We start from the raw sequence: 127,119 nt of genomic DNA on the forward strand, positions 1-127,119 counted from the left end.
AGTGAGCCCCGATTCAAGCCCGGGCGTCCCCAACGCTCGCGCCCAGGTCAGGTGTCAGCGCGCTTGCACCTGGTGGGCAGCCAGGGCGATCTCCGCGCGCCTCTCCTCTCCCTGCCAGGGCCCGGGTTTTCTAATCGGAGAGAACGTAATGCTGTGGCACCTTCCCTAGCGCTCCCGGCCCTTCAGGGGTAAAGCCCTACCCCCCAGGCCCACCTTCAAAGCCACCCGCCTCCAGGTTGCGGCTTCACTCAGTGGCGCGATGTCTCCCCGCCCCCGGCCTGGCTCGCGCGCTCTCGCGTCCCTAAGTCCAGGCGGAGTTAGGCACCTGTGCGGCCCCCCACGGCCCCGCGGGGTTGCAGTAGGGCGGGTCCTGAGCCTTAGGCATCACCTGTCACCTGATGAAGACGGCTAGGCACCGAGGTCTCTCCCTGGACGCGCGGGGCGGCCCAGGTCTGCGCGTCCCTAGCGCCACCGCGCGCCCGCCGCACAGATCGGCGCTCACCGCGCCGGGAGCGAGCCGCCGGGGCGGGTACCGACCCGCAGAGCACCAGCAGCGGGAACCAGTGACTCCGTCTAGGGACAGAGGGGAGGGGCGTAGGGACGGGGGACAGAGCCGTAAAGAACCCCTCCCGGCGGACCGTTTCAGGGCCAGGATGAGTTTTTATCATTAAACTCAGCCCTCCTCCCGCGCTCCCGAGCCAACACTTCCAAATGGACAGCGGCTGGTTGGACAGCGGGCACATGCCTTCCCCGGGCTGCGCCGCTCGCCCCATTCGGCTCCCGAATGTCCAGCCGTCGGCTGCAGCCCCCTCCCCTCCCGGCCCCGCGCGGGGCCCCCGGATCGCGGGACGGTGGCGGCCGCGGGGAGGTCGGTTGGGGACGGTCCTCCTCGAAGTCGCCCGCTGTGTCCTTCCCGGACCACAGACCCCTCCGGGCGCCAGACGGACCTGGGGCTCACAGCTGCCCCTTCCGGATGCGGAGGACGCGGGTCCGAGGGTCCGCGCGGCCCAGGGCCCCCTCGCAGCCCCGAGTCGCGCCCACCCACACGCGGGCGCCAGGTGAGCGGGCGCCGCCCCGCAGCCGGATTCGCGCGCGGAGCTGGGTCTCGCGACGCTGCCCGCGGCGCGGAACCTCCGGTCCTCCAGAGGGCGCTGCCCGGCCCGCTGCCCGGCCTTCCGAGCCGGCAGCCCCGGGCGGACTCGCGGGAGCCCGGGAGCCGGGAGTCCGAGCCGGCCCGCGCGCGACCCGCCCTGCCCCCGGGGAGGCGCGGCGGCGGCGGTGCGGGTGGAGGCCGTGCGGTTCCCGCGGCCAAAACCGCGCGGGGAAGCGAGGTGCGCGGGCCGAGGACGGCAGCGGGACGGGCGGAAGTCTTGGGGGGACACTGGAAAGGAGGTGCGGGCTGCGGGCAGTGGGGGGCAGCGGGGTCCCGGGCGGTGCAGGGTAACGCTGCCTGCGCTTCTGCAGAGGAAGGGCTAGCGGAACGGTGGGGCGGGGGGAGGGGGGGCGGGGGCGCCCTTCTACTTTGTTCCTGGGCGCGAGGGAAAGGCTGGGGCTCGGTGGGGGAGGTGCTGCTGTGATTGACACAAAGAGGCACAGCGAGAGGGTGGGAGTGTCAGAGGGGCTGACTGTGTGTGGGGTGGGGCGGGGGGAGGGGGGCGCTGGCCTCCGCAGAGAAAGGCCGCAGCGGGTGGTGTATTGGGGTCGGGTGCTCCCCCTGGACCCTGAGAGTTGGAGAGATGGAGGACGGGTTGGGCCTTTGAATTGGGGGCTGTTGGCAGGATTTGGGGGAAATTGGCGGGAGGGTGGTTGGCTCCTGCTGTTGGGAGAATTGGGGGTGTGATGATGGGGCGGGGAGCAAATGTGGGCGGCCTGGGCAGGACTGGGAGAGCACAGCTCAGCTGGCATATTTGAGGGCCCGGGTGGGGGCGGGTGACCATGGACGGAGGAGAGCTGGCCGGGCCTGGGGTGGGGAGCCCAGACTTCCTCCCCTTCCTCCCCAGCCACCATGTTCAACCAGCTCCAGCAGCAGCAGCTCCAGCAGCAGCTCCAGCAGCAGCAGCAGCAGTTGCTGCAGCTCCAGCAGCTGCTCCAGCAGCCCCCACCTCAGGCCCCCCTGCCCATGGCCATGAGCAGGTGAGTTCCCGGGGAGGGGTGGCAGCTCTGGCCCGGCTACTCAGACCCAGGCCTTAGAGACCCCTTCCCAGCCCTTCCGCCCAGAGACCTGACTGTGTGAGTCCTGCAAGTCATCATTTCCCACCCCCAGGAGGGGAGGGTCTCGCTCGAGAAAGAGGCTCTCCCGGTGACACTGACACCCGCTCTCCACACACAGGGGGCTCCCCCAGCAGCAGCCACAGCAGCAGCTTCTGAACCTCCAGGGCACAAACGCGGCCTCCCTCCTCAGTGGCTCTGTGCTGCTACAGCGAGCTTTGCTTCTGCAGCAGCTGCAAGGTATGGCCACAGGCCCTCTCACTGCATCTTAGTGCCAGCTTCCCAGCAGCCCCCCAGTCCCACCAGATCCACAGCGTCACCCTGAGAGGGAGCTGCTGGCGGCGTCCTAGTTTACAGGCAGGACACCGAGGCTCCGGGAGGCGCAAGTTGCTCAGCTGCAGGCGGGTCTGTCTGACCTCACCCATTGTGTGCCCTTGGCCATGTTGCTGGCTCTGTGGACAGCACCCAGCACATTTCACTGACCTTCAGGTTACGTGAGATGCTGGATGGAAAGACCTGTTTTGACCACCCTCGTCTGCATCCCACTTGACAGATGAGGAAGCTGAAAGTCCAGAGAAGGGAAATCATTTGCCCTGGGTCACACCGCACCAACAGTGGCCAAGCTAGACCAAGGCCTGAGCCTCCTGACCCCCTGGATCTCTGAGTGGGTGCTTTAGGTCTGTGCCCTGGCCTCAGTTTCCCCATGGGGAGAGCAGTTTTTCAGCCTCCAGAATGAGGCCCAGAAATCAGGATTTTAAAAAGATTCCCACGTGATTCTAATGTGCAGCCAAGGTTGAGAACCACTGTGCTAGACTCTCCTGCCCCCTGCAGGGTTTGCAGCCAGGGCAGATGTGATGGTCGTCACTCCTCAGCCCTGCCAGGGCCACCTGGGTGTGAATGGTTCTGGGAGCTTACATATAAATGACAGACAGCCCTGGCTGGCATGGCTAGGTTGCTTGGATATCATGCCATGCACTGAAAGGTTGCTGGTTGGGTTCCCCGTCAGGGCACAGGCCTGGGTTGCGGGCTCGATCCTCAGTGGGGGGTTTTTGGGAGGCAGCTGATCAATGTTCTCACATCAATGTTTCTCTCTCTCTCCTCCCTCTCCCTTTCCCTTTCTCTCTCAAAAAATCAATTAAAAATCTTAAGAAATGATAGATAGAATTGTACACCCGAAATCTATATAACTTTATTAACCAATGCCACCCAAATAAATTCCATTAAAAAAATCAACAACAAAAAGAAAGAAAGAAAAAATGACAGATAGATGAGTGGAGAGATAAAACCACACGCAGGGACCCACAATATATGCATATATTTCCCCCCATTTAAAAAGTTACACTCTTCAAAGACAAGTGAAAAGAGCATTTTTAAAAAAGGATAAGAAAACCCAAATTACAGTCTGTAGCCTCACTCACCTCCTGAAGAAAAGAACCACCTGTCAAGGTTTTGGTGTGTTTCCTGCCATTTTTTTCTAGGTACAGCTGTGGGGATTGGAGTGTGATGGTGGTTATTGACACAAGTGAAAGGCTGGATCTTGTTTCTTTCTCACTGAATAGAATGGCATGATCATTTATCGTATGATTGGACAGCCTCTGATTATGTGTTAGTAGCTGTTTAATATTCCATTGGAGGGATGTGCCCTTGCTTACCTAAACCTTCCCAGCCATTTCTTTCTTTCTTTTTTTTCTATTTTAAGTAGCAGTGGGATGAATATCCTGTTTGAGACTATTTCCTTAGAGTGGATTCCCAAGAGTAGAATAACCGGGAGGGCGGGGGATGGGTATTTTATGGCTCTTGGTAAGTATTGCCAAATTGCTTTCCCAAAGGACTGGACCAGTTTGCAATGTCACCAGCCACGTATGACAGTACCGGTCTCACCATGCCCACAGCAACACTGGGTATTATATGCTTTTTTATATATATATACATGTATATACATATAACTTACTAACTTGGTTGGCAAAAAGCTATATTATTGATGTTTTCGTTTACATTTCTTGGAATGCTGGTGCAGTTTAACATTTCATAATGGTCTCTTAAGCGTTTGTATTTCTTTTTGTGACTTGTCCATGCCCTTTGCCATTTTTCTTTTTATTTATTTATTTATTTTTTTGCATAATCCCTTCACTTTTTTCCATCCGCTCCCAAATCCCACCCCCCGGACAGCTTTCATTCTGTTCTCTGTATCTATAAATCTGTTTCTGTTTTGTTTGTTAGTTTATTTTGTTCATTCGATTCCACGTATATGAGTGAAATCAGGTGCCTTTGCCTTTCTCTGACTGGCCTGTTTCACTTAGCACAATGCCCTCCACGTCTGTCTGTGCTGTTGCAAAGAGTAGCATTTCCTTCTTTTTTACGGCGAGTAGTGTTCCGTGTGTAATTGTACCACAGCTTTTTTTTCCATGATGAGATATAATTTTAATTCAACATCAGCTTTGTTACACACAAAAATTATAGTTTAGTTACTCTGTGTTTACATTAAAAAGTTGTAAATCGTAACAGCTACAGCTTCTCTTCAATTGATAGAATGTAACAGAGTTTATGAATATAAAATAAATCAAATGCATCACAACTAATTCCAAAAATATTGCAGCTCCATAGTTTTTTTAATTTACAAAGAACCTAGTTTGTACCACAGTGATGAGTTCCAACGAACATTGTATTCAGCTCTGTACCACTGCTTTTTTATCCATTCATCCATCTCCTAATGGCCACTTGGGCTGCTTCCAAATCTTGGCTAGTCTTATATAATAAAAGGGTAATATGCAAATTGACCAAACTGTGAAATGGCTGGTTGCTATGATGTGCACTGACCACCAGGGGACAGATGCTCAATACAAGAGCTGCCTCCTGGTGGTCAGTGTGCTCCCACAGAGGGAGTGCCGCTCAGCCAGAAGCTGGGCTCATGGCTGGCGAGTGCAGCAGCAATGGCGGGAGCCTTTCCCACGTCTGCAGCAGCATTAAGGATGTCCCACTGATGGCTTAGGCCCGCTCCTGGTGGGGAGCAGGCCTAAGCCGGCAGTGGGACATCCCCTGAGGGCTCGCAGACTGCAAGAGGGTGCAGGCCGGGCTGAGGGACACCCTCCCCAGTGCACGAATTTTGGTGCACCAGGCCTCTAACTGTAAATAATGCTGCAATGAACACAGGGGTGCACATATCCTTTTGAATTAGTGTTTTGGGTTTCTTCAGCTACATACCCAGAAGTGGAACCACAGGGTCATAAGGCAGTTCCGTTTTTAATTTTTTGAGGAAACTCCATACTGTTTTCCACAGTAGCTGCACCAGTCTGCATTCCCACCAGCAGTGCACAAGGGTTCCCTGTTCTCCACATCCTCGCCAGCGCTTGTTGTTTGTTGATTTGTTGACGGTAGCCATTCTGGCGGGCATGAGGGCTTTGTCATTTTTCTTTGGGAGTGTGCCATCTTTCATCTCACTGTAACAGCTGGTTGGCGTTCTGTTCTCTCCCTGCACATCTGTGTACATGTATTTGTTTTAAATCCATGTTAATTGAACACTTACTATGTACAAGGCACACTTGTATATCTCATTGGATCCTCCTAATAACTGAGTTAAGCACTATTATTATCCCCATTTTACAGATGAAGGAACTGAGGCTGAGAAGGGGGAACTGATTTGCTCAGGGTCACAGAGCTTGTGCTGTCGAGTCTGGATTCGAATAAGCTGTCACAGCACATCTGACGCCTGCCCTGAACCCCTGTGCTTTTCCTCCCAGCCTTGGGGCAAGAACTTGCACTGTCCATTGTGGCTCAAATACTCCCCAAGCACTGGGATGCTGAGCCTGATGAGGTGCCCCCCGGGTGGTTGGGTGATGGGCAGTGGGAAGTAGACAAGGCAGTTGTGCAGCTGGTCCTGGAACAGGCAAGCTCGAGGCCCTGGGGACTGAGAGAGGCTCCGGGGAAGCCTCCAGAGGAAACACCTACACGGAGACCTGAAGTAACTGGGAGGTCGTGGGGGCAGAAGGTCCCAGGCGGAAGGAACAGAGGCAGGAAGAAACCAGGCTTCTTTGAGGGAGACACGGGAGCCTATAGCTGGAGTCTAGTGGGGGCAAGTGTGGGGCGAATAGAAAGAAAGGTTGTCAGGGAGGAGGGCAAGGCGGAACCTGGCACCATGAGCAGCAGGGAGCTATGGAAGGGTTTAGACGGGGGAAGGGCGAAGTCAGAACGCAGTTTTGGAAAGATCACCCTTCGCTGTTCTCCCGTGCAAACCTGGCTGACATGCAGGGATGAAGTGGCATTGGAAGGGGGCTGGGAGTGGAGCTAGGAAGGGGAGTCAGGCTGGACTGGGAGAGGGGGAGGGGAGAGGGTTGGTAGGGTTTGGTGCTGGCTTGGTGGGGGGATAAAGAGAGGGAGGAGTCAGGACGACCTCCCGGAGACCCTGGATAAATCCTTCGCTTCGTGTCTTTTGTGTCATCAGTAGAAACAGTATCTACCCTGCTGATGGCTGGGCCTAGTGACTGGGGCCACGCCTAGAAAGCTTAGCCTCTACCATCCAACCAAATGTGAAAGTGCCGTTAACTCTTCTGCAAAGCACTGTGTAACATGAAAGCGCGAGAATGTCCGCCCGCAATGTGTTATAATCCCTCTTCTCCATCTTCTTGCCTACAGGTAACCTTCGCAGCTACAACCTGGCCACCCCGAACCTGACAGCCCCCAGCCTCACACCCCCCCAGATGGCCACCCCAAATCTACAGCAGTATTTTCCCCAGGCCACTCAGCAGTCCCTGCTGGGCCCCCCTCCTGTCAGGGTCCCCATCAACCCCTCCAAGCTCATCCTTGCAGGGCGGAACCCCCAGAAACAGGCCCGGACCACCCCTGATCGCAAGGTGAGTGGTGGCTGGGGGCAGAGCAGGCGGGGATGGGAGAGGGCTGGCCTGGTTGTCAGCCAGCTCCCCACTCTGGCCCACACTGGGCAGGCCACACCCTCTTTTTGCCTTAGTTTCTTCCCCTGTAAAGTGAGCAGGAGGTAAGTTGGACTTGTGTAGTGTTTCTCAAACTTCAAATATTCCTGAACCCCTGATGGGATTTTTGCCATGTCCAAATATCATCAGTATTATTATTTACCTAAAATTTCTCTCTTTTTTAAAAAAAGTGTATTTTTATTGATTTTTTACAGAGAGGAAGAGAGAGGGATAGAGAGTCAGAAACATCGATGAGAGAGACACATTGATCAGCTGCCTCCTGCACACCCCCCACTGGGGATGTGCCTGCAACCAAGGTACATGCCCTTGACTGGAATTGAACCTGGGACCCTTCAGTCCGCAAGCTGACACTTTATCCACTGAGCCAAACCAGTCAGGGCTAAAATTTCTCTTTTTAAAAAAATTAAGCTATAATTGACACATAACACTATATTAGTTTTAGGAGTTCTTAAAATCAGCACTGCCTGATGGAAATAAAATGCAAGCCATATATGGAATTTAATTTTTTTCTAGTAATTATATTAACAAAGCAAAACAAAACAGGTGAATTTGATTTTAATTAAATATATTTTATTTAATCCAATATATTTAAAAATTATCATTCCAAAATGTAATCGATATAAAAAATGAGCGAGGCGTTTTACATTTCTCTCTCTCTTTTTTTTTTGTACTAAATCTTTAAAATCTGATGTGGATTTTATACCAAAATCTCAGTTTGGTTTTCCACATTTCAAGTACTCAAAAGCCACCCATCTGTGACTAATGGCTTCTGCCTGGGATAGGACAGCTTGAAGTGAACTGGATTCTGCTCAGTGATTGACTGCTTGATTGATTTAAGAGAGAGAGAAACATGGACTTGTTGTTCCACATATTTATGCATTTATTGGTTGATTCTTGGATGTGTCCTGACTGGAGATCGAACCCGCAACCTTGGCACATCAGGATGATACTCTAACTAACTGAGCTATCCGGCCAGGGCTTCTGCTTGGTTATTTAAACAGGAAACATATTATATCACTACCTAAAATAAAATAAAATAAAGTAAAATAAAATAAAACAGTAGAAAGGAAAGGTAATGGGGGTGAAACCATATTATAAAGCCCTGAACCCCACACTGGCCATCCGAAGGTTCTGAGCCGGCACCCCGGCTCCTCCCCGTCTGAGAGGGGGTGAACGCTTCAGAGGGAGGGTCCCCTGATAAGCAGAAAGACTCAGAGAGACTGGCAAAGGGAATAACGAACTCCCCGAGACTGTCCTGGCCCTGAACGTCCCAGCAGCTCCTCACATACACCGTGCTCCTCAGAGAGGATTCTGGGGTGGGGGCAGTACCCACTTTCTGCCTGCTCCCAGGCAGCCCCCCCTGGGGGTGAGGCATTTCCCTCCAGAGAGGGGTCCTGGCCTCTGACCTCCCAGTGGGCCTCTCCTCACAGGCTTGTCTCTGATCACCCCACCCCCATTTTACAAATGGGAAAACAGGCTCAGAGCGGGGTGGATGGAGGTTTCCCTGGGGGAGAAAGACCCAGAGCTGGGCTTCCTGACTTGAAGGCCTGTGCCCATGTCCTGCGGGTCGTTGCTGCAGGGCACGGAGGCCTGATGTGGTGGGCGGTCTGCTTAGTACTGGTTCCCAGGGGAGGTGCAGACCTGGGTTTGCCCTTCCCCAAGCCAGAGGCCAATGCCTTTCCTTTCCTTGCTCAGCTCCCCTGAAGGGTTCCTGTAAGAAGTGCGTTTGGGGCTCTGGAAAGGCCTGGGGCTTTGGGGAAAGGGCCTTGGCCTCCAGCTTGGAGGGGTGGGTGTGGGGGCAGAGGTTGTTTTGTATAGGAAGGAGGGGAGGTGGTGTCAGGCTCGGGTGAAAAGAGAGCACTCCGGGCTACGAGAAGTCATGGGGGTTTTGGCCTGAAAGAGATGAGACGCGTGATCAGGTGTGCATTTGAGGAGGGTCCCTCTGAGCTGCTTGCAGGAAAGGGGGGGACGTCAGGACGCAGCACCGTGGCCAGGAGAGGGCTCATGGCCCCCAAACCTGGGTTTACTTGACGTCAGCAACCAGATGGAACGCCTTGGACACGATTCCTGGGGAGTTTAAGATCATCTCTTGGCAGCTCTGGGGCCAGGCCCCCAGGCTCCTCATCTCTGGGATGGTTGCAGCTGCTCTTGGGCAAGGATGTATTTGCAAGGTGGGCGGTGGGTGTCAGAAACGGTTTCTGAACGGAAGCAGGACTCTTCTTCTCAGACGATGCCTGTGGGAGACGAGGCAGACCCCCCAGAGGGGTCTGAGGGAGCTGCGGAGCCCCGAACGGACACGCCAGGTGAGGGAGCTGCTGGTCCTTCAGAGGGGATGGCCGTTGGGGCGAGTGGGTCATGGAGGCAGGGATCTTGGTGGGGGGTGAGCCCAGGCCTTACCTCCTAGACACGGTTGGTGCTTGACCTGTCCCTGGCAGCCGCTCATCTGCCCTTCCTTCTAGACCAAGATTCCCCTCCCTGCCCAGATGACGTTACTAAGGAGACTTGCACTTCGGCACCTGAGCCAGAGTCCTGTGAAGCGTCTGGGCCACCAGCTAAAAGGTCAAAGAGGTAACTGGTGCTGAAACCCTGCCGGGGCCCAGGAGGCCTGTACTCTCATTCCTGCAAAGGCCAGGGGGCCGTGGCGGGCGGGCAGGGGGCAGCGGGTGTAGGTGGGGAAAGGACTCTTCAGGGGAGTTGGAACAAGGACAGGGCATTGGCTTTTGGCTTGGAGGAAGGTCAAACCTAATTCTGCATCTCACTTGGGAAGCTCCCAGGCCAGACAGACTCTGATGTCTTCACTGACCGAGCCCCCTGGAGACAGACGAAGTGGCCAGGTTGAGGGGTGGAGATGTGCATCTGGGACCTAGGGTGGGCAGCTCTACAGGCCTTGGTCGCATATTAGCAAGTTGTGGGAGGTGGGAGCAAGTGATCCTCCCAGTTTATTTAGGCTGAGAGCCAAAGGGGCTTGCCCAAGTGCCCAGCTCGAATGTGGTAGAGTGCTGACTGGAACCTGGGTCTTAGCCTTTCTAGGGAGCCGGTTGGAAGACATGAATCTGATCTCCTTTGATCCTTCCCAGCTCAGAGAAGCCCACAGAAAAGGGACCCCCAGGGCAGCTGCAGGCGAAGGTCCAGCCACAGGCCCGGACGACAGCGCCGAAGCAGACGCAGACGCCCGAGCTGCTGCCCGAGCCACTGGAAGCCCGAGTGCGGCCACGATCCCAGCCACGGGTCCTGCAGATCCAGGCCCAGGTGCAGCCGCCGCGGCAGAAGCAGGCACAGACGCAGACCTCCCCAGAGCACTTAATGCCGCAGCAGGCACAGCCGGAGGCACAGCCGCTGACGCAGGCGCAGCTACAGGCACATGTGCAGCCCCCAAGGCAGGGGCAGCCACAGCTGCAGGAGCAGGCACAGACCCCGACGTGTCCACAGGTCCAGGCAGGAACACAGCCGCGGGCCCAGCCAGGGGAGCGGCCACCAGAGCAACCTCCGGTGCAGTTGCCAGTGCAGCCACCCGACCAGACCCAGGGGCAGCCTGCGACGCAGCCACAAGTGCCGGCGTCAGAGCAAGCACCAGTTCCGGCTGATTCCCCTCTGCAGGAGGCACCGCCCAGGGCAGTAGAAGCTGACGCAGGTCGGTGAGCACTGGCTCCCAGCCGGCCCGGTGCTGGGACAGCTCTGTCCAGACCCCTCTGTCCTCCCCTGACACTGTCCAGCTCTGACCGGGCGCTGCCTGGGACCAAGGGTTGGACCCAGAACCAGGGTTTGGGGCCATTCACACCAGAGGCTGAAAGGCCTTGACTGTGAGCACAGAAGGTGACCCTTGGGCCCAGGTCCCTCTGGGTCCGGTGGGAGATGGGCCCTGGGAAACGGAGCCCATGTGTCATTCCAGGCCTGGAGGAGGCCTCACCGGAGCCGATGGCGGCCCAGGTCAGCATGGAGGAGAGCCAGGAGGAGCTGACCGGTGGCCTGGATGTGGGAGAATGTGAAAAAAGAGCAAGAGAGATGCTCAGGGTGGGTAGAGCTGCTAATGGGGCAGCGTGAGGACCACAGTGCCCAGCGGTGGGAGGGCCTCTTTCTATCCCAGGCCCCCTCGGGGCCCCCTCGCGTTTCCCCACCTGGGACATGTGCCCGCAGCCTGGGCTTGTGGGCAGAGCGGAGTGGGTTTGACTATGGTTCGTCAAACTCTTCATGCTGTCGAGCTGCCTTCTCACGCGCCTTTGCTCTCAAGATCTGATGCTACTTTGGGGACAGGAGTCCCTTCCAGCCGGCTCATCCCAAACTGGAGCGTCCAGTCCCCTCCCATGAGTAACGTTGCTCTTTAGAGAGAGTGCAGTGTCAGCCCGTGCCAGAGGTTCGGGGCCCAGCTCTGCTGCACGGTGGATTGTGGCCAAGCCCATTCCCTCGTTTGTGTCTCGCTTTCTCCCTGTAGTGTATGAGGAGGGGGTGGACCTGGCTTTAGATTTAGGGGGGCCTGGCTTTGAATCCTGACTGCAGTGCTTCCCAGCTGTGTGAGCTTGGACAATCCTCGAACAGCTTGGAGCCTCAGTCCCCATCTGTAAGGGACTGTCAGCGGCCCGATAAGACCACGCTTAGAGGTCGTTAGCACTGGGGCTGGCCCGCCATGCGCGTCCAGCTGGTCGTAGCTCTGCCCCTGCTCCTGGCGCAGGTGTGGGGTGCCGGGGGCTCCCTGAAGGTCACCATCCTGCGGAGTAGTGACAGCCGGGCCTTTAGCACTGTACCCCTCGCACCCGGGCCGCCTCCCAGCGACTCCGCCCCCGCCACCCCTGCCGCCGCCAGCGTGCCCTCCAAGCAGGCGCTGCAGTTCTTCTGCTACATCTGCAGGGCCGGCTGCTGCAGCCAGCAGGTACTGCCACCCTGCCCTGGGCAGTGGGTCGGTCGGGGGGAGGGCCTGTGTGGGGTGCCCAGCCTGCCCGGTCCACGGCTGCCTGCGTGGCCACATGGGGCCCCCTGAGCCCCGGTTCCTGGCAGCTGAGCCTCGCTCAGAGCACATGTTTTGAGCAGCCACGAAGGCAGGCTTTTACAGTCAGGCAGAGCTGGTCTGAATCGGCCCTGCCCAGCCCTGCGGACCTCGGGAGGGAATTCACCCTTTGTGCCTCAGTTTCCCCATGCGTCAGATGAAGAATCATGTAGAACCCACCACATCAGGTAGTTCTGAGGATTCAGCGACTCGACATTGAAGTCATGAGCCCCAGACCCAGCCTGGAGCGAGCATAGCATTCATAACAGCATTAGACTCGTATTACCACACCGGGGGCTGTAGTCACCCCCCACTCTGTGCCTGGCGGAGCGGAGCCAGCGGACCTGAGAGCTCCTCAGACTGCTCCTGGTCTTGGAGGCTCACACAGGCTCCAGGAGGAGCGGAGGCTCTGGCTGCTGTGTGCTCGCTCTGTGCCTCAGTTTACCATCCTTCTGTGGCCCACACAGGGTTGCTGTAAGAGAAATGGCCTCTCAGTGGTGTTGGGGGGCCATGAAAGCCAAGGTTGGAGGCCTCCTCCCTCGGCCCAGCCCTGACCGCCTTCCGGGGCTCAGTCCTCATGCCCATCCCTCCCTCCCTCCTGTCGTAGGAATTCCAGGACCATATGTTGGGGGCCCAGCACCAGCAGCGGCTCAGGGAGATGGAGCACATGAGCCAAGCCTGCCTCCTGTCCCTGCTGCCCGTGCCCCGGGACGTCCTGGAGAGACAGGACGAGTGAGTGCGGGATCTCAGAGGCCCTGTGTGGGGGCTGGGCAGTCTCCCAGGCCAGGCCAGGCTGAGACGGGCCCTGATTCTACCATCTGCAAGGTCTGCCTTTGTGTTAAGCATTTCCCTCCTCCAGAGGCCTCTTCACACCATTCACTGTGTGACCTTGGACCTCAGTTTTCCTTGTCTGTACAATGGCCTCGTAAGGGGTGTAATGCGGGAACTCATGAACTAAGCCCTTTCTCAGGGCTCCATCCGGCAGGAACACGTGACCGTCCACCTGGGAAGGACGTGGGTTGTGGGGCTGCTCCCCTGGCGCATGTGCCGACCCTGCCTGCCACAGGGGCATGGTGGTGAGGGGCAAGAGCAGCTCTGCGAACCACGGGGCATTAAACTGAAGGATAAAGAAAGGTTTCCAAGGCCAGATATCCTCGGTGCTGTCACTGTCCTGGTGACCCTCTGGCATCCCAGATGCTTCTAAATCTCATTTCTCCCCCAACTCTCCTTGTTCATATTCTCATTTAAGTATTCTTCCAGGTGAAGTTCCAAACCCTTCTGTTAAGTTTCCCAAAGAGCTCCTGTTGGAATGGCCCTGCGTTTACAGAGCGCCTGGGAGAGCGCCCGTCTTTCCGGGAACGTGGGGTCACACTGCCCTTGTTTTGCTTGTCATCACTCAGAGAGCCGCCTCTGAGGCGCTGGTGCCACACCTGCCGGGTCTACTACACGGGGGACCTGATCCAGCACCGCAGGACGCAGGACCACAAGGTGCGAGGCCTCACGCTGCCATTGCCCTGGATGTGCTGTCTCCAGGCCGAGGGCTGGGAGGGAAGGAGTCCAGTCTGGAACGGAAGTCCGTGTCAGTCTGTCTCTGCGTGGCCGTCACACCGAAGTGTGGCTTCTCAACGCCTCAGTCGCGTTTCTTCTTTGGGCTTCAGTTTCCCCATTTGTCCGGCGGGAACCAGGCACCATCTCGACCTGCCATTGAGCCGTGGGGCTCGGGGGGCTCCTCCCAGCGCGTGTGCTCTCCTGTCTCCTCTCTGTGGCCATCGGCCATCCCATCTCGGAGCCAGTGGCACAGGGAAGGGACGTGCTTGCCCGTGTGCTGGCACATGAGATTGCAGATGTGGTGGCCGGCAGGAGGGAGGCGAGGCCTCGCTGGAGACACTGCCCGCCACCCACTTGGTCTGCCCTCCTTCCCCCCAGATGGCCAAACAGTCCCTGCGACCTTTCTGCACCGTTTGCAACCGCTACTTCAGGACCCCCCGCAAGTTTGTGGAGCACGTGAAGTCCCAGGGGCACAAGGACAAAGCCAAGGAGGTAACTCCGGCTCCCTCGGGGGACAGGCTCAGAGAGGTGCAGAGTATTGGCCAAGGCCGCCCAGCAAGTTGAGATTTATCCCAGCCTGAACTCATAGCAGGTCCAGGGCGATTGGGAGACCGGGTGTGTGTTTGGGGGGAGGGGGTGTGGCGCCTTGGCCACCCAGAGCTGACCTGAGCCCTACCCACTTCCTGGGCAGATGAAGATGTGCGAGAAGGAGATAGCTGGCCAGGATGAGGACCACTTCATCACGGTGGATGCCGTGGGCTGCTTTGAGGACGATGAAGACGAGGAGGAGGAGGAGGAGAATGAGGAAGAGATGGAGGTTGAGGAGGAACTCTGCAAGCAGGTGCTTGGGGGGAGGAAGGAATGTGGGAGGCAGGCTGGAGGCTGGACTCCCAGCCCAGGAGGGACCGCGCCCCACCTCCCGGGGCCAGGAGGCACTGTGCTGGCCTTTACAGGCACTAATGCTTGCTACAACTTAGTGCTAGCACTAACTATATCCTGTAGGACTATGTAAATACACCCAGGTGACTGCAGGGGGGCAGTGAAATCTGTGAGGGCCTCGAAGCCTGGCTGCAATGCTGACGTGTTGAGGAAGGGAAAGGGGACCCTGGGCCGAGGGAGCAGCGTCAGTAAAGGCATGGGCGGGGGATGGTGCAGCACACACAGGAAAAGCCAGCGTAAGATGCTGCTAATGCTGATAGCTAGCGCAGTCGGCGCTTTTAGAGCACCTACCTGTATACCAGGCATGTGCCAAGCACTTTCCTGGCAGAATCTCACCAACTTGGATGCCAGGCTGTGCTCGGAATGCCCCACTACTCTGCCCCCCGTGAGCGAGGAGCTAGAGAAGCGTGGACTCTCTTCAGTTTAACAGATGTTTCCGGAGCAGCTGTTCCGGGCCAGACCCTGGTGCTGGGATATGTGGGGACAAAGGCCTGGCCCCTGGCAGACCTCGCCCGTTACAGCCCAGGGTGGTGATGGGGCAGCAGAAAGGACGCAGAGGGACTGTGGATGGAGGGTTGCAAGGGTGGCCTCCGGCCCCAGGCAGGTTAGGGGTGAGGCCGGCCTTGCTATTCAGAGTCAGAAGTGGTGTCCTGGGCAAGCCCCTTGGCATCTCTGAGCCTGTTTCCTCTGTTCAAATAGTCCCCACTCAGGCTGTGAGGGTGACAGCCCCGGCTGGCAAACGGGAGTGGGTGTCACTCCGAGAAGCCGTGTTTGCTTGCCTGGTGTGTGGAAGGCACTGTTGGGCATGGTGAGGCTGGCATGGCGTCAGGTGGCCTCATCTGGAAGGGGCTTATGGCCAGGCGAGACGAGGGGTCCTAGGTCACCTGAAACCCACCCCCCAGGACTGAGGTCACTGCAGCATCAGGTGGGAACTCATGGAGCCGGCAGGGGGCTCACGGTCAAACGTGAAAGCAGGACTTGGGGCCTACCAGGGTTTACTAACCTGGCTCCTCCCTAAACCAGCTGACACCAGGCAAGTGAGTTAATGTTTTCTCTCTTATGTAAAATGCGTGAACCATAGGTGGTGGTGGTGAGGGTTCAATGAGATGACATGTGTGATGTGTCAGGCACACCTGGCATGGTTATGGCCACTGTGGGAGCAGGAGGGCTTCCTGGAGGAAGCGACTGATTGAGCTGAGCCTAGGAAGTATAGATTGGGAAGGGTACTGTGGGAGGCAGGATTGGCTGTGCAAAGGCTCAGAGAATGCCACCCACAGCCTCCTCAAAACCAAGGGGACTGTGTTTAAGAGCATGGGTGGGTTCCAGGGCCCCCCACCTGCATTCAGGTTTGGGGGGCCCTGGGGGAAGTCAGACCTGAGGCCCGCACTTGCATGTTTCCAGGTGAGGTCCAGAGGGATAGCCATAGAGGAGTGGAAAGACCCAGAGACCCACAGCCCCAACACTGCACATGGTAAGACCTCAGCTCTGACCTCAGCCTCCAGGTGACCCCCCAGGTCCTGGCCACAGCATCCTGGCCAGGCGGCCAATCCTCTCGTCCTTTTCCCCGACCTGGAAGGTGGGGGGATAAATGGGCCCCTAAAGAGGGAGGCACACCTGGCTGGTGTGGAGGAATGTGAGTGCCCAGACCCCGCTGCCCCACAGGTGTGGATTTCATGGTGCCGGTGATGGGCTACGTCTGCCGCATCTGCCAGAAGTTCTACCACGGCAGCTCGGGGGCAAAGCTCTCCCACTGCAAGTCCTCGGGCCACTTGGAGAACCTGCAGGTGAGCTGGGCCTCCAGCCCCACCCCACCCTGCCCAGGACCCACTCCATCCAAACTGGGAGCAATGGCCACTGGCCACCTCCCTCCTGTGTTTGACCTCAGCTCCCAGACACGCCCCCCAACAGGGAGGACCTGCCCACAAAGGGCGGGGCGGGGCTCCTTCCGCTTTTGTTCTGGGGAAGAGAGGTGCTGAGGGCCAGGCTGGGGGCGCCAGAGCTCCGGCCCAGGGAGGCTGAGCGCAGCACACAGAGGCGCACAGCACGTCCAGTGCCGTCTCAGCCGGGCGGGGAAGCAGCTGCCGGCCGGCAGTGCACCAGGCAGGGAGGGCCCTGCCTCATCTGCACCCTCTGTGTCCAGAAATACAAGAAGGCCCAGGACCCCAGCCCTGCCGCCAGGCCCGTGAGCCGCCGGTGTGCCATCACTGCCCGGAACGCCCTGACTGCTCTGTTCACCTCCAGCGGCCGCTCACACATCCAGCCCAGCCTCCAGGACACAGCCAAACCCCCCAGCAAGGTGACGACCCAAGCTCCCCAGCCCCCACCATTCCGGCGCTCAGCCCGCCTCAAATCCTGATAAGAGCTCCCCCAGCCACCTGGGGCGGGTCCGGATCTGTGCTTCCTGGGGGTCTGCATGGAAGCTTGACATGGTTGGTGTTTTTACCCAGAAATCCAATAAAAGAAGGTAGCTTGGTTGTCTAGTCCCCACCAGCACTCTGTCTGGGTGGACAGGGGAAGGGAGGCACCCAGCCAGCTCTCCGTCTCTCTAGGCTCAGTGTGGGGGCAAACCAGCCAGCCACCCACAGGTCCCCAAACCAGGGATTCTGGGATCACAAGGCGCTTCACCTCTCTGAGCCTCAGTTTCCCTCTTCATGTACGAGGGCCAGGAAAATCTTCAAGTGAGATCTCATTTAATCTTCACAGTGACTCTAGGAGGGCGGTCTCATTACCCCCAAATTACAGATGAAGAAACTAAGGCCTAGCAAGGTCAAGTGGCTTGCTGAAGGTCATACACCTGGTGAGTGGCCAGGATTTGACTCCAGGCCTGAGCGCTGGGCCCCAGCTCTCTCCAGCCGGATTCTGTGGGAGGGGAAGTACAGGCAGGGGGAACCTTGCTGCTCTTCCCGTTCCGAGCTCGTGGTGCACTAACGGTGACCCTGCCTTCTCGTCAAGTGACCTGCGATGAATCGTCAGTGACTGGAGCCCAGGCTAAGTTGGATCTTTAGTTCTGCTATTTCCCCATTTGGAAAGACCCTTACAGATCAGACAACCAGACCAACCGTACTGTTGGCCAGCTGGGGAAACTGGGGCCAAGAGCGGGAGGGTGGTGCCCGAGGGGGCACGGCATGCCTTGGTGTCGGTTGTCAGTGAAAGCCCTAGTACCCAGAGGAGCTAAGTGCATCCCACGGGGTCACACAGCATGTCCAGTGCTGTCTCAACCTGGCAGGGAAGCACTGCCGGCCAGGAGCATTCCAGCGGGGGAGGAAGTCCCGACCTCACCTGTACCCCGTGTCCAGAAATAAAGAAAACAGGAACCGCCCCCCTCCAGGCCCATGAGCAACACCCGGAACGCCCTGACTGCTCTGTTCACCTGTCGGCCCCCGGGGTTCTCATCCAGGATCCAGTCAGAGGCGCAGTGCTACTGCAGACACGTTTAATGTGGACATTCAAGGCCTGGGCAGAGCGGAGCGTGCCCAGGAGCGGGACAGGCAGGCAAGGTGGGGGGGTTGCAGGCCCACACCTGACGCCAGGAGGGAAGGCTGGGTGGTGGGAGGTGGCCCATACACGCCGAGGGGAGAATCTGGAGAGCGGCTCAGGCAGGCAGAGCCGCCGGGGGACCTGTAGGCCAGCCCTTGAGAAGGCATCTAATCGGGTGGTGAGTGCCCCGGCTGGAGCCTGGCCCTGGAGGCAGGGTGAGGGCTGCCTGGAGGCTCCTGGAGCCTAGGTGCTGGCGTCGTAGTCGTAGTCGCAGTCGTAGTCGTCGTCGGGGTCCTCCCCCAGCTGCTGCTGGAACTCCAGGCGCGTCTGCCGGTTGGACTCCAGCAGCTCCTGGAGGCGGGCGTGGAGGTGGTCGTTCTGCTCTTCCAGGTGGTCCAGGCAGGAGTTGATCTGGTCCAACATGGAGTTGATGGCAGCGTATTCTGGAGGAAGGGAAAGAGAGCCAAGATCCCAAGTCTCCTCAGCGCTCAGACACCCCTCACCCGCAACCACCACCCCCAGCCTGACTCCAAAAGGGCTTTGGCAAGTCCGTACTCCTTCCTGAGCCTCCGTGTCACTGTGGGGAAAGTGGGTGGGTATAAAAAGAGGGAAGGCTTTGGAGAGAGAATACCTTAGCACACCAGGCTCAGCCAGGGTCCTGCCTGGGAAGTCCCGCCTGATACCAATCTCCTTTCCACTCCTTCACCTGCCGAGAGGCCAGAGCCCACATTCCTGAGTGGGGCAATCCAGGCCTGTCCCCAGGCAAGTCCATCCTGCCAGCTCTTCCATGGCCTTTGCCCCCACGATAAGGCACCCAGATTCCAAGACCCCACTCTCCTCTCACATCTGCCTTTGCCCACCTCAGGCCCCTTGAACACGCTGTTGCCTCTACCTGGAGTGCACCGTACCCCCCTCCTGTCTCCCTCCCTCCTCCTGGATGAGTCCTACTCATGCTTCAAGTCTCAGCACGGCTGTCACCACAGGGAGCCCTCCCAGCACCCCAGACGAGATCAGGCCTCTATGCCCGATCCCCGTCCGCACACCTCGGGGGCCCTCCCTCTGGATGTGATCATCTGTGCTGGTCTGCCTCCCCGACCAGACCATAGAGCTCCGTGAGAAGTGTTCACCGCCGTTTCCCCGAGGCCCTCGCCGACACACAAGGAACATTTGTTGAATGAGTGAATGAATAGAGGAATGAATGAAGCCTCTAACTTTCCAGTCCTTTTTCTGCCTTTGCTCGACTGCCCCTGCCACCCAGAATACAACAACAGCCATTTAACAACTAGCTCAAAACACCTCTTCTGAGAAGCCTTCCCTGATCTCCACCAGAAATCATCACTCCCTCCTCCCCAACCACTCCTGACCTGCACCCAGCAGCACAATGTCCCTTAGGGCCCAAGGTCTGGGCCTGTGCCCACTGCGGGAGCCAGTTCTGAGCCAGCCCATGACTCAGATACACTCCGCTGCCAGCTTGGGACCAAGGGGAAGTGGCTGGCAGTGTTTGGAAAAGGCCAGCGCTGGAGGGTGTCTGGGATATGGATGCAAATGTGTCTGCATTCTGGAGGAAGAGCGCCCATCACCCAGAGTTGGCACACCTCAGAGGCCAGAGGCCTGGGAAGTCTCTGCTGGGCTTTACAGTCCAACCACCTTGTGGTACAGGTGGGGAAACTGAGGCCAGGAAGGAAAGGACTTGCGCAGGGTCCTCCAGCTAGTCGGAGGCCGGAGCCAAGACGCAGACCTGGGAAGTGGGGCACCTGGGCTTCAGCCCCAGCTCTGCTCCATCCCAGGAAGTTGCTGCAACCTTTCTGGAAAAGGGAGAGACAGTCCTGGTGGCTGTGAGGACTCAAGTATATCAAGAACTCAGACAGGGTCTGGCCGCAGCAAGTACTTAATACTTGGTCATTATTATCAACGTTGCACATTCTGTGTCAAGAGACACAGCCAGGGAAGGATGGGGGCGGCGGTGTCTCCACAACACTGGGGCCGGGCTCTATCTGTGTCAAGGGTGCTTCCCATTCCCAGCCTGTGCCTCCCTCCTCCCCACTGTGCTAAGTGCTGTGAACTGGCCGGCGACCACTCAATGTGACTCCTGGGAGGCCCGTCCTGATGCAGCTTAACACACATCTGGCCACCGTTCAGGGCAAAGCGGCCAGCTCACCACTCTTCCCATGGGAGGTCTACCTCTATTAAACGCAGGCCCTGGGTTATGGGAGTGTTGTAAAACTATTGAGGTGATGCCCTCGCTGGTTTGGCTCAGTGGATAGAACATCAGCCTGCAGGCTGAAGGGTCCTGGGTTCGATTCCAGTTAAGGGCACATGCCCAGGTTGCAGGCTTGATCCCCAGTAGGGGGCGTGCAGGAGGCAGCCAATCAATGATTCTCATCATTGAGACTTCTACCTCTCGCCCTCTCCCTTCCTCTCTGAAATCAATAAAAAAATAAAACTATTGAGGGGATAGATGCACACTCTGGATACTGTGAAACCCACTGAATTGTACAATTTAAATGGATGAGTTGTATAGTATGTGAATTATAGCTCAATAAAGCTGTTACCAAAACAAAACGCAGACTCCACACCCTACATTTACTAAGTCCTGCACTCTAATAACCCAATCTTTATTACACTAAAGAGAATAATAATAACCATTTACTGAACACTTGCATTTTGGAACCTTCTGAGTATTTCTCATTCATTTTCCCATTCAATCCTGACACATCTCAATGCCTGAGGCACTAATCATTGTTATTTTACAGATGAGGAAACAGGCTTCCGAGGGTGAGAAGGGAGTTGACGGTTCTCTCTCCACACCTCACCCACCTTCCATCCTCCGCAGTGCCGTGCACACAACAGGCTGCTTTGTAAACAGGTCACATTCGCCAGGGCTCCAGGCCGCACCAGAAAAGATGGCTGGGGCTGCTGACTTAGCCAGGCGCGCGCCCACCCCGACGGCCCTTGGGCTGGGCCCGAGCGGCCCGCCATCCCCACAGGGGCCGAGCTCAGCACTGGAGCAAACCCCCAAAGCGCGAGTGTCTCTGCAGCGGCCTCAGTTTCTGCAAAATGGGGCCCGCTGCCCACAGTTCTCGAATGCTGGGGTTTCCAGACACCCACTGGCAGGTGCCAGGAACCTGCAACCCACCCAGGAGCGGGGGATGGGAGGGCTCCTTCCTTCCACACCCCTGTCCGGGCCGCCCCCTCCCCAGGAAGGTACCCGGAGAAAGCAACGGTCGCTCAGCAGTCCCCCCGCGTCACCTGCTTCCCCAAAGCTGTCATCCTCGTCTTCCGTGCTCGGTACCACCGGCATTCCCATATTGGGGCCCGACATCGCGGGCTCGGGCGCCGCAGAGGCCACGAACGCTGAAACGCCGCGACCGTCACGCCGGAGCCCGCGCCGGGCGGAAGGTGGAGGGGGCGGGCGTCGCGCGGGGGCCGGAAGAGTGGAGCCGCGCAGAGGAACGCAACCTGCGGACTGGGCAGCCGGGACTCCGCCCACAAGGCAAGGAGCCCCGCCCCAACCATAACCCCGCCCCGCTCGCCATCAGACCCCGCCCCTCCCACAACCATAACCCCGCCCCGCCTGTCGCCAGGCCCCGCCCCCATCCGAGCCCCGCCCCGCCCGCCGCCAGGCCCCGCCCCCATCCGAACCCCGCCCCGCCCGCCGCCAGGCCCCGCCCCCATCCGAGCCCCGCCCTCTCCGTCGAGCTCCTCGCTCTCTCCCGGCCCTGCCACCCTCAGGCTGCTGGTCGGGAAGCCCAAGGTGGTGGAGGCTCGGGCAAGCGAGTAGGGTGGAGTGGCAGCAGCAGCCTGGGACCCCGCCTCCCCCGTTCTATCCCCATTACGCTCCTCCTGCCGCTGGCGACCTGTGGGTGGGCCAGCAGCGCCTCCGCGTGGGCGAAATCTGAGACTCGTGGTTTCTAAGGACCTTCCTAATCAATGGCTTCGGAACATTTTCGTTCACAGCCTCCTGGAGAGTCACGGTTGGCGGAGTGCTGCGTGTGGCTGTCGCTCAAGAAAGGCCGTGGGATACGCCTGGCCCAGCTGCCATCACCCCCACCCCTTTGCCAGCTGGGAAAGGGAGCCCTGCTCAGTCACCAGCCAGCAGGTGTCGCTCCTGAGCGGGACCCAGACGTGTGATCTCCAGCTGGGAGTGACTTGCATACAGTCAGTGCCACCGCCTTCTCTCTGAACCACGGTGAGTGGAGGTGAGGCCTCAGCTGAACCAGTCCCTCACCCAGGTCAGCTGACACCACCCCCACCCCCACCCCGGACTATTAAGTGTGGGCATCCTTTCTCCTGTCCCCCAATCGGCCACCCTCCTGCCAAGCCTCCACTCCTCCCTACTGGGGGCCGGCACACCCTCACAGCCGCCTTGAGAAGCACCTGTGCCCCTGATGGAGCAGGTGGACCATTCCGGGAGAGGGAGGAATCTTTGGGTCCGAGAGGGTGCTAGGAGCGTGCCTGGGGGCAGCTGGGTGCCTTGGGCATGGCCACATCCCTCTCTCAGTCCAGGCTCCACTAAACTCATCTTTCCCTGGAGTCTGGCCCCGAGCTACAGCGGCATCTGTTTGGGCCTGGCTCCAGGTCTGTCCTGCTCCCTGCTGGCTGAGGCTGGGACTGCTCACAGCTCCAGTACCTCCCCATGCCCCTGCCAAGGGCGAATGGGACAGGTGTGCAAGTCTGTGAGGGGGAGGAGCCGGGGTTCCTTCGGAAGCCGGCCTCCTCGGGCCTCTGGCCTTGCCAGGGGGGAAGAGGCGGGGGAGGGAGTTCCCGTGTGTGGCACAGGTGAAGAGGGGCTACAGCTGCAGCCCGGGTGGGCAGGAGCTTGTCAGGCCCCAGACACAGGCCCCGCCAGTGGTGGTGCAGGCCTGGGCCCTCAGGCCTCTGGAATCTGGATCCCTGGCAGCATCTCCCCCTTTTCGCCTCCCCCAGCCCTGCCCCAGGGGGTCCAGACGTCATCATAGAGAAGAGGGGTGGTTGAGGGACAGTGCTCTGAATGGGGTTAGCATGGGTACTGCCACTCACCAGTGGGGGCAGGAGGGCGAGCACTGGACCCACAGGAGGCTGGCAGAGGAGCAAGGGACTACCCTGGTGACCCTCTGTGCCTGGCACAGCCTCAAGCTGGGCATTCCTCTGTCCCACCTACTCTTGGCTGCCATCTTCTAACATCACAGGGATCCTGGTGAGTTGGAACCCCGGTGAGGGATCCAGCTTCCCCTGTTCCCTCCAGCTCCCCGGCCCTGGCAAGGCCTTTGTTGTAGGACCTGTTGCAAGTGGCTGAGTATAGACATGAGGTGTGACCTCAGTGTTTCCATTGGCCTGGGCACCCCTCAAAGGCAAGGACATGTGAGGGCTAGCATTGGCTTGGGGGTGGACCCAGGATTGGGACTTAGGAGGTGTTCAAAGATGGACTCAAGTTCCATGACCTCCATCCCTCACTGAGGGCCTCAAGGCGGCCTGGGAGTAATGCTGAGAGCCACCCTTTGCCCTTTGCCCACCCCGATGGCCCAGTGGGCAAGGAACAGAGACGGGGGGCTGGGGCATGTGTTTATTTAGCAGACAAGGAGCAACTCCATCAGCAGGGTGGCCTGGGAGCAGCGCTGGGCTGCACTGTGAGAGGGTCCTGGCTCTCAGTGGCGTCCGGCTCATGGGGGCAGCTGGGTGGCACCTTGGGCGGAGGCGGAGATGAAGGCAACGGGAAGGAGGAAGAGGAGGCACCTGAGAGGCACGCAGGGGAGTCACGATGGCGACAATGCCGGGTAGGGGAGCAGCAGGCCGCTGCCCTCAGGCTCCCATCAGCCCCCTCCCCATCCATACTCACCACCTGCTCACTGGTCATCGATGCACTTGTCTGTGGGGAAGACAGTTCGTCACAATAGGCAGGGATGTGTGTGTGACCCCTGACCACCAGGACCCCTGCCCTGCCCCCCGGCTGTCCCAGGCCCCAGCCTGGCCCAGAGCAGCAGATCTAGGTGTTCCCTTCAGGGCTGGGGCAGCAGAGGGGCAGATGATGGGGGAGGGGATCTAGAGAAAGGCCTGAGAACACCTGGGCGTCACTTGTTCTCAAGGACTCAAACGAGGCCCAGCCACCTGCTGGGCACCGCGGTCTCCTGCCTGTTGACCTGATGAGCCCTGGCAGCCCCTCAGCCTTGGGGAGGACGGTGGCTCTGTGAGTGGCCTGGGTACAGCCCCTGACTGGCCAGGCTGACCTCCCAACTCAGTGGTGAGCAAGCCCCAGGGGGAGGGGTGGGGGGAGGTGGCCCCGCAGACCCTGGGCTGGGGCATGGTCTTTCTGAACCCAAAGTGGCTCCCAGGGGCTCCAGGGACTAGAGGGGAGCGGGCCTCCTCTCCCCGTTTCCCTGGTGGGACGTCATCAGGCCTGGTCAGTCCCAGACGCCCCTCTCCTCTCCCCAGCTCGCCATTACCGATTGGGACAGGGAAGACGATGTTGTCATCGGTGAGGCCCAGGGATTTGACAAAGCGGATGAAGTTCTCCTTCAGCTCAGGGGGCAGCTCCTTGGTCCTTCCTGTGGCCAAGATGGCCGGCGAGTGGCCGGGAGACACTCCATGAATATTGTTGAATGGATGAATGAGCCTCAGACCCCTTCCTCGTGGGGGGCCTGCGGAAAGCCCTCGTTCCCTGGCCTCCCGGGGACTTGGGGCAGGGATAACGCTGGAGGGGGCCTTGGGTTGTGGTGGGGATGGGCCCTTCCCTCCCTCGGATGGGACAGGAGCGGGGTCCCCCAGGGTGGCTGAAGACCCACCGTAGAGGGTGATCTTGAAGTACTCCTGGTTTTGGGAAACCTTCTTGAAGAACACCGTGGCGAACTGGTTGTAGTCGGTGGCCGCCACTCGCACGGTGTAGCTCTGCAGTGGAGGGTAAGCTGCGGGGTGGACAGCGCGGGGTCAGCCCTGGCTGGTTAGACAGAGCAGCTCCCTCCTCCCCGACCCTGCACAGGACGGCCTCTGTGTGGAGGTTCAGGGAGGCCGGTTCCCCCTCTGGGAGGACCCCACGCCTGGGACCCCAACCCCAGGGCCCGCATCACTCAGGACTCACCCTTAATGTTGCCCAGGCTGAACTGGCCGGGCTGGGAAGTTTGGACAAAAGTTCTGACAAAGTAGTCGCAGCGCTGGTTCCTGTGGGAGTGGGAGAGAGGTGTGGGTGAGGGGAGATGCGGGCTTGGCCCCTCTAGGCTGGACAAGGTGGGAGCCAGGGTTGCCGCTGGAGGGGCTGGGATTCCGCAGCCCTGGGTCCAGCCCAGCCCATCCCCGCCGCAGCAGGAGGCCTGGTCTGTCCCTCTGTGCTCTCCCGCTGCCCTGCCCGGGGCCCTGCCTCCAGCACCCACTGTCCTCCGTCTGCAGGGCTGTCTCCCCTCGGCGGCCTTCCTGTACACAGTCCTCCCCACCCTGGGCCTTTGTCCCCTCCTTTTGTCTTGCTGTTTCCCTCTGTAACCCCTCCTGGGCGATTCATCTCGCCATGTCCTTGGCTCCCGAGAGCCGATCTCCCCAAACCCGTCCTTCTTATGCCCCTTGTGCCCAAATGCTCCAGCGCCCGCCCGGCATCCCCCCCCCCCCCCCGCCTCCAGGTACCAGGGCCAGAAACCCACAGGAGCTGGTGAGCCTGGCACCCCACCATTCCTCTTCCCCCTGCAACCAGAGGGGCCCTGTCTTCTCGCCAGATCCCTTGGGTGCCGGTGCCTGAGGCCCCAGCAATGTGGTGCCCACCCCGGCCAGGCTGCTCATGGCTCGCGGATGCCCGAAGGAGCGGCTGTCTCTTACTCAGAGTCCGCCAGCCCCTGCCGTGAACCCCGTGCCCCTCCTTCCAAGGCAGATCGGTTCCCCCAAGGCCCAGCCAAGAGGTCATCTCGCAGGTACCCCCCAGTGAGGTCCTGGCGGGGTTCCAGGCTGGGGCCAGGGACCCTCCTCCCACTCCGAACTCCCCTGCTCTCTGCCTTGTTTCCTGAGGACTGTCCGTGCGCATCCCTCCTGCTGTCTGTGTGCGCACAGAAGGGACCAGTAAACGCTGACATAATGAAGGAAGGAAGGAAGGAGGACACAGGTCTCTGAGTCCAGTGCTGACGAGAGGAGGAGTGACTGCCTGTCTGCTTGGCTGTGACATCAGTCTGTCTCTCAGAGCCCCTCCTCCACGCAGCCCCCAGGTTCCCATGCTCCCGGGAGATGCGGCTCTCACCTGAGCAGGGTGGAGGTGACATTGTAGCTGCGGTCTTCTTTCAGCTCGTAGTTGGTGGTGTACATCTTAAAATCTTTGTCTTCCTTTGAAATGGCATTCCCTGCCAGGCCCACGACATACCACTTCCCCTGGAACTGCAGGGGGCGGGTGACAGGCCGAGCTCTGTCCCTGCACCCATCTCTGGGCAGCTGGCTCAGAACCAGGAGCGCCTCTACCAGGGCCGCAGGACTCCTGATGGGGACTCGGGCCTGCACTGGGCCTGCACTGGGCTTGCACTGGGCCTGCAGTGGGCTTGCACTGGGCCTGCACTGGGCTTGCACTGGGCCTGCACTGGGCCTGCACTGGACCTGCACTGGGCCTGCACTGACAAAGCCAGCAGGAGCTGGAGGCTGTGGGCCAGAGGGAGCCCGGAGTCTGGCAGAAATGGAGTGACCATGGGCAGTGGGACTGAAGATGTCCCCACCTGGCAGGGACTGTGGAGATTATGGGAGAGAAGGTGGACCTAGGCAGGTCAGCTAGGCTGGGTGGGGGTGGAGGTGGGGGTGGGAGCATGGTTTCCATCAGGAGGCATAAGGGTAGGCTGAGCTGAAACCTGGGCCCATCCAGTCCTAAATGTTCTCTAAGACTCGGCCTCAACTCTTTTCTGCTCCCACTGTTCCGGGGGTCCTCCCCACAGCTGCCCACAGGTTCCTTACCTGGTCATCTTGGAAGTTTGGCTGCAGCGGGACCCTGGACAGAGGTGGGGCTGGGATCAGGTTTGGGGTGGAGTCCTGGGCCTGGGTCTGCAGGGCCCCCAGTAGGGTGAGGCCCAGCCATAGGAGACTGCGGGGCATGGTTGCAGGGCTGAGGCAACTGGGCAGCTGCTGAGCCGGGCAGGTGGTGCAGGAGAAAGAGGCAAGTGAGGAGGCTGGCCTGGGGGCCCTATTTAAGGTCCCCGCTCTCCCGCTCCCCCTGGGGCGGAGTGGTATGTCCTTTGCCAAATTCAGGAAGGGTTACATAACTGCCAGCAACTCCTCTACCTTACGGAACATTCGGTGAGATTTCTGGCCCTTTCCCCCTGGTCAGGATTGTGCAAGGTGGAGGTGCAGGAAGGCCAGGGGGGACCCGGGGGACTTTCCCCAGAGCGCCACACCTCTCCTGCCCTTCCTTCCACTCTGTGTTCAGTGGCCCGATCTGTCACCTCTGACCTCCAGGAGTCCCTGTTCTGGCCAAGGCGAGGGTGGGGGGGGGGGGGGGGGGGGGTGTGTGTGTGTGGGCAGCTGGAAAGTGGGATGAGATCCTCAGCACAGTGAATGCAGAGGAGGCCCTGTTTCCTGGTTCTCAGAAGGTGCAGGGAAGGGTGGGGCAGCTGGAAATGAACATTCCTGACAGGGAAGGACATAGACTTCTGAGCTCTCAGAGGCCTCCCCCCGCCAGCCCTGGCACAGGGGAGACCCCTTCCTCAGACGCCCATCTGGAAGGGCCCCCACCTGGAGTTGCCCCTCCCCCTCCGTGCCCCATGTGCAGGAGTGGCCCCCCTGTGGGCCCCGAGACCCCAAGCCGGGCGCTCCAGCCGCACATGGAGCGGCTCAGCTGCATCCTGGAGCCGGGACAGTGAGGGGTGCGCACTGCTGGCCGGGGCTGGGCCTCAAGCCGCTCTCCACCTACTGCTCTGACCCCCGGGGCTTCTGCTCCCAGGGAGTGCAGGACTTGGCCTCGCCCTTGAGGGTCGCTGAGACCACCCACCATCCCTGGCCACAGCCTTGGTCTGTGCAGTCCCGTGGCCCAGGCCTGGATTCCCAGAAGTGTTCCTGCCATGGCTGATTCCCGCAGGAGAAACCTCCATCCTGGCGAGCAGGCTCCTCCCTGGGGCTCTGGCTGTCCCTGGGAGAGGTGACGGGCTCAGCCCCTGGGCTATGGCTCCCGATGCCACTGTGAGGACAGAGGCTGCCTGCAGTCTGACCTGAGGGGGATCTGGGGGTGTCCGGGCCTCAGGACACTGACAGGGACCCTGGGCTCTACCCACCACCTGCCGCTCTGGACCCAGCACCCCCAGCCGGGCTTGGGGCAGCAGTCCCAAGAGAAGGGGCTTTGTGGGGAGTTCTGAGCTGATGGGTGGGCTGCAGCCTTGGCCATCCTGACCGAGAAGCCCCCTCAGGCCCTGGCCAGGCTGCCCGTCTGGGTGAAGAAAGGCAGGAAGTGGAGATGAGCAAAGCTTCCATGATGTGGCCACCAAACCCGCGTGCCCTCCAGGCACAGTGGCCACCCCCGCCCCCCCACCCCCACCCCTGCCTCTCCTCCCGCCAGCGGGCCAGGCTCCACCCAGCCACTCTCTTTGACCTTAAAAGGGATCTTTGAGCCTTTGGTGACTGTTGGATGTGGGGGAGACTGACGGTGGAGCCCCAAAGAATTTTAACTAGGGAGGGGCAGTGCCCTGGATCAACAAGGAGTCACTGGGTAGACTTTTTTTTTTTAAATATATCTTATTGATTTTTTACAGAGAGAAAGAGAGAGGGATAGAGAGTTAGAAACATCGATGAGAGAGAAACATCGATCAGCTGCTTCCTGCACACCCGCTACTGGGGATGTGCCCGCAACCAAGGTACATGCCCTTCACTGGAATCGAACCTGGGACCCTTGAGACCGCAGGCCGACGCTCTATCCACTGAGCCAAACCGGTTAGGGCCGGGTAGACTCTTAAAGCCAGGGAGTAGATGGCCCATGCTCCCTCGTATGAATTATGAAGGGGTAGGACAGGGTCTGCAGCATGAGCAGACCAGGGCCAGGTGCCTGCGAATCTCTGCCCACCCCTCACCCCCTGTGCTCTCTGCCCACCCCTCACCCCCTGTGATCCCTGCCCACCCCTCACCCCCTGTGCTCTCTGCCCCCCCCTCACCCCCTGTGATCCCTGCCCACCCCTCACCCCCTGTGATCCCTGCCCACCCCTCACCCCCTGTGCTCTCTGCCCACCCCTCACCCCCTGTGCTCTCTGCCCACCCCTCACCCCGTGATCCCTGCCCACCCCTCACCCCCTGTGCTCTCTGCCCACCCCTCACCCCCTGTTCTCTCTGCCCACCCCTCACCCCGTGATCCCTGCCCACCCCTCACCCCCTGTGCTCTTTGTCCACCCCTCACCCCCTGTGATCCCTGCCCACCCCTTACCCCCTGTGCTCTCTGCCCACCCCTCACCCGCTGTGATCCCTGCCCACTCCTCTCCCCGTCAGTGCAGCCTTGAGCGCCCTGTGTTACTGACCCTCTGATGGCATATGTGCCTGAGCCCCGTGAAGGTCTCTCTATAAATAAGATTCCGGCGGTGACTGTGGAGCTCTACTTGTCTTCCCGCGCCCAAGACCCGCCTGGTGAGTTCCCTTGCTGACTAACTGCACCTGCCCAGCTGGAGTGGCCTCTTTCCTTGCCCTCTCCTTGCCCTCCATGTATGGGGACCCCTTTGGGAAACAACAGGGGTCCCAGGACAGTCATGGCTGCCACCGGGGCAGACTCAGTGCTGGGCTGGTTGGACTGGAGGGCAGGGGACCAGCTGAGGTTGCTTCTTGCTCCTGCCTTAGGAAGGCAGGGGCCCTGCAGGCGGGTGGGGTGAGAGGGGAAAGCTGTGCCACCTCCTCGGAGTCAGCAAGGCTTTCGGGGCGGGGTCCGCTCAGCAGGCACCCGCCTCGCACAGCTGTCAGCACTGGGGCTGGGTGAGGGGCGGGGGGTAGACTCCTGTGTGCACAGGCTGACTCCGAGGGCTCCAGGGCGGACGGGACCCTGGAGGCCCCACTCCCCGGCCACCCGCTTCCCACTGGGCCTCGGCACCTGGTCAAGGAGGGAACTCTCAGGTGCACCCTGCCCAGAGCTGGGCAATCCCTAGGCACAGGGCCTTCCAGAATGGCCTGCACCGCTTCCCCTTGGCCCATCACAAGCCGCAGGGAAGCTTTTGGGCCACGGCCAAGTCCCACCCCAGGTCCATTTAGCAATGGCAGGAGCTACACACCATCTTCACGTGGGTTTCTCTGTGGCGAGAAGCCAGGAGAAATCTGGCGGCTTCAGACACCCTCCCGCCCCCCCTGGCTGGCAGGTGGCCCTCCCCTCTCCACAGGCCCGAGATGCGAGGCTCCCACGGACACAGTGGCCTGTTCTCCCAACCGCAGGGCCCAGGCCCCGGGCCGAGTGTAATCCCTTCCGGGTGCAGCGAGTGTTCCCTGTGCTGACTGCATGTCAGGAATCCAGTCTAACGCCCTGGACTGGTCCCCGGAAACGTGTGAGCAGCGTTCAGCCACGGGTGGTTGGGGAACAACAATACCCTCTGAGGTGCCTGAGGGCTGGGCAAGGGGTGCCTGGGCAGCGGGTCACTAGGCTTCTAGGCGCCCGGGACCACGTGGAGGAGACGCCGACGGCCCCGGGGGCCAGTCACAGCAGCGGGGACTCTTGGTGTCCACAGATGGGCCCCCCTTGGCCACTGCAGGTCCAAACACCCAGGAGGGGCAAGGCCTGCTCCTCTCGGGCCTTGGCTGGACTCTCAAGTTTCTAGAAGCAGTTTTCCAGCCCCCATGCCCATCTCTCAACTCGGGGCTCAGCTGGGCTCACGTGAGCATTTCCTGGCTCCTGCCCCTTCCAGGTGTTGGGGACCCTGTTTATGGAAAAGCTCTAAAAGGCAGCCCCTCCCACACCCCCGGCCACAGGCCCACCGGATTCCTCCCCATAGAGGGGTCCACGGGGCAGGGGGCAGGGGGCAGGGGGCAGTAGGCTCTGCCCACGGTCCGGGTCCAGGGTGGTCTCCTGCTCTTGGTGTTCGGTGCCTGGCCCAAGCATGTCCCTTACCCGGCCGCTCCTGCTGTCTCTCTGGGGCCTGGACTCACGCAGGTGAGCGGACCCATGAGGACCAGGATGGGGACCGGAGGCCACGGCTCTGAGCAGGGTCCGCAGTGGGCTGCACCATCCAGCTGGGGCGGGTGGGTGCTGGGCTCCGTGGAGCTGGACAGAGTGCCGGTCATGGCCTCTGCTCCTCGCAGCTCTGCACCGCTCCTGCCTGGGCTGTCGCCCCAGCACCAAGGGAAGGGCACCTCCACCTCGGCTACTGCCAGGTCGCTCCCTGCTCCCTGCTCCCTGGGCCTACGCTGGGCGTCTGTTGGACACCAGCAAAGGTGGCTTGTGTGGGGTTGGATCTGGCTCTCACGAAAGGCTGTTTCTATCTGCATCCTCCATGCCCAGGACGCACCAGGAGAATGCCCAGCCTAGGGGGCAGGTTAAATGAGAACTGACATCTGCCCGAGTGCTCCTCCCCCCTCCCCATTCATCTCAGTGGTTGAGGAAGTGGGGAGGGGGTCCCAGCTGGGCTCCTCCTCCTGTTGGGAACCAAGTGTTTATTTCAGATGTGGTTGGTTCTGTGGCCGAGGCTCTCCCTCTGGGGGAGAGGATCCTGAGCAAGGCTGTGACAGGCAGTGAGGACAAGGTCAGGCTCCCGAAGGAGAAGGGGCCTACCTGGGCCAGTGGAGTGGGGCGAGGGCCGGGCTGGAGAGCAGAGAGGGGGAGGCTGCCTGGAAGGGGTGCTGCTCCGTAAGGGCAGGCAGGGAAGGGTGACTGGTCTTTCCGTGGCCTGAGGGGTCTTGGGGAGGATCCATCTGAAAAGCAATCCTGGCTGAACAGTAGTCTGGACACTCTGCAGCCCCCACCCCCACCCCCACCCCCACCCCCGCCCAGAACACCAAATCTAGCGTGAAACAGGCTCTTAATGCCTTGTCGGGCTCACAATAAATGAGGCACATCCACAGCCTTAAGTGTGTGTTTTATAATAAGAAAAGGTCATGAGTAAAGTGTCCAAAGTAAAAAATTTAGAAAAGAAACTACAGAATAAACCCAAAGAAAATAGAAGGCAGAAGTAAATGAAGAGTGGAAATTAATAAAATACAAAGATACATTAGGAATATCAAAGCCAAAAGTTGACTCCTGAAAAAGACTAATAACATAAGTAGAAATTTGGGGGGAAAATTATTCTCAACACAGAAAGGTAGAAGACACAAATAAACAGAAGTAGAAATTTTAAAATCTATAACTAGGTTTTACAGACATTAAAGGGTAAGACAATGTTATAGGTAATGAAATGGGAAATACTCAAACTTGTGGATTCATGAAGTAAAAGAAAGAGAGGCCCTAAAACATCCACAGAGTTGGCAAGTTAGTAACAAATCTTCCCACAAAGAGAACAGCAGCCATGCAATATATTCGGAGAGCACAATTAGACAAGTTTAAAAAATAAACTCTTAATTTTGTTTCAGATTTATAGAAAAATTGTGAAAATAGTTTGCAGAGCTCCCATATATCCTGCATGGTTTCCCTTATTTTTAACATCTTCTATTAGTGTGACATGTTACAATTAATGAGCCACTTTTGATACATTATTAACTAAAGTCCATGCTTCACTCAGATTTCCTTGGGGAATTTGTACATAATGTCCTGTTCCTGTTTCAGGATCCCATCCAGGATACCGTGTTGTTGTTTTTTTTAATGACCAGACAATTACATATAACAATACACACTTAAAAAATATATATATTTTTTAATTGATTTCAGAGAAGAGAGAAGAAACATCAGTGATGAGAATCATTGATTGGCTGCCTCCTGCACGCCCCCTACTGGGGATCGAGCCTGCAAGCCTGGAAAGTGCCCTGGACCAGTGCCTGGGACCCTTCAGTCTGCAGGCTGAGGCTCTATCCGCGGAGCCAAACCAGCCAGGGCGATCCCAGGTTACATTTAGTTGTCATGCCTCATTAGGCTCTTCTTGGCTGTGACGCTTGCTCAGACTTTCCTTATTTTATTGATTTCAGAGAGGAAGAGAGAGGGATAGAAACACCAGTGATGAAAGAGATCATTGATTCGCTTCCTCCTGCACACACCCTTCTGGGAACCGAGCCCTCAACCCCCGCATGGGCCCTGGCCGAGAGCTGAACCCTGACCTCCTGGTTCATAGGTGGATGCTCAAACACTGAGCCACACCAGCGGCAGCCTTCCTTGGTCTTGATGACCTTGACAGCTTTGAGGGCACTGCTCATGGATTTTGCAGAATCTCTCCCCATCGGGACTTGTCGGGCGTTCTTCTCAGGATTAGACCGGGGTTACGAGTTTTCGGAGGAAAACTACAGAGGTCGAGTGCCATTTGTTCCACATCGCATCAGGGGAAGACGCTAGCCACGGGACTGGTCACTGCTGGTGATGACCTGGACCGCCGGGCTGCGGGGTGTGGTCCCACGGCGCTGAGCCAGGTGGCGGGTGCGCACGCGGCGCCCGTTCCCCCCGCTTCTGTAAACAGTTCTCGGTGTGAGGCTTCCAGAGACCCACTCGCAAGAGCTCACCGAGACGGGAGTCTGCAGCGACAACCCACCCAGGAGCGAGGGGTGGGAGGGCTCCGCGGCCCCTCACAAACCCCTATCCCGCCCCGACTCCTCTTCCCAGGAAGGTGCCCCGAGAAAGCGACAGGTCGTTCCTGCAGTCCCCCTGTCACCGGCTTCCTGAGTCCGCCTCACCGGCAAGCCCAGGTCCCCGAGGGGGCCCGATGCTGCGGGCTCAGGCTCTTCCAGGACCGCGCGATGATGGAACGCGGCGACCTCGTGCGGACCGGGGGCCCTGGTGGAAGCTGAAACGGTGGGACCTCGCGAAGTAAAGCGGCGGAAGCCGCCCGGCCCGCTCCAGGGCCCGGAACCTTCAGGCCCGAGCCCCGCCCCGCCCCGCCGCCAAAACTCCACCCCCGCGCGCCCCGCCCCGCTCCCCAAACTCCACCCCTGCTCCCAGACCACGCCCCCTGACAGCGCCCCGCCCCCGTCCAGCCGTGTACCAGCTAGGCTCTCGCGCCTGCACCTCGAGCAGAGGTCCTTGCTGTCCCCGCCACTAGACTCCGCCCTTCTCACCCATAACCAGTCCAGCCCTCAGACCTTGGCCGCAAGGCGGGGCCAACTCGGGTCTGCCCGGTGAGAAGCCTGGATGGTGGAGGCTGGGGCCCCCAGCAAGGGCGAGCCAGCCCGGCAGAGGGTCGGTGCAGACTGGGACCCTCATTCCTCCCCCATCTGCCCCATCCAACCTCTGGGCACTTGCGGGTGGGAGAGTCGGCGCCTCCGCGTGGGCGAAATCTTAGACACCTGGTTTCCTAAAGGTCCCCAATATGTAGGGAAGATTTTATGGTTCAAGCCATAGGAGACGTGGTGCAGCGGCGCGGGAGGGCAGAAAGAGCTGAGTCTCTGGCGCCCTCCTGCTGTTAGTCGATGTGGCGGTTTCGCGGCCCTCAAGGATCGAAGCCGTGACTCCCTGACACTCCGAAGGGTTCAGTCTCTTTCGATTGGGTGCATGAGGCAGAAATGACTAACCACATGTTACGGCCAATGTTGGGACTCAGAGGCCACACCGGGAGCTGTGTGGCCGATCAGAGGCTGGCGCCCGGGTCACCACCGAGAACCATTTCATCTACGTATTGAGGAGCCGGGGCACTTAGCGACTCCCAGACACCCCCGGAGGTGTTTCCGCCGCTCTGCGAAGACTATGAAAGCTGGGCCCAACCTGCAACGGCTGTGCCTCTCTGCCTGCTCGCTCGGCGTCACTGTTGCCCCGGCAACCTGCCGGTCACCAGACACCCGGCCCTTTAAGGGAAGCCTAAGCCCGGCGGTCTTGGTTTCGCGCGCCCGCCCGCGGCGCCGGTAGAGAGAACATGGCCCAGGCTGCACGAGTGCTGTGGCCCCGCGGGCGCGCTCTGGCCTGGAGGCTGGGCGGTAGCCCGGCGCCCCGACTCCCAGTGCAGAGCCGGGCTGGCTTCGCAGGGGCGGCGGGAGGTCCGGGTCCCGCCGCCATCGCCCGCAAGGGGAGCCGGCGGCTCCTGGGGAGGGCGGCTCTGGCCCTGGGGGGCGCTGTGGGGCTGTACTACACCGCGCGGTGGCACCTGCGCGCCCAGGACCTCCGCGCCCAGCCCTCCGCCGCGCAGGTAAGCCGGGCTGCGCCGAGCTCCGCCGGTAGGGGCGCGGGGGTCAGCGCGGAACTGCGGGACTTCGGAAGCGGCCGGGTCAGGAGCGCCTCCGCTGTCCGCTCGTGACCTTGGGCCAGTGACTTGGTTTTGTCTCCAAGTCCTCAGCATCCTCATCTGTGAAATGGGCCGCGGCTGCTGCCTGCTAACTGGAATTGTCTTTGTCTTAAAGTTGTGTTTCTAATTTGTTTAAAGACTTTATAATGGGGAGATTTTGAGATCACAGAAAAGAGAAAGAGCCTCTTTCAGTTTATCCCATTCCCAACATTTTGTCGGCCCCCCATCGTCTTCAAATCCTAAGGTGCTGTTATTTATTTACTGACTAGAGGCCCAGAGCACAAAATTTGTGCATGGGTAGGGTCCTTAGGCCTGGCGGGTGATCAGGGCCAATCTGTGGGGTGACCTGCAGGGTGACTGGCAGGGCAATCAGGGTGCCCCTGCTGGCACCCGCCTTGGCTGGCTGGGGGTCTGTGGGCTGGGGGTAGCTCCTGCATTGAGCGGCTACCCCCTGGTGGTCAGGGTGCGTCATAGCAACCGGTCATTCCACCAGTTGTTCCTTAGTTGGGTCGATTTGCATGTTAGGCTTTTATTATATAGGATATTATTTTATTTATTTATTTTTTAAAATATATTTTATTGATTTTTTTTTTTACAGAGAGGAAGGGAGAGGGATAGAGAGTTAGAAACATCGATGAGAGAGAAACATCGATCAGCTGCCTCCTGCACACTCCCCACTGGGGATGTGCCCACAACTAAGGTACATGCCCTTGACTGGAATCGAACCTGGAACCCTTGAGTCCGCAGGCTGATGCTCCATCCAGTGAGCCACACCGGTCAGGGCATATTGGATATTATTATTAGCATTTTTTATGGGACCGATGACCCTTAGATTCCAGGTCCCAAGACAGGAAGGGACATGGTCGTGTTTCCCCCAGCCAGGTGGTGGTCCAGCTGCCCTTGCACTTCTTTGTACATTGCACCAGCACAGCCTTTCTCTGCTGTGCCCCCCTCCCCCCGTCCCCATCCACCCGCATATTCCTGCACCCAGGGTGTCGGGGGGCCTGGGAGGGGAGTAGAGTTCTCTGTATCTCCCTGCTCACTTCCACGGGTCCAGCCTCAGTTTCCCACCTGAGCATTGAGGGCCGTGGACTGCAGCTGTGACTTTCAAACAAGAATGTGCAGCAAGCTCACATGGTGCTTTCCTGCAGAACGTGCAGGATCCAGATCCTGGCCCAAGGCCCCAATACAACCCTTCCCCTTAGAGACTGGAGGTAGACCCCACTCTGGCCACGCTGGGGAAGGGATGGGGGGCACTGGATTGAGGCTGAGCCTCCAATGTTCATTCCTCCCTGCCGCCCCCCTATTCCTCCCCATTTTCTCAGGGTCATCTTAGAAGGCTCCTCTGGGAAACAAGTTTGCTTGGGGCAGGGCCTGGGTTTGGGGGCAGGGCCTGGGAAACAGGCCTCAGAAGCCCCTGTCACTCTGCCCCCTCCCCATCCAGCTCTCCCTGTCCGACCGCCTGCAGCTGACTCTGTACCAGTACAAAACGTGTCCCTTCTGCAGCAAGGTCCGCGCCTTCCTCGACTTCCACGCCCTGCCCTACCAGGTGGTGGAGGTGAACCCTGTGCGGAGGGCGGAGATCAAGTTCTCCACCTACAGGAAGGTGCCCATCCTGCTGGCCCAGGAAGGAGAGAGCCTGGTGAGCTTCGGGACGCCCACCATGTCCTGGGGGGTCCTGGGGTCCTCCCCGAGTCAGCCCTGGAAGGAACGCGGGCTCTTGGCCTCAGCTGAGGACAATGAGGGGAAAGTAGCTGGTATACAGTAGGTGCTCAGTAAATGTAGGCTGCCACCCTTCCCCACCAACACCAGACACCAGCCTGGTCTACGGGATCCAGAGCACCACAGAGCTTAGCAATGTGGGTTCTGAAATCAGCGAGGTCTGGGTTCACGATGTGGCTCTGCCCCTCCCCGGCTGTGTGACTTGGGGCCAGTCACTTAGCCTCTCTGGGCTTGCTTCTTCATCAGTCAACAGAGGACCATACTCTCCAGGTTGTAGGGAATGCCTGGCTCCTAGTCTGTAGCTTCTGGCATCCACCCTGCCCCTCATGCCCTGGAGGCCAGGTAGGTGGAGCAGGCAGGGCCTAGACCAGGGGTGGGCAAACTACGGCCCGCGGGCCGAATCCGGCCCGTTTGAAATTAATAAAACTAAAAAAAAAAAAGACCGTACCCTTTTATGTAATGATGTTTACTTTGAATTTATATTAGTTCACACAAACACTCCATCCATGCTTTTGTTCCGGCCCTCCGGTCCAGTTTAAGAACCCATTGTGGCCCTCGAGTCAAAAAGTTTGCCCACCCCTGGCCTAGACCCTGGGTCCTCCCCACACCCTCCTCCCCATTAACCACACTTGGGTCTCCCCTCTGATCGGCTGCCCTGAGAGGGGGGCTGTATCCCGGGGGTGGGGAGAGCTCAGTGGACATGGGTTATAGGGGTAACCCCCCAGGAGTGGACCAACAGTAGCCTGGTTCCTCCCGGCCAGTTTCTGAGGAATGCCTGGGCACGGTGTTGCTAGAGCCCTCCACCCCCATCCCCCCTCCACCCCCATCCCCATCTAAATCACCCTCTTCTCCTCCAGCAACAACTGAACGACTCCTCTGTCATCATCAGCGCCCTCAAGTCCTACCTGGTGTCGGGGTAAGGAGCTCCTTGGACGCTGTCTCCGGGGTGGCCTCACCTGAGTCCTGCGTGGGGAGGGGGGGCTGCTGCTGGCATTTCCAGAACGGGTCATGGGCGTCCCACTCAAAGCCTCCCCCGTCCTCTCCTTCGCACATCTCCCCCCGTCAGGGAAGTGCTCCGATGTCTGCCCAGATCCCTCGTGCTGCACTTTTATGGGTTGGTTCCGGCTTCACCCCGGGGCTGGGTCAGGCCGGGTGGATATTCACCCCAAGAAGGCGAGGGCTGGGTCTCCTGGAGGAGGAAGGAGTTGGGTGAGACTCTGGATGTCTCCTGAAGGCAGCCCCTGGATGTCATCATCACCTACTATCCACCCATGAAGGCCACCAATGACCAGGGCAAGGAGGTGACCGAGTTCTGCAACAAGTACTGGCTCATGCTGGACGAGAAGGAGGCCCAGCGCATGTATGGCGGGAAGGAGGCCAGGACGTGAGTGGGGCTGGGGCTGCCCGGGAAGGTGGCATGGCGGGGGGGGGGGGGGGGTCTTCCCCAGAAGGGACCGGGCTGAATGAGGTGCTGTGCGGGGTGAGCAGCGAGGGAGGCCACCAGAGCTGGGCCGGGTCTCTATAGGGACCTGCTGCCTAGGCCTCGGCTCCCATCATGCACTGGGAGGGCTAGACAGTGGGCCTGCTCCCCACCTCCCAGGCCCCGGCTGAGGAAGCCCCCTGGCCAGCCCCGTCCCCTGCTTCCCCACAGGGAGGAGATGAAGTGGCGGCAGTGGGCGGACGACTGGCTGGTGCACCTGATCTCCCCCAACGTGTACCGCACGCCCACCGAGGCCCTGGCCTCCTTCGACTACATTGTCCGGGAGGGCAAGTTCGGGGCTGTGGAGGGCGCCATGGCCAAGTACGTGGGCGCAGCTGCCATGTACTTCATCAGCAAGCGGCTCAAGAGCAGGTGATGGTGCATGTGCGTGCGCGTGCGCGACGGCCTTTTCACTGGCCTCACCTGGGCCTGGGTCGGCGTTTCCTGATGGACCACCCCTGTCCCTGCCCAGGCACCACCTCCAGGATGATGTGCGTGAGGACCTGTACGAGGCTGCCAACAAGTGGGTGGCAGCTGTGGGCAAAGACCGGCCCTTCATGGGGGGCCAGAAGCCCAACCTGGCCGATCTGGTGAGCGTGGGGGTGGGGAGGGGGTGCGCAGACTGAGGGTCCCGTCGGTGGGCCGGGGAAGCCCAGGCAGGGAGAGTCCAGGTGCAGGCAGTGCTGCCTCTCCAGCTCCCGCACATCGGAGGCACCGGCTCCATGTTACCAGGGGCGTAAGGAAAACCAGCTACGGGGAACCGTCTTGGTCCCCGTAACTGACGAGTGTAATGGAGGGGTTGGCTTCAGGCCCAGCTGGATCCCGGGGCCCAAGTGGTGTTACCGGGGCTCAGTGCCCTGTTGCATTCCAACTCCTTGGAGGTGACCTCAGCCCAAGGCCAGCCTTTGTCCAGTGCCCCAGGCTCTCCCAGCAGAAGTCCTGGCTTCCACGTCCACGGTGAAGCATCCCTGTAGCCAGCGTGAAACATTGATTGGCAGGCCCAGCAGGCCCAGCGCTGTGGGGAGGTCCCAGGATCTGAGAGTGGGGGGAGGCGTTCTCTCAAAGGAAACTCTGGTGGGGGGTGTTGTCCAAAAGCGGGGTGTGTGTATGGGGCAGGCCAAACCTGCAGTTACCCCCCTGCTTCGTTCAAAGCCCCGCGGCCAATGAGCCCTGCAGTGGGTTTTGGAGCTCGCAGCGCGGGGAGCGGGCCCCAGGGCACGCAGCTGGCAGGTGGCGGGCAGGTCTGGATGCCCTCTGTGCCCACCCCAGGCGGTGTATGGTGTGCTGCGCGTGATGGAGGGCCTGGAGGCCTTCGACGACCTGATGCGGCACACCCGCATCCAGCCCTGGTACCTGCGGGTGGAGAAGGCCATCGCCGCCGAGGCCCTCCACTGAGGCCCCCCCACCCCCGGAGGAACCGGAGACCCAGGAGACGCAGCTGCCGGCACCAGGGCCACTGAGCCAACACTCGGCGATGCTGTGCAGGGTGACGGCCATTCTACCTCTTGTCCACGCCCACCCCACAGCATTCTGTCTAACACTGGACACCTGCGGGGGCCCTGGGGTGCTGGGGGACACAGCCCCTGAGGGGCACAGGGAGGCTACCTCCCTCCCCCCGGCCCCGGGCTCTCAGCGGCTGCCCTGCCTAACCCTGGGGGTGGGAACTGGGTTGGGCCCCGCCTGGACAGGGAAGTAGGGACATCCCGGGTGAGGGAGAGCCCCCTCCTTGGCTCCTCATGTTCCCGCTCTTCCTAAGCATCCCCCGCTCCCCTCCTCCACCCACCCACCCGGTCTCTGTCTGTTTGAAATAAAGAAAAAGATTCAGCCCTGTTTGCCCAGTGTTCCTAAGTGTCAGGCCGGGGTGAAAGGCTTAGTGGCTTCATGTCACATGATCCCTGGGACACCAGAGGGAGGCCCAGAGGTGGCCCAGCGTGTGGTCGCTGAGGGACTGACTGGGACTCTGGGTGGTGCCCTCTCTGAGCCTCAGTTTCCTCGTCTGTTAAATGGGCATAATGGTCGTCCCACCTCGGGGAAGTGGGGAGGGTTCGATGACAAGATGCGGGTCAAGTGCACAGAAGGTACCGGGCTCAGGAGGGGCCGGAGGGCCTCCAGTCCTGCTCTACAGACCAGACTCCCAGGGCCCCTGGCAGCAGTGGCCTCCCCAGGCTTTGCTCCCAGGCCTGGGACTTCACAGAGATGGACGCTGGGACGGAGTCTATAGGGAGAAGCCAGGTTGGAGTGAGGGGGGCTGTGGGTGGAACCCCCTTCTGAGCAGGGTGCCCTGGGCCAGGGTGTCGTTCCCCTGCTTTTGACAGATGAGTGGCCTGGTGGCGGCCATGGCAGCCCTCCCGAGGCCAGAAGGGTGGCTGGTATACCCAGTTTCACCCCCTGGGCCCTTTGTTGGCGTGGGGGGTGATTGGGCAACCCTCCCACTCTGGAGAGTCTTGAAATTTTATTCTTTAAAAAAAACAATGCATGCTCCCCATAACAGCTTGACATTTGAACGCGGTGGCCTCAGTTTCTCCCACGGGGCATGGCTGCCGCCTGCCTGTCCTGGCTCCCGTGGTGGGCATCTGTCTTTGCCATGCTGGCTCCTTCCTGGCTGCTGAGGGCTGCACTGCACGTCTGACCCCAGCCCACCAGCCAGGCCCACGTGGCGTATTGGGGTGGCCCCCCTCCCGGTCCCCCTGGGAGCGTTGAGTGCAGGGCTGTGGGAGGAAGGAGAGAAGCCCAGCTGAGGCCACAGCAGCCTATGGCATGAGGAGCCACAGAAGCTGCCTCTGAGGGCCAATAGGTGTCGCGGGCCCCGAGCCACCACTGTGTCCAGAATGCTGTCCCCGCGTCATTGCCCAGACCTTAAATCCCAGGGGCCTTGGCTCCAGGGGCCCAGGGTGGCCTGCGGACCCCAGCCCACTCTCCCTTCCCTCCCAGCCAGCCTTTTCCTGCCTCTGCAGACCTCGCCCGGGGCGGCTTGGTACCTTCCGGCTGCTCAAGGAGGCACTCACCTCTCCGTTGTCTCAGCCCCGAAGGGAGCATCGGATGTGCCTGGCGTGGGACAAGGTGTCCGCCTCCCGTCCATGACGTCGTGGCCAGGGCAGGGTCTCACCGCCACAGCCCACCCTGTGCTCCCAGCCCTTTCTGCCCCTGCTCAGCCCAGCGATGTCTCCCAGCCTCAGCTTCCCCTTGAGGCCCAGACCCACTAAGGAGGCTCGGGGGCGGGCGGGGTCCCTGCCACCAGTCTCCCCTCTCCCATTTCCATATATCACAGGTGCTCCTCCGTCTCCCCGTTTCACAGAGGAGGCTATGGCTGGTGGCTAAGCCATGCTGGGGGCAGGGGCCCGACTCCTGACTAGAGCTCTCCCCCGGGCTGCTGCAGGCACAGGGGAACACGCCTGGTCATCCTGACACTCACTGGTCACCTTGATGAGAAGTCTCAGGACTGTGCCAGCTAGACCCCGTCTCTGGGCCTGGGGCTGGAGGCTGGCTAGTCAACCCAGGGCCACCCTGGGGCACCAACTGAGCCGAGCTGCTTTCACCAAGTATCCTGCCCTCCACCCGCCACAACTCTGCCTCAATTTCCCTGGGTTCCTAGGCCTGGCCCCTGGGCATGTTTTCCCATAACCACCAGAGGGCGGTGGAGGCTGCGAAGCCCCGCAGGAGATGGAAACCAGGTCCGGTGCTGCCACCTTGAGGCCAACTCTTGCATTGCACCTTCTCTGGGCAATCTTCATTATCCAGGGACTCCATTTGCCCTTCTGTAAAATGGGTTTAGCACTCAAGGGTCTGAAGGTGGGCAAGTAGAAAAAGCCACGCCTCCCAGGGATAAGGGGCTCAAGCCAGCAAACCCTGCCCCATCTTGGTCATGTTCAAGTTCCCTATGGCCTTGATGGTAGCAGAGGGCCTGAGGTGGGAACCCTGCCACTGCTCCCTGTGACCTTGGGCAAGCCCCATCCTTGCTCATCCTCCAACAAGCCCTTGGAGGCCAGCTAACCTCCATGGGGTTGGCACCATCAGAGTCAATGCACCAGGAGTCCACATGTGAGAGGCGTTTTTATGCAGCCAGGGGGTCTGCTGTCTGTTCTCAGAACACACTCCCTGCTCTGTTCCCAGCCAGGTTCCCAGAGCTCATGGTCAAGAGCTTCAGGGAGCAAAAATGGGAGCGAGTCCTGAGAGCAGTGAGAGTTCTTCTCCCTGGGTGTCAGAGGGCTCCCTGGGGAGGGCCAGCCACAGCCCAGGCTTTAGAGATCGGGAGGTTCTAGCTTGCTTATTTGTTTGTTAGATTGTTATATTTTTAAATTTCATCTGGATTTATGCAAATAATTAATGTTTTCTGTACATAAATAGAACTGGCAGATAAGTAAAAAGATGTACCAACTGTTACCATCCCACCACCCAGAGATATAACCACTTAACATTTTTTTTGGAGTACGGCCTTCTAGCTTAATTTTTATGCAGGCTACATAGAGCACACATATATATTTATATTTTATGTTATTTATTGCTTTTTTTTATTGTTGTTAATCCTCACCCCAAGGATATTTTTTCCATTGATTTTTAGAGTGGAAGGAAGGGGCAGAGACAGAGAGAGAGAAACATCAATGTGAGAGAGACATATCGATTGGTTGCCTCCCTCATGCACCCTGACCAGGGCACCCTGACCAGGACCGGGGATGGAGCCCACAACCAAGGTACACACGCTTGACCGGAATCGAACCCGAGACCCTTCAGTCCTTGTGCCGATGCTCTAACCACCGAGCCAAATGGCTAGGGCTATATTTACTATTTTATATGTAATATATATCTAACAGTTAAATTTGGTGGCAAGCACTGTTTTAAGTTCTTCATACATATTACCTCATTTAATTCCTACAACATCCCTCTGCAGTAGGTTAGGTACAAATATTTACAGATGAGGAGACTGGGGCATCAGAAAGGTTAAGTGAATTCCCTGGAATCACACAGCAAGTGGCAGAGGGAGGGTGTGAACCGGACCTCCTGGCTCCGGAGTGTGACCTTCAGCACAGTGTCACACTGCACCTCTCTCTCTAGATAAGTTTTTCTTTTATTTTTTAAAAATATATTTTTATTGATTTCAGAGAGGAAGGGAGAGGGAGAGAGAGAGAAACATCAATAATGAGAGAGAAGCATCGATGGGCTGCCTTCTGCTCATCTCCAGCCCACAGTCTGGGCATGTGCCCTGCCTGGGAATTGAACCATGACCTCCTGGTTCTTGGGTTGATGCTCAACCACTGAGTCACACCAGCCAGGCAGTTTTTCTTTATTTTACTAGTGAATAAAAATTCAGATCACACAGGAACTCCTCAAGCGTTAACCTGTTTCAGATTAGACACTGTTCTCCCTCATCATTGTTGATGATGGGGTAGAATTCCATCCCACAGTGTTCCATTGGATGACTGTTCCCTGGTTAATGTGACCGGCCGAGTGGGAAGGATTTTGTTGGGCGGCAGTGTCTAGTAGGGAGCAGGCGTTGTAGTGGCCTGAATAATGCCCCCAAATATACCCAGGTCCTAACCCTGGAACCTTGAAAGTTATCTCATGTGGCAAAAGGGAATTTGTAGATGGAATTAAATTCATGACTTTGAGATGGAGCGAGCTTCCTGAATTGCCTGTTCCTCAAAGGTAACCACAGGTGTCCTTAGAAGAGGGAGACTCGACTGCAGAAGCAAGAGGCTGGGGTCATGGAGGAGGCTGTCACAAGCCCAGCATGCAGGCCCCAGAAATCAGGATTTTAAAAAGATTCCCAGGTGATTCTAACGTGCAGCCCTGGTTGAGAACCACTGCGCTACAGCAGCCTGACCCCGACCGACCCTGGATGGGCCAGGCCCCGCCCGGTCAGTGTCCTCTGTAAAGGGAGGGGGTGGGGCTCCTTGGCAGGTACTGGCGCGGCCAACGCCCTCTCTCCTCAGCCTCCAAACTCCGTGGGGACATAAGTGCCTCCTGGGCCACGGGGCTGAGCTGGTGGGGACAGCAAGTGGTCAAAAGTGGCCATCCCTTTGCGGCCACTACCTGGCCAAGAGCCGAGAGCAGGAGGCCTGGGTCTATCTGGCTCCCCCGGGGGACTGGGCCGGGCCTCGCTCGCCTCAGTTTCCTCATTCTCGGCTCCTCCCTGCCCTACTGCGTCACCCCCCTGCCCCTTCCATCCAGCCCTGGCGGCCTCTCCGGCCACGGGGACTGGGCCTCGCCGGTCTGCTCCAGCTTCCTCGTCCGCCCGCCCGGAGGCCAGGGAGCAAGGTCCGCACCTGGGCAGCGGGCCGGGCTCAGGGCTGCCGGTCCCCTCACCCTTCCCCTGCATTCCAGCCCCATCAGACCGGGCAGATGGGGCAGCCCAGCCAGGAGCGGAGGTGGAGAACATGGCCTCAGAGTCAGCAAAGCTGGTTTGACTAGCTCAGCATTTTCCCGGCATGAACCTGGAGGGGTCCTTCCCTCTGAGCTGTAAGGAAGGTTCTGGGCTCCTCTTGCTCGTGAGGAAACTGAGGCTCAGAGGGCAGGAGATCTGCCCATGACCCCACTGCCACGGTGCCAGGATTGACTCAGGTGCCCCCCCACCCCCCAGGTTCTCTGCAGCCGCCTGGCACGGGAGAGCAGCCAGGGGCCCCTCGGGGAAGGTCCCCAGAAGTGGGCCATGGCACCGTCCCAGCCCCCGTGCAGCCCCCTGCCTTCACCCCAGGCATGCAGCACACGGAGGGAGGGACATGGTGGCGGAATTACCTCCTAGAACTGCCAGGGGCTAACCCAGCTGGTGCTCCTAAGTGTCATTCCCAGGAATTAGAGGTGACCCTTCACCTCTAGCTTCCGGAAGGAGGTTGACATGGCTCCTCCACCCCCAGCCACCCCACTGGCTGGACTTCCTTTCAGATGCCAGAGATCCCGGGCCCATGTGAGGCGCCTCACTGGGAGGCTGGAATGAAGAGCATTTCGGTGGAAATGACTATGTGTGTCTGGAATCCTGGAGGGGAGGGAGCTGGCAGATGAAACTGCTTATTAAGGACCAGACATTTCCACTCAGTCTGTCTCCGCTGACTTTCCAACAGGCAAACCTGGAGGTCAGGCCTGCACACTCGGCTCAGCTCCAGGTGTCAGCGGGCAGCCTTCCTCCTGGACGCTCCAGGGTTGAATCTGTGCCTGGCCTTTTCCAGCTCCGAGAGGCGCCTGCAGCCCTGCACTTGTGGCCCCGTCTCCGTCCTCAAAGCCAGGGACCTGGGCAGAGCCCTTGCCTCACCTCTCTGCCCTCTCCCGCCTCCCTCTCGCACCCAAAGATCTTGTGATTCCTCGGGGCCACTCAGGTAACCCAGGCTCATCCCCCTATTTTAAGGTCAGCTGATTAGCAACCTTAACTCCACCTGCAGCCTTACTGCCCTTGGCCATGCCACCTAATTCCCTCAACACCCTGGGGAGGGGGCGCCATTCTGCCTGCCACACCATGAAACGTCTGGATGGGTTTCCGTCAACTAGTAACTGCTCATTCGCACCAAGTGGGTGCCCAGCACCTGCTGGGAACAGCAGTGAAGAAAGCCAACACCCAGCTCTCACGGAGGAGGCCGACGCCAAACCAAGGAGCGAGAGAGCAAGCAGTAGGGCTGGTGGTGAACAACTAGGGAGAAAGCTAAAAGGACGTGGGGCTGGTTGGGTGCGGGAACAGGTTACATTGAAACAACTGTTTTTTATTTTATTTTTTTAGAGAGAGGAAGGGAAAGGGAGAAGAACATTGATCAGCTGCCTCCTGAACACCTCCTACTGGGGATCGAGCCCGAAACCCAGGAATGTGCCCTGGCTGGGAATCCAGCGATGCGAACCATGACCTCCTGGTTCACAGGTCGATGCTCAACCACTGAGCCACCCCGGCAGGGCCAAAAGGTTACCATTTGGTTTGATTTTATTATTAAAAAAATATGGAACGCTTCACGAATTTTCGTGTCATCCGTGAGCAGAGGCCATGCTAATCTCTGTATCGTTCCGACTTGAGTCTATGTGCTGCCGAAGCGAGCGCCAAGAGGTTACCATTTTAAATAGGGAGCTGAGCGAGGGCGCGGTGAGAAGGGACATGCGAGGAGACGGATGGAGGAGGGATGAAGCAGACGACTGCAGGAGGCAGGCTTGGTGGGGCTCAGGGCTTCGGCCACGTCAGAGCAGCTCCCAAGGTTAACTTCTGAGCTTGAGAGAACTGAGGCTAGCGGGTTGGGGGGCGAGGGGACACCAGTTTGCCAATGATTGGGAAATGGTTTATGCCTGTAACCCTGACCACAGCTGAGGCAAATGGCATATTAGTTTCCTAGGATTGACAACTCACCACCCAGTCGGGGCCTAAAACAACAGAAAGCCATGCTCATAGCTCAGGAGCTGCAGCCTGAAATGCAGGTGTCGGCAGGCCCGTGGCCGCCAGCGCGGGATCCTTCCTGACGATGCACGGCTCCGGCCTCTGCCTGTGGTCACGGGGTGTTCTCGGTGTCTCCGTCTGTGTCGGAATTTCCCTCTTCTGTGACACCAGTCACTGGGTTGGGGGCCCACCCTAAGGTATGACCTCATCTTAACTGGGATACTTTGCAAAACTCTAGTTCCAAATAAAGCCACATTCTGAGGCTCCCAGTGGACACACATTGGGAAACAGATGCTAAATCAAGGAGAGCAAGACACTCTCCAGCCCCGTATGAGTGCTCTGTGCCAGCTCACCCGGGAGCCCACTTCCGTGCCCCCCCACAGCCTCCCGCCACGGTCCCGACCCATGGCACCCAGGCTATCGGGGTCAGAGTGTGGACCGTTATTTAATAAGCATTTTATTGAATACTTTGTGCATTGGGCACTCTCCTAGGGCTGCAAATACAACCCCACCCCCAGTGGCTCATCCTCTCCTGGGGTGACAGGCAGAAAGCAAATAAAGCCAGGTGGGGCCGCCAACATCTCCAAGCAGGAGACGGCAGGAACCACGAACCAGGAACCGGCTGGGAGGCTGGGGAGGGGCAGCCGTGAGGGGAGCAGGTGGTGGCTGGAGCCGCTCCAAGCAGGAGGGAGCAGCCAGCTCTGCAGGAGAGGGGCCGAGTCAGCGGACTGAGGGGGACCGCCAGCGGCCCTCAGAGCACCCCAAATCCAACGAACACACATTTTAAAGGAGGTGCATCTCTGAGAAACGTGGGGGGGGGGGGGTTGGCTTTCTTGTTTTTTATGATGAAAAAATTGGGCTCATTTTCTAACATGGGAACACCCCCACACCACCCAAGCCCAGATCAGAAAAATCATGCTCTGTCATCGGCTTTCAAACGACTTTATTAGAGGCTGTTTTAAATGACAACTCCCAATTCTTCTTAATTTGCTTTTTCACAAATTCCAGTTAGAACTATGTTTATACAGGACAGTCATTTTTGCATTGATCTTTGCGTCCTATTTAAACCGCCCATCGGGCCATTCTGGTAGAATGAAAAGTGCAACTGTGAGGCTGCAGGTTGACCAGCACTACTGAGCAGAGGCGGCGGGGGCGGGGGCGGGGGGCGCGGGGGCTGCGACGGAGAAGCCCACTTCACAGGTGAGGCAGGCGCTGCCACCCTCTCCTCTAGCCCCCCAAACTCACAGTGATAGGCACCTCGCTGCCTTGTCATTCAGAAAGGGTGAAATAGAGACCCTCCTGGTCCGAAAAAGGGTTTGGACTTCCATCTTCAACGGAATTGAGGTTTCTCCCACCCTTCCCATCTGAACACTCAGGTCCTAAGGCTCCCCGTGTGCACGCGCGTCTCCCCAATAGGCCAAGGACCCTCTCTGGGAGCAGGGCCCCCCCCTCCGCTCCTGGCCCCTTTCCTGTCCTTGGACAGATGTGACTCCGGTGTGGGCAGTGGCAGGAAGGCCACTCTTACGTCCTCTCCTCACCCCACCTTTTGGGTGTGGGAAGGTACAATCAACCATGAACATAAATATGAATAAAAAATGAACTTGAAAATGACAGGTTATTAATTAAACAAATCTATAAAAATAGTTAGGACATGACTCTGTTCAAATAAATACGAAATAAATAGGCTCGGAGCAGAGATCCGTGGCATCAGTGGAATGTGCGGCTGGTCCCACCGCCCCAGCTGGGATTGGACAGGAATCCCGGGGCCTCAGGGACAGACTTTAATGCATCAGCCAAGCTCTTCACTCGCTTTGACTTCCCTCCGGAAGCTCAGGGCTTGCACATTTGTCCAGTCTGTCTTTCTGAACAAAACCCTTTCCTCAAAAATACCTAATTAAGGCCCTCAAGCCCTTTTCCTTCTCAGGGCACGCAGACACGGGGCAGAAACCTCCCGTTACCCCACCCCCACTGCCTCCGCCAGAGCAGGGACAGGGAGCTGGGTCTGAGCTGGTGCCAGTCCCAACAGGGCCGGAGCAGCTCAGAGCACCAGGAGGCCCCAGCAGCGCAGGGCAGAGGCCTCTGGGCTCCGGGGAAGCCATGCACCCGGTGCCAGGCAGCCAACGGCGGGGCGGGGCCTTGCCCCTGCATGCATTGGCGCGGGGGTGGGGGGGTGGGCACACTCCCAGGCTCCTTCCTTTCCCTGCACAACCTTGCCGGGCGTGAGGTCAGGTGGAAGCACCTTCCCCCGCGGACTGAGGGGGAGGAGCAGGCGGGCATGGGAGTGGGCTGGTGGCCCTCCTCCTACCATATTCAAACAGCAGTGAGGAAGAGGCGAAGTGGGCACAGGGCAGGTGCCCAGCAGGCCAGAGGGCAGGGGCCCGTGGCCCACGGTCTGGGTGGGAAGAGGAGATGGAAGAACTAAGCCGCCTCCAAGCCCTGCTGTCTGGCAGGCCCTGCAGGAAACGTCCGGTCTCTACTGCGCATCAGCCTGAGTCCTGCTGACCCCTGGACCCGAGGGATACCCACGGGCCTTCCCTGGAATGGACACGAGGGTGGGCCATGGTCAGCAGGACAAGCCCAGTGGGCCTGCCAGCTCCCCCCACCCTCCCTGCGGTGCGTCCCAGGGGTTTCACAGCTTGGCTTAAGTCAGCTTAGTGTCGGCACATTCACAGAATGAGATGGCTACACATCCCGGGGCTGCAGCCCAGGATCAGGAGTCCGCCAGGCAGGCTGTCCTCCCTCCCGTCACCGAGACTGCACGCCCAGGGTGATCTTCAGGTTCTCGTACACCACATAGCTGATGCTCACGGCTGGGATCACCTTCATGAAGTTGGGGGCCAGCCCCCGGTACAGGCCAAAGGCTCCCTCGGTCCGCAGGATCTGTTTGAAGAGGCTGCTCATGGTCACCTCTGGAGCGCCCTCAATGGAGGCTGCAGAAATAAGAAAGGTCGTCCATCAGAGGCCTTTCGCCGGCTCCTCCCTGGATCCCAATCCGCCCAGGGAGATGGGCCCCTGGGGACCGGCCTAGGACCAGCCTTACCTTGGGCCTGCATCCGGGTCCTGACCAGGGCCAGTGGGTAGCTGGCCAGCTGGCCACAGGTGCTGGACATGGTGCCACAGGCCAGGAGCACAAACACTCCAGGGTCTGCGCTGTTCACGGCATAGCGCTGCAGCCAGGCGTTCTTGAGTGTCTGCAAGGGGAAGGGCGCAGGGATGAGCCAAAGTGCCAGCGAGAGCTGGCGAGGCCGTGAGAGGCCGGAGTGAGGGGGGGAGAGTGACGACATTACTGGACCCCATCACATGAATCTGTGAGGCCACTGTAACCCGATTCGCTTGGCCTGGGCTGGCTGAGCTCCTGGCCCACCTGCCTTTGTTTCTGCTGTCCCTGGGGATTCCTGGCTCAGACAGGAATGGGGATGAGGCAGAGGCAGAGGCAGCACGGCCTCACCCCCAGAGAAACTGACTTCTGTCGCCTGGAGTCTGCTGGGGCCCAGTGAGCCCCCAGGGCACTGTGCTCTGGGGATCTGCCTGCCAGGCACCTGGGCGGAACTCGAGGCTGCAGGGGACCCTTGCCATGAGTCTGAGAGGATGAGACGCTCTTTGGTGCTGTCCCTGTCCCACCATCCCCAGCGGTTGTCAGGCATGGAGACAACAGGTGGGGACGTGTGAGGAGGGGGTTTCTGAATCTCTCCTGCCAGTTCCAGGGGCCTGAGTCCTCTAGGGCCTCACCTCGTAGACAGCCAGGTCTATCCCAGCGTAGGGGATGATGCCCAGCATGTTGGGAACGTAGCCTTTGTAGAAGGCGGCCATCCCCTCTCTGGCCAGGATCTTCCTGGCACAGTCCAGCATGCCCGAGTACTGGCCTGTCTTGCGCAGGGCCATCCGGGTCTTCAGAACCTGCAGAACCCAACAGAAGCGACAGAGTGTGAGCACGGCCCACCCCTCAGCCTCATCCCCACGTGCACTGCCCGCCCCATTGCACCTTGGTCCGCCCCAGGACCGAGGGCCCTCACCTCCATCGGGTAGATGCTGCTCTGAGCGATGGCCCCTGCCAAGGACCCTGCCACAAGCCTCTCGTGAATCCTCAGCGTCTCCTGGTCACTCCCAACAAGACGCTTGATCTACAACAGGGAGCAAACAAGCTGATACACCCGAGACCAGGGCCCCTCCTGCCCCACCTTCCTCACGGAGCCAGCACACTTAGCCCAGACACGGTGTCCCTGGCCCACTTGACGCTTCCCAGAAATAGAAGGAACTGGCCCACAGCGGAAATGGCAGCAGAGACGGGGTCAGACCCAGGCCCCCCCCCCCCCCCCCCCGCCCTCCGCTGCCCTTGCCAATTGACAACACCACCTGGGGGGCGGGTCCTCACCTGCTCGTAGGCCATGAACTTGATGGCCGATTCGGGGGCAATTTTGATGACGTTGATGCCGTTGCCCCGCCAGAGCGACCTGGCCCCGCCCTCGCGGATCATCTGGGTGAACCCGCCCACGATGCACATGTTGTTGCTGCGGGAGGCATGGACCTGGAGCGGGAAGGACGGGGTCAGAGAGAACTCGGCCATCGTCCGTCCGACACAGCCTTCTCTCCACGGCCAGCCGTCACGGCGGGCGGGCAGGCTCTTTCCTCTCGTATTCTGAAGCCTAACTGAGCCTGAGAACCAAACAGCCATTCCAGGCCCAGCTACATCTCCCCGTGCCACACCTATGTGTGCCAACACTGCTGAACACCTCCACAAGGACCACTTTTCAAAATTTAAAAAACTGAACTGCCCTGGCCGGGCGGCTCAGTTGGTTGGAGCGTCATCCCGTGTACCAAAAGGTTGCGGGTTCGATTCCTGGTCAGGGTGCGTGCCTAGGTTGCAGGTTCAATCCCTGGTTGGGGCGCATAGGGAAGGCAACCCACCGATGTTTCTCACATCGATGTTCTCTTGCGTCTCTCACTCTTCTGCTCTAAGAGCAATAAAAACATCCTTGGGTAAGGATTTAGAAGAAAAGAAGATCGAGCTTGAGCTTTTTATTATGGAAAGATTTCAAATATGTACAGCAGTGCAGAGAATTATATAATGAGCTCCCATGAGCCCTTGATCAGCTTCCACACGCATGCAACCACAGCCAATCCGTTCCCGCACTGCCCCACCCCTGCTGGGTTACTTTAAGGTACCCAGTAGGACTGTGTCATTTCACCCAAGTGAAATGCTTCCAATGTCTACAGCATCCCTGGGATTCGTGAAGAATCCTGACAAGGAAGGCAATGTGTCTCAAGCCTCTTCGGCTCAGAGCAATGAAGTCCTGGGGCCAAGTGACTCGCCCGAGGTCACACAGCTCCAGGCCTAGATGGGGTCAGATTCCAGTCCTAGAGCTCTTCTCTCTGAACCACTCCTCTTCCCTGTTTCAGTCACGTTATTCATCAACAGGCTCCAAATGCAGGCAGGCCCAGGAGGGCAAAGGGGAGGGAGAGGATGACGTCTTCTCTGAGCAGGAAGGTGCCAGAACAAACAGGGGGACAGGGAGCGACTGGCCACTGTTCAGAAGACGCCAAAGTCCAACAGGGAATGCTGTGCAGGTTGATGCTGAAACCCTGCCCCTGACGTTGGTCTAGCTTATCTCTGTCCTAGTGGAGTCAGGCCTCTGGCCATAATGGTGTCGGGGCCAAGTGACCATCTGCTCACACCTTCCCCCATGCGACACCTACACGAGACGTCCTACAGAAAGGTTCCTGCCACACCCCATCCTCACTACTTTACCAGTCACATTACAGCCCTGTAATGTGACCCCTGGCTCAGGGCCCCCAATAAAATTAGATCAGCTACGTGCATTGCCCAGGCCTGGATCTAATGTTGCCCTTGTCTGAGCAAGAATTACAATCTAATTTATTGGGAGAGAAAAAATATGGGTGCAAAGAGGGCCCCAGACAAGGGAGGGGAGGGGAGACCAGCCCACCAAAGCAGCCCAGGGGTGGACACCAGAGGTTTGGGGCCTATTTCCCTGCGTACCTGCATGAGCACCTTGAGTCTGTCCAGGGGGGCCGTGCAGGTTCTGGATACGGCCCCGGCCCCACCTCCAGCCACGAGGTGTCTCCACCACATCCCCGTCTGCCTCTCCTCCACAGTGAACTCATCGGGAACGGTCAGATTCTCTCCCACATCAAAGATCTGCAGGGAAGACCAAGAGATCAAACAAGCAGGCCCTGACGCGTGTGGCCAAGCTGCTGCTGGACAGCAGGTCCATAACCTTCCACCGTCTCGAAGGGGCCACCCAGGGGGTAGATTGCCAAGGACTCTGGGCAGGAAACTGATGCACCAGCCTAGTCCCCCTCCCCCCTCCATGCGAAGGTGGCAAAGCTCTGGTCCCTGTCTGTGGCCTTCGGGAGGCCCAGGTGTGCCACGTGAGAGCACAGCTAGAAGGAAGCTCCTGCAGGAACAGCTTACACAGGCGTTTGAGTGGAGGATCGCCAGGCTGGCTGTACTGAACCCATCAAGCCAGGGGTGAAAATTCTCTTGCAACCTGATGTGTAATCAGACCGCGCTGGCAGAACATTATGTAAGGCCTCAGCAAATACGAGGGGGTGCAATGCCTGCGCGTCACCCTCTCTTCTGGGTGGCATCCTGGCTGGTCAGACAGAGCCAGCTCTGCTCAGACCTGGGCTGCAGGCCAGACCCACGGTCAGCAGCCCACATAACTTCACCCAACAAAGATGCCAGGTGTCCCGAGGGTGAGGTCCTGGCCTGGGCACTGCAGGAGACTGACCAGGAGGATCACCTCGGCCTCCGCTCCCAGAGCTGACAGCCTGGGGTGGATCAGACTAAAATCGAGCGGGTGCTCAGGAAGGACCAGCAGAGAGGGCCGCATCCCGCATGCAGGAGGCCCGAGGGCAGGGAGTCAGTGCGGCCACTACCAGCGAGGACAGCTCTGATGAGACGAAAGAGCATACGTGCGGTGGTGGGAACATATTCTTTTGTCACAGAGAGAAACAGCACACAAGATGGGGCAGTTGGGGGAGACACCTAACAGCTGTGCCATTTGTTCCCTGGAGAGAGCCCCGCCCAGAAGGCTCACACTGGCTTTGGGAGAGCAAGTGCGATCAGGGGAGGGGTGAAGTGGGCCTTGAGGAATAGGCAGCCCATAGGGACAGACGGGCACCAGGAGCCCTGTGTTTGGGGAACGGTCAGGCCATCCGGTGGGCAGGCGTGTGGGAAACGGAGGAGGCATGTGGCGGGCTCTGTGGGGCTGGCAGAGGAGGGGACAGTCATGCTGTTGAAGGGGAGGCAAGCTGAGACTCCCACCCCCATCCCCGCCCCGGGATGGGGACTGAGGCTGGGCAAAGGGACCCGTGAACGGACAGGGAGAAACGGCCCCAGCTCCGGGCACGGGGCTCACCGTGGAATGCTTCCAGTACAGGATGATCTCGGGGATGTTCTCCACGGGGTGCAGGAGGTGATAGTCTCTCCACTCGTTCCAGTCGATGGTCATCGTGCCGTTTTTATCCATGCTGCAAGAGGACGCACGGTTGCTCACGTGGAAACAGGCCCCACCCGTCAGCCACACGTCCCCTTCCCGGTGAGCCAAAGGCAGGCACACGGCCACCGAGGACACCACGGAGGGTGCCTCTGCCCGAGGAGAAAAGGCAGGGTGGCTCCACACTTCATTTGGCACAAAAATGGGCTATCATGACCCACAGGAACCCCATTCTGATTGGGCACAGAAGTTCAGGAGGGAGGCAGTCGCCAGGGTGACACGGATACTTACTAGGTGACAGGGCCCCAGAAGTGGCCCGTTCGTATTCTGACAGACAGACAAAGGAGGATGCAGAGGAGAGAGGAGAAACAATACAAGTAAGTGCTCGAGGAGATGTCACTGAGGCAGACGCACAGCACAGCACAGCACAGCATGAGGATGCGCCCCCACAGCAGCCGGGGAGTGGGCACAGGATGGGGAGAGGCCCAGCCAGGACAGGAAGTGCTCCTGGGGCTCTTCTGTGCAACTTCCCGGCACAGCAGCAGCTCTGCTACCCCCAGGACCACGGCTCACCTTAGACCCATCTCTCGGGGCAGCGCATCCGATGATGGCGTCAAGTCCACCTTAAGTGGAGGGCGGCCGCGTGAGCCCCTCCCCTTCCCACCGGCAGAGAAGGGTGCCCCCTGCTGCCTTTCACCTACTTCCCCTCCTCCCCCACTGGTCTTCTCTGGGGTCACGGTGAACAGGCACACTGCCAGGTGAACAGGGATTCTTCAGACGAGTGCTGACCAGCAACCCGGGGAAGGTTACTCATTCATCCTTTCAAACTACCAGAAGCCAAAGTTCAGAGAACAGGGTTAGCACAGTGAGAGCCACCAGAGTCAGCCCGAGAACGCTGCTTTCGTCACACTGTGTTTGAAGTGGGCCAAACGCAGAGACGGGCTAAGCTCTCACCTCTTGAGAATCTTTTCTGCCTGCTGCTCGGATATCTTGACGCCCAGGTCCCGCAGGGACTGCACGATCTCCTGAGAGTCGATTCGCCCTGCAACAATAGAGGCCGTGAGCGGGAGCCAGGCCCACGGAGAACCCACGGCGGCCGCCACTGGCTCCGGAGGCAGCGCTCACCATCATTCTTTTTGTCCAAACTCTTGAACACCAGCCTCAGTTTCTTCTCGTGATCTTGGAGGTAATGGACGAACTCTTCAAAGTCCAGCTGCCCATCAAGGTCTTTATCGCCAGCTTGTACAATTTTCTATGGAACAGAAGTAAAGCTTTATCCTTTAGCTCATGCACCAGCTTGTCCCTCGTTGACGCCGTGTCCCCAGGAAACAACTGCGCTAACCCGTGAACAGAGGTGGCCCGAATGACCCAGAGGCTTCCCAGAGCCCAAGAACCCACCTTGCAAAGAAAAAAGCCCCCGCCCCCCGCTCCCCCCCACACACACCATGAGGGGCCCTCAGGCAGAGGCCAGCAGTGACAGGCTTGGTGAGTACTCATTCCAAGTGTTTTAAAGACCACTTGCTGTACCGCCAGGGTCAGCTGCTTGGCTCCCCTGCAGCGCTATCCCCTGGCGCCAGGCCTCAGCCACATGCTCTCTGCCCCAAGTGTGTGGCTAGGCCTGGAGCTCCAGATTCCACCAGGAACGCCGCAGCCAGCTCTTTTTTCCCTACAGTGACAGTGGCCCAGGGACAAGCAGGTGGCCAGGGTGAAGGTAGGAGGCAGAGCTGGCCCCTGCCCATGCCTACATGCCACAAATACGGCCAAGAGAATTCTGGAGAAGCAGTAAGAGCCCCCAGGGAACTATTCTGGGGCATATGCTTGACGCCACGGCCAGTCTCTGATCTCAGGGGGAACTGATGATATAACCAACCTCAGCTCCCTCAGCCAGGTACTGAACAAGCGCGCTGCTTAGCTTCGTGACCCAAGAGGCTTGAAGAGACCCTGAGGTTCTAAGCCATGGGTCCTGCTAAAAGCATGACCTCTAGTAACCTGCTGAGTCCTCACAAACAGCTCTAGGAAGGAGGTTCTATCATTTCCCCACTTTACAGAGAAGGAATCAAGCTCAGAGAGGTTAAGTCATCTATCCTAGATCACACAGCTAGGGAAGTGGCGGGCAGCATTCAAGCCAGGTTTGTTGGACGCCAAGGCCACCTCCCTAGAGATCGTGCTGCGTTAATCTGAAGAAGGTGGAGCACATACATGAGTCACCCCAACCCAGCAACACCCCAAACTAGGAAAAAAAACCTCCCAGGGAAAATGGTCACCTTCCTGTACTGCCCAATGCTTAGTGAAAGCATGTCAAACTCACGACCCACAGGCCGCATGCCTCGTTTAATTGGCCCGTGTTAGCCTTTGAGTTTGACATGCTTGTCTTAGTGAGAATCCATTCACTATCCACAAACCAATATGGGTTTCCAAGTCTTTTGACCAATGGGTTTGGAAATTGACACATCACTGGCTAGCTGGCGCTCTCCAACGATTACAATCAGTCTCTGAAATTACCTGATGGCTCTTGGTGATTGCTCAGCCACCACGGGTGCTAGGAGGAGGCCTGGGCAGATCCCAGGAACATCGCAGTGGGTGTGGCTGGGATGTGAAACCAATGCTGGTATTTTATCTACTATCTGAAGTTATGCTAACTTCCTGTAGACTTCTGTGCTCTCAGCCAAGAATTACGTATAGGATTGTCACTGTAGATTTACGGCAAGAGCGGAAATAGAATCTACATAATCTACATGACATTTAGGGAGGAGGTGAATGGTAGGCATGAAGCTCTTTGGTATCTGGCTGCTCTGCCACCAACGCAAACCATGTGCCTTATTGGGGTGGGTGCCCTGATTTCAAAATCATCTCCCAAGTCCTTGCTCCCACCTCAGAACCACTGGGCCTACTTTCTGTCTCCTTCCCAGGATATGCTAATCCCCACGCCCTGCACACCATCTGACCTCCTCTGCCAGCATGGGTGCTGGGGACAGCACGGGAGAGGATTGACAGAGAAGTTGGGGTACCTCTTGAGGAGGCAAGCAATCGCCACGGTCTATGGCTGCTTCCCCCTCTATAAAATGGTAAGGGCTTCTGCTGCCTCCTTGCTCCAAAGGGACATCTGGCAGGCTTCCCTCACCACACACATTGGCTGGTCCCACCCAGGCACAGCCTGCAGCTGCAGCCTGGGTCTCCAGTGAGAAGCCTCTGCCTCTCCCTCCTGTGCCCTCCTGGCCTCTTCCCTCCAGCTCAGAGAAACAGCCCCGCAGCAGCTGGACCGCACCTCCCTTCTCAGGGCCCCCCTCCCACCCCTCGGCAAGGAAATTCCTTTGCATTCCTCCCACAAGTGCCTTCCCTAGAACTCAAGCCTTCCTCGGAAGTCACGTGAAAGCCAGTCATGCCTGTGAGGTAGCCTTGTCGCTGGCTGCCGCCACATGACAACCGGGGGAAAAACTCGCCCGTTTCTCGGGTGTCACCACTACCAGCACCCATCCCTTCACTCAGCCAACACCGATGAAGTGCCCGCTGCCTCTCCCGGCCCCCATACACACCTGCTTCCACTGGCGGAAGGTGGAGAACTCCTGGGAGGGGATAAAGACACTGAGTTTGAAGATGGACTTCAGCTCAGAGGGAAGCCCCTTGGACTCGAAGTACTGGAACTCGGTCTGAGCCTCGCCGATGACCGGGACGTACAGGCACAGGCAGAGCATGCTGACGGGGAGAGCCGCGTTCAGCTGCCACCCAAGCGCTCTGGCTGCGCGGAGGACGGAGAATGCTGCCGCCGGCAAACTAGCGCAAGATATGCCGGGGCGCGGCTGCCATTGGCTGCTCCAGCCCCGCCCTTTGACTTAATTGAGAAAAAGCCCGCCCACTCCAGTCCTGCCAACAGCCAATCAGCACAGAGGCCTAGATTGCACAAGAGGCGGCGTGAAGATCAGCACTGGCGTCACCGCTCACCGCTCACCGCGTTAACTCTTCCAAGACAGGCAGAGTCCAAACAAACCTTCACCCTCCGGCTGCCGACCCCTCCAAACGCACCAACAGCCGCCAGCCTGTTCTTTCACAAGGTCCCCAAACACGTCACACAATACAGTGCCTTCCCCCGTAGCCAATCATTCCCAACAGAAAAATAAGTGGATATAGAGATGAAATCAATGCTCACTGACAACGGGCCCAGTTTGGCTGTGAGAGTAGAAGTGGGGCGTGGGGTGGCCGAGGTCCCGAGCCATCCGCGACGTGGCCACACCTGGGCTACAGGGCAATCTAGGCACAGCTCTGACCCGCTCCAGGGACCTTTTCCAGGCCGCTCCGCTATGTGAGCGCCTCAGGGCCCACCCATCCCCCGGCAGGCTTCCCCAGGGGAACCCACAGCACTGAGGCGCTGCCGTGATGGGGACAGGAAGAGGACACTCAAGTTCGTTGTGCAAAGGGACTCCCCAGCAACATCAATCTGGGGTCAGCCAGGGCCTCACTGAGACTCGTAAGGTGGTGTTCGGAACCCAGCTTCACTTGGAACACTTGACGCGTTAGTGTAATTGCAGCTTTCCAACTTAACTGTGCTGTTCAACATGGACGTTGTTAAACTTTAAATTAGTTGAAATGAAATGAAAAATCCAGTTTCTTGGTGGCATAGCCACAGCTCAAGTATCCATAGCTGCATGCACTCAACTTAGCACGTCCACCATCACAGAAAGTCCTACTGGGCAACGCGGCTCTAGAATGCCGCTTGGAGGTGGGGAGGAGAGAAAAATCTCCTCCCGCAAAGTCCCGCTTTTATTTTTATCTGAGGATGATCCTACTGAGGCCAGCCTGCAACCGCCACCTCATCCTTCCCCACAGTGTCAGGGCTGCGTGCGGCGGAGGAAGGAAGCTCGTCACAACGATGAAACGAAAGCTGGTCTCGCTTGCTCCTGCTCCAATGTGCCACTTCCTAATATAGACCGAATCTCACCACCAGGAGGGATAAAAATGGAGATCAACAAAAGTAAAAGGAATTTTAACTTGCTAAAGAGCTTTTTGTGAGGAACTTGAAAAAAGGATTTTAAAATAAGATGTTGAAGCTTGCATATTACATAAAACCGATTTTATTAACTTACATGACATTTCTGCCTTTCTGAAAGCGATCTGGCTTCAACTCACTAGGGCGTCCAACGAGCTATTCAGAGGCAGGTCAGGACTATCCACAGTCCCACTTAGGTCCCATGACACTCAGCTGTCTCTTAAGCTGTCCAATCCAGAATGTTCTGTTTGAGGTTATTTTTATCTCTACTGCTGGGATCCTTGAAGGCAGGAGGCTATTGTTTCAGACGTTTGTGCCTCCTGGTGGGAAGAAGCCCTGGCCTTGACCCTGGCAGGTGCTGGATATGAGCAGTTCCTGAATGAATGAATGAATGAATGGGGGCTGGCAGGCCTCTAAGGCCTCAATCTCACCCACCTCAACAAAATAATGCATTATTATTTTTATTTTAAATGAGGTTCACATCTATAATAAAAGCATAATATGCTAATTAAGGGCTGTGAGGGAAGATTGGGTCCCGGGTGCCTGCCGGAGGCCAGAGGGAAGGAAGACCAACTCTTGCACAAATTTCGTGCATCAGGCCTCTAGTTTATAAATAAAAGGGCTGAATTTCAAAATGCTGATGTTCCTTCGCTAATTTATTCACATTTGCTTCTGAAACAAAAATAAATTACTCAGATCTGTTGAAGTATCTCATTTCAATGATGACTGTAGTTATTCGAAAATGGCAAATACTTTGACAAAAATAAGCTGTCGACTGGAGATGTTCATTTCCATGGAGTTCTTCTTCTTTTTGTATCATTGCATTTTATGATGTATTTACAAGACAAATCTGAGAACAGATTTGAAAACAATACCAAATAAAAGTGAAATGTGCCCTGGCTGGTTTGGCTCAGTGGACAGAGCGTTGGCCTGCAGACTGAAGGGTCCCAGGTTCGATTCTGGTCAAGGGCACATGCCCAGGTTGCAGGCTCCATCCCCAGTGTGGGGCGTGCAGGAGGTAGCCAATCAATGATTCTCTCTCATCATTGATGTTTCTATCTCTCTCTTCCCCTCTGAAATCAATTATATATATATAGTGAAATCTATATTCAGTGTCTAAGGAAAAATTATTAAAATGTTAACCAGCCCTGGCTGGTATGCTCCAATGATTAGTGTCAGCCCACGCAAAGAAGGGTCTCCGGTTTGATTCCAGGTCAAGGGCACGTATCTGGGTTGCAGGTTCCATCCCTGGTGCCTGTGGGAAGCAACCAATCAATGTGTCTCTCTCACCCCCCTCTCTCTCCCTCCCTAGCTCCCGTCCTCCTTTCCACTCTCTCTAAAAAGCAATGGAAAAAATATCCTCAGGTGAGGATAAATAAATAAATATGTTAAAAACATTAATCAAATAAGTTCAACTATTTTCTAGAAAAAAATAATGGAATTACCCTGATTATAACAAAGCTCATTACTTGACAGACCAATGGTATCAGGAATGTGTTTGCCAAGATGTTATTTTACAATGTTAACATTAATTCTATTCCAATGTTATTTTTAAAAGGGGCTATAACTTATTTTTATTTTGCAACTGTGATCAAGTCCAATAGAATGTCTTCACTGGACATACTTAAATTGGCATTTAACCACCTGTCCTCCCAAATTTCCCAGGTCATGCAGAACTCCATTTTCACAGAAACTGGCTGGGGATTCTTTCCAAGTAAGCCCCTCTCCAGGCACCTAGAGTCCAAAGTTAATGCTTTATCCCTGGACTTACAGATAGAGGGCCAGAGGGGCTCTGGCGTCATCCCCTAATTTCTGAGATGAGCAAATAGGCCAGGAGAGGTTGACCAGGCCCCAGAGCCTGTAGATGGTGGGGCTGAGCCTCACCAGGACCTGGCTCTTATTACAACAGCCATTTAACAGCGCCCAAACCAAACCCAATGCTGCCAAAAGGAGACACAAAATTAGTTTCCAAAGAATGCTTGTTAGGCTGACATTGAGAACTACTGCAAGCAGTACCTCAAACTGGAAGGTGGCAGGTGTGTGGGAAAGCTGTAACCAGAGCAAGTTTAAGCTTAGCCTTAGCTGAAAACAACAACAACAAATGTATTTGTGCTACTGCTTCTGAACACATGAAGAAACACAAATAAGGAAGAAGACGGCAGCAGGGCTCCTGTTCGGTCCTGATGCTTCGCACCAGCAGGCTCTGTAAATCCCTGTACCTGGCGGTCTCCCCTTCTGCCCTCTTATCCTAATTTTGTGGCCCAGATCTACTTGTGTTTCTTCTCTGAAACAATGAGCATTGGGGAACAATGACAGCAACTCTAAAGCCCGTGGAATTCAGTGGGATCAGATTTCACCTACTCTGTCAAGTCCAGTCCCTCCCAGAGCATCTTCTCACCCTCAAATGGGCCAATGCCACCACAAGCTTTCCTTGTTCTACCACTCCGCTTCATGCCAACAAAACAGGTGCTTCCCGCACCAGGTAAGTGCCAAAATACCTTGAGTAAGACCAGGGCAGGTAGACTACTTTAGGGAGTGCGGCATTAGGTCATGAAGTGTTCTCCCTCCTCTGCAATGACTCAGACCAAGCCCGAAGATTAATACGCGAAGGAGCCTCGCCAGCTTCCGGCTGCTCGAGCCCCACCCACCCCTAGGGCTCTGGAACCTCATTGGCTGCTGTGGCCACAGTGTCATTTGATGATCAGGTTGCCATGACAGCCCAGTGTAGCTGAAACCTGCCTACACTGCCAATCAGACACACAATAAGCAGAATTCTCTGGGCTTCTGAGAAGACAGCCCCTCAGGATCTGAAAGCTTGGATGCGGCTGAGGTCACCTCCCTCTCCAAACTAATGGCTTTCCGCTCCAACAGCAGAGGAACTGTCCGCTGAGGATAAAGGGGAAACTGGAACAGGTCCTAGAATAAAAGCTCAAAGGGACCTGACTCACGGGCAGACATATTTAGACAGAGGAAGTGAGGGCCAAACAAAGTCGTGCTGCTGGGAAACTGAGAAGCCTGAGAACCAACCTAAACTTCTAAGGTTTCCATAATGTTTGGGGAGCCTCTTCCTGAGAGAAACGGTGAGGCCAGGCCCCAGTGGCCGCTGCTCACCAACCCCAAAGCCTACCTTCAGGAGCAGCTGCACGGGGAAAGCACGCGATGCAGACGCTCCCGCTGTTCCAATACTCAGTTTATCTGCTCTTCAGAGTCCACACCACCCAGACGTGCTTGCTTTCTTGCTTCAAACCAAACCAGCTGGTCCATCTCCTTCTCGGGGCTTCCCCCACCCTCCAGCCAGCTGATCTGTCTCCCTTCTGAGCCAGGGAAAGGGTGGGTCTCAGGTTCAGTGCCCCTCAATCCTGACTCTGCAGGCCACGGACTAAGCTGTTCAGAACAGAGAGTCCCGATGCCAGGCCACCCTGGGTGAGGGCTGGCAGGAGGTGCCAGTATGAGTCTAGAAAATGGAGCAGTTAATTATTAAAGTCAAAAGTAGGTGACTTTAAAAGGGAGCCAGCCAACCCCTTATTTCCTTGGCCTCAAGGCAAGCTGGCCTGTAGATAAATGTCCTCACAAAAAAGGGTACCGCTGCCAGTTTTGAGCTCATCTAAAACAATCAAAAGGCAGGACGTGGCGCCTTCGGAGCACACCGCAAGCATACTGCAGACTCCGAGTCCCTGCCGGCCAGGACCAGCTCATTACAGTCTAAGGGTTCTCCTCAATGCTTAATCGTAAAAGATTGCGAAAGTTGCTGCATCAAAGGTCCCTGCCACTTAGCAAAGGAAAAACGAACATTTATTAAACACAGCAATTCAACGAACATGTGTCAGGAATCTACAATGTGCCAGACACAGGGCACAGTCTCCTCTCACTGATTTTTATTCTGAGAAAGGAGAAAAGATCCCAAATCACCAAAGCTCAGGAAGTGACAAGGTCACTGCTACTGCAGCAGGAGACATCTCAGCCAGACGGCACTTTCCGTTCTAACCCTGAGAACTCCCCTGGTCCCACTGGAAACTGCTTTTTTAAGGGGAAGGGAGACAATACAGGGTGAAGTTCCAGGCTGATGTGGGTGAAGTCTCGCCTCCACCCCTCCTTAATTGCTTAACCCTGGGCAAATTACTTAACCTTTCTGCACCTCAGTTCCCTCATCTATGAAATGGGGATACCACCACTTACCCTGGCTCTTGTGTAGATCAGATAACCCACATTCAGGGCACCAGTTGGAGGGAAGGCCCTGGCACTCAACAGACCCGCAGAACCCAGAGAGGCACAGGCCTCCGCACCTGCAAACTCCAGCCTCTCTTCTGACCACTCCCTCCTGCGAGACCCAAAGGCCCTCCGCCCGCCAAGGCCAGGGGTCTGACCTTCGGGACGCAGGGCAGGCTGGCCCTGCCCAGCTCCAGGCTGTTGGTTCAACTTCAAGGGTGCACTCTGTAGCTGACTTCGCTCGTTCGTCCCTAAATTGTTCAGATACCATACGATACAAGACACACTCTAGTCACTTGTCTTTACTTTCAAATGACTTTTGAAACTGACAAATCGAAGGCAAATCTGCTATTGCAGTCAACCTCCCTCCCCCTAATGGCCACACTGAAGTGGTCATAACAGGGTAATAAAGCTTTTGCAGTGGCCGCAAAGATTCCGGCTGAAGATTGGGGTTTCTTTATTGTCTGACACTCCTCCCCGGCCCCCAACACCAAACTGACGGACTTACAAGTCCTCGCTTCCCCCCACACTCCAGCTTTTTTCAGGAAAATGTTCCTAGACCAGTCCCTGAACTCGGAGGTCGTCTCGAGGTTGCCATTACCTTAGGAAACTGCTCTGCAGGTCCGACCACCAGCAAAATGGTGGGTCTCTTTTCCGTGGCCTCAGCCCTGCCGTCTTGTTTCCCCAAAAAGCTTGACATCGGGTCTCCCCGAGCAGGAGCTGGGGTGCCTCTGACTTCGTTATCGTTCCCCTCTGTGGGGCCTTGGCACCCAGCCCTCGGGAAAAAGCTACACAGAAAATGCCACAGCATCTGCAGCATCACGGCTTGCTCCCAGCGGCGCTGATGGTGACCGGTCACTTCTCAGGAGGAATGTGACCACAATACCAAGGGTCGCCGGCTACACGGCTGCCGGGAAGACTGGCCTGGGAGCTGTCAGGCTGGCCGCTCTGCATGCGGCGGCGGTTTCCTGCTTTCAAATCTGCGAGCACCGCTGCCGTGCCTGGCCTGAGAAACAGCTCGCTCCCAGCCCGCGGTGCTGGCAACGCGCAGGGAGCAGCGAGAGCTTCTTCAGGAAAAGCTCACTTCTGCAGGAGGATGGTTCTCAAACGTCTGGCTTTTTAAAAAGAGGAGAAAGCAATAGCCCAACAGACCTCTCCCGGAGGCAGAAGCAACTTCGAGCTCCCAATTATTCATCTGTCCTCGCTCAACTACTGATCCCACAAGCGGGGCCCTGAGCATCCAGTCTGCATTCTCACTGCAGCAGGGCGCGGCCAATCACCTCTGCCGACACTACCAAGTTCATTATCCTAACCCGCAACATCCCTCCAATCACAGGCGGCCGAGTCCCTGCCCGCAGCTCAGCACTTCTGCAGGGAGGTGCCAATGGCAACCTACAGGCTCGCTGAAGGCACCAGCGCTGGCTCGTCCCCGGGAGCCCAACTTCCTCCTCTCCACCTGGGTTGCCTCTGGGATGACATTCACCATCACGTTTGACATGATCAAGAGTCCCTGATAAGAGAGCTGGCAGCACTCTTCCTTGTTCCGTGATCCCATTCTCTCCAACCATGCGTAACACTACGCACATCGTGTCCCAGCTGCTGCTTCTCCCATGCCTCCCCGCACACGGTGAGCTGCCTGGGGACAGGGACCAAGTGACAGATCTTTCCACCCCTAGCACCCAGAACCGGGCACAGATTAAGTCTGCAGCCTGAACTGAGTAAATTACTAAGAACACAAGGGAATTGGTCTTTGCTCATTTGATTCTTAATTTACTAGCAGATAAATACAGGGACCAACTACTGCCACCCCTCACAAAAGTGGCCCTTTGATACCGTGTTCATAATCATTATTTTAAAAAAACATGAAAAAAGTTTAATAAATGTTGGGAAGAGTATGGGGAACTGAACACCCTCATATGCTGCTGTGAGCGTGCGCATCAGGACAATTCTTTGAAGAGCAATTTAGTCACAGCTACCAACATTTCAAAAGCACAAACCCTTTGTCATAGCAATTCCACTTTAAGCAATGTATCCTGTAGATACGGTTGCACATGTGAGAAGTTACACACACATGTATATGATATATGTGTGATACATATATGTGATCAAACATAAGGATATTTTTTGCAGCCTTGCTTATAATAGTACAAGTTTGGAAACAAAGTGCTGTAAAAGGGAATGGGCGGATAAATCACGGCACATCCACACAGTGGAACCCTATGCAGCTGTCCAAAAGAATGAGGCAGCTCTTTACCTCCTTCGAAAGAAAGAATATAAATGGAGCCACTTCAAAATGGAGGTGGAGCTGCCCTCCCAGAGGAACTGCCTTGCAGACCTTTCTCCTCAAACCTTTGTAAATTGGGCAAATTAACCTTTAGACCGCGCCTGAAGCAACATTATATTCCAAACAACTATTTGTTCTGACTACCAGACTGAAAATTAAAGACATCTTTAGACTTAGCTTGCAAGCTTATCTGTAGATATACAAGTTCTTTCCTTGGCTTATTGGTACCCATAGAAATCCTTCCTTCTATTCATGTCATTATGCTCCTTCCCTTTCTCATAAATGCCCTTGGCTTTTACCTCTGAATCAGGTCACTATTTGGGTTTCTGCCTGAATCAGTGCTTCCTGAATAGCTGTGCTTTTGGATCTTAAATAAATACCATATTTTCCCGTGTATAAGACACTATTTTTTTTTTTCTCAAAATCCAGGGGCATCTTATACATAGAAGTCAGCCTCAGCCGAGGAGGGAGCCGTGCAGGTGCGTAGCTGCCCATACCTTGTCAAACAGGCTTCCTCCAATCTCGACCCTTATTGTTACTGACGTCAGCGGATGCCGAAATTGGAGGTGGAGGTGGAGGTGGAGCGTGCACAGATGCAACAGGGACCAGAGTGTTCTGAGCCCATAAAGATGTCAAAAAATAAGAAGATAAATACCGGTAAGCGATGGTCTTACTCTGCAAAATTCAAACTGAATGTAATCAGCTATGCAAGAGAGCATGGAAATAGAGCTGCAGAGAGACAGTGTGGACCTCCTCCCACTGAGTGTCTGACCAGACAGTGGAGAAAACAGGAAGAACAACTCCTGAAGATGCCAAAAAAGAAGAAGGCCTTCAGAGGAAAACCAGCAAAAATGTTTAAAATATTGATTTCTTAATTTGGGGTTGGAAAAGTGGGGGTGGGGGGCATCTTATACATGTGGGTGTCCTACACACGGAAAAATACGGTACTTGTTCTTCTCACTTTGGCTTTTATTTTTAGGTTAACACTCGTATGGAATGATTTGAAAATATCTTGCTAAACGAGAAAAGCAAGGTGCAGAAGAAAGGGGACAGTATGCTGCCATTTATTTCTAAGCTTGTATATGTGACGAGTACCTCTGGAAAGACACTAAAACTGAAGACCTCACTTAAGCGAGCTCTGTCCGTTGTGCTTACATCCAGGAAAACACCCCTTGGAAATGTCAGAGTGATTTTCTTTTCCAGTTCCCTTGGAGGCACAACCACTGGCACCAGAGCACAAACCACAGAACCCCCCTCCCCATTATTATCGTGTTGTCCGCCTACTATCTCTATGTGCTGTAAACATTAATTATTAACTATCCTGTATCCACCTAATGTTAAGAGATGGTTTGGGGCAGGGAGGGAACTTGGGGGTTTGAGTGGAGAAAGGCAGATGGGAGATTACTTTCACTGAACATCCTTATATCATGTGAAAACAAATCATGAGCCTATACGACCAAGCATACATACATACATATACATACATACAACAATTATTTAAAAAGAAAACACAAGAAGGGACATCAAGATGGCCAAGCTAAGAATGACTTTATCTAGAAGCAGTTTTGTATGTTGATTAAATGTATAGTCTCTGGAGCCAGACCCCAGGTTCAAGTCCTGGCCATGACTTGTATGATCTTAGTCAAGTTACTTTTAGCTCTTTGCGCTTTATGCTTATGTGCAAAATAAGAATAGTAATGGAACCATATTGTTAGTTCATAGAGTTGGTAAAGACTAAATTAAATAATACGTAAAGCTCTTAGAACAATATATAAAGCATCGTGAACAAAAATGGGGCTATGTAATAAACCTGACAATCTCAGTGATCAAAAGTAACCACATTCCCTGATAAATTTAATCCTATATAATAAAAGGCTAATATGCAAATCAACTGAACAGTGGAATGACTGGTTGCTATGATGTGCACTGACCACCAGGGGGCTGGTGGTCAATGCGCTCTTATAGGGGGAGCACTGCTCAGCCAGAAGCCAGGCTCACGGCTGGCAAGCATAGCAGCGGTGGTGGGAGCCTCTCCCGCCTTCGCGGCAGCACTAAAGATGTCCGACTGACGGCTTAGGCCCGCTCCCTGTGGGCATAAGCTGGCAGTCGGACATCCCCCAAGGGCTCCCAGACTGCAAGAGGGTGCAGGCCAGGCTGAGGGACCCCCCACCTCCAGTACATGAATTTCATGCACCGGGCCTCTAGTAAAGAAATAGAAGATAAGGTAAAAAAAAGTAACCACACAGATGATCTGAACATAAACATTCCTAACTGGGCATGCATGGCAGGCCATCACATCCGAGGACTAGAACTTCCTTAGCAAGGATTAAGCTTAAGCTTAAGCGAGCTCTGTCCGTTGTGCTTACATCCAGGAAAACATCCCTTGGAAATGTCAGAGTGATTTTCGTTTCCAGTCCCCTTGGAGGCACAACCACTGGCACCAGAGCACAAACCACAGAACCCCCCTCCCCATTATTATCGTGTTGTCCGCCTACTATCTCTATGTGCTGTAAACATTAATTATTAACTATCCTGTATCCACCTAATGTGAAAGAAGTATGTGTTTCTCCATTTTGCTTCTTGTCCAATCCTAGAGGTTTCCTTGCTTGGCTTTCTCCTGCCTCCTTAATCTACCCCAGTGTTTTCAGTGTTTTTCGTGTAACCCTCTTTAGGTCTTTGCCTTTGACTGGTGTATAAAATAAGCTGCAAAACTGCAATTCTCCCGAGCATTTTCTCAATCTATTGAGACCTTGCTTCCAGACATGTCCCCCAAAATTTGACTCAGATAAACTCTTATGAAACTTTTCCATAGGTTTGGACATTCTTTCATAACTACTAGCTATTTTATTACCATTACCTAGAAAATGATTGTGAGCTCATGCAACTAGTTTTGCTTCCTTTGTTTTTAAATTGGGCACTGTCCCCATTAGCCTTTATTTGTGGTCCGCCCTTAATTTTGTAATCTTTTCAGGTGTTTTTTTCCTTCAGTTTATGAGTGTCTCAGTGTACTTACGTCTTCTCAGTGTACTTACGTCACTGGCTCCTTTAACAAAAGAAACCCAGAGGGATCAGAAAGCACAGTGGGCTAGAGGGAAGTAGTTTTAACACTGTTAAAGAGAAAACCCACAGGCCCTAAATGGTGTCCCTCATGCTAGAAGCCCATGATACTAAACCTAGACTTAATACCTGATCTCACTGCAGTTTAAGCCTCTCCCACAGACATAATCTTTCGTAGACATCCAGTCTGGAATCTTCTGATCAAGCACTGGTAAAGTACTCTGTCACATACATGGGTCCTCTCCATCCCCCATAGGAAGAAGAGGCAAGAGACAATCGGTAGATCAAATCCTTGCCTGACACCCCCCACCCCTGCCAGCCCCACCTTGCCTCAACCTTCTTCCTATAAAAGCCTTCCATCTTGTACAACCCCCCGGAGTGCCCTTCTAGTTGCTAGATAGGACATTTAATAAAGCCAATTAGATCTCCAACTAGATCTCCAAATGTACTTGGTTGAATTTTGTTTTTTTAAAAAATACTAAGAACCCATCCAGAGCCAAAACCCCTAACTAAACAAGTAATCCTTTCATGAAAATGAATCTTGTTTTTATGCACTGAAAATCTGGTGAAATGGAGGAGACATAAGAGAAATCTCATATTTGGTTGGTTACTGGCTTTTAATTTAACGGACTCCTACATACCACAGAACTGAGTTATAAACTCAAGATGGAGCTACTGGGACCAATTCACCTTCCTGCCAAAACAATTAAATGTCCAGACGAAATATATAAAACGATGGTTTTCAAGACACTGGACTTCAGGTGACAAAGGACAGTGACTCCTGGGAGATCTATACCAATGAGCTGAGCCCACGATTGCTCCAGCTTGCTCGCTGGGGTTTCCAGGCTACAGTGTAGAGCAGCCGTGGGCAAACTACGGCCCATGGGCCGAATCCGGCCCGTTCGGCTGTTCCATCCGGCCCGCGGAGCCGAAAGAGCGGAGGGTTCTCTTGCTCTCCCCTCCGCTCCTTCACCAGCAGCAGTGTTAACATGGCAACGTGGGGAAACACGGCCGCAGCTCCTTCTTCTGAGTCCAGTTTAAGAACCCATTGTGGCCCTCGAGTCAAAAAGTTTGCCCACCCCTGGTAGAGGATGGGTACAAGCAGAAGAAAGAAAATAATAAACTAGGGGAAGAAGAGACGGTGTTTTATTTATCCTAAAACCTCCCTTGTTCACCATTTAAGCCGGAGGTCAATGAAAATGTGTGCAATTGCACACTTTGCTAATATTTTTATTCTAAAGCCCCCTTTCTTCAATCTTTGATTTCCTCAAGGGTGAGCACAGTATATGTCTCTTTCGTTACAGCATCACCTAAACCAGCAGCACTGAGCAGGCTGTTAGTTCCTTTTGGATTACGTGCAGTTACTACACTACAACCCTACCAGGCTCAGCTTTCTTGGGGTTGAGGGATCACCCATGTCCAACGACAGAGAGGGCAAGTACAACCCTCCTGCAAGTGAGCTTATAAACATCAACAGAAACTGGTTAATATGAGGCTAGTCACCTGCAGAAGTAGCCCACTCTTCTAAGAATCTAGAAAATAAGAGGCTTGCTGAATAAAAGCGAGTCACAGGATCGCCCATACTTTTCAGAGAAACAACAGGTTGTACGGGGATGGACCCCCAGAGGGAACCCACTCCCCATTAACCTGATAAACTGCCCAGGGGATAAGTGCCCCCAGAGTATCACCCGGAATCTTATTAAACCAGGCAGAGAGCTCTCCCACGACGCACTCCAGGGCAACGCTCCATGTCGCACGTCCACCAGTTGAAGCACTTACTACCTGTCTATCTTAGAATCGCTCTCTCCAGAAGACCTGTTGTCAAAGGGACCACACTTTTTTTTTTTAAACTGAGAAATGAAGCCAGGTTTGATTTGACAGAAAACCAGACTGATTTGATTTGAAAGTGAAGACTGGCTGGGCCAATTAGGTTATGTGGAGGGCACTTTCCATAAATTGAATGAGTCAAATCTGCAAAACTAAGGTTTTGAGCAAAACCAGATCCAAAACTGACAATGAAAAACATTTAAAGCAGATATATAATATGCCAGTAATTATATCTCTGCAGCCATTAAACTTATGTCAACTTGATTATGTTCAAGGGGGTACCTGCTTTCTAAATTCTTTTAGGACAGTATAGGAGCAGGAGTTTGAAGGATCTCTTTTATATATTGTTATGTGGTAGCGATTTATTATTTCAGAGGCACAACTGCAGCAGGTAACCATCCCTCTCCTCTGCTAGGAATCAACAGGAGAATGTAGATGCTTAGATGCTACGTGCGGTCCTGCACAGCCCTCTGGCAGCTGGGTTTCTGGATGCACCGTAGGACTATTGAACACCCTTCTGCCTGTGGCTCAGTCCACAATTAGACAATGAAGAGGAGCAGGGCACTCGCATCTAATTTGGCACAAATGAAACCAAGGCATTGAAGGTGATGCCTGCCATGATAAAAAAGGTGAAATCCTCTTAATCTATTTCCATTTTAGGAAATAAAACCAGAAATTCTAGCTTTGGCAAAAGCTCCCCGAAAAAAAAACACCCCTGGAGATGAGGAAGAGGAAGAGTAGTGTATTACAGAGAAGAAAGATTATGGATAGCTTCTGTTTACTCGTGGTGAAAAGCCAATCTCCATCGAGTCCCAAGTTCAAGGTCAAGGCCTACTAACAAAGACTTTTTTTCTTCTGTCTAATAGAAAGTTAGAAGTGTACAAAATTAGCCCAAATTTAGTTGGGTTAAATGTATATTTTGAGGTGTAGCATGTAAACTAAAGATCTGCAGAAGCAAGAAGAGACCACGTAAGAGCTTGATTCTCCTTCGCTAAACATGTTCCGAGAATAAGGGGCAGGGGTGAATATGGTGTGGAGGCTGGCATGTAAAAACCCAATCACCTAAAATGATCAGAATCTTTTCAACTGATCCAAAATTGATCAGTGGGAGCCAAAACACTGGCCCACGTTCAGCCTGCTCGCTGCAGCCACTTTATCCTTATTCATACCTTCCCTCCTTCCACAGGAAAAGGCGAATCAGCAGACTCATTACTAAAAGTAACACCAAATGTTTTCAGTTTCTTAAAAGTGATTTCAGAATCACAGGCTAAAACTGAGATTGTTTGAATGAATGCAAACAGCTCTCAGCAGCTGCTTGCTCCGGACTCAGGGCCAGGACAGGGGTGTGAAACCCACCAACAGCTGCCCTCAGGGTGAGAAGGGCAGGCCAGAGAAGTCTGTGTAACAATAACTGCTTTAGCAGGAAAAGGAGACATATGTAATACTTTCAACAATAAAGAATTTATTTTAAAACACACACACACACACACACACACACACACACACACACACAAAAACCCCACTACATTTCATACACACACACAAAAGAATAACTAGTTTACACCAAGCTGGCTCTTAGAAACAAACAATTCAGGTAAGGCTTTTTTTTTTTTTTTTTTTTTAAATATATTTCACTGATTTTTTACATAGAGGAAGGGAGATTAGAGAGTTAGAAACATCGATGAGAGAGAAACATCGATCAGCTGCCTCCTGCACACCTCCCACTGGGGATGTGCCCACAACCAAGGTACATGCCCTCGACTGGAATCAAACCTGGGCCCCCTCAGTCCACAGGCCGACGCTCCATCCCCTGAGCCAAACCGGCCAGGACAAGGTAAGGCATTTTTTAGCTATAAAACTATTTACCAGATACTATCTTTACCTTTTTTTTGTTTTTAAATGTTTTATTCTTTTTTTTTTTAATATATTTTATTGATTTTTTACAGAGAGGAAGGGAGAGAGATAGAGAGTTAGAAACATCGATGAGAGAGAAACATCAATCAGCCGCCTCCTGCACATCTCCCACTGGGGATGTGCCCCCAACCCAGGTACATGCCCTTGACCGGAATCGAACCTGGGACCTTTCAGTCCGCAGGCCGACGCTCTATCCACTGAGTCAAACCGGTTTCGGCACTATCTTTACCTTTGATATAGGCTAAAGAAGAGACTCTAGCAAAAAGAATATACCCAAGATATGAATAAAAAAGGGAAAAAATATACTGTCTATAAATGTAAAAGGTCAACAGGTTGACGAAGGTGCGCACAGCTGGCTGGTTTTAACCAACAGGACTATTCACTTGTGTCAGACCTACAGACAAGGATTTCTCCCCCCGCTCCCCCCCCCTGCCCCCCCGCATTTCTGTGGTTTTTGAGAGCTTTCTCAACACTGTAAGTGGCTGGTTTTTTGTGTGTTTTAGTCACACATCAGACTCCAGTGGAGGAGGGTGGGCTGGGGGAAAGAAGGCATGAGGCCAGGGGTTGATGGAATGTGGAAAGCTTCATAAAGCAGCAGCAGGAACAGGAGCAGCTACCCTCTCCAGTTTCCCCTTTGACCTTGGGGAATTCAAGCTCCACGAAAGCCGTGCCAAGAGTTGAAAGCAGATAAGAAGCTCCTTATGTTCTACCTTTATAATTTATTTATTTCAAAGAAAGGTGCATCTTTAAGACAACAAAGCCTTTCTTTTAGGCATGCGTGGAGTCTTTCATATCCCATACTTAGCGAGAGTGTGCCTATCAGTTCAGTGGCTGCTTCCTGAGCACCATCAGAGGGTCTTAAAATGCTAGCTGGCCCGGTCGGCGTGGCTCAGTGGTTGAGCGTGGACCTATGAACCATGAGGTCATGATTCGATTCCTGGTCGGGTCCTGGGTTGCGGCCCCGACCCCCAGTGTGGGGCATGCAGGAGGCAGCCGAACAGTGATTCTCTCTCATCATTGATGTTTCTCTCTCTCTCTCTCTCTCTCTCTCTCTCTCTCTCTCTCTCTCTCTCTCTCCCTTCCTCTCTGAAATCAATAAAAATACATATTTTTTTTTAAAAAGCTGAGCTGGTGTTAGGCACAGATATGGCAATGTCATAAACTGTGAATATCAACCTTGCCAAATTTTAGGGGCTAGTGAAGTATCTATAGTGATAGTAGGAAGCAGTGTATGTTGACCTAACTTGAGCAAAGTCAAAATCCTGGGTTCTGCTACTAGCTTTGCCTTCAACCAACTGGAAGGCTAAGCCACAGCCCCACTTCCGCAAAATGATGCCATTAGTGAGGTAATCTCCAAGGGTTTTAACTAAGCTCTGCTTGAAGCTTCCATTTTCACATCAAAGTGAACTCTGCATTAAGAAAATGGCCCATTTCCATCCAGGGAAACACACGGGTGAGAGACATTGTTATGTGTAGTGACTCGACCACTTCAACAACTTTAAGAAACCTCCTAACACCAGGGTTTCTCATTTTTTTTTTTTTTTACAGTTCCTGCCTCAGGTTTATTTGTACAAATAGCACAGGAAGACACCAGCCCCATGCAGACAGTGGTCCAGGGACCATGTCAGGCCTCCCATCCTCACATCAGCAGAGACCTCTACTGTGGGGGCCTGGGCACCTTTGGAGGCCTGCAGCTGTAGCCTGGGCTTGATTTGAGGCTTGGCCTTGGCCTTTGGCCGGCGGAGCCTGAGAGCCTTGGCTATGCGGCACGATCACGTTTCCCAAGCTTGCGGTGAGTGATGTAGGCAAGTCAATTGAGCTTGTGGCTGTGCCCTTTGGAATGTTGGGCTTGGTCTCCTTGGGCTTTACAAGGGCCTTAATAGCCTGGCACATGCACTCACGGCCTTGGCATTGTGGGCCTGCATCTTCTTAAGGCCCTTCTTGTTGGGCCTCTTGGCAAAGCACATGTTTCTCAGGAACTTAAGAAATTTGTATCTTTGTGATGAGAGTTTCTTGAAGCCATTTCTGTGCCATTTTTGTAACTGGTTGTGCATGGTGTGGCTCTTGGATTTGGCCATAATCTGCACTGAAGCCTGTGGTTCCATAAACCTCTTAAAAAAAAAAAAAAAAAAAAAAAAAATATATATATATATATATATATATATATATATATATTATTGATTTAACAGAGGAAGGAAGAGGGAGAGATAGAAACATCAATGATGAGAGGGAATCATTGCCTCCTATATGCTCCCTACTGGGAATCGAGCCTGCAACCTGGGCATGGGCCCTGACCAGAAATCAAACAGTAACCTCCTGGTTCATGGGTCAGCCATTGAGTAACACCAGCCAGTGGAAGCCTCTTTTTTTGTTTTAATTTTCCTAATGTCTATAGGGCCCAGGCTCTCTGCAACCTACATTCCTCTTCCCTCAAATGCTGAAGGCCCTGTCAGCTGACAATAGACTGCGCTCTGCCTGGGTGCTACACACCTTTCCTACAGACATCCCAGACTTTCTACTTCTTTCTATTACACTTTCCACCTAGGTAATTCAGGAAAAATGCAGGTGGTTAAGACCAATTGTGGGCATGTTCTTTTCAAAGACTCAATGGAGGAAAATGTCACTTTGTGTTAAACATCTGAGTGTCAGGCTCTTTATATACTTTATCTAATTTAATCCCCACCACAACCTGATGAAATGAAATAGATATTCATATCATGTATCTGTTAAGGAAAACAGACTTGGAGAGGTTGAGTAACTTGCTTAAGGTCACATGGCTAGCAAGTTGCAAAAACAATATTTGAACCTCGGTTTACACCATGAAGTCGATACTGTACTGTTTTACAAAAAACAAACACATTCTGACCTGGGGCGAAGGGCAGGGATGGGCTAGAAGGGGTCAATGATGGGTGTGTGTGTGTGGGGGGGAAGGGACATATGTAATACTTTCAACAATAAAGATTTAAAAACAACAAAAACAGTTTTGGAAGTGATAGCCACATCAGGGTGGGGTGAGAAGACTTCATTTCTCCCCTTAAATTTACAAGCCAGACAACCAGAACTCCACAAGGATCGCCTGCTCAATACAGAAACCCCCCTGAAATATCCAGGCATTGGGGTATCTGAAGGCGGGTGTATTGGAATGAGTAGGAAGGTGGGATGCGGGGAGGACAAACAATGGCTGCAGACACAGTTCGGTGCCCACTGTGACTCCAGCTAGCACAGTCGCGGGGAGAGGTCAGGCTGCGGCCCTCACAAGACGGCCTGGAGCATAAGAGGGCCAGAAGCAGTTTCCCTCCCAGGATATGTGCGACCATCACCACAATCAACTTTAGAACACGTTCACCACCTCAGAAAGAACCCCCAAACCCTCACCTTCCTTCCTCTCCATTCTCCTCCCTTCCCAGGCCTAGGCAACCACTAATCTAGGTTCAGTTTCCAGCTTTCCCTATCCTGGAATTTCACAGAAACGGATCATATAACATATGGCCTTTTGTGACTGGCTTCTTTCACTTGGTGTAATATTTCCAAGGAAGGGCTGTCCTCTTAACTCCCATGGCATTGCCTCCGAGAAGGGACTATGAAAGGTGTGGACAGCTTATTGTGTGAGAAGTGCATGATAAAACCCAGTTTTTATAGCAGCGGAGACTGTAAGATAAGATAGTTTTCTGATACTTAAAGGGCCCTTGGGTCACTTTTGTGTATTGCTCCTGAAGGTAAACTTGAGGCACATGGGAAGCAGATACAAGCAGACAGACTTCAGTCCGACATAAAGTGCTGTACTCACAATAACCCCAAGCAGTCCACCGGGAAATGGGCTGGCCGCCCGGCCACCTGTGAGGATGCCCCAGAAGGAATGCTCCCCACGCTGGGTAGGAGGCTGGCCTATGATGACCCATCAAGATCAAATTCTTTGGTTCTGGCAAATTCACATCAGTATAAGAAATGGTTAAAATGAAAAGTCTGGCCTGACTTACCAAGACTGACTAGTCCTTTAAGTACAGCTTTGTTCACTGAATTCAACCTGCGGCTGTACTCAGCTGGACTAGAAATGAATACCAGCAAAATATTTCTTTCTTTCATTCCCTTGTGGTTTCGGTGAGACTTCAGCAATTAATGACTCTTTCAACATCAAAGGAATTCATCCAACTGAAGCTCCAGGTCAGGCCTACTTAGGCTGTATCCTTATTTTTCACCTGGTTTTAGATCAGGGAACTTGATCCCACCTTTCCAAATTATCAACTAATTTTTTTTAAGCTTCCTTAAAACACACACACACACTTTTTTGTCTGTTTGTTTGTTAATCCTCATCCAAAGATATTTTTTTCCATTGACTTTCAGAGAGAGTGGAAAGGAGGGGGAGGGAGGGAGGGAGGGAGAGGGGGAGAGGGAGAGAGAGAGAGAGAGAGAGAGAGAGAGAGAGAGAGAGAGAGAGAGAGAGAGAGACATCGATGTGAGAGGGACACATTGATTGGATGGATCCAGCCGGCAACCAAGGTAGGTGCCCTTGATGGGAATTGAACATGCGTCCCTTTAGTTCGAGGGCTGACACTAACCACTGAGCCACTGGCCAGGGCTTAAAAAAAAAAATCATATCTTGATGATAATTACTTCGAGCAAGGAACCAATTTTGCAACAATATAACAATCAGGTTAATATAGGAACCTAATCCAAGCTGCAAATAGCATTTTTCTTTTCCTAACGGGCTATTGTATTATACCAAATTATATCTATTCCTTTTCTATGAAAAAGGCTTCTTTTTCTGTAGACTGTCTTATCTAAGTCTAGCTTCCCCCTCAATGACCACACATTTAAATATTTTTAAATATGTTTTTATTGATTTCAGAGAGAGGAAGGGAAAAGAGAGAGTTAGAAACATCAATGACGAGAGAGAATAATGGACTGGCTGCCTCCTGCATACCTCTACTGGAGATCGAGCCTACAATCCAGCTGGGAATCGAATCGTGACCTTCTGATCCATGGGCCAACACTCAACCACTGAGCCACCCCAGCTGGGCCAAATGACCACACATTTAATAGGTACACAGTTTAACAGTACTGTCTGGTTAAGCAATACTACCAACCTGACCTTAACGATCTTCCATTCATTGTTTCAAGTCAATAGAGATGGCCTCTTGCACACTGCCCAGGTCAAGGAGAGAATGAGGGCAGGGTGGATTCTCATTCTTTGCCAGGATAATCTCTGGATAATCTTGAAACCCACTTTGGGAAAAAACAGATGTGGTTCTAAATTGATCCCTCCTCATCTTTCTCAAGTTCTCCCAAAAGCCCAGGTAGGGGCTCTCTTCATGTCCCTCAGAAACAGCTGGTCCAGTTAAAGAGGAGTGGAGCTCAAATCAGAAGTTGGTTCCAGTTCTTGCTCTGGTCTAATTCCTTAGTGGTCAAATGAGTTTTGAGGTTGTTTTATCATCTTTTTCAACCTCTGTTCCTCCCTCTGTAAAATGGGGTGAAATCCCTGTCTTGCCTATTTCACAAAGGTATTGTGAGGCTCCAACTAGCTGGTGCATATGCATGTCTCTGAGTCAGCAAACCACCCCACCTTCTAAAACCCTCACCTGCACTAAACTCCAGCCCCACAGCCTCAGCTATGGGGACACTGTTTTTACATCTAACCCAGCTTGCCTTCTTCATCTAATTGGAATCTATGTTTTAAATCTGTTTTAAGACAAAGATTTTGTTTGGTCACATGAAAATGCCTTAAATAGGCAATGCTATAATTAGCTCCAGCTGAAGCCTCATTGCCTCAAGTCACTACTGCTGCCTGCCGTCATCTTTTTTCTTTCTTTAATAAACCCTTCCCCCAAAAATAAAATAAATAAACGCTTCCCTTCCTTGTCTCAGGACAGGCTTCTTGCTCACATGTCCTTTACAAAGGAAATTTCCCTGGCTGGCTGCCCACTTCCATTTTAAGCAATTTTTCCTCGACTGTCCCAATTTCTTCTGGACAAAAAAAAGAAAAAAAAAAGAAAAAAAAGGCAGATGCCAAAATTGCTGGTTCATTTCTAAAGAAAACTTGACCCAACCTGTTGTAAAGCTAGCAAGAGGCTTTGATAGTCACATGGCTGGGTTCACCCATCACCCACTGATAAGCACTCAAAGCTGATTTCTGAGCAAACCCTAGCACTTCAGACTGGTCCGAAGGGTCACATGAAGCGCTGCCAAAGTTTGATGTGTTTTTCAACGCCTATTCCCGTGAATGACGACCCATTTCTAACCCAGGGGCCCCCACCTTCTCCCTTGGCTTTTCGAGTTCTGCAAAACTACAGCACTACTTTTTCTGTTCGTAACTAACACTGATATTATTTCAACAGGAAGTGGTATGGGGGTTCATGCGGTAGGGTGTCTTCCTGTTGCCTGGTTATTTACAACAAAGCAGATTTCCTCTCTCTTAATACTTAAACCATTCGCCAGAAGACTGGCATGTACTCCTTTATGGGTAATAAACAAATACAATTCGTAATTCCTAGTCTCAACCCTGTATAATAATTTAACTTATTCAAAGGCCAAAAGAGTTATAGAAATAGAGTCCATACTAAATCCCCACACCACAAGAATAAAAGAGGGTCCGGCCCTAGCTGGTTCGGCTCAGTGGATAGAGTGCTGGCCTGTGGACTGAAGGGTCCTGGGTTTGATTCTGATCAAGGGCACGTGCCCAGGTTGTGGGCTCAATCCCTAGTCAGGGGTGTGCAGGAGGCAGCTGATCAATGATTCTCTCTTACCATTGATGTTTCTATCTCTCTTTCACCCTTCCTCTCTGAAACCAATAAAAATATATTTAAAACAAACAAACACAAAAAGAGTCCTGGCCGGGTAGGTCAGTTTGTTAGAGCATTACCTAATATGATAAGGTTGCAGGTTCGATCCCCTGTCAGTACACACACAAGAGTCAACCAGTGAATGCATGGATAAGTGAAACAACAAACTCAAGTTTCTTTCTCTCCCTTCCTCTCTCTCTCAAACCGACAATAAAAATAAAAAATATTTTAAAAAAAATAAATAGAACTTAGATCATTCACAGAATCAAAAATCTTAGAACCAATGGGACCAAGGGGCCAAGCAACATTTGGTTAATCAGAAAGGTTTCTTTCAACGCTGGAAAGAAAAATGATCCCTTTCTCCTTATTTGCCCTTAGAAATTTAGTGCCAGAAAAATGGATTAGGATCAATGTCAGATGTGCCGTGAATCACAAGAACATTGTGACTCTAGTTTACCACTGAGCATAGCGTCAACACTGAATACCCTCCCACCGCCAGATGCCCTCGATGTGCCTGCAGCATATGCCAAGTGGGTGCAAAGAAGCAGAAAGGTAAAGCTGGGCCCATAAAGCCTGACAGACTCTCTGAATTTAGCCATACTATCTTCCCAAGTGACTTATTCATCAGATACGTACGGGACAACATCAAGCTCACACTACTATTTTGTGTAAAACTCACTTAAATTTTATTTTTGTTAATCCTCACCCGAGGATATTTTTCCATTGATTTTTAGAGACTGAAAGAGAGGAGAGACACAGAGAGAGAAACATCGATGTGAGAGAGACACATCGGTTGGTTGCCTCCTGCACAGTCCCGACCAGAGCTGGGAATGGAGCCTGCAAACCAGGTATGTGCCCTTGACTGGAATTGAACCCGGGACCCTTCAGTCCACGGGCTGACGCTCTATCCACTGAGCCAAACTGGCTAGGGCTACTTAAATTTTTTTAACTTGTCTCTATAAACCACTTGGATTTAACCCATTGATTCTATTCTTACATAGTGTTACCCTTGGTCTTCTTTCCAGGCAGATCCTAAGTAGGTTAAATACCTTAGATGTTAATCCAAGATATCTTGGACATGAGTTAAAAACACTTTACATACATACCTGGCCTATCAAAAAATTGGTTTAATTCTCTGGTGTTCTATCAGATTTCTTCATACTTGGCTGTGAGGTTCTGTACAAATGGACCAAATAAACTAACTTAGAAGAAAAACAGGTTACTAGGTACACAGTGGTCCTCCCGCGGGCTGTAAATCAGGCTAAGCCACCCGTAAATGAAACATTCGGAAAGGGAAGCGACAGCCACAGAGTCAGATGGAAAAACATCTTGAGAGAAGGGGAAGAAAGAGCTTCTGCCTGAGGTTCTTCTAAAGAGAAGACAGCACTGATCTTTCCGGCAGGCCTGGAGATGGGCCGTTCTCCGTCCCCCTTCCCCCTGGCCAAGAGCCCACTCCTCAGCAGGAGTAAGATATTCCCTCCTAGGCATGCAGCACCCTCACTTTTAGGAAGTCTTGCCCCCTCGATTATTTTATCACCTGCAACGCTGCAAGGGATCGTCATCCCATCTCCTGGGTAGCATGCCGATAGGAATGAGCCTACACCGAGAGAGCTGCTAGTCCTCACCACCCACAGCAGCACAAATCTGCCTAAAACCCCGGTTCCCTTTTTTCCTCCTCCCAACTCCCACATGCTTCTGAGAGGAACCAGATCCGGGCCAATGGCTGGCATGGAAACCAGAGCGGAGGGAGGGGGGCGCTGGAGGATGGATGAACTTGTCAGCGGTGGGTAGGGGGATGCATCAAGCTTAACCTTGAGGTCAGGAGGTGAGGAAAGGCAGACTTCTGAGTCCTGGCCTCTACTCTGGGGAAAGCCGGAGCAGGAAGGGGCTTTTCGCCCATCAGAGGCTCCCAGAGGGTGCCCACCTGTGCCCACGCAGAGCACTTCCCTCTAGCTTAAGCGCCCACAGCGGTCAAGGTGCTCCACTCCCACCAGCACATAAAGAGGGGACCCATAAGTCACTCGGGGGTCCCACCAAGCCCAAGGGGCCATCCAGCTGACCTGCTACGCTCCAAGGGGCTGCTCCATAAGTCAGGGCGTTCAGACCTGCCCCCCAGTCCCCTTCCTGGACCTCCCTGGAGTCTGGGACACGCAGGGGGCCCCTTCCCCGCCCGCGCGCACGGTGCGCGCCGCCTACCCGGAGTTCGCCCTCGGTGCGGTGCAATCCCAGGCGTCGCAGCCCCACGGCCAGGTCGTTGACACACAGGCCGCCGTCGCGGTTGACGTCGAGCGTCTGGAAGAGGCTCCACAGGCGCAGCCTGTGGTCTGGGCCCCCGCAGACGGCACCGCCGCACGGGTCCACAGACGCCGGCGACGAGGCGGACGAGGCGGCGGCGGCGGCGTCCGGCGGCGGGGAAGCCACGCAGCGGCACAAGACGCTGCTCACCATCGGGCGCGAGGCAGGGGCGCCGGGCGGCGAGGAGAACGCAGAAGACACGCGGGTATCCTCAGACTACGCGCGCGGGTTCCGAGATGCCGGCAAACGGGCGGGAGGGGCCGCTTCCGGGAGCCCCGCCTCTCTGGCCACGCCCCCAGCTCGCCGCCGACTAGTCACAGGCCGGCACTGCCACCCGGAGGGGCGGGACCTCTCTGAGGACTGCCCACATCGTCCTTGCCGGCCTGGATCAATAGAGTGGGCGGGGCGATTCCGGCTCACCCTGGGGCCGATTCAAACTGAGGGAGGCAGGGATTGGCTGAACCGGGCCAAACAGAGGAAATCGCGCCGCTATAGGCAGAAGTCATGTGATTGGCAGGCGGGAGGTCCCGCGTCCAGTTTCCATTGAGTAACTCTGTCTGGACTTCAGAATCGTAAGGATGGGAGGAGAGGTCGTGTCTTCGGTGGGAAATAGGATTTGTGTGAGGAGTAATTGTGAGCTGCATCTCAAACCAGTTTGCGCCCGTGGGTGGAATTATAAATTAATTGGCCAAAGGTTCAAGCTGAAAGCACTAGGGATCCGCAGGAGGCCGGGTTTTGATAATCTAGCTCCTTAAACCAATAAAATAGCTGAATTTAATAGGATAATATTCGCAATACTGCTGATTGAACGACAACAAATTTCCAATGGAAGTTAATAAAGACTCGGTGATCGGAGCACTCTGTAGCGACAGGCATACCTTTAGACCAATGATTAAGTCGATCCCGGTAAGTGGGCGTGCTCTGTAGCTGAGCGACAGGTCCAAAGAGCCAGTGAGTGTCCTGATATTGAGCCGCCCCCAACCGGGAGGACGGGTTCCCCCGGAGCAGTGCTGGGAGGCGGGAAGAGGGGAAGTGGGCGGATCTCCGCACACCCGAGCGGAAGAGGCAGATTCAGGAAGCCATTACGCCGCTGGCTGGCAGCGGCTGGGCCGGTCGGCGCCGGGCCCTACGCACTTTGCGTAACGGGGGGGTTACCAAAGGCCTGGTACTTGGCCTTGGCAAACTCGGCCTATCCCATGTAGGGGGGTGTGCGAGGGGCGAGGCTGAGGAAGAAGAGAAGGGAAATTGGGCGGTTGAAGGGATTATAATTTCTTTAAAAAGAAGGGTAGGGAGAGGCCATGGCCGTCCCAGCCAAGAAGAGGAAGATGAACTTCTCGGAGCGAGAGGTGGAGATCATCGTGGAGGAGCTGGAGCTGAAGAAGCACCTGCTGGTGAACCACTTCAACGCCGGGGTCCCGCTGGCTGCCAAGAGCGCGGCCTGGCACGGCATCCTGAGGAGGGTGAACGCCGTGGCCACCTGCCGCAGGGAGCTGCCCGAGGTCAAGAAGAAGTGGTCTGATCTCAAGACCGAGGTCCGTCGCAAGGTTGCCCAAGTACGGGCGGCTGTGGAGGGTGGCGAGGCCCCAGGGCCCAATGAGGAAGATGGAGCTGGCGGGCCAGGGCCAGGTGGTGGCAGTAGTGGCGGTGGCCCAGCGGTAGCCCCCGTCCTGCTCACCCCCATGCAACAGCGCATCTGCAATCTGCTGGGTGAGGCCACCATCATCAGCCTGCCCAGTGCCACAGAGATCCACCCTGTGGCCCTTGGACCCACGGCTACTGCAGCCGCAGCCACGGTCACCCTGACACAGAGTGAGTGACCTCTCCTGCCCAGTCCAGCGTGCATAAATGGGAAGGGCAGCCTGGGGAAGGTTGACTGTAAAGGGTCAAAGGTCAGATAGGAGTCTTGGAAGACCATGAGACCTTCCAGGAGCTCCGCAGACAGAAATGATCTTGTTCTCTCAGGGGCTTCCTCAGCGCACAGTCTGGGCTTCTGATGAGCTGGATTGCTCTCAAGTGCGTTTTGCCACCCTTCGTGTCCATGACTGAACTGTGCGGTCCTTGCAAAGACCATGTTTCTATCCTCACAGGACTTGCCCAGGTCCTGGCACCTACGAAGCAGTCAGAATGTGTTTGTTCGATGAGTAGATAGGTGGGAATGGCCATGCCCAAGCCAAACATGGATTCTGGACAGAGAGGCAGTCTGGGTTTTCGGTGTGGCAAACGTTCGTCAGGCACAGTGGAGGAACCTCATGGTTCCTGGTGTTGATCTACTCATTCATTCACTCATCAAACATTAGCATTTATTCTGTGCCAAACCCTGTGCTCGGCACTGGGATTGCCAAGCGTGTAAGACAGAGCCCAATTATAATCTAGTAGCACAGATAAGACATAACTGAGTAGCTGCAGTGTCAGTTGGGAGAACATAAGAACTCAGAGGAGAAGGGGGTGCTTCTTGATTGGTGGGGACACACAGTTGATGTTGGCATTGAAAGGTGGAGAAGATTCACCCTTCCTCGACGCAGGGAGGCCCAAACAGCCCACCTAGAATCCTTCCAAAGGCTCTCAACTGAAGAACAATGGAGGTGGCTTGGGTTGAACTTTGTAGTTCAGATAGGGTTCGCATTGGGATCCGTGAACTGCCTCTTTGTGCTAGGTTATACACTGCACTGATCAGATCAGTGATTCTCAGTGGGGCTTTGGGAATTGGGTATATGTGAGTGCCATCCCCTACAGTGTCATATTTCTCAAGGGTATTGAGGTAGGAAAGAGGATCCGACACTGGCCTAAATCAATTGCTATTCTGGAACAGGAAGAACTCTTAGGTATTCCATTGACCAACGTGATCAGAAGCCAGGGAAGCATTTATTGGACACTTTGCCAGCCCCCTCCCATCTCCTTTTCCGCTTGGCCATAAGAGACTAGCAGTCAAGAAGGAACTGAAGGAGGTAGGACTAGTGTAGCTACAAACAGCTCATGTAGAGGTTCCCACTCCAGATGCCTGCTGTGTACCGGTGCCACGGGGAACATGTGACCATGCCTTTATTAGCAGAAGCAGCCGATGGGGTGGAATTGAGCACTATGGACTCTGGTGCTGGGGAGACCTGGGTTTGTTTCCTGCACCTGCTGAGCAGGCTGTGTGACTTTAGGCAAGTCACTCCATGTTTCTGAGTCTGTTCATTCTCATCTCTGAAAATGAACTTGACAGGACTTACCTCTTGATGTCATGAGGATTTGTTGAGCTAATGAGTGCAAAGGGCTTAGTACAGTGCCTGGCACATAGCAGGTACTCTAAATTTTTTGCTAGCATCATCATTAACATCTTTGCTTTTGCCATATCTGGGGCTGACCCTTTGGTTATCAAATAGATTAAGATTCTAAACCTGGTACGTTCTAGATTTAGTTAGGTATTTATATAGCTATACAGCCAGAGGAGGCCTGAATTCCCCAGAATAGGGCTTAATATGGCCCATCCCACATAACCAGCTTCCCTCTTTCTAAAAAGTGACCTGACACTGCCTTTGCTCTGTCCACAGTCCCCACAGAGACCACCTACCACACGCTGGAGGAGGGGGTGGTCGAGTACTGCACCGCTGAGGCCCCCCCGCCCCTGCCAGCGGAGGCCCCTGTGGAGATGATCGCCCAGCATGCTGACCCCTCAGTCAAGCCACAGGCACTCAAGAGCCGCATCGCCCTCAACTCAGCCAAGCTGATCCAGGAGCAGCGGGTCACCAACCTGCACGTGAAGGAGATCGCCCAGCACCTGGAGCAGCAGAACGACCTGCTGCAGATGATCCGTCGCTCACAGGAGGTGCAGGCCTGCGCCCAGGAGCGCCAGGCTCAGGCCATGGAGGGCACGCAGGCGGCCCTGAGTGTCCTCATCCAAATCCTCCGGCCCATGATCAAAGATTTCCGCCGCTACCTGCAGAGCAACACATCCAGCCCTGCCCCCGCCTCTGACCCTGGACAGATGGCCCCGAATGGACAGCCAGACAGCATCATCCCGTGAGGGGAGGGGTCGAGCCAGCCTTCTGCTGTGATTGGATGACACCAGGTGGTCTTGTAAGTGGGTTCTGTAACTGGCCTTTGGCTAGGGCCGGCCATGGACAGCCCCATCTTTAATAGGCACACAGGAGGTCCACTATTTTTGAGAAAGAAAGGAGACTGGGAAGAGGAACTTGTTGGGGTCCTGAGACCCAAACTCTTACCCCCACCACTGGAGCTGCCTTGTTAAGAACCTTGTTAAGACTGGTTAGCTGGGGGTCAGGCACTGGGGGGGTGGGACATGTGTTGCCATGAGCCTGGGCTCTTGACATGACCCAGACTCGACCTGGGACCCTCGTAAGGAAGGCTGTCCCTGGGGAATGATCACACATCCCTGGTTCTGTGCTCAAGTGCCCCACCCTCAGGTACCATCTTTTCAGTAAGATATTGGCAGTGGTGCTGGCAGTCGCACAGTGATATCTTCTCCCTCCCTCGGAAGGCAGAGTGACAGAGAAACCCCACCCTTTCCTCCTCACTGCTCCTCTGTTCTCAGGGGACTCTAATGCCATGCTCTTCCCCACCCACTCTGTGCACAGCAGGGGCCTTTGGTAGTGCCCTGGGCTGCCTCTGCGACACACCTAGGATACGGTCCACGGGGCTCAGGAATGCTGTGTGTGGTGGGGATGGCTTGGCCGCCATCTGGTCTTCCACGGCGTCCAGGACAGCCCTTTAGTGGTTTGTCCCAAGAGCTCTTGACTCAGCTCAAGCATCAGGCTTTGGTGCTGTAAAGTTTAGAGAAAGCAACCCAGTGTGGACATTGTTGCCCCACTGCAGTGGGTCTGTGGTGACCTGTTGGCTCCTTCCAGAAGGTTTGCTTCCAGCCAGTTCTATTTATTCTGTCCATGAACCCCTCCTGGGGAGACCTCCAGGATCTCTGAGGGCCACTCTGGCCACGCCCTTCCTTCTTTCCTCTCTACTGATTGTACATTTCCAAAACCCTGCAAGAAAACCTCTCAGCATCACACCCTGGACTCCCTTCACACACTATTCAGAGCCTTGAGTTCTTTTGAGAACCCCAGTGGCAGGCTGGGTGAACCCGCAGGCCTGATTGGCCCTGAATGTGTGAGGTGGGAGCATTGCTGACCTAAGATGTGGGACCTTTGATGTCTGTGCTTCGGAAGAGCAGACAGACCTCGGAGTCCTGAAGGAGGTGGTGTTCCCTGTTCTGCTTTCTCCCGTTTGTAAGGAGTTTACCCAGATGGCATTTGTTTCATTTTCAGAATGAAATCTACTGAATCGATTACTGAGACCTTGCATTTTTTTCCAGATCATTTCCCAAGTGTGCCATCTTGCTGCTGGTGCCTTGACCACACATGACTGATGGTTACAACTCAAGGCTCCAGATAAACAACGAAGGTGCTGCCCTTCTGGGCATGAGCATTCAGAATTGCTCGGCTCCGCTGTTGCAGTCACAGGAAGGTGCCCCCACAGGCAGCTGGGAGGTGACTCCTGTGCCGCCAGCCTCTCCGTGGAGGACATGCAGGGCCAGCTACAGAGCAATGGAGAGGAATCGGGCCTGTGAGGGGGTTGGGTGGTGGAAGAAAAGCTCTTCTCAGTGTGGCTGGAAAGCAGTAGCCCCTGGCAACCTGGGCACCCTCCCTCCCAGGAGCCTGAGGGCCCCAGCAGGGTAGCTGCGGGGACTGCCTGAGGATTTTTTATTTTGGTTTGGTTTTTCTCTGGGGTTAGCAACCTGAGCCAATATTGTGTCTGTTCCAATTGGGTAGAAAGAGGAAAGCCTGGATCACTTAAACTGACTGGTTCATTCCAGGTCATAATTTTAAATTAAAGAAATATCACTTTTTTTTAATACCCATGTCTGTGTCTTTATTGGTTATATATAGGAGAGATATGTGCTGGCAGAAAGCAGGGGCTGGCATACCATGGCCCACAGGTCAAATCTGGCCCCTACCTGTCTTTGTAAATAAAGTTTTATTGGAACACAGTCACACCCCCTTCACTTGTTTTATGTCTTTGTCTGTTTTTGTGCTGCAGTAGCAGAGTCGAGCAGTTGTGACAGAGGCTTTTGACCCACAACGCCCTGTACAGAAAGTCTGCCTACTCCTGGTGTGGGGCAGTTTAGACACTGAATGAGAATTGCTCAAGGTGTTTGCCTACCATACCCAACCCTTGGCCTCGTCCCAAACCCGGAAGAGACTCCTGGAGAGAGAGCTCTAAGAATATTCATGGTACATAAGCTCTCTGGGTGATTCTGATGTTTCCTGGAGGTTAAGAAATTTGGCTCAGAGAATGGAAGAGTTAAACTCAGCTGAAATGGGAATCGTGCCCCAGGGAGAGCTGCTTCTCAGGAGTTTCTCCAAGCAGAGATTCTCCTTTAAGACTGGCCTTTATTCTGGAGGGACCCCAGCCTCCCTGGCCATGGTCATCCCTCTGTCCGGACTTAGCAATAAAAACTGACAGTCATCCAGCTACTCTCCAGGTCTTCTCAGCATGACCTCATTGACCCCTTGCAACAGCCCCATGACTTAGATACTAGTATTGTTCTCAGTTTGCAGATGAGAAATCTATGGATCAGAGAGGTTAAACAATTCGCCTAAGGTCACACAGCTACCTTATTCCCTGGGGTGGTCCATGCTCTTAACTACCGCTCTCACCTCTGAACTACTCTAACCTTGCAGCCTGTAGAGGGAAATCAGCTAGAAGTCATTTGAGCCTGACACTGAGGAGTTTCTAACTCAAAGGAGGAGGCCGAGGAGATGGTTTATGTTTATTATTCTTGGCACTTGAGAGGGAACACTGACCTCTCCTACTCGCTGCAGGCTTTGGACTTACGCATGTTAAGAGAGAAAAGGGGAGCCTGGCCAGCGTGGCGCAGTGGTTGAGCCTCAACCTATGAACCAGAAGGTCAGGGTTCTATTCCTGGTCAGGGCATATGCTCTGAGTGCAGGCTCGATCCCCAGTGTGGGGCATGCAGGAGGCAGTCAGTCCATGATTCTCTCTCATCATTGATGTTTCCATCTCTATCCCTCTCCCTTCCTCTCTGAAATCAATAAAAATACATTTAAAAAAAAAGAGAGAGAGAGAAAAGGGTGCCCTGGCTCGTGTGGCTCAGTGGTAGAGTGTTGGCCCGACCACTGTAGGGTCCTGGGTTCAATTGCCAGTCAAGGGCATGTACCTGGGTTGTGGGTTTGTTCCCTGAAGGGGCAGATGTGGGAGGCAACCAATCGATATGTCTCTCTCACATCGATGTTTCTCTCTTCCTCTCTCTCTCTCTCTCTCTCTCTCTCTCTCAGCGGTTCTCAACCTGTGGGTCGCGACCCCTATGGGGGTCAAACAGCCCTTTCACAGGGGTTGCCTAAGACCATTGGAAAACACATATATAATTGCATATTGTTTTTTTGAGTAATCACTATGCTTTAATTATGTTCAATTTATAACAATGAAAATACATCCTGCATCTCAGATATTTACATTACGATTCATACCAGTAGCAACATTACAGTTATGAAGTAGCAACGAACATAATTTTATGGTTGGGGGTCACCACAACATGAGGAGCTGTATTAAAGGGTCGCGGCATTAGGAAGGTTGAGAACCACTGGTCTAGAGAGTCTTTTCTGGAGATTACAATGGAAGTTTTGTCACAGATGGTTTGAGTCAGTTTACAATCACCCTTTTCTCTCCCTCTCGCTCCCTTCCACTCTCTCTAAAAATCAATGGAAAAACTATCCTCGGGTGAGGATTAACAAAAAACAAAAAACAAAAGGAGAGAGAGAGAAGGGTAATTTAACAGAATTAAACCTACCAGATCTTGGTGTTGGCGAAGAAGTGTCACTTATACTGCTGAAATGTGGAGTTTTACATTGTTAAAGAGAAAATTACAGGCCCAAAATGGCGTCACTTTTGCTAAGAGCCCATGATACAAAGCTAGACTTACTACCTGATCTAACGGCAGTTTCAACCTCTCCCAGAAATGTAATCTTAAGCAATCTAGAATGTTCTGGTCAAGCATGGGTAAGATCATCTGTCACCTGGGCCCTCTCCATTCCCCGCAGCCACCCAGAAAGAAGAGGCAGCCTGCCTGATAAAAACCCTGCCATTCCCTTCCCCCAAAGATGCTCTAGTCTGGAAATCCTTTCCTTTCTTTTGTTACTCGCTCCCTTGCCTCCGCCTGGTTTCTATAAAAACCTCCTCTTGTGTACAGCCCCTTGGCGCACCCTTCTAGTTGCCAGGTGGGATGCTGCCCTCCTCATGAATCACTCAGTAAAACCAACTAGATCTCCAAATGTATTTACTCAGTTGAATTGGGCTTTTTCATAACGTAAAAGAAAATCCTCTAAGCCACTGAAGCTTGCTATTTCAAGCATTGAAACCTTTTACATTTCAAACTACTTTGATGGACGTCTTTCAAAAAGATGTCCTTTGTGAACTGTATTTGACCCAGCGGCTTCTCATTCAGCAGAGTTTGCACAACAGGCCTGAGAGCAGTGCTGCCTCGTGGGGAGCTGGTGGGCTCAGGCAGGTTTGGGCTTGAGATAGGCTCCACCTCTTACTCTCAACATTTCGGGGCCCCCGTTTTCTCGATTCCAAAATGAGGATGATGGATAACAGTGCCTACCTGCCAGGGTACAGAAGCACTGTGAGGGCTGCATAGAAATAGGTCCCATGTATCGAGCGATTGCTACGTCCACAGCAGGTGTGCAATAACTACTGGCCGCTCTCCTCACTATTCCAGTGGCTGATACGCCAGGGAGGAAATAGGAGTCTTTTCTGGAGATCACAATGGGAGCTTTGTCACAAGTGGTTTGCGTCAGATTACAAAAGCTGTGACCCAGGAAGTAGAGGGTGCGGGAGCCCAGGGAACAGGGACTGGGATTCAAGGCCGCCTGGGGCATGGCAGCCCAGGCCAGTACAGGGAAGAGCTGGACACTGGGAGGCTCTTGCTACAAGTGCTCTTTTTAAAAAATATATATATATATTTTTATTGATTTCAGAGAAGAAGGGAGAGGGAGAGAGAAATAGAAACATCAATGATGAGAGAGAATCATTGATCGGCTGCCCCCTGCCCACCCTCTACTGGGGATCGGGCCCACAACTCAGGCATGTGACCCTGAGCAGAATCGAACCCAGGACCCTTCAGTCCTCAGTCTGACGCTCTATCCACTGAGCCAAACTGGCTAGGGCCAAAAAGAGGTGGGTTGAGCAAGTTGTCAGAAGCTGACCTGCCACCTGTCACAGCAGTCCATTAAGACAATAAGCCAAGCCTGGCCGGTGTAGCTGGGTGGTTGAGCATCCACCCATGAACCAGGAAGTCATGGTTTGATTCCCACGCAGAACACATGCCCAGGTTGTGGGCTCGATCCCCAGGAGGGGGCGCACAGGAGGCAGCAGATCAATGATTTTCTTTCATCATTGATATTTCTCTCTCTCTCAAATCAATATAAACATAACTTGTTAAAAAAGACACTAAGCCAAAATGAGAGTAACAGACAGGCCTGTGATCACTGACTGTGATGCCATAAGCAAGAGGAGAAAGTGCCAGCTCCCCCAGTGTCCACGTCCCACGGCACAGCGCCAGGCAAGGGTCAGATGTGTTGCGGGTGGGGAGTCACTGCTGAGGGAACCCCCAACAAAACACGCCTGCTGTTTTCTGGACTTGGGTGCGTGTTGGGGATGTGGAGGGGGGAAGGGCTAGGAGTGGAAAAGTACTGAGTAATGAGTCAGAGCAAAGTCTCCCCACGGCTCCCAATAAGTAGGTCTTGGCAAAGGGACCTGGGGAAGGCTTTAAATGGAGGCACCTGGGCTAGGAATGCAGCTGTGAATAAGAGCTTGGCCAGCCACAGGCCTCCTCCTGGACTGCAGCTCCCCTCTGAGACTGCAGAGCCCTGGCTGGGCCCCAAGGCTGTGTGGAGAGGGCAGTGCCCGCTGTGAGGCCTGTCATGTAAAACCTCTGTAGCGGCCTATGGCCTATGGCCGGGCCTGAAAGATCACAAGTAGGTTTGTGCCAGGAGCTGGACTTCTCACAAGTAAGTGCCAGGTCTTTGGAGTCGGCCGGCTTCTTACTTCCTGGCTGTGTGCCATGGCATGGGGTCATATAATTTCCCCAACCTTGGCTTTCTCATCTAGGAATCCCTCTCCAATGAGGCCGATGTGAGAAGCGAGGTCAGTGCCTACAGAACACTTAGCACGGGGCTTGGAAATCTCTCTGAAAAGACTGCCTGAGCCTGGAGAAATTCTGGACAGTTGGTGGAAGGTGGCCAGGGGGCTGCTAAGAGGAACAGCCGGGACACACCCACTCTTAGGTTAGAGCTGATGAGCTAAACTTGGTAGGACATTTACAAAGAGGGATGGGGTTCTGGAAACGGCCTGTCCGGCATAAGCTCGTGCTGGAATGTGCCAGTTCTCGCCAACCCAGGTCACTTTCTCCGCCCCGCTTCTTGCCCCTGGCCAACTCCCGGGCAGCCCTCAGGGCTCAGCCTGGACATCACTTCCTCAAAGACTCCCAACCACCCGCCAGCCCAGGTAGGCCCTCCCCTGTGGGGCACTCACATGGCTGCTCGAACCGTGTCTCCCTCTCATCCCACGTGGACTTGCTTGGTTTCTAACTGATCCCTCACTGGGAGCTGCGTGGCTTCAGTGACCTCTAGCCCAGCTCTGTGAATGGCATCTTCATTCCCCAGTTGCCCAAGCCTGAAGCCCACTGTCTCACCCCCGCCACCCCACATCCACTAGTTGTTAAGACTCCTCTGTCTGCCCTAGCTGGTTTGGCTCAGTGGATAGAGCATCAGGCTGCGGACTGAAGGGTCCTGGGTTCGATTCCGGTCAAGGGCACAGGCCAGGGTTGTCTAGCAGGGGGCATGCAGGAGGCAGCTGATCAATGATTCTCTCTCATCATTGATGTTTCTATCTTTCTCTTCCTCTCCCTTCCTTTCTGAAATCAATTTTAAAATATACATTTTAAAAAAAAAGACTCCTCCTCCTGATATCCCTCAAATCGCTCCCCACTCGGTTCCTTCTTCCCCTAGTCCAATCTCACCCACAGCGGCCCCCTCACTGGCCTTGCCTGCCCCCAGGCCCTTCTGAGGGGGGTCTTCAGGCCCCACTCCCTGTTGCACCCCTGGAGGGGGAGGTGTTATTGGCATCCAATCTCTTGACTCAAAGCTATTGAAAATGGAAGTAGCTTCAATGGGTTCTTTTTCAAAATTTAGGGGAGGTGCCAAATTTCGCTTGCCTCCTGATTGGTGGACTGGAGGGCGTCCTCATGCCCCCAGTGACTTCCCTTATGTCTCAGGGTGAAGTATAGGCTTTTGAACGTGACCTACAGAGGCCTTTCATTCTTCCCACCTTGTTCTCTGGTCAGCCACACAGAAAGTTTACTTCCTTGTTGATTATATCAATAAAACTGTAGAAAATTTCCCCAAAAAATAAAAAAAATAATAAAGTTTACTTTCTTAAAGATGTCAGGCTCTTTTTCTACCCTCCAAATCTTTGCCTTTGCAGTTCCCCGTACTGAGAACAACTTTCTTCCTCATCACTTTCCTAACTCATATTAATCCTTCACATCAGCTTGGGCATCACTTCCTCCAGGAAGCCCTCTTGGATCACACCCTGTGTTTCCTCTCTCACGTGTTCATCACACCCTACTGTAATCACATTTAAATGCCTGGATCCTGCTATAGGAGGGTTTTTCAGCCTCAGTGCAAGAATCCTCTGGGGGCTGGATCATTCCTTGTCGTGGGGGCAGTTGTAGGATGGGATGGTTAAGAGAATGGCTGACCTCTATACACTGGATGCCAGGAACACTTCCCCCTCTAGTTGTGATGATCAGAAATGTATTCAGACATTGCCTATTGCCCCCTGGAGGTGGGTATAATCTCCCCCAGTGAAGAACAAATGTCCTATGGCAATAGCTTCTGTCTTTTTAATTTTTTAAAATATATTTTATTTCTAACAGAGAGGAAGGGAGAGGGATAGAGAGTTAGGAACATAGATGAGAGAGAAACATTGATCAGCTGCCTCCTGCACACCTCCTACTAGGGATGTGCCTACAACCAAGGTACATGCCCTTGACCGGAATCGAACCTGGGACCTCTCGGTGTGCAGGCCGATGCTCTATCCACTGAGCCAAACCGGTTAGGGCAGCTTCTGTCTTTTTTCGTAGTTACTTTCCAAGTGCATAGCGCAGTCCCTGAACAGGTAATTAATACCTTGCATCGCGGTGTTGGTTGAATCGAGCGCCAGCAGCATTCCTGTAAGATGTTTTTCATTTGCCCCATTTGACAGATGAGACTGATGGTGATACTCACTTGGCGTCACGTCATTTGTAAAGACTGGAGCTGGGAGTCTCCCCCAGGTGTGCTCGGCAGCACAGCCTCCTCTTTGTGAGTCAACCTCCTGTGACCGTGAGCATGAATCAGGCTTCCAGAGCTGCGCCTGGACCCTGGACCCTCAGGGGCCCCACCCTGGGTGCTCTGCCTCGCCGCAGTGCTGTGACCTTGGGCAGGTGTGTCTCCCCTCTAGACATTGGGTGTCCCCCCCTTTCAGTCCTTGCTTCTGAGGGTGCAGAGAGGATCAGATAAGATACATGAAGTAGATGAGTGATGTGAGGGGCTGTGCCCAGGTGATGGTGACGTGGAGCCCAGAGCCTCACACAGGGCCTGGCCCCAGGGCAGGTAATACATATGAAGAAATGAGGAGGCAGGATGGGGCCCACTTGGGGATCCCCCACAGCACATTCTCCAAAAAGTCCTGCTAATCCTGACGTCACAAACCACAAACTCAAATGCCTGCAGCCTTCACCACGCAGATAAGAGTCCCTCGGCAGATAAGTTATTCCCCCCCAACCCCACCACCACCTCCCGCCCCAGCATCTACACAAGGTTGGCAGGATGGAGGCTGAGCTAGGCTTCAGGAAGTGCTGACAGTCAGGAATGTGGGCCCAGCCTGCCAGATATTCTCTTTTTACAAAAGCGGCCAGAAATCTGGGCTTTTATGTAAGATGTCCCAGTTTAAACATATTGACGAGTAAATATTTGCAAATCTTGTGCAAGCCAAACAAAACACACCTTGGGCTAGCATCAATCCGTGAAAGGCAGTTTGCAGGCCCTGTACTTAACCTTTTGGGGGCCGGTTTGTACCCCTCAGGAAGAGGCAGAGGTTGGGAGGCAGGAGGCCTGGGTGCCAGATGCCTCTTTCTCTTGCACCTCGGTCTCCCCATCCAGATGGTGGAGTTGGCCATCCTGGCTGGGTTGGTCCCTGGCATGGGTGCCCCTCCTTCGCTCAGGCCAGGCCTGACTCACTGGCAGGACCTGGGCTGGGTTCTTGGCTTTGCCCAAAGCTGAGTCAGTCTTGACAAAGGTGGCAATGATACTCACATGCCACCCACCACAGGGGACACCACGGAGGCAAGGCTGGTAGAAGCACTGTTTCCAGGCAGGCCTCCAACAGGGTCCTGTCAGGGTGGGAGTTGGGCCAGAGACCTCCATGGTCTCTGTGGACTGTCTTTAGTGCCTGCTCAGCACCCAGGACTCCTCCTGGCTGTGTGGCACCCCGTTTTTGTTGGAGGAACCACCCTTCCTCCACACTCAGTCCATGCAGTTTGAGGGAGGGATCCCAATTCTGGCTTCAGCGATAAGGATGAGGCCCAGGAATCTCTTTAAAATTCAGAAGTGGAGCCCTAACTGGTTTGGCTCAGTGGATAGAGCGTCGGCCTGCGGACTCAAGGATCCCTGGTTCGATTCCAGTGAAGGGCATGTACCTTGGTTGTGGGCACATACCCAGTAGGGAGTGTGCAGGAGGCAGCTGGTCGATGTTTCTCTCTCATCGATGTTTCTGACTCTCTATCCCTCACCCTTCCTCTCTGTAAAAAATCAATAAAATATATTTTAAAAAATTCAGAAGTGGGAGCTGTGGTCCTTGGGTGGGTCTGGTGGGGCCCAGTTGTCTGTATTTTATATACTTTTATTGAGGTATAATCAGCATACAATTAACCCCATATATTTAACAATTTGATGCGTTTGTAAGTATATCTGTGAAGCCATCACCACAGTTTATGACAATGAGAATGTCAGGAAAATCTCCTGCACTACCAAGTTTCCTGGTGCTATTTATTCATTTATTTATTTTGCTGCAAAAAGCTTTATTGTTTTCATTCGGTCTGAGGCATGGGAGAGGGATGCCGGGCGGTTAAAAGGATGCCTAGTCGCAGGGAGAGGCTCAGGCAGAAGCCAGACAACAGGAGGTGGTGGAGGGGCCCCTCGAAGGCCTCTGAGCTCCACGGTCTCCTGGTCGTGCTTGAGGATAAGCTTTTTGAAGAGCTACTCGCCCATCCAGCCTGGAGGCCGGAAGCCTGCAGAGGTGAGTCAGGTGTCGCCCATGTTCTCGATGAGTTTCACCTGCTCATCCAGAAAGCGATTCTCCAGGAAGTGACAGAGCTACGGATCTGTTTGGGCAGAACCCAGGGCACACAGATCCAAAGGGCCCGGTTCAGGTTCTCCTCCAGGACCACGGCGCGCCCAGGGCACCCTGAGTTTCGCCCTGCTCATCGGTCCAGCAGGTCTGGAAGAGGGCGAGGCCGCTGCGCTGGTTTTACATCTTCCAGAGACGCCGGCGCCTTCGCGCTTCTCCTAGGCCAGCTCTCGGAGGAAGTGGCCCACGCCCTTCAGAGCCACATCATCGAGGTGGAAACAGAAGCCCAGAGAGAGGTAGGTGTGGGAGGCCTGCAGATAGATGCAGGCTGAGCAGGCGGTGACGGGGCCTCCACCTGGGTGGAATAATGCTTATGAATTTGAGAGCTCACGGTTGCTTGGCAATAAGGAGCTAAGCTCTCGGAGGCCGAGGATGGCTGAGATGGTTCTGAAGGTGGCCGGGTCTGTTCTGTCCAAACACTGTTGAAGCGTGAGACAGGTTAGGGGACAGCTGCGGGCACCGTTCTTGGTCCCTTTGTAATCTTCTCTGCTTTCTTGCTCTCCCCCCACTCTTCCTGAAGCGACCGCTGGTCTACCTTCTATCACTGTGGGTCAGTTTGTATTTTCCAGAATCTCATCCCCATGAAAGCATGCTCCATGCACTCTTCCTATGCCTGGCTTTTCCTCTCAGCCTAATTATTTTGAGGTACATCCCTCTGGATGCGTTTATCAACAGTTCACTCTCTTATTGCTGAGTAGGATGTGCAATCATTTGTTTACCCATTCTATCACATATGGATGGCTACTTTAGTCATTTCCAGTATTTGGCTATCACAAGTAGGGCTGTTGGAACTCGTGTGTATAAGTCTTTGTGGGGACAAATGCTCTCATTCCCTTGGCTAAATACCTAATAGTGGAATGGCTGGATGATACGGTTGGTGTATGTTTCACGTTTTAAGAAACTGCCAGTAGTTTTTCAAAGCGGCGGTATCATGTTGTGTTCCTTGCCACCAACAGGGCGTGAAAGTCCCGGTGGCTGTACATTCTTGCTGAGATTGGGTTGGGTTTTGATTTAAACGTTCTGGCAGGTGTGGAGTGGTATCTCATTATGGTTTTAATTTGCATTTCCCTAAGACTAAAGGTGTGGTGATTTGCCATCTGTAGATCTTTGAGGAGGTGTCTATTCTATTTAAATTGTCTTCTTATTAATATGTTTATATACCTAGGGACAAATCCTTTGCCAACTGTACTTTTGCATGCATTTTCATAACAAACACCATCGATTACTTTGATATACATTGAGTCTGAGAACCTCTCTTCAATGACAAACAGTGAAACAAATAAACAAAAAAGCCAGGAGCAAGAGGTGCTGGCCCATCCGACTGGCAAAAACAAAAAGAGGGCCTTAGCATGATTGGTGACCCCGGGGGAGAACACTCCTCACACTGAGCACATTCCTAAAGGAGCAGAAACGGATGCAAAATCCTAAGATGACTTGCTGATAGTTCACCGAAATCTTTTTTTTAAAATATATTTTTATTGATTTCAGAGAGGAAGGGAGAGAGAGAGAGAAACATCAATGATGAGAGACAATCATTGATCAGCTGCCTCCTGGATGACCCCCTACTGGGGATCGAGCCCACAACCGGGCATGTGCCCTGATTGGGATTCGAACCGTGACCTCCTGGTTCATAGGTCGATGCTCAACCCCTGAGCCATGCCGGCTGGGCACCAAAATCTTTAAATGTGGGTTCCTTTGACTCAGCAAGTTCAGTTCTAGGCATTTTTCCTTAAAAAATAAATACACTAGAGTCCTGGCCAATGTGGCTCAGTTGGTTGGCCGTCATCGCATCCACCGAAAGGTTGCTGGTTCGATTCCTGGTCAGGGCACATGCCCTGGTAAGGGTGCATGCAGGAGGCAACCAATTGATGTTTCTCTCTCACATCAATGTTTCTCTCTCTCTCCCCCTCTTCTGTCCTCTCTCTCTAAACATCAGTTAAAAATAAATAAATATACCAGAGCAGTAAATTGTCTGTCCCAGGATCTTTGGTCCTGGTGTTGTGCTCATGGTAGAGAGAGGCAGATGCCCCTGGCTGGACCACATGGGATCTTGGCACTGTGCCCTTACATGCTCAGAGCCCTTTTGTCCTAAGGCCTGGGTGAAAGGCTCAAGGGACTGGAATTTGATCCATCCCCAGCAGGGTGGCCGGAGGGCCGTGCAGTGCAGTTCTCGCCAGACTGCATCTGAAATCTGGCTCCATCTGAGCCTGGCCTGGCTGCGGAAGGCTCTAACCAGCCAACACCAGTGTAAACTGGGAATCTGGGACACTTGTCTGGCACAGCTACCTGGGACCTAAGAAGGGACAGCCCTTTGCCCTCCACACACCAATAGTTTCCCTGGAGGTGGGGCCTTGGCCAAGGTCAGGCCAGAACCGCTGAGCCTGGGTGAGAGAAGGGAGCTGGTAACCTGGAGACCTGGGTTCTAGATTAGCCCCTGTCCGGCTGTGTGACTGAGGGCCAGCCTGTCCCCCTTCCTAGGCCCTGATCTCCTCAGCTGGACAGTGAAAAGGTGAATCAGATAGCCAGGCCCCTCCAGTGAGGATGGAAAGCGTGGGTACTGGAACCAGCCAGACCTGCGTTCCATTTCTGTCTCCATCCCTTTCTGTTACTTGGCACGTTATTGAGCCTCTTTGTACCTCAATTCCTGTCTCAGCTCAAAGCCCTGCAATGGTTTCCCATCATGCTTTGCAAAAAGGCCTCAGGATCTGCCCCTTCCCACCTCTCCAGCTCCAGTTCCTGCCAATCTCCCGTCATTCATCATATGCTAGCCATACTAGAACCCTCAAACCCTCCCCCAGGCCCAGGGCCTTTACAGGATGCTCTTCCCTCTCCCTAGCACATCTTCAGCCTCTCTCCCCAGCTAATGAATAGGATTATTCATTTATCAGAGGTCAGATGCCACTTCCTCAGGGAAGCCTCCTCTCCACCCAGACTGACCTTCTGCTGACCCTTCTCACAGCACAACAGTGCTCATTAAACAATTGTCTGTGTGATTATTTGTTTGATGTCTGTCTCCAGGTGGCACTGTGAGCTCCCTGCCAGCAGGGATGAGGCAGCCTTGTTTGGGGCTGTGTCTCCTGCCCCCTGCACGGGCCGGGCATAGAGTAGGCACCCCAGTAACTTTGTTGAACAGCAGTTTCCACCCCACATTTTAACATTTCTGGAATCAGGATGTATTTTACATCTGCAGGGACCAGGTAGCAACCATGACATATTTGTGAATACCTGCAGGTGTGCATCAAAACCTGCAGCTTGGGCCCTGGCTGGTTTGGCTCCGTGGACAGAGCATCGGCCTGTGGACCAAAGGTTCCTGGGTTCTATTCCTGTCAAGGCTGCAGGCTCCTCCCCGGCCAGAGCCTTGGTCAGGGCGTGTGCAGGAGACAACCAATCGATGCCTCTCTCTCACCTCGATGTTTCTGTCTTTCCCTCTCTCTTCCACTCTCTCTAAAAATCAATGGAAAAATATCCTCGGATGAGGATTTAAAAAAACAACAACAACTTGCAGCTTGGGAGGACATCCCGAGACAAGAGTGCATACTCCGAATAGCTCTTGACACAGGACAACACTGTCTGGAAGAACAGACCTCAGAGACTCCGAATAAAGGCGTGATGCAGTCAAGTCAGACTCTGCGTGTGCAGAAGTGTCAGGAATATCTTCGCTAAATTATTTTGGTCATAGTTTCCTTTTTATGTATGCACCATAGGGATAGGTAATAAAAGTGTCCAAGTTTAAAAGAACGCCTTCAGTGAGTATAAAATAAAGTTCCTAAATGATAAAGAAGTGCTGTGTCATATTTTACTGGGTAGTGCCTTTTCTTTTTTCGTGGCACAAACATAAACGATGCATCTCTCAAGTGAAGGCGTCTTAGATTTGATTCAATACTGTCATTCCTGCCTTAGTGGGGTCGTGGGGCCGCCCCAGGGAGAGAGCCGCGCGGGGCGCAGAGCTCTGGGCGGCCACAAGGGGCGCTCTGTCCACGCCGGGCCTTTCCAGCCCGGAGTTTCAGGAATCTGGGCTCAGAGAAGCCGAGCGGCATGTCGTTCTCCCTGTGTCCTGTAGGTGGCGCGAGACAACCACAGCCAGGAGCGGCCTGGGCACAACCCAGAGCGGGTGAGGCTGGAGGGTGGGGATGGGGGAGGCTGGAGGGTGGGGATGGGGGAGGCAGGAGGGTGGGGATGGGGGAGGCTGGAGGGTGGGGATGGGGGAGGCTGGAGGGTGGGGATGGGGGAGGCAGGAGGGAGGCCCGGAGTGTTCTGCCCTGCCGCCGAGAAGGCTCTTTCGCCACCCCAGGGAGAAGACGTGGCCAGTTCTACCAGCCCGTCTAGCCCGGAGGCGGCGCTGGGTGTGGAGAGAGCTTAGGGACATAAATCAGGGGCCCTGCCCTGCTGCGTGACTCTGGTTCCCCTTCCCTTTCTGGCCTCAGTCTTCCTCCCAAGCAGTGATGGTGTGAGATCCGGTAAGACCTGAGCCCTGAGAGTAAAGGGCCGAGGTGGCTGAAAGGCTCCCACCAGCTGCCCCCAAAGCCACTGGCTTCCCCGGGAGTCCAAAGCCCTGGGACAGCCCCCTCTTTCCCTGACCTCGCCACTTCCCCCTGAGGGCAGGACATTTCCCTTACTTCCTGGATTGGGAAACTGAGGCCCCAAAAGGTGAAAGACTTTCTGAAGACTATAGCCTGTGAGTGGTTGGAGCCAGGACTGAAAGCTGGCAGGGCTAACAGCATCCGCTTGCTATGGCTACCATGTCCCTGTGACTTCCTGTGATGGAAGGGGAGGCAAAACAGGGCGGGAGAATTTCCCACGGAGGAAACCGAGCTCGGAGAAGCTCCTTGGTGAGATGGTGGATTAACCACACATGCCTAATGCCGCTCCCTACTGAAGCTGCAGTAAAACGATTTTTAAAAAGCCACTGCTTTCTTAGGACACACAAAGCACAAACTATGAAAGAAAACTTGATAAATTGGACTTTATCAAAATTTAAAACTTTTGCTCCTTAAAATCCATGGTTAAGAGAATGAACAGTCAAGCCGCAGAGAAATGTTTGCAATCTGTTTCTCTGACAGAGGACTTGTCTCTGGAACACACAGGTGATGTCTACACTCCATAATAAGACAAATAGCTCCATTTAAAAATGGGCAAAATATTTAAACAGTTGCTTCACGGAAGAAGCTCTACTAATGGACCATAGACATGTAAAAAGATGCTCAACACCAGTAGTCACAAGGGAAGTACAAATGAAAACCACAAGGAGATAAACTACCATGATAACCCATTGGAATGGCTAAACTTTAATCTCAGGTGTGAGTGAGGCATAGAGCAACCGGAACGCCCATATCCTGCTGGTAGGAAAGTGAAATTGAACAATTTTGTAGTTCTTTTTTATTTTATTTTAATTTTTATTTATTGATTTTGAGAGAGAGAGAGAGAGAGAGAGAGAGAGAGAGAGAAACATCAATTTGTTGTTCCACTTGTTTATACAATCATTGGTTGATTCTTATATGTGCACTGGCTTCCCTTGCAGCCCCGGCTTCGTCTGTAAGGTTGTCTGGAAGGACGTCTGGTCTAATTAGCATATTAGGCTTTTATTATTATAGATAGGCAAAAGCAGCTCAAATGTCCATCAACAGGTGAGTGGTTGACAAACTGGTGTGTCCAACACAATCCTTGGCAATAAAAAGCAGTGAACTATTGACATGTGAACAATGTGGATGAATCTCTAAATACGTAATGATGCTGCGTGAAGGAAGCCTGACAAACACAAGTTTATGCTGTGTGATTCATTTGTAGAAAGTTCCAGAGAATGCAAATTAATCTCTAGTGACAGAAAGTAGATCAGTGGTTGCCCAATGGGGTAGGGTGTCCGGGAGGGTGGAAGGACAGGATTACAAAGGGGCGTGAGGAACTCCGGGGAGTCAGGGATCTAGTCACTCTCCGGGTTGCAGTGGTGGTCTCATGGGTGGTCATGTATGTCCATGCTTACCGAATGGCACATGTTAAATACATGCTGTTTACTCTTCATTATATCTCAATGAAGCTGTGATCGAAACTCATTATTAACTTCAGGGAAAACAATAACTAAGAAAGGAAATGCATGCGCAGCCATGAATAATATTTACGTAAGAAAAATGTGAACCCGGAAGAGTGAATTTTTAAATTGAGGTATTGAACATTTTCAGGGAGTTGCATAAAGAAGTGTACAAACCTGAAGTGTGACTAGATCTGTACTAATTACAATATTACGTTCACGGCGGGAAGATGGAGGAGAGGAAAGGGGGGTGAGGCAGGGGCACTAAATCCTCCTTTATCACAACCGGCCCATAGTGTAGACAGGTAGAGCAGGTAGGAGATAACTGCTAAACAAATGTACCAAAAGCTAGCGCTGTGTGCTTCTTAGAAATAGGAGATGTGTGAGGAAAAACCAACTGGGGGAAAACCAACTCAGAGGTGAAAATAGTTGCCGGCGGGCCAGGGCCGTGGGGAGGCCAGGGTGGGGAGCCCAGGGCCGTGGGGAGCCCAGGGTGGGGCAGACAGGAAACCGCCGGTGTGTTATCTTCCTCTCAGCGCAGGTGGACTTTGCGCTCCGTCCACACATCACATTTTACCAACTCGAAGATGCCCATTTATTCCCATTTCAACGCCTTTAAAATCAAGATGCATCTATTACAATCTGTGGTACACCTGACAGCTATACTTGGCAGTGTGTTTGATGGTGCAAGTTGCCATTGGTGATGTTCTAGATTCACTGAAGTGTGGCATCCTTTTGGTAAAATATTTATTTTAAAGGAAAAGATGAGCTAATTGGAACAGCTTCTGTTTATTGAACTCCTATTGTAGGTCAAGCACTGTGCTCCTGCCCATGTTTTTTTTTGTTGTTGTTGTTTTTCCTTTCTTTTTCTTTTTTAAATATGTTCCTATTTATTTTAGAGAGAGAGGAAGGGGGAGAGAAACATTGATCGGTCGCCATTGGGTGTATGGGAGGCCCTGAGCCACCCAGCCAGGGCCTGAGCAGCCATCTAACCAGCTCTCCTAACAGAGGCCCAGAGAGGTCAAGCCACATATCTGCAGCCACACAGCTAGGAGCCTGGCTGACTCCAGAGCCTGTGCTCTAACACTTAGCAGCACTGCCTCTCCCACAGTGTTCAATGTCTCCGATGGGGCCTGTCCTTCTGGGGCATAGCCCCTTAAAGGGGAACCCACATCCTGTTTCTGGTTCTGCCTCACAGATATGAATTCTTGATAATGGGGCATCACGAGCTCATCTCTGACGTGAGGCCCTGCCTCCTCTTTCCTTTCTCCTCTGGCCCCGCTGGAGCGCCCCCAGCAGCCCCCAGCCTGCACATGGCCGTGGCCTGCCTGTGGCTTTTGCAGCATTTTTATACCTTGTGTCTTGGAGCCTCACTTTCCTCTTCAAACGGGAGGAAAAAGCGAGTTGACCTCATCAGGTTCTTTGGAGACTGGCTGAGCTGACCTGTGTTCTGTGCCCAGCACTGCACTGTGGGAACCTGAGTCAAGGGACGTGGGGTGGCTCCTGGTCTGTCACTGACCACCTGTGCAGCCTGAGACTCTCCGCCTCTCTGAGCCGCAGTTTCCTCATCTGTGTATTGGGGGTGGGGGTGGGGGTCCTAAAGCAAGTCCAGGACTGAGACTGGCATTACTGTGGTTCATGGCCATTCTTGCTGCTCAGCTGGAACCACCCAGCTGGGCCACTCCCGGATTCCGGACCCTCAGAATCTCTGAGATGATAAATGCTTGTTGTTCTAAACTGCTGAGCTTCAGGTAATTTGTGATACAGCAGTAACTAACGAACACAGGGCCCTGTGAAATCCATGTAGTGTACACGTGTTATAAGATGCCAGGTCCAAGTTCAAGGGCATGAGGGGGACCCCTGTGTCCACGCATGGAAAGTTGTCAAAGCACGCTGCAAAGGAGAGGAAACCGTGCAGAACAATATGTACCGTGTGCTGCTTTTCGTATAAAAATATGCTGTTATTGCAGAGCAAAAAAAAAATCTAGAAAAATCTATCCAAACTCTAATCCCGGTTATCTCTCGTTGCAGAAGCTGGCAGGGAGCATGGGGGACCGTCACTCATTTTGGTGATGTTGGAACTTTTTACAGATGTATCTGTCTTAGTTTGCTAAACTGGTGGAGAAGTACAATACTTTTTCAAAGACTTGCCCAAGATGAGCCTGATTAAAAAAAAACAAAAAACCATCGTGCTAAATTGGCTTCAAAAACCGATAACCCTTAAAACCTCAGTGTTGAACAGATTAGGTGTTATTTCTCAGGCTTGTAAAGCTCAGTGGGCAGCAGAGAGGGACGGTGGCAAGGGCTGTGCTGGGAGTCACGGGCAGCTGGCTGACGGAGGCCCTGCTCTGTCACAGGTGGCTTCCCAGCGGCCCTGGGCAGAGATGTCCATCTGGCAGGTGTGGGGAGAGAGAGGTTGAGGATGAAGTAAGAGACTTTTCATGGGTCAGGTCTGGAAATGGGGCCGTCACTTCTGCCCACAGTCCATGTGGCCAGAACTCAGCGACCCTCTGTCCGTGATAGGACCGTGTCCCCCTCGGTCTGAGGCTCACTGTCCACTTCCATTGAGCTCTCCTATCTGAGAGCCTCAGCCACAGGAATGTCAGGACAAGGTCCTCCTGCTGCCCCCAGACGCTGCGGCCACCCGGAGGAAGGAAGTGCTGGTGCCGCACATTCTAGAAGCTGTTAACTCTCCGCTGAAGAGGCCCAGCCTGTCTGGTGTGGTCCCTCAGTCAGGAACACAGCCTTCCGACCTGGTGCTCCCTCCTGCCTCCCGCTCCCAGGGGCAGGGCCCATCACTGGGTGGGGCTGTTTGAGGCTGAACCAGGAGGTCACGGAGCCCCAGGAATTGTTTGCAAACTGCCATGTGCATCCGAGTGCATCTGCAAGCCAGCGGCGCCAAGGTCAGGAAGTGTGAGGCCCGCTGTGCCCTGTGCCCTGTGCTGAGGGCCTGCCCCGCAGGAGGGGGGGACCCTCCCAGTCATTCTCTGAGGAAGCTCCCAATAAGGAAACTGAGGCTCAGAGAGGTAACATCACTCACCCAAAGCCACACAGGTGCAAGCTTGTCTGTCTGACTCCAAAGCCAGTGTTCCTAATCCTACTCTATGTCATTCATTCATTCATTCATTCATTCATTCATTCATTCATCTATTCATTCAGTGTTTGTTGACCCCTTACTGTGTACCAGGCTCTGTGCTCCGGATAGAGTAGTGAGCAAAACCCCAAACTGATTAAGTCCTTTCCCTTACAGAGCTTATGTTTAGGGGGGTGGGAGACAGAGAATAATAGTATAATAATAATAATAACAACAACAGCAGCAGCAGCAACATACATATATGCAGGGCACTTACAATGTGCCAGTCATAGGCCAGGCACTATATGTATTCTTTATGTTCTCCCAGCAATCCTAGGATGCAGTGTATTATTATTCCTCACAGATGAGGAGACTGAGGCCTAGAGAGACAGATAACTTGTTCAAAGACAGAGCTAGTTATGTGGCAGAGGCAGGATTTGAACCAGAGTCCAAGGTTCTTAGCCATTACACTCACTGCTTGTCTAACAACAAACCAAGATAAAAAAACACACAATAAATAACCAAGATCATGTCGATCAGTGCTAGGGAGAAACGAAAGCAGGAAAATGTGGCTGAGATGCTGGGACATCTCAGGTGTAGGGGGATGGATGCTCAGGGTCAGTCTGTCTCAGTTGATGACATTGAACTGAGACCTGAATGATAAGGAGCCAGCAGCCATGGGAAGATGTGGGGAAAGACATAGGCAGAGAACATGGCATGTGCCAATGTCCTGAGGCAGGGACAGGGAGACCAGTGTGACGAGGCGTCTAGGGAACAGGGGGAGGGGAACCATGGAAAATGGGCTCAGACAGTGGATGGAGGCACCCTGAGGGCCTTTGCAAGCACAGTAAGGAGTGTGGATTCTACTTGAAGAACAGTAGACACTACTGGAGGACTGAAGCAGGGAAGTGATAGGTCTCAAAGTGTGGTTCCTGAGGTTTTTCAAGTTTTGAATTTTTATTTCAGTAACCTAGTAAAATTGCCAGCCTCCGTACGAGGCCACATGGAGGCTGGAGCCGCCCTGTGTTAGCATTTCTGCTTGTGCCCGAGGCCAGTAGGGCTGTGTCAAGGGCCCCAGTTCCAAAGAGAAAATGACAGAGGAGAGAGGGGAAGTGTGGGCGTTACCTGTTGCCTAGGAACACATTGCCCCCAAAACTCAGCAGCTGGAAACAATAAACATTTACTATCCCACAGTTTCCGCGGGTCAGCTCTCTCACAAAACCGAAATCAAAGTATCGTTAGGGGGCTGGGGCCCCACCTCAAGGCTCAAGTCGGGGAGGATTTGCTTCCAAGCTCACACACCCCCTGCTTAGCAGCATTCGATTCCTCATGGCCCATAGGACCAAGGGTCTCAGCTCCTCTGTGGCTCTTGGCCGAGGCCTCCCTCAGTCCCCTGCCATGTGGCCTCTCCATCGAAAGGCTCATTACATGGCAGGTGGCTTCCTCAGAGCCAGCAAGTAAGAACGCCAGAGAGGACAAGCGAGGTGGACACCAGCGTCTTTTTGTGACCTAATCTTGGAGGTAATATCCCATCACTTTTTAAAAAATTTATTTATTTTTACTTATAGTTGGCATACAATGTTATATTAGTTTCATGTGTACAACATAGTGATTAGACATTTATATGCCTTATGAAGTTATCACTACGCTAAGTCTAATATTTATTATAATATTATTGACTATACTAGAGGCCCGGTGCACAAGACTCGTGTACTGGATGGGGGTCCCTCAGCCTGGCCTGCACCCTCTCGCAGTCCAGGACCCCTCAGGGGATGTCTGCCTGCCGGCTTAGGCACAATGATCGTGCCTAAGCCGGCAGGCAGACATCCCTTTTGCAGTCCAGGGTTCTTGCAGTCTGGAACCCCTCGCTCCTTACCAGTCACCTGCAGGGGAGGTGGGAGAGGCTCCCGCCACTGCTGGCACTGCGCTCGCCAGCCATGAACCTGGCTTCTGGCTGAGCGGTGCTCCCCCTGTGGGAGGGCACTGACCACCAGGGGTTAGCTCCTGCATTGAGCATCTGCCTCTTGGTGGTCAGTGTGCATCATAGCTACCAGTCATTCTGCCCATTGGGTCAATTTGCATATTAGCCTTTTATTATTTAGGATTCCTTATGCTGTAATTTACATCCCAGTGACAGTTTTTATAACTGACCATTTGTACTTCTTAATCCCCTTCACCTTTCTTCCCCCCACCCCCCATCCCTCCCATCTGGCAACCATCAATTTGTTTCTGTTTTGTTTTGTTTGTTAGGTGTTGTTTTTTAGATTCCACATAGAAGTGAGCTCATGTGGTATTTGTCTTTCTCTGTCTGGTTTATTTCGCTTAGCATAGTACCCTCTAGGTTCATCCATGTTGTTGCAAATGGCAAGATTTTGTTCTTTTTTATGGTTGCGTAGCCTTCCACTGTATATGTGTACCACATCTTTACCAATTTGTCTATCAGTGGACACCTAGGTTGCTTGCGTATCTTAGCTATTGTAATTAATGCTGCAGTGAACATAGGGATGCATATATCTTTTCAAACTAGTGTTTTCAACTGCTTTGGATAAATACCCAGGAGTGGACTTGCTGGATCATATATTTGCTCTATTTTTAACTTTTTGAGAACCCTCCATACTGTTTTCCACAGTGGCTGTGCCAGTTTACATTTCCACCCACAGTACACGAGGGTTCCATCACTTTTTTTTCTTAATGAACTTTCTTATTTTGGAATAATGTTAGATTTACAGAAAAATTGCAAAAATAATACAGAGTTTCTGTACACCCCTTACCCAGTGTTCCCTTACTGTTAGCATCTTAATTTACTATAAATATTTGTCAAGAGAAACTGACTTTGATACATTAGTATGAACTAAATTCCAACTTTTATGCAGATTTCACTCGTTTCTACACTCACGTCCCTTTTCTGTTCCAGGATCCAGGCCAGGACACCACATGACCTGTTGTCATGCCTGCTTGATTTTTATCTGGCTTGTGACAGTTTCTCAGTCTGTCCTTGCTTTTCATGACCTTGAGTTTTGAAGAGTCAGGCCAAATATTTTGTAGAATGTCCCTCAGTTTGGGCTTGCCTTTGTTTTTCTCACGACGAAGGTGGGGTTATGGATTTGGGGTTAGGATATAATAGAAGTGGGTGAGGTGCCTCCTGTTACATTATATCAGCGAGTGCATGGCGCCCAGGGAACGTTACCTGTGGAATGATCCTTCCCTTGGTTGCCATGGTGCCTGACAGGCTTCTCCACTGTAAGGCAATGAATTTTTCCTTTTCCATACTCTGTTCTTGGGAACAGATCACTAAGTCCAGCCCACACTTAACGGGTGCAGATTTAAACTTCACCTCCTAGGAGGAGAATCGAGATTATTTTGAATTCTTCTGCGAGGACGATTTGTCGCTAATCTCCCATTTATTTATTTTGATTCAATCATTTACTAATATCAGTATGGGTCATGTATATTTTTTATACTTTGAGCTGTCATTCAATACCGCGTTATTTATTTTGTTGCTGAAATTGGTCTGGCTTTGGCCATTAGGCGCTCTTTCAGGCTGGCTCCCATGTCCCTTTGACATGCCCTGTCCTTTTGTCTTTCGAGCATTTCCTTGCTTTCTGACCCTGCAAGCCAGGCTCATCTTCTATTTTCCCTGTCTCAGCCTTAGAATCGGCCACTGCTCGAAGGAGCCCTGGTCACCTTTATTGGAGCGTGGTATTTAGAAACCAGGATGTGGGTGCTGGGTCTTAGTCGTCTGTTGCTACTAGGGTGTCACATAGGCCCTCTCAGCCACCCCATGACTTTCACTGTATCTCTTCACTCAGCGCTAGTCCTGAGATCCAGCCCACCGTCACGGGCAGGGATCCCGCCGAGGCATGAGTAGCAGGAGGTGGGACCGCCGGGGCCATCGCAAAGGCTCCCTGCCACAGTGCCTGAGAACACAGTGGGCAGCTGTGAAGGTGAGGACCACTGCTCAGGCGCATCGCCGGGGCCAGGCAGGAACAGGACGCGCTGGGAGCAGGAATGAGGAAGTCCCTTCCTTCCTGATGGGCCACCATCACCAAGATTCTCTGGAGCGGAGCCACGGGTGCCGTGTCAGGCTTTTCTTTTTTAATGAGAGAAAAACAGAATGCGTATTTCTATTTGCAAAATCTGTGTCTGGAAAGACATCCAAGAAGCTCAGAACACTGAATTCTCAGGGAGACGGGGGGGGGGGGGGGGGGGGGGCGCGGGGCGGGACACGACAGTATATCTATATCTATTTATTTATATATAACTTTAAAATGTTTTGGAACAATGTGAGTCTATTATCTGTTCCAAATATTAAATTTAAAAATAGGTCAAAAGGTGCCATTATGATAGACGAAGGACACAACCGGACGGCTTCCCTGTGGTCTGGAAGGAGCAATGCAGTGGGCAGCCAGGGCCCCGGGCAGCACCCACGCTGAACTCATCGTGGTGAAGGGGCGGCCTCGTTCCCTCCGAGCAGCCCCGCTGTCACATTCAGCTCGTGTGGTTGTTTGGAGGCTGCTGTCCTTGTGTTTGGGTTGGTGCTTACTGTGCAGCTGTGTGGTGTAGTGGCCACGGAGGCAGGACCCAGGCGTGTGCCTGCGCGTGTCCAAACCCTGGCGCTGTCTCTTCCCAGCGGGGTGACCACGGACAAAGGACTCACCTCTCTGAGCCTCAGTTTCCCCTTCTGTAAAATGGAGACGATAATAGTCCCCACCTCCTAGGTGATGGTAAGGATTAGGTGAGTTAACCCACATCAGGTGCACAGAGCAGGGCCTCAGTGAACAATAGTATGGTTATCAAGTTCATCCATATTTAGGGAGCGGAATAACTGAAATAATCTGTCACCTCTGGGGCTCTGTGAGGTTTCCCCCTTTTAAGTGGGTGTTTATGTTATTCGAGCTGCAGCAATGTTGAGCTCCCATGTGCATATGGCCCATGCCCAGCCCAGCACTGTTCACATGTGGACTGGCATTGTCTGCCCATTCCCCATCCTCCCACCTTCCCCAACCCAACATATATGTAAGATGATATTTTCTTAAGAACATGCATAATTTATTTTTTTGTTATTTTTTTAAAAATATATTTTATTCATTTTTTACAGAGAGGAAGGGAGAGGGATAGAGAGTTAGAAACATCGATGAAAGAGAAACATCGATCAGCTGCCTCCTGCACACCCCCGACTGGAGATGTGCCCGCAACCAAGGTACATGCCCTTGACCGGAATTGAACCCGGGACCCTTGAGTCCGCAGGCCGACACTCTATCCACTGAGCCAAACCAGTTAGGGCTGTTGTTTCGTTTTTAAGTGCTAAATGTGTTTTCTTTCTTTAATTTATTTTTATTTTATTTTATTTTTTTACTTATTGACTAGAGAGAGAGAGGAGGGGGGGAGAGAGAGAGAGAAAGAAATACTGATTTGTTGTTCCACTCATCCATGCATTCATTTGTTGTTTCTCGTATGTGCTCTGACGGGGATCAAACACTCAACTTTGACTTAGCTGGATGATGCTCTAACCAACTGAGCTACCTGGCCAGGGCCAAGCATTTTTCACTTATTGACTTATTTAATGCTCACAACCCTTGGGAGGTAGAGGACATGCATAGTTTCTCAATAAAATATTATCTAATCCTATATATTGTGCTAGGTTGTTTCTGTAACAGCCCCCAATGCATCTTATCTCTCAGCATCCAAGCCTTGGTGTAGGCCCCTCTCACATTGAATTTTCCCCCTTTATTTTATTATTATTTTTTCCATCACCATTTATCCCCCATATACCCTCTTCCACTTCCACCCACCCCCTCTCCTCACAGTCACCACTCTTGTCCGTGTCCATGAGTTCTTTCTCTTTCTTTTTCTTTTTTGCTCAATCCCTTCACTTCCCCAAACCACCCCCGCCCCCCCCGCCCCCCCCCACCGGCCCATCACCATCACCAGAGTCACAGTGAATTTGACTTGTGACTTCCCTTGGCCAAGGGGAGATTAGCAAGCTCAATGCAAGCAGGGGCTCTGTAAAGGTGTTTTCTCTTAAAATACCCACGCCTGGGACCAGCCGCCATGCTGTTGGGAAGCTCAGGCGAGACTGCGGCACAATTGGAGGCCACGTGGAGGGAGGCCCGAGTGAATGTAACCACACGAGTGAGCCCAGCGATGCCTGGCCGGGTGTTTGTTACTCAGCAATAGGTAATGGAAACATAGATTGTTCTGCAACTTTTAAAACATCTTCATACAGACCTATACCACGAACACCCTCCCATGTCCGTTCGTGTTGATCAGTTCATTCATTTGAATGACTGCATGGTTTTCTATGGGGCCAATGAAGCCTGATTTACTTATCCATCTCCTACGGACGGACATGAGGTGGCCCCCAATTCTTCATGACAAACAGTGCTACCTCCTTGTGTGAATATCATTGCCAGCTGACTTAGAGTGTCTTCAGGATGAATTCCCAGAAGGAAAATTGCTGAGTCAAAGGGGACACACGCTAAAAGTTCTCACAGATATTGCCAGATCACCCTCCAAAACGGTCTTACCAGTTTGCTCTCCCACCGCAGTGGCTGCGGGGCAGGCTCCCAACGCTGTCCACACCTGGCGTGACCCTGTGGAATTTGAAGAGCCGCTAAAACAGCAACGCCGGCCAGAGCGAGCATGTGAAACTGTTACAGAATGGCGGGTGGGGTGAGGGCCCGGACTGTGGGGAAGAACTGCTGCCACTGCAGGGAGCGGGGTCTGGGGCCCCAGGCCGCCCCCCCACACCCACCGCCCTTGTTCCTTCCTCTTCTGCCTGGGCGGCTGTGCTCAGCACATCCTCTTTCAGAGCTGCCCTTGACGGCGCTTCCCAAGCAGACCTGCCTCATGGACAGGCCCAAGCTCCTCCAGCCTTGACCCCCACTCACAGTGACCCTCTGGCTCCGATGGGCCCCAGCCCCGGGTCCTGCCTCCAGCAAAGCGAGGAGCCTTCCAGGCTCACCTTGCGGCTTCGCACAGACCTGTGATCTTCTCTGAGCCTATAGCTGCTTTTAAAAAAAATATATAATTTTTGTTGATTTCAGAGAGAGGAAGGAAGAGGGAGTGAGAGATAGAAATATCAAGGATGAGAGAGAATCATTGATCGGCTACGTCCTGCACACCCCCTACTGGGGATCAAGCCCGCAACCCAGGCATGTGCCCTGACCGGTAATCAACCATGACTTCCTGGCTCAGAGATCAAATGCTCAACCACTGAGCTACGCTGGCTGGCCTATAGCTGCTTTTGAAAAAATGTGGATAACAATATTAATCTTTGGACTCTGTTGCTATTCCTTCAGCAAACAGTCTGTCTATTTATCTATCTATCTATCTATCTATCTATCACCTATCTATCTATTATCTATCTATCATCTATCCCTTCAGCAAACATTCTGAAGAGGCATTCTGGCCTCTTGGCCCCCATGCGCTAGTGGAAGGCAGAGATCGATCAGGTAGCCACAGAGATGTGTATTTTTATGAACTTATCTATGGAGATACACCATCTGAAACCCAGTAAGAACACAGGAACCTGTTTAGGTGGAGGGCTGGGCAACTAGATGGCCATGGAGCTGACACCTGAGAGCGGAGGAGCGATGAGGGTGGAGAGCTGGGGAGCTGCCTTGCGGGTGGATAGAACGGCTTGTGCAAAGGCCCTGAGGTGGGAGCAGCTCCTCACATTCCTTTCTGGGACGGACAGAAACTGAGTGCAGGGAGTGAAGGGGAGAGGGTCTGAGATGAGGCCCAAGGGATCAGCAGGGCCACACCTTCAGGGCCTTGTGGGCCACAGTGTTGATCTTTTTTTATTTTTATCTATTTATTTATTTATTTATTTTTTCACAGTGGTGATCTTTACACTAAGAGCGCTGGGGAGCCATTGACAGGATGGTGAGTTTATTTATTTTTACATTTTTATTGATTTCAGAGAGGAAGGGAGAGGGAGAGAGAGATAGAAACATCAATGATGAAAGAGAATCATTGATCGGCTGCCTCCTGCACGCCCCCCTGGATAGAGCCCACAACCCAGGCATGTGCCCTTGACCGGAATTGAACCTGGGACCCTTCAGTCCGCAGACCGACGCTCTATCCACTGAGCCAAGCCGGCCAGGGCAGGATGGTGAGCTTAAATGAGATAACGTCATACAAAGTTCTCAACCCACAGTTAGTGCCCTTGTGATTCCTCGGGGCCACTCAGACAGGCCAGGCTCATCCCCCTATTCTAAGGTCAGGTGATTAGCAACCTCAGCTCTCAGGTAACCTACCACGTGCACACTAATCCTGGTATGCGGATACCTTTGGGGCGGGGGCGTTATTCTGCCCACCCCGCCTCCTCTCCCTCTCTGCCTGGGGCCTGCCCTTCCTCACCGTCCTCAGGAGCAGGGTGAGCCCTGGAGGAAGTGTGAGCCACCCACCTTTCAAGAGAGGAAACAAAGCCTCCTCACAACACATCTTCCTGGAATGTCTTCGAGTTTGAAAGGGCTTTCACGCCCTTGGAGGTCAGTATTATTTGTTGTACTCCACGTCTGAGAAACTGTGGTGAGAAAAGAAAGGTCAAGTGGCTGGCCCAAGGTCGCAGGGCAGGAGTGACTATTGCTGGTTCCCCCTCCTTCCCCAACCCTCCCTGAGCATCTTCATGATCTTCCGAGGCCACCCTGAGGGAGTCCTGTGGCCAATTTGCCCTTATTTCTGGCTTCTGGCCAAAGGTCATGGGGTCACACTTGAAAGACTTCCGCAAATCCTGCAAGTCATCACTCCGGCAATTTCTGCCTGGATCAGAAGCACAGACCAAAAGGTCGCCGAGTTCGATTACCAGTCAGGGCACATACCTGGGTTTCTGTTCAATCCCTGGCAGGGCATGTACAGGAGGCAACCGATCTATGTTCCTTTCTCTCTTTCCCTTCCTCTTTTTCTAAAATCAATTAAAAAATTATCCTTAGGGGGAGGATTAAAAAAAAGACGGATTCCAACAGTATATGCAATCTGATTTTCTTTCAGGGAAAAAAAGCGTTTGCCTGTGTATATTTTCTGGGTGATGGGCTCAGAGGTGAAGTAGCCTTTTTTTCTTTAACATTTCCTGCATTTGCTTAATGCTTTTTAAACAACCACATGTCTGCATTTATATTTATAATAAATAAAGCAATTTCCATTTGGCAAGAGGAAAACCAAACAAGCACCCTAAGAGGGCCTCGGCTTCCCTCCTCCCTGCGCATCCTCTCCAGAGGCGGGAGGTGACCCAGCCTCCAGGGCTTCCTGTAACTGGTCCCCAAGCGCAGCGGCCCCCAGGGCAGTGACGAGAGCAGCCCTGCAGCTGCTTCCCGGAAGGCGGAAGGCCGGGGGAAGGAGGGGCCGTCAGCCTGGGCTAGACCAGTCAATCACCCGTGGAAGGGGCCCCAGCGTTTCCTCTGCAGAAACAGGGCCAGCCAGGAGGGGAAATGTGCGCAGGGTTTGAATGAGTCAGGGGCACCCAAGAATGGGGTGGGAAATATAGAAGGAGGAGGCAGTGCGGCCCAGCTCCCAAGGGACAGAAACAAGGGCCTGGAAAGCCAGGACCCTCCTCAATTCTTAGTGCCTTTGGGCAGATGGATGTGCCCATGGTGGGTAGTTCAAGTGCCAATGAAGACTAGTTCTGAGCCAGATTCCCAAAATAGAACCTGATTGGCTCATCTTGGATCATGTGGTACCCAGTCAGCAAATGCGGGGATGGGCAAATATACTAGACTAGAGGCCTGGTGCACAAAATTCATGGGGAGGGGGGAGACCTGGAATCCCCTCAGCCCAGCTGCACCCTCTCCAATTCAGGAGCCCTCAGGGGATGTTCGACTGCCGGTTTAGGCCCAATCTCTAGGATCGGGCCTAAACCAGCAGTCGAACATCCCTCTCACAATCTGGGACCCCTGGCTCCTAACTGCTCACCGGCCTGCCTGCCTGATTGCCCCTAACTGCCCCTCCCCCCCCCCCCACCAGCCTGATCACCCCAAACTGCCCCCACCTGCTGGCCTGGTTGCCCCCAACTGCCCCCTCCCATCAGCCCGATCGTCCCCAACTGCCCTCCCCTGCTGGCCTCATGGCCCCCAACTGCCCTCCCCTGCCAGCCTGATCACCCCTAATCGCCTCTGCCTCAGCCCCCACCACTGTGGCTTTGTCCAGAAGGAAGTCAGATGGTCGGAAGATGTCCAGTCTCCCGGTCTAATTAGCATATTACCCTTTTATTAGTATAGATGCCTTCTAAAGGAGTTCTCAAGGGATTCTCAGAGAAGGAGCTGGGATGGGCTGATTCTCTCCCCAAAGGCTGGCCACTGCACTCTGCAGAGCAAATCTGACTGCGAGGTTTAGCCTACAGACAGCTTGGTGGCCTCCTATGTGGCAGCGGGCCTGAGGGCCCCAAGAATTCGCAAACCAGCCTGGTTCCCCATCCACGTCTGTGCACGGCGCGCCCCTAGTGACAGCAGCTCAGACCCCAACAAGGATGGCTAGAGCCCTGTGAGGAACCTGAACTAGGTTATGGGGGGAAGGCCAGCCTTTGCCGGTAGGAGCAGGTGGGAAGATACACACAGAGCGAGCGGACGAGTGAGCAGAGGAATCCGAATAATGGTGATTCCGAGGGGCTGTTCATTACCCTCACCACAGCTCCCGTCCACGGCGGAAACACTGACACAGCCGCCACAACAAGTCACAATAGAAAGCATGCTTTTTATAATAAAACGACAGGATAAGCAATTTCCACGCAGGAGGATGCTGAGCATGCAGACACCAGTGCCTGCTCCAGATGGAACGTTGGAGAACCTTGTCTAACCAGCAGCATTTAACACTAATGTTCGCGCTGATCCAGCACCTTCTAAGGGTCAGGCATCCATCCAAGCATCTCACATATCTATTCACCCATGAAACTCTCCTCACAATGCCAACAGGTAGGCACTAGCATCTCCATTTTACAGATGGGAAAACTAAGGCGCAAAGAGGCTCAGGAACTTGCCCGAGGTCGCAGAGGTAGGATCCAGAGCTGGGCAGCCCGGCTCTGATGTCATGCTCATAACCACTGCCCCCTACGCGCTGGTGTTTGTTTCAGGCACAGGGGTGCAGACCAAGACACACGTCTTGAGGGGGAAGGTAGCCATAAACAGCAATAACCCACATCGTGAACTGTCACTGTTACTTTAAGTGCTGCAAGCTTGGTGCTCTAAGATGATCTAGAAAAGGGCCCATCCTTGCCTGGAAGGGTCAGGGAGGACTTCTCTGCGGAGATCTAGAGAGTGATAAGGAGTAGGCAGGCAAAGCAGTGAGGGCAGCGTGTGAGGAAGAGGCCCAGGTGAGAGGGAACAGCATGTACAGTGTGATCCAGATAAGGCGAACACTTTGCTGAAGGTCACCCCAGGCAAAGGTGACCCTGCCCTGGCCTCCAGGTGACGGTGTGACTCTGCCCTGCCTCCCTGCCTGTCATCGCAGTTGAAAGCCGGCAGCTCTCTGAGGCAGCAGCAGCACAAACCTGTGGATGCGGGAGATGTGTGCTCCCAAGGGACCCAGAGGACGCTAATCACTTCAGTGCCCGTTTGCAGGAGTCACGATGATTCAGGGAAAAAGCTGTTCGCTGGATTCTGGAAGGGAATTCAGCCGGCCCGGCTACCCAGGCGTGGAGATGCTAATCAGAGGCCTGGGGGACTGCTCACCTTGAAAGTGGAGCCTGGTTCACGCAGACCAGCCCTGGCTTCTCTCCAAGGCCTTATTTGGACGCTGAGATCAAAAGCAAACACTGAGGGTGGAGAAGTGCTTTGGCCTCAGCCTTCTGATGGATATTCTTGACAAGAATCGTCAATTTCTGGATCCCAATGGCAGTCACAAGAGGCTGCGTCATGCTCCAGGGCCAGGCACCACGCAGCAGGGCAAGACAGCAGTGGAGGCTCACACGGGCGGCTGGGCGAAGACGGCTGCAGGGCAGCGAGGATAAGGGGAACTGACCCTCTCTATCCTTGGGTCAAAGCAGGTTTTGCCCTTCTAGAGGGAACCTTCATGTTCTTGACCTGTAGCCCCGCGGTTCTACTTCTGCAAATATCCCGCCACAGACGCCCCACAAGCACACAGCGTGCATTTACAAGGCTGCTCCCTGCAAAGTGGCTGGAAATAGTTAAAACCTGCAAACGCTCCAAGCATATCCTGCATGGGCGCTCTCACCACTGACAACTAACTGGGCAGCCCGGGAAGAGAACGTCCCAGCGAGACACAGCCTCTGAGTCCCTGTGAGCTTAAAACAACATAAAAGGGACAAAATAATGTGCACTGTATTATTCCTCTTTTTTTTTAAAGATACGATTACTACAAGCTTTGAAAAAGCTATCCGAAGCATCTAAACCCCACTGTTAACAGAGGTTCTGTCTGGGGAATTTCATTTTTCAAACTTTCACATTTTATAGTGTAAAATTGTGCAATGCTTGAGTTTTTAGATGATAAGCATGTGTTATTTTTGCTTGAAGATCTTTTAAAAAAATTCTTACCCAAGGATATTCTTTTCTTTTTTTATATATATATTTTTATTGATTTTTTACAGAGAGGAAGGGAGAGGGATAGAGAGTTAGAAACATCGATGAGAGAGAAACATCGATCAGCTGCCTCCTGCACATCTCCCACTGGGAATGTGCCCGCAACCCAGGTACATGCCCTTGACCGGAATCGAACCTGGGACCTTTCAGTCCGCAGGCCGACGCTCTATCCACTGAGCCAAACCGGTTTTGGCCCAAGGATATTCTTTTCAATGATTTGTAGAGAGAGTGAAATTCAGGGGAGATAGAGAGAAACATCGATGTAAGAGAGACACAACGACTGGTTGCCCCCCGCACTTGCCCCAGTGGGGATTGGGGTAGGGTGGGGAGCAAACTTGCAACCGAGGTACCTGCCCTTGACCAGGAATTGAATCCACAACCTTTCGGTCCGAGGGCTAATGCTCTAACCACTGGCCAGGGCTGTCTTCCTTTTTCTAATGTGAGCATTGACCGCTATACACTTCTCTCTTTGTCCTGCTTTTGTACATCCCATAAATTTTGTCTTTGTTAAAAAAAATTGTCTTTGTTTTCATTTGTCCTCCAGATATTTTCTAGTTTCCCTTTGACCCATTGGTTGCTTAAGAGTGTGTGTTTAGCCCTGGCCGGATGGCTCAGTTGGTTGCAGCAGCATCCCATACACCCAAAAAGGTTGGGGGTTTGATCCCTCATCTGGGCGTGTACAGGAGGCAACCTTTCCCTTCCTTCAATACTCACTTGCTGGATCCCCCTACCGTGCTAGGCCCTGGGAGGGACAGACATCAACTCTTCTGTGAAATGGGGATAATGATTGTCTTAGTCTATTCGGGCTGCTGTAACAAAACACTACAGATTGGGTGGTGTATAAACAACATTTATTTCTCAGGGTTCTGGAGGCTGGGAAATCTAAGATCAAGGAGCTGGTAGACTGGGGATCTTGTGAGAACCTGCTTCCTGGTTCATAGAGAGTTGTCATCTTGCTGGGTCCTCACGTGGTGAAAGCAGGGAGGGAGCTCTCTGGGGTCTCTTGTAAAAGGGCACTAATCCCATTCATGAGGACTTCACCCTCATGACCTAATGACCCCCCCCCCCAAAGGCCCTCACTCCAAATACCATCACATTGGGGGTTAGGATTTCAACTTATGACTTTTGGGGGGACACAAACCTTCAGTCTATAGCAATGATGGCATCTGAGGAGATCTCAGGAGCACAGTGCTCACCCCAGGGTGAGATCAGTACCGAAAATGTTGTTATTTAGAGAAAGAGAAGTGACAACACCTTCAAGGCCTTCTTTAAAGCCAACCTCCTGGTCTTGAGCTGTGTCCTGGTGCTGATTTCTACCCACACCCAACCAATCCTCAGGCCTGTTGTGAATGTTTCCACTTGTATCCCCAGTGCTTATAGCAATGCCAGGCACATAGTGGGCACTCCGCTTTTGTTTTAGTCAAGCTGGCACTACTCTAAGCACTTTACGAATGCCAACTCATGCACTGTGCATAACATCACTGGGAAGTAAGTGGTATATTCCCATTGTAGAGATCTGGAAACCGAGGTCACACAGTCAAGGGGCAGCGTCAGAATTTGAATGTTGAGCCATGTTTGTTGAAGGAATGAAGGAAGGAAAAGCTGAGGTGCAGGGTCTTGGGTCTCTAGGGCCCTTAGCAACCCCACCCTCACTCCCCCTGTGGTTCCACAAGTGAAAAGTGGGGACTGAGAACTGGGAGGATGGGACCCAGGCCAAATAGGACATGAAAATTCAGGGTTCCCAGCTCACAGCCCCATGATCCCAGCAGTCAGGAGTGTGGGATGTGTCCGAAAGCCGAAGTGTTAGGTTCCCTACTGTCACTGAAAAGAAGTCCATCATGAGTTGAGTACAAGGGACAGGTTACAACACAGAGTGTGATGTTAATAGTCAAGGTTTGATAGGCACTTCCCATGTGCCAGGTAATTTACAAAGCTCTTTATATACATTACCACCTCATGGAATCCTCAAAGTATGGCCAGTCCTGGGGCTGGGTGGCTCAGTTGGTTGGAAAGTCATCCCATACACCAAAAAGGTTGTGGGATCGATTCCCGGTCAGGGCACATACCTAGGTTACGGGTTTGGTCCCTGGTTGGAGCAAGTATGGGAGGCAATCTATCAATGTTTCTCTCTTATACTGATGTTTCTCTCTTTCTCTCTCTCTCCCCTCTATCCTTCCTCTCTCTCTAAAAGTCAATTTTAAAAAATATCCTCCAGTGAGAATTTTAAAAAAAGTTTGGTCTTAGCCGGTTTGACTCAGTGGATAGAGCGTCAGCCTGTGGACTGAAGGGTCCCAGGTTCGATTCTGGTCAAGGGCATGTACCTCGGTTGCAGGCTCCTCCCCGGCCCGGGCCCTGTTCAGGGCACATGTAGGAGGCAACCAATCGATGTGTTTCTCTCACATCGATATTTCTCTCTGTCTTTCCCTCTCTCTTCCACTCTCTCTGAAATTCAATGAAAAAATGTCCTCAGGTGAGGATTAAAAAAAAAAAAAGTTTGGCCACTAAACCCATTTTACAGCTGTAAAACTGAGGCTCAGAGACTCCAAGCAGCTGGCTCCAGGTCACAGAGCTAACAGGTAGGTGGAGGAGGCTAAGACTCACATGCCGGTTTGATTGCCCTGTCCCAGCTGCTCCCCCTGGCCCCCACATTGTCCCCGATGCCTCACCACTGATGATTTTCATGTTTGAAAATAATAGCTGTTGCTGACAGTAACAGGAGGGACTGTGACTAAGAACTCAGAAAATCAGCAGAGCTCAGCAAGGGCTAAAGGGCTGTGTGTGTGCCAGTTCCTGGGAGGACAGGAGGTGAGCTGGGAACGTCAGGAAACACGGCCCTGAGCACTGGGTGAAAGGTGTCGGACTCCTGCCCGCTTATGTAAGCTCCGTGTCCACCTGCTGACTCCTGGCCCACTGGGTGTGTGTGTGTGTGTGTATGTGTGTGTGTGTGTGTTGGGTGGGGGGCAGGGTGGGGTCCGAGAAGGTCCAGAAGACCGAGTCGAGCTTGGAAGGTCTCCTAGCACATGGTCAGGCTGCCTGAGAAAGGCCTGAGCCAGCCCTTCCCTCCAGCCCAGGCCGGGGCTGGTGGCCACAGGGGCACTTCCGGGAAATGGGCCGCCCCTCCGGAAGGCGTCCTTCAGGAAGCCCCTCCACGGTTTTGGTCTGGCTTTGCACAGAAGGAATTCCACTGGACTCCGCTTCCTCAGTGGCTCTGTGCCATACTCTCTTCTCTCACAACGTGTGTAACTGGGCAAGGCTGTCATTACCTCCACTTTATGGGTGAGGACACTGAAGGTGAAAGAAGAACTTGCTTGAAGCAAGAGGGCCAGGGAGCGGCAGGGCTGGGAGTTGAACCCAGGTCATTTCAGGCAGAAGGAAGGCCCTGCGAACCTACGTGCTCGTGAAGTTATCTGGAGACCCAGGGATGGGCCGAGAAGGGAAAGTGGAAGGGGGTAAATTCCTGAGTCTTACCAGGAGGCAAAGGTCAGTAGGGAGCTGGCCTGGAATAATTACACCATCCTCTCTCTGTACCTTTCATGGCTCCCCATTACCTTTAGGATAAAGCACAACATCCTTAACATGGCCTGCAAGGCCCTCCTGTGGGCCTCCTGCAGATCCCGGGCTCTGCATTCTCTCAGCTCAGACTTCCCCTCCGACTCCCCTCTGTCCTGGATGACTTCTACCCACTCATCAGGCTTGGGCTCACAGGCCTGTTCCTCAGGCTAGCCTTCCCTGACCACACACACCAGGTCAGGCCCCTCTGTGTTCCCCCTCATCCCTGAACCACAGCCCCAGGCCCAAGGCAGATGGTGTGAAAAACATCTGTCAGTCAAAAAGGAATGAATGGCCCTAGCCGGTTTGGCTCAGTGGATAGAGCATCGGCCTGCGGACTGAAGGGTCCCAGATTCGATTCCGGTCAAGGGCATGTACCTTGGTTGCAGGCACATCCCCAGTAGGGGGCGTGCAGGAGGCAGCCGATCGATGTTTCTCTCATTGATGTTTCTAACTCTCTATCCCTTTCCCTTCATTTCTGTGAAAAATCAATAAAATATATTTTTTTTTAAAAAAAGGAATGAATGATGTGAACGAATGAAGTGCTTGGCAGACCTTGGAAGGCTGTGGTAGGAAGCAGACACAGGGCTGAGCTGTGGGCCATAGTAATGACAGTCCTGCCAGGGTAGGGCCAGGTCTCAGAGCCAGAACACTGAAGTTTGGACTTTGTTCTGTCAGCAATTTGGAGTCCTGAGCTGAAAGCAGGTGGGAGCCGAAGCCCTGCTTTAAGAGGGTAAAGCTGGCCTGAAAGCCGTGGCGGGAGACAGGCTGCTCTGGGGGAAGCCGCCCGAGGGTCTCTGGACACGACGGAAATGCAGTAAACGCACCTGAAATCGTCTGATTTTGCACAGCATCGGGTTGGGCATTGGGCCTCGGCCTTCACACACTCACTAATCAAATGTGCTCAATAGCCCCAGGAGGCAGGGACTGCTGGGGGCCCTGCTGGACAGATGGGGAAACTGAGGTCAGAGAGGTTGAGTGATCTGCCCCAAGTTACACAGGGACTCTGCATTTAAATGGAATTTAAAACTCAGTTCCTCACCCACTTTTTGTTTTGTTAATCCTCACCAGAGGATATTTTTTTCATTGATTTTTTAGAGAGTGGAGAGGGGGAGGGGGAGAGAGAGAGGGAGAGATGAGAGACACATGGATTGGTTGCCTCCCACAATGCACTCCTCACACATGCCCCTGCAACCCAGGTAGTGTCCTTGACCAGATATCAAACCTGGGGCCCTTTGGTCTGCAGGCCGACGCTCTAACCACTGAGAAAACCTGGCCAGGCGCTAGCCACATTTTGAGTGCTCACTACCCAAGTGGCTAGCAGTTACCACTGGGCAGTGCAGCGATGGGACGTGTCCATCACGTGGAAAGCTCCATGAATAGAGCTGCTCTAGACCACGGAGGTGGACAGGACCTCAGAGACCATTTAATTCAACGCTCTTCTTCAACAGGCGAAGAAAGAGAGGTCAGGAACTGGATCAAAGTGACACGGTGAGTCAGCGACAGGGTGGAGCTCAAAACCCAGGCTCCTAACTCCCAATCTAGTGCTCACTTCACTGAAGTAGGTGGACTCCTCTGAGCTGGGGCTTGATAAGGGGCTTCTGTGAGGCAAAAAGACACCATAAGCAAAGTCCAGAGACAACTAAGTGGAAGAAATGCTTTAATATAGATAACAGAGGGTGATATTCACAATATGTATGTAATAAGCTACTACAAACATATAACAAAAAAAATGAGTACTTCAATTTAAAATATGGGCAAAGGCCTGGCCAGTGTGGTTCAGTTGGTTGGAGCACAGTCCCATGTACTGAAAGGTCGTGGGTTCAATTCCCGCTTAGAGCACCAACCTAGGTTGAGGGACTGATCATTGTTTCTCTCTCTCTCTCTTTTTAAATTTTGTTTTGTTTTGTTTTGTTGTTTCCCTCTCTCTCTTTCCTTTTCTCTCTCTCTCTCTCTCTCTCCCCCTAAAATCAATGAAAGCATGTCCTTGGGTGAGAATTTAACAATTAAAAATAAAATAAAATATGGACAAAGGATAGGGCCAGGCAATTTACAGAATAAATTCAAATTGCCAAAACTATGGCAAGGTGCTATAATGCCAATGTAAGACATGCAAGCACCGCAGCATAGCTTTTTTTCTTTTTCATCAAACAGATTGGAAAAGATGGAGAAAGTGGGGGCGCAGGCACTGTCTTTATACAGTTGGTGGGAGTATAACTGGGTCTGACCTCTTTGGAAGGCAGTTTGGCAGCATCATTCAACAGTAAATATGCAAATACCCTTTGACTCAGTAACCCCTGGGTGGAAACCCCAGGCCGCCTGACGCCGGATCCCGTGTTCTGAACCATGACTACCCTCTGTGATGGTCAGGCTTGGGTTGGAAAGGGCAGAGTTGGCCGATCAACGGGGAGACTTATGGACTTGGCCGTGGGAGGTTGAAGCAGGACAGATCACCATGGGCGACTTCTTTGGAGCCTTTATCTCCTTGTGTGACTGGCTCACATATTACCGAGAAGCCCAGCACAAATCAATAGCTCCTTGGTCAGCTGCTGGGGTGGCCCGGCTGCCATTCCAGTTCTGCAAATAGCTGGAGCCCCGTCACCGGTGAATCAGCACTGACCGCCCTTGGCAAGCAGGGCTGGGAAGGCAGCGTGGCGTGGCGCTCTGTGCTGGGTGTCAGGTGACTGAGAAAGCGGGCCAGCTGGGTAGCTGTCTTCAGGACGATTTGGGCGTGACATTCTCCACCCCTACCTCAGTTTCCCCTTTCTCTGTTTCTTTCCCGTTCCCTTCCTTTCTTTCCTTTTTTCTCCTTCTCTCCTCCTGCCCTCCCTCCCTCTCTTCCAAGGAGTGCCAAATATGCACCAGATATTGTGACAAAAAACAGAAGGCCAGGCACCCTCATTTTCTCTACACACAGGTTGTTGGCAGCTTGGGGGCACAGAGGAGGGAGTGAACATTGCGCCTGATGTGGAGGGAACGGGGTGGAAGAGGGTGCTTGAGCTGAAGTTTGACACTTAGTAGGTGTCACTGGGCGGGCAGGGGAACAAGGACAGGACCTTTGGGCAGGGCTGCAGGAGCCCAAGGGAAGCAACAGGGAGGGGCTGAGCTGCTGCTCACCGAGGGGCCTGAATGCTAGACTAAGATACTTGGATTTTATCCAGAGGGTGACGGAGAAGCATCGGCTTTTGTTTATCATATTATATCCATCTATCTAACATATGTTATTACATTATAAACAATTCATCATACTATAAAAATCAAACAATACCCAAGAATTTTTATTAAAATAGAGTAAAAATTGGCCTCTAGTCCTGGCAGGTGTGGCTCAGTGGATAGATCATCAGCCTGTACACTGAAAGGTCAAGGGGTTTTGATTCCCAGTTAAGCACATGTCCCTGGGTTGCAGGTTCAATCCCCGGTCAGAGCAGAAGGCAATTGATAGATATTACTCTCTCACATCAATATCTCTCTCTCCCTTCCCCTCCTCTCAAATCAATAAGCGTGTCCTCAGGGAAGGATTAAAAAACACACAAAAACAACCCTGGGAATATTCAAAAGTCTAATTGAGTAACTGTTATCATTGCACAGCATGTGCTGAGGTCCTCCTCTGAAATGTGTGCCCTTTCTCTTCCCGTCGCCCTGGCTCCACTCTGGTCTGAGCCACGCGTCTCCCGCTGGGATGCCTGTGATACCCGCCTTACCCGGCCGCCTGCTTCTGTTCGTGCTCCTGACAACCCATTCTCCATGGAGCATCCAGAGGGAACTTCTAAAAAGGTATTTTTTGGATCTTGTCACGAGCTTGCTTACATCCGCCAATGGTGTCCCCTTGGGCTCAGAATAAATTCTAAACTCCTAGGCCCGCAGGCCCATGTGAGCAGGCTCCTGCCAGACCTCATGCCTCTTTCCTCCCTCTACTCCCCTTCAGTCACACTGAATCCCCCAAAACATGCCAGCTTCTGCCTCAGCCTCCGGAGTTCCTGTGCTTGGGTCCCCTTTATTAGTTAAGTCTGGGTTGAGATAACATCTCATAGAGACCTTCCTTGACCATCCCATGTCCATCAGGACCCTCAACACAATCACCCTCTCTAACACTTCCCTGGGGCTTCTTCTCTAGACCAGTTGTCTGATTATCTTGTGAGGCACTGGTCTCCTTGTATGTCTGATCAGGGTCTCAGGGAGGGAGGACAGGCTATTCTTGGGAATTAGGGTGGGAGGGGGGTGGTTGGAGAAGTATGGAGGTGCTAGCCTGGAGTCCCTGATGACCACTCCTTCAGATCCTTACAACCCTCCAGCCTAAGCCGCTTACAGTCTCTTGAAGCCCTTCATGTTTCCTGGAAAGGTTGGTATTCAGTGCAGTGGAGCTAGGACTCTAGCCCAAGCTTGTTTCACCCCGGATGAAGCATCCTATTCTGATATCACACTCTCTCTCTACCCCAGGCATCATTTGGGAAATGAAGGAAGGGAAACTTCCTGGGTTCCCAGCCCTGAGGTTGCAAGAGATGAATACCCACCAGAGCTAATCCTGGCAGCCAGGCCCCCACCCTGCTTCCTGTTAGAGTGGCCCGGGGTTACTCATGGTCACAGCTGAGGAGCCAGCCAGGTCTTGGGACATCGTTGGCTGGCTCCCTCTTCTGAAATCCCCTCCTGGGGTCAGGTAGCCATAGGCTCTTGCCCTGTGGAGCAGGCCCGGCCAGGATTAATGAGAACACACCCCATGTAAAGTCTCCAGACCTCAACTTCCTTGGCTGTAAATGGGGGTACATAAATGGGAGCTGCTAATATCATTATTCTTCTATCTGGTGTTCTCTAAATTATGGGATAAACTGGAGAGAAATACAGGGTGGGGCAAAAGTAGGCTTACAGTTGGGAGTATGCAAATCAGTTTATTCTTATTATTTATTAATTATTGTACTATTGTCCATACAAACAACTGTAAACCTACTTTGCCCCATCCTGTACAGGTTGACACCCATTTTTCTGGTTGGGAAGCAGGAAGAAACCAGAAATCTGAGTTCTCAAGTTACATGTATGGACCTAACTCATCTCCAAATCTAATCCATCTGTCTCTCAAATTCCCCTCAGACCCACCCTCTCGTTTCCCCCCAGCGCTGAGGTTCCACCATCATCATCTCTTGCCTGGATCACAACAGGCCCTTCACCTGTTTCCCACCTTCTCCCCTCCATTCTACCTGCAGTCAGAGGAAGCTCTTTACAACAAAAAAAATGTGTCTGGGTCACTCTCCTGCTCAAAATGTGCGAATGACTCCTTTCCTTACTGTGGTCTACAAGACTCAGGATCCAGCCACTACAGACTTCCCAGCCCCATCTCTTTTAAAATATATTTTTATTGATTTCAGAGATGATGGGAAAGAGAGAGAGAGAGAGAGAGGGAGAGAGAAACATCAATGATGAGAGAGAATCATGGATCGCTTCCTCCTGCACGCCTCCTACTGGGGATCCAGCCCACAACCCGGTCCTGTGCCCTGACCTGGAATCCAACCGGGACTTCCTGGTTCCTAGGTCCACACTCAACCACGGAGCCATCCCCATCACTTGCCTAATTGCCCCCCCCTTCCCGCCCCCTACTGCCAAAGTGCAGCCAGATGGAGGTACTCACAGCTTTCTGGGGGCACTGTTCTCTCTGGCCGCTGGGCCCCTGGAGGCTCCCTCCGCCTGGACCCTGTCTAAGCCAGCGCATGCATCCTGTGGGTGGCTTGGATTATTTTGTGTCGGAAGCCTTCTGAGTTCCCATTCCCACCACCCTGCCTCCACTGAGCACCCCAGTTCCCTGTAAGCCCTCTATTACAATCCTCATCCGCCAGATTTGTCGCTG

The 127,119-nt window shown here is 53.7% G+C and overlaps 6 protein-coding genes, 1 long non-coding RNA gene and 1 other non-coding gene across 32 annotated transcripts; 3 read left to right on the forward strand and 5 right to left on the reverse strand.

The window, feature by feature from the left end:
• The first annotated feature begins 1,059 nt into the window (after positions 1–1,059).
• On the forward strand, positions 1,060–20,655 carry CIZ1 (CDKN1A interacting zinc finger protein 1). 13 transcript variants are annotated; one of them, XR_004971127.1, is made up of 19 exons: positions 1,152–1,331; positions 2,001–2,133; positions 2,330–2,448; positions 4,038–4,109; positions 6,838–7,055; positions 9,364–9,454; positions 9,587–9,719; positions 10,229–10,782; positions 11,041–11,162; positions 11,818–12,015; positions 12,737–12,861; positions 13,530–13,617; positions 14,056–14,169; positions 14,369–14,518; positions 16,018–16,087; positions 16,279–16,400; positions 16,757–16,912; positions 17,320–17,413; positions 18,959–20,655. XR_004971127.1 is itself a non-coding variant. In XM_036329531.1 (18 exons), the coding sequence occupies exons 2-18, from the start codon at positions 2,006–2,008 to the stop codon at positions 17,320–17,322; spliced, it is 2,463 nt and encodes an 820-aa protein (XP_036185424.1). In that variant the 5' UTR covers positions 1,152–1,331; positions 2,001–2,005; the 3' UTR covers positions 17,323–20,655. The 13 variants fall into 13 exon arrangements, 12 of the variants coding, with proteins under 12 accessions (XP_036185426.1, XP_036185418.1, XP_036185424.1 ...); XM_036329531.1 differs by having other exon boundaries at positions 17,320–20,655; XM_036329530.1 differs by lacking the exon at positions 17,320–17,413.
• CUNH9orf16 (chromosome unknown C9orf16 homolog) lies at positions 18,036–21,540 on the reverse strand. The gene is made up of 2 exons (XM_036329536.1): positions 21,343–21,540; positions 18,036–18,536 (listed from the first exon to the last, which is right to left on the reverse strand). Exons 1-2 carry the CDS (start codon positions 21,413–21,415, stop codon positions 18,337–18,339), a joined length of 273 nt encoding a protein of 90 aa, XP_036185429.1. The 5' UTR covers positions 21,416–21,540; the 3' UTR covers positions 18,036–18,336.
• A 268-nt stretch (positions 21,541–21,808) lies between these two features.
• On the forward strand, positions 21,809–40,347 carry PTGES2 (prostaglandin E synthase 2). Of its 4 annotated transcripts, XM_036329540.1 has the most exons (8): positions 21,809–21,847; positions 22,051–22,282; positions 36,819–36,954; positions 37,892–37,950; positions 38,269–38,418; positions 38,686–38,886; positions 38,987–39,104; positions 39,784–40,347. In XM_036329540.1, exons 5-8 carry the CDS (start codon positions 38,306–38,308, stop codon positions 39,907–39,909), a joined length of 558 nt encoding a protein of 185 aa, XP_036185433.1. In that variant the 5' UTR covers positions 21,809–21,847; positions 22,051–22,282; positions 36,819–36,954; positions 37,892–37,950; positions 38,269–38,305; the 3' UTR covers positions 39,910–40,347. The 4 variants fall into 4 exon arrangements, with proteins under 4 accessions (XP_036185433.1, XP_036185431.1, XP_036185432.1 ...); XM_036329538.1 differs by lacking the exons at positions 21,809–21,847; positions 22,051–22,282 and adding an exon at positions 34,806–35,216 and having other exon boundaries at positions 36,757–36,954; XM_036329539.1 differs by lacking the exons at positions 21,809–21,847; positions 22,051–22,282 and adding an exon at positions 34,806–35,216 and having other exon boundaries at positions 38,273–38,418.
• LCN2 (lipocalin 2) lies at positions 23,621–27,211 on the reverse strand. Of its 2 annotated transcripts, none has more exons than XM_036329543.1 (7): positions 26,974–27,211; positions 26,279–26,412; positions 25,145–25,224; positions 24,852–24,971; positions 24,513–24,614; positions 23,909–23,938; positions 23,621–23,755 (listed from the first exon to the last, which is right to left on the reverse strand). In XM_036329543.1, exons 1-6 carry the CDS (start codon positions 27,109–27,111, stop codon positions 23,916–23,918), a joined length of 597 nt encoding a protein of 198 aa, XP_036185436.1. In that variant the 5' UTR covers positions 27,112–27,211; the 3' UTR covers positions 23,621–23,755; positions 23,909–23,915. The 2 variants fall into 2 exon arrangements, with proteins under 2 accessions (XP_036185436.1, XP_036185435.1); XM_036329542.1 differs by having other exon boundaries at positions 23,621–23,805; positions 26,974–27,207.
• On the reverse strand, positions 32,786–34,134 carry LOC118667018. Its single transcript, XR_004971128.1, has 2 exons — positions 34,083–34,134; positions 32,786–33,550 (listed from the first exon to the last, which is right to left on the reverse strand). It is a non-coding gene; the product is annotated as an uncharacterized LOC118667018 (long non-coding RNA).
• Positions 40,348–46,418: 6,071 nt separating the features above from the next.
• Positions 46,419–46,522, reverse strand: LOC118667857. Its single transcript, XR_004971433.1, has one exon. It is a non-coding gene; the product is annotated as a U6 spliceosomal RNA (small nuclear RNA).
• Positions 46,523–47,774: 1,252 nt separating this feature from the next.
• Positions 47,775–81,880, reverse strand: SLC25A25 (solute carrier family 25 member 25). Of its 6 annotated transcripts, none has more exons than XM_036329544.1 (11): positions 81,548–81,880; positions 55,432–55,558; positions 55,261–55,348; positions 54,598–54,633; positions 54,229–54,340; positions 52,845–53,003; positions 51,222–51,374; positions 50,863–50,970; positions 50,579–50,746; positions 49,890–50,040; positions 47,775–49,779 (listed from the first exon to the last, which is right to left on the reverse strand). In XM_036329544.1, exons 1-11 carry the CDS (start codon positions 81,797–81,799, stop codon positions 49,595–49,597), a joined length of 1,539 nt encoding a protein of 512 aa, XP_036185437.1. In that variant the 5' UTR covers positions 81,800–81,880; the 3' UTR covers positions 47,775–49,594. The 6 variants fall into 6 exon arrangements, with proteins under 6 accessions (XP_036185437.1, XP_036185438.1, XP_036185441.1 ...); XM_036329545.1 differs by lacking the exon at positions 81,548–81,880 and adding an exon at positions 64,095–64,694; XM_036329548.1 differs by lacking the exon at positions 81,548–81,880 and adding an exon at positions 57,840–58,121.
• A 6-nt stretch (positions 81,881–81,886) lies between these two features.
• NAIF1 (nuclear apoptosis inducing factor 1) lies at positions 81,887–87,500 on the forward strand. Of its 4 annotated transcripts, none has more exons than XR_004971129.1 (3): positions 81,887–83,455; positions 85,180–86,868; positions 86,955–87,500. XR_004971129.1 is itself a non-coding variant. In XM_036329551.1 (2 exons), exons 1-2 carry the CDS (start codon positions 82,945–82,947, stop codon positions 85,650–85,652), a joined length of 984 nt encoding a protein of 327 aa, XP_036185444.1. In that variant the 5' UTR covers positions 81,887–82,944; the 3' UTR covers positions 85,653–87,500. The 4 variants fall into 4 exon arrangements, 1 of the variants encoding a protein (XP_036185444.1); XR_004971131.1 differs by having other exon boundaries at positions 85,180–86,837; XR_004971130.1 differs by having other exon boundaries at positions 85,180–85,705.
• Positions 87,501–127,119: the final 39,619 nt, after the last annotated feature.

Source organism: Myotis myotis, unplaced genomic scaffold, assembly GCF_014108235.1.
Source record: "Myotis myotis isolate mMyoMyo1 unplaced genomic scaffold, mMyoMyo1.p scaffold_m19_p_12, whole genome shotgun sequence".
NCBI lineage: Eukaryota > Metazoa > Chordata > Mammalia > Chiroptera > Vespertilionidae > Myotis > Myotis myotis.

Coding starts and splice junctions, on each gene's coding strand:
- CIZ1 (XM_036329524.1), top strand. CDS start 2,006: ATGTTCAACCAGCTCCAGCAGCAGCAGCTCCAGCAGCAGCTCCAGCAG. Junction 7,056..9,363: donor GGACCACCCCTGATCGCAAG/GTGAGTGGTGGC, acceptor GAACGGAAGCAG/GACTCTTCTTCTCAGACGAT. Junction 12,862..13,529: donor GTCCTGGAGAGACAGGACGA/GTGAGTGCGGGA, acceptor GTCATCACTCAG/AGAGCCGCCTCTGAGGCGCT.
- CUNH9orf16 (XM_036329536.1), bottom strand. CDS start 21,415: ATGTCGGGCCCCAATATGGGAATGCCGGTGGTACCGAGCACGGAAGAC. Junction 18,537..21,342: donor TGACAGCTTTGGGGAAGCAG/GTGACGCGGGGG, acceptor CCCTTCCTCCAG/AATACGCTGCCATCAACTCC.
- LCN2 (XM_036329543.1), bottom strand. CDS start 27,111: ATGCCCCGCAGTCTCCTATGGCTGGGCCTCACCCTACTGGGGGCCCTG. Junction 26,413..26,973: donor CAAACTTCCAAGATGACCAG/GTAAGGAACCTG, acceptor CGCCCCCTGCAG/TTCCAGGGGAAGTGGTATGT. Junction 23,939..24,512: donor CGTCTTCCCTGTCCCAATCG/GTAATGGCGAGC, acceptor TCTTCCCCACAG/ACAAGTGCATCGATGACCAG.
- PTGES2 (XM_036329538.1), top strand. CDS start 34,947: ATGGCCCAGGCTGCACGAGTGCTGTGGCCCCGCGGGCGCGCTCTGGCC. Junction 37,951..38,268: donor AAGTCCTACCTGGTGTCGGG/GTAAGGAGCTCC, acceptor TGTCTCCTGAAG/GCAGCCCCTGGATGTCATCA. Junction 38,419..38,685: donor GGCGGGAAGGAGGCCAGGAC/GTGAGTGGGGCT, acceptor GCTTCCCCACAG/GGAGGAGATGAAGTGGCGGC.
- SLC25A25 (XM_036329544.1), bottom strand. CDS start 81,799: ATGGTGAGCAGCGTCTTGTGCCGCTGCGTGGCTTCCCCGCCGCCGGAC. Junction 54,634..55,260: donor GCAGAAAAGATTCTCAAGAG/GTGAGAGCTTAG, acceptor TCTGTCTGTCAG/AATACGAACGGGCCACTTCT. Junction 50,971..51,221: donor AGTTCATGGCCTACGAGCAG/GTGAGGACCCGC, acceptor TCCCTGTTGTAG/ATCAAGCGTCTTGTTGGGAG.
- NAIF1 (XM_036329551.1), top strand. CDS start 82,945: ATGGCCGTCCCAGCCAAGAAGAGGAAGATGAACTTCTCGGAGCGAGAG. Junction 83,456..85,179: donor CACGGTCACCCTGACACAGA/GTGAGTGACCTC, acceptor CTCTGTCCACAG/TCCCCACAGAGACCACCTAC.